We start from the raw sequence: 144,179 nt of genomic DNA on the forward strand, positions 1-144,179 counted from the left end.
CCGGGAGGAAAAAGTAAGTGCATATGAATAGAGAGTTGCTACTTTGAATTTTGTATGCAGAAGTGGTCCACTCAAGTTCTTCTGGCTTCTTATCTATGTCTCAGTTTGATTTTCCTGTTTCCCATCTTCCTGCCTTCAGGGCAAGTGCAGGGAGATGGTGGAGACCATGACACTGCCAAGCGGCAAGAGTCTGAATTTAACAAGGTTGGAAAACTTGAATTTATGACAGGTGACATCAGTTTATGAAATCTGTATTTGTTATTTTCAAATCACACTCATCGAGAAATATATTGGCATCACGAGACATTGAGAGAAGAATGTATTTGATCCATTTTAAATGGGGGAAAATTGCAATCCCAGGCATTTTTTTGTAAACACGCCTTTCAAATCTGGTAAAATGGCTGGTACCCGTGTTTCTGGAGATGAAAAGCTGGAAACCACTTACTTTTTCATCTTAGTTGAGTAATAAAATATGGCAGTTAACTAAGCCACTGATATTTATTTTAATTCTTGTCTAATATTGTTGGAGAAGGGACAAAGATGGTAAAAATTGACAGGATAATTACGTCTATGGCCACCCACCTCCCGTGATTTTCCAGGTGAGTCTGATTTCTCAAAGCAGACTGTCCTCACCTCCTATGAAAAGCTGCAATTACCCAGGAGGTCACCAGTCAGTAGCCCCACAAGATTTCTGCTTAATGTACTTGGGTTTATTTCATGGGGTGTGGGGTAGTGAGGAAAAAACATACCAAAAATGAAATATTAACCTTTCTGAAATCCCCTTTCCCTTCTGTTTCTTCTCTTGTATTTTATCCCAGTTTGGATTAAGGAGAGAAAACATTAAGGAGATGGCATGGCCCAGCCAAAAAAAGAGATGATGGCGACGGTGTTCTCATATTACCAGGGGTTAGCAGAGAGTTGCTTTAATACGACAGCTAATATAACTCGTTGATGTGATTACTCAAAAAGAAGAATGCCACAGGTGTCCAGTTCCCTCCCAGTGGTCGTCAGAGAGGCCAGATGGATGGGATCCAGTGAAGTGGGCTGACAAACCTGCAGACAGGCCATCGGGGACATGGAGGGGGCAAGGTGGACTTCATGAATCAGGAAAATAAGAAAGGGGGCCCTGATTAATTATAGGCTTTTAAATCCCAAGGTTCCTAAATAAGGCCTGGATAAAAGGAACTGACTTCAGGGTCCATTTGCCAAATCCAAGCCAAATATTTTGAATAAGCAGTTTCTTATAATGGATGATGACGACTGAGCATTAAAGTCATTTTAGGTTGACTTTACAATAATAAAATGGAAAAAGTCAAGGCTTCCTTAGGAAAGCAGGTTACTGATCTTTGAGCAAGTGTGTGACTGTAAACATATGGCCAGAGGTACAGGGCACAGTAGGGTTGACGGGACCTGAACTTCAACTTGTCACACATACTTTTGTACATATTAGAAAACTCCACCAGACAGGATCCCCACAGGAACAGAAAGTACATTGGAAAGGCTTAATTAAATGGAGTGTTTTGGAAGGACTACTTCCAGACATCTAAGCGGGAGGCACGGATGTTGAAGCAACCCTGGGACGCTCTTACCACCCTCAGACCAAGGGCAAAACCAGAGGCTGAAACTAGGAAGAGGCAAAGCTGTCATCTAGTGAGACACAGGCCATGCAGGAACACAGCCATAGCCACACCAAGCCCCAGGGGGAGTGTGTGTGCTCATGTGTGTGCATACAGGTGTGGGGGCACACACCCCAGGCTCTCTCTCCACAGCCTCTGATCCAACAGACTTGACAAGAAGACAGAGGATAGGAAGGGCTCCTCAGACATCCCTGCCTGACCCTGAGCAGGCAGACCCCAGGAGAGTGCAGCTGGGGGAGCCAACAGAGAAGCATCAGAGACAGCAATGAGAGGAGAAACCATTTCTCAAAGGCTATTTGGTGTAGGCCAACACTCAAGGTGATCTTTTGAACTCCACACATTGAGGGCTTTACACAAAGTTCTACAGATGAGCAGGCCCCACAAGACCAAAGTGAATGACAAAGAATAAGCAAATCTTACTAGATGGAGCAAGTCTGAGAAGAGCCTGGTTGCTCTAGGGCAGATGCATGACCCTGGGACTGAGAGGATTGGGGTGTCTCCCCAGAACCCAGGGACTCCAGAGCAGCTCTTCTTGCTAGCACGGGGCAGCCAGCAGCCACACGTGGTCTGGGACATTGAACTGTGAATTAGTGAAACTGCTTCTACAAATCATAAGATTTCTTCACGACACTGAACCCTTGTGCCTGGTCAGGAGGAGACCACCCTGCTACACTGACTCTGCCATTTCTTAAATCACGGTAGAACCTCCCTTTATAAATGATCTTTGGAGCTAATCTATGTGTCACTAAAGAAATTCAGTGTCTCGAGAGGTTATCCACCAGCTACATTGCCTTTTGCTTTTGCTTGATTTTCCAGCCAACTTCAATATTATTTATCAAACTTGGTACAGATGGGATGGAATCCAAAAATCAAACCCACTCTCAGTATGGAAGGATTTATTACACTTGAGAGGGATGAAAATCTTCACAGTAAGCTCAAAAGTAATGCATCAGTCAGGGATCTCCAGAGAAAAAGAACCAATGGTGTGCATGTGCGTGCGTGCGTGTGTGCGCATGTGTGTGTGTGTGTGTGTGTACATAACTCAAGGAATTGATTCTTGTGACCATGGAGGTGGAGAAGTCCCTGTCTGCTGTCTGCAGAGCTGGTGTTGCAGCTCAGTCTGAGCCTGGAGGCTAAGGGTGCAAACCAGTCTGAGGGCAGAGGCAGAGGAGATGGGACTTCTAGCTTAAGAGGTTCCCTCCCCCAGGCCCTCAGCAGATCAAGTGGTGCCATATGCTCAAGGAAGGCCCTCTGCCTCACCCAGTCCAAATGCTAAACTCATCCAGAGACACATTTATCGACACACTGAGAAACAAGGATTAAGGTGATCATCATGGCCCAAACAAGCTGATACACAAAAGTAACCACTGTGAGTAGTACACAAAGTGGCAGCCCTAAAAGTGTCCAGCAATGGTGGCTCTTGGGAATAATTAGATCATCCTCTCGAGGCATCAGGGTTGAGACAGGTAAGGTGGATTTGTTTGTGGACAGTCTACAGTGTGTGTGAAAATGTCACTTCATGATAGGTAACATAAGAATCGGCAAAATGTGTCTTAGAGAATTGTTAAATCTATGTAAAATACTATGCATGCATATAGACATCAGAGAGAAAAAGGAAAAAAAAAACATTCGTTAAGTGGAATTGTTACAATTGGGATGTCCAGTTGAAGTCCAGTCCTTGGTGTCCTGGACTAAAAATTGAGCAAGACACACAGAAGCAATAGGCAAAGCACAGATTTATTGAAGGTGAAGTCAACACTCCTTTAGGTAAATAGAGGGGTCAGGGAGAGGCCCAAGGCCCCAATGTCTGGAAATTAGGGTCTTAGATCCTAAACTGTGGGGTATTCTCTTCCCTATGCAGGCCTGATCCATTTTCTGTCATTAACCAATCTTATGATATCTGATTCAAAAATTTTCCAATTCATCGCCCCCCATAGGTTACTTTAGAAAACCTAATTAGAATACTGCCCATGTTACCCCCATTGGTCATTTTAAAATTTGAGTTGTCATGGTGATAAGTCCTCAGCAGCAGAGTTGTCATGGTGATGGGATTTATTGTAAATAGGGACAGGACTCATCTTCTTGTCTTGTCCTCCAGCGGCTTCTAATACCATCTTCGCCATCTTGGTGTACCTAAACTCCTGCCTCACAGAATTATGAGTGAGTCTTCTTTTTTCATTTGAAAATGTCTGCTATTGTTCTAGATATCATCTTATGTAATATTTTCAATTATAAAACCACAAAGTGAAGATATGTTGTTTTACAGAGATATTTTATAAATACTATAAAAGTTGAAACACAGAAATGAGCCACAGAGACATGAGCACAGGTGTGTCTACTGCATGCATATATAAGGTTTATAAGGGATATGGCTCAAATACAGCCATATCCCTTATTCTCATTGATCTGGACTAAAGAAATGCTGTGTTTATTTGCTCTTAGTGTTTTTTGTATGTATGTTTGTTTGTTTAATTTTTCCATACAAACCTTAGGAAACAATGGAAGGGAAAAGATGCTTGAGGTCTTTGGAAGGGTTCCTACACTGAGAACAGATCATGGGGAGGATGATTTGGGAGAGAGAATAAATGCAAGAAATGGAATGAAGATTGATTAGTTAATTAGGCACAAGACTCATTATGTAAGCATAGCTCCTGGAAACTCAATAAATTCAATAGACTTATGAGCTAGTATGTTTTCATTATTATTACATGTTGATTTCATCGACATTGGGTTCATCTTTTTTCTAGAATAACTACTACAGCTGTATGCCTGGAAGTCTAGAATTTTAGAAAATTAGAGGTAGGGAACCCAACACGAAGGAAGGAAATGGATTTAAAAGTTAAAAGATACTTCTTGATTCCTTAAATGCGACCACATCACTTGTTCAGAGAGGAGGCAAGAGATCCATGTTGCGATTTTATCACTGGCTCCAGGAGGTTCTGCACTGTACTAGATGATTGCTTAGGGTTGTTCTAGCAATCCCTCCTACATATAACCCAGAGACATGGGTGTTGGTTTTTTTGTTTTCTCACTTCTCAAGTGGGCGATGGGATAGGGGAGTGTTCAGAAGGTTTAATTCATTTGTTTTCCTTTTATAAACAGATGTTGCTGTTTTTTGAAGAACGCTGCTGGTTTCTTTAAAATCACATGCTGCCCCGACTCCCAACTCAGAGACTTGATCTGTTGGCCTAATTGAAATAGTGCCTTTCCCCACAGTTATCAGAATCCAGCAACTGGGCTCCTGGTTTGCAATGCAAATGTTCAAATTCCAGTTAAAGCCAGTGATTCAGTGGGACCCTTTACTGAGGACCTCTGACCTGTCTTGTGTCAGTCCTTCAACCCATGCCACCCTCCTAGAGCTCCTGGGACTCCAGCCTCTGGACGGTCGGTCAAGTGTGGTAAGAAGCGATTTGCTTGTAATACAGTTAAGTAACTCATGCTTACATGAGGTCAAGTAGATGGAAATGAATGTGTATAATAATTAATTTTCAGGTGATAAATCCTTGGCAGATGTTGACATTTGAGATACAAATGTAAATGTTCATCTCTTGTTGAACAGAGGAAGTGGACCATGCAGTGGTGGTAATGGGGGAGGAATGCACATGGCTTTCCATGGCCTTACCTGTGCTTACTAGCTGGAGACTCTTAAACACAAAATCTCTCTGAGCCTGATTTACTTACCCTTAAATGCTGGAATAGGAAACATTCCCAGGGCTGTTGTGAAGTTTAAATAAGATAGCCAAGTACACACAGATGCCCATAGTCACCTTACATAAACAGTTTCTGTTCTTTGCGGTCTCAGGATTAATTTATTCCACATATAGAAAGTTAGCCCAAAGAGTTTTCCAACTGGGCTTCTGTGTTTGTCAAGTTTCCATTGCTATGACAAAATACTTGAGATAAAACAACTTAAAAGGAGGAAAGATTTATTTTGGCTCACAACTTTAGAGGCTTCATCCATGACAACTTGGCCCCATCACTTTGGGACTGTGGCAAGGCAGAGCATCATGGTGGGGAGCGTGTGTGGCAGAGGAGAGTGCTCACCTCAAGGTGCCTAGGAAGCCAATCCCTTCAAGGGCATGCTACCAAGGACCTTCCACTGGGCCCCCCCCCCATCCTAAGTCCTCCACCACCTCCCAACAGCTGCCACAGGCTGTCGACCAAGCTGTAACACACAAGCCTTTGGGGAACATTCTAGATTCAGACTGTACCCATTTCCTAAAGACTACCTAGATAATGATTGAATATTTTCTCTCTGTGCTCACTTGGAACCTACTTTACCACCTTCTGCTTTTCAGGGGCAAACTGGGTACCAGGAAAGTGATTTTTCTTTCAGGCACAGGTAAAACCAAAGAATGAGTCTCCCCAAAAGCATCTGGGTGGAGGTGGGGTTGTCCAGGACAGATTCCAGCTCCAGGCGAGGCTATCCAAAGCCTCCTCCCCACAAAACCCTGCCAAGGTGCAGCTGGAGAGACATCTGAAGGAACAGGAGGAGCGGGCAGAGGGGTGGGACATATAGGAAAGAGGCAGAAAGGCCTGGATCTGGCCTCTCAGGGTTAGCATGGGGCTGTGAGGGGGTGCTGCCTTCCCAGAACCTGGATGGGTTCTGGGAGGACAGCAGAGGCCTAAAGCCAACCTGGTGCAGCCACACCTCAGCAGCTTCCCTCCACCTTGTCCAGTCTGGGCACCCTGTCTGCCCCTCACTGCCCAGGCATGGAAACCTGAGTATTGAAGGTGGGAAATGCACTGCAAATACCTAAGTGAGTAGCAGTGCCATCACTCACTTTTGTATCCAAAAAGGAATCTGATGCGATATTCAGCAGCACTGGGGATGGTTTAAAGAGGCCTAGGATTTATGTCCCTCACGGCTACCTGCCTCACGGCTACATTAGATAGCGAGAATGGCATGAATTAACATATTCTGGAGGGCGCTGGGCGCTGAGCTTAGCAGGCTCTCAGTGAATGTTGAAGAGCATTGATAAACCAGTTCTCACACCCTGCTCATTGGCGGAAGGTGCTGAGCACAGCAGACATCTTGGACTTGAACTGCCCTTGTTCTGGTGCTTTTTGTACAAGGAGTAAACCAAGAAGAAGGATGGACAAATTAACCAACCAGCCGACTTGCTATCTGCCTAAAACCTGGATTTTGCTTTTCTTGGGAGGAGGAGGAAATCTCTGCTCTTTCCCTTCTCCCCGAGCCCGTCCTCATGTCCCCACATCCAACATCTTCATCACAGGCTTCTCCTTCAGTTGGCCCCACATCCAAACCATCTTCAGGAGGGCAGATACTTATATCATTATGTCATTTTCCCCAAAGTTCAGTTATAGTCTGAGTATATGTCCATGAGTTCTTTGGACTTATCACTCAATAAATAAATGTGTTCTGAGGGCCAAGTTTGCCTCCTAGTACCAAGGCAACAGAGAAGGCCTGGTCAGGAAGCCTACAGATGCTGAAGACCATTTGAACAAATGTCCAAAATGAGAATGGTCCAGATGATGCACAGGTGGGAGGACATGGTCTCCGTGTGACAGACAGGGGCTTCCACTGACCCCCCTTATGAACAGCCTCTCTCCACAGCCTGCTCTAAAGAAAAGCAAGATCTCAAGGCATGGAGTTGCTTCAAGAGAAGCTGCACCCTTGCATCCTAACTCTCCGGCTTTTGCGTGGACACAAGAAGATGGAGCTGAGCATGGAGAATGGCCTTTTATTTTATTCAACAAAACAGAAACAACAGCGAGGTTTCTTGTTTCCCTGTTTTATGGAGAACATTCATGCAGGATGCACACTTCTTGTTTCCTAGCCTTATCCCTACCTGGATTTCACTACTGACACTTGGTTATTAAATCATCCAGGAGTTCAAGGCATTGGAGGGAGGAGGAAATGGATTACCATGTACAGGACAGCCTTGCAATTTCCAGCCGCAGCTGTCTGAATGAACACATTGTTTCCTATTATTTCTCTGGAAAGATCACACATTATAATCACTATTTACTATTTACTGTGTAAAATGATCTTCGTTTGTTTTCTACAATAGATACTGTGTCATTTAATTAATTTAGACTAAAGGAAAGCAATCAGCATTCAGTAACAACATTCCCTTAGGGGATATAAATGAAAATTTTCCATACCCTTCGCAGCAGTTAGAGCAGAGGAGGTGCTGATATTTATTTATGAACATCCGCGCTCCTAGTTGCAAGCAACAGAGCTCCGGCTGATTTCAGCGGAGAAACGGATATTGAGAGGATACTGGGTGCTGTAAGAACTCCATGAGGGCCAAGCAGCAGCCCCAGCTGTGTCTCAGAGAAGGCCCGATGAGAAAACCCTGGCCACACCCACCCTGCATGAGAGGATCCATTTTAGCCTATGCAAGTGGCCCCTGGAGCACTCTGGCCCTGCAGCCACCAGTCATCATCTTACCAGGAAGTGGTCCACGCCATGTCCTTCTCTGCAGCTTGGCTCCTGATGCTATTGTATGGTGGAGTCTGATTCTTGGCTGTGTTATGAGCTCACACTCCACAAAGAAGCTGGGAAAGCAAAGACCTGCTGGTTTATGCTTTTATCCTTGGGTTGAGATTTACTTGTCTCTGAAACCCAAAAGGCAGGGAGGTCCCCAGGTGTATGATGCATGACACAGAAAGAAAAAAAAGGGGGGTGTCTCCAAGTCAGCACAGCCAGAACAGGACCCCCCTGCCTCAGCCCCTCAGTTACCTGTTACAGAAGTATTAGCAAGGTGGAGACAGAGGAGATCTTATTCCCCTAATCCCATACTTTATCAAACGTAGCTGAATGGAATCCATTGCTCTGGCGTTAGAAGTCTTGATTTTAAGCTGATTTTCATCAGATTGTAAATTGGGTGAAATCTTCTATGTTATGCCTTTGTTTATTAAGAACAGCTTTTTTTTTTTTTTTAAATGGGCCAAGTCGACTGAAGACTTGGATTTGCAACCACAGTTTGGAAAATGTGATTCTTTTTGTATGATTTATTTGACCACTAGAGTACCAACAGCAATTGGTTATGAACAACAGTGGACTGAAAAAAATAAATGCCAGGCAAGGAATGGCCCAGGCAGTGGGCAAAAGGCCAGGCAGCTCACTAGGCATTTACAGAGCTCCAGTTCAAGATCCCAGGGCAGGAGATGCTCAAACACAGCTGCTTCTTCCATGTTGCATTGAAAAATCACATTTTATCCACACAGTTTTTCCCCCTACTGATGGGAACTCAAATCGATTTTTTTATTATTATTAAGATTGATTGGCCAAAGTTTTAATTTTAATCCCTGGGTTTATTTAGAAGAAGGCAGTTTAACAATCCACGTTGTTGGGGATGTTTGTGGAAGATGAGGCCGAGGAGAAGAGATAGCCAGGAGAAAAAGTAGTCTGCAGTTTAGCATTCTTGTCCCTGCAGAATTCTTCCTTATATTATGGAAATTTCTGCAGACCTCGGGCCACGAGTATTGAACAGATCTCACCTTCCACAGCTTCTCATTGACCTACAGCACAATACAGAGTTTTTTGAACATAAAAGAATCATTGACAACCTCTCTATTACTCTAAGAAATTGTTTACCCATGTGATAAAGAACCCTCTCAAACTTCCTTAATTAAAAGTATGTACATCGATGACCCAGCTTCCTGGTGGATACACAAATCCACCAAGCCTACTTCTCCCCTACCAATTAGATCACCCTCTCAGGCTGCATCTTCTATCCCATGAGCTCCAGGGATCATGAGCACGATTCCCCCTCAGTACCTGTGGGCTGGTTCAAGAAAAGACTGCCCAAGGGCTTAAGCATCTCTGGGCAGGTGACGCTCCTGCCTTTGGGGCTGTTAATTTGTAATCACATTTTCTGAAGCATGGGGAGAAGAAAGGGCTGAAGGTCTGTGTTCGTGGTCTGTCTGTCCTGCTCCTTTCAGCCCACCAGGCTGAGTGGACACTGATGTTCTGTAGCACAGACCGACCTCAGTCCCCTCCTGTGTGGGGACACATGGCTCATATGAGGTCAATGTTCAGGAGTCTGATCAGACTGGCATGTTCACCACAGACAGGAGCAAGACAGGAGGTCAATGGCACAGAGAGGAGGAAGCCGGCTGCCTGAGGAGCCGCAGTGACCATTTTGCATGAGAGTGTGGATTTTCTGGAGGATTTGGTCAGGGCAGACCTTCCAGACAAGGATGCTTTCATTTGAAAACAATTTAGAGACAAAGAGAAAGAGAGTAGGAAGGCAAGTAAGGATGTTGCTCTCCTGTGGATTAACACTACTTACCAGCTACTAACATTATTCCAAGATGTTTTCTTTTTAAAAAATAAGGCACTCAGACTCCAACAGACTCTAATTTTATGTATTCCTGTTTTTAAAGGAAGGTTTTTTTACATAGGGGCAGTGTGTAAGAACTGAGATGTGTTTGAATCATTGCATTATTTAACTAGTAGGTAGTCAACAAGGATTTATTTTAATTACAGATAATAATACACCTGTTTGTGTGTGTGCAGTGCTGGGGATGGAACCCAGGGCCTCACACACGCTGGGCAAGTGCCCCATTGCTGAGCTGTACCCTCCGCCATTATTTAAGTTTTGTTTTGAGACAAGGTTTTCCTATGTTACCTGGACTTGGCCTCTACCCTCCTGCCTCAACTTCTGAGTGGCTGCTAATACCATGACCACTTTCTTTCTCTGAACTTAAAAAAAAAAATAAGCTTTATCACTGAAGAGCTCTTTTGTACAAGATGATGTTGTAAAGCAAAAAGCAAACTGTCCAGCCGGCTGGTCATCACTCACTCCTTCACTCTCTATGTAGTGAAGTGACTTGTTTGGCAGGGCCACGCCTGGCAGGGTGATGCAAGGAGAGGCTGTAGGATCTGCACTTGAGGTGCTCAGTCTAAGGAGCTGGTGCAGTTTCCCAGGCTGCTGTAACAAGCACTGCAAACTGGACCCATCGCAAGAGGAATTTGCTCTCACACCCCTGGAGGCTGGAAGTCCTAAGCCATGGGGCTGGTGGGCTGGCTCTTTTGTGGGGCTCAGAGGATGGGTCTGTCCTCCTGGCTCCTGGTGGTGAGCAGCAGTCCTTGGCATTCAGCCTGTGTCACACAGCCTTCTTCACTGTGCCCACCCTAATCCAGGATGACTCCATATTAACTTGTTATCTCTGCAAAGACCTTATTTAAAAATAAAATTCTGTTCTGAGGCACCCAAGGGCTGGACTTGAGCATATCTTCTGTGGAGAGACACAATCCAACCCACCATACTTTGCAGGAAGCCCTAGGCATTTGTGAGGAGCTCTTGGCTGCAAGGGCCTGCAGGGGTATTGCCAGGGCAGCTACAGTCCTGGGATGGGACCCTCATAGACAACACAGGGAAATGGAATATGGGAGTAAGGGTCACTCCCTTCTCCTCCAAAACATGTTGGCTCTAGTCATCTGTACTAGCAGAATGAAGGTACGCCATGCAGAAGCCAGCCGAGCAACAGCTTCCTGCTCCCCTCCCACCGAGTGAGAAGCAGGCCATTGGACCCAACGGCATGAGGGAAGAAGGAAGGAGGCCACAGCCCACTCCTGCAACTAGAGTCCACCTGCAGAAAGCTCCAGCTGCCCAAGATGAAAAGCGCTGCCTGAAATGGAGTTTGGAGACTTAATTCTGCCTGTGTTGAAGTGATTAAGGGGCCACGGGCAGAGATGGTGCTGGAGCCCATGTTCCCACGTGAGCAAACCAAAGGCCATTCGACATCAACACCAAGCAAGGCCAACACCTCAAGGTGTCCTCTCCACCTAACAGCCGGCCAGGCCCACTGCTCATGCCACTGAAATTGACCCTCTGAGCCTTTCCAAGTTTTGAATGCCACCAAATTCATGAATCTTTTAATTATTAAATAACATTGTTAAATTTATATTGTCTGTAAGTGTATCGATGGGCAAAGGTGTGACTTAGGTAGTCGAGAGGGAGAAATAAAGAATGTTCTCACGCTTCTGGCCTTTCCCATGCTTTATTCACTCAATAACTCAATACAACTCCACTCTATAGGATTTTAATCAAGAAAATGACAATCCTTAATGTTGGGCACTGCAATAGACATAATGAATTCACAGCAAACAATTCTAGCTTAATTCTAAGCATTGCAAACACACCTAATCATGAAGGCTCATGATAGACATTCCCTCTGTGTGCTAAGCCCAAGTGCCATCTAAAATCTTGAACCTCAGGCCTTAAGTCCAGCAGATGCCCACTCAGACTGTGGTGATCAGGTCAGGCACCAATGGAGACTTCTCCTGCTGTGGAGCTGATGGCCAGCTGAGGAGAGGGTCGTACGGGGAAGTCGCCCTTCTCACCAGGGTCAAGATGTGGTTGTTGGGGCTGGGGATGTGGCTCAAGCGGTAGCGCGCTTGCCTGGCATGCATGTGGCCCGGGTTCGATCCTCAGCACCACATACCAACAAAGATGTTGTGTCCGCTGAGAACTAAAAAATAAATATTAAAAAAAAATCTCTCTCTCCCTCTCTCTCCCTCTCTCTTTAAAAAAAGAAAAAAAAAAGATGTGGTTGTAGAGTTTGAAAGTGGTGAGGACGATGCAGAGGATCAGGAAAATGATGAGAGGAGTTGGGATGTCAGTCCAGGTCCTCATCAGACTCTCCAGCATGAGGGCATCAGTGTTGGCTGGCTGAAGGTCTGTTCATTTGCTCCATTGTTTATGCTAAATTTGGGGGTTTCTGACCACCATTTCAATCCCAATCAGCTGTTCCCAGGTTTCTCAGTGACGTCTTTTGTTTTGAGGTCAAGCCATCTGGTCTGGTGGTTTCGCCCCGATCTCTCATCTTTTGCCTTTATCAGGGTGAAGGCAAATGACAGAGACTTCACTCTGAGTTTCAACAGGATTGTGGAAAGTGACTTGTTTTATCAGGCCATGCCTGGTGATCATAGTGGAGGGCTCTGTAGGCATGCTAGGTGGGGGCTACAGGTTTGTTTCAAAAGGCCCTGCTTAGGTTAAGGCCATCCTTACAATAAGCTTTTAACACCTGAGAGAGAAGCACATGTACGCTCTATCCTCTCAAGGCTCTAGGGAATATCTAATAAGGTTCCCAGGACCCTGGAAGGCAGGCTGGGAAGTTACTTAGGTTTGAGGGCAAGGTGATCAGCATTGATGCTTTATGTCCTGGGGTCTGGGTGGTCACCCTGAGCTGCAGACCTCATGCTGGACTTGGCTGGATCTCAGGAGACCAGCATCTCCAGAGGGCCACATCCAAGGTGGGGAGATCCCAGGATCCAATCTGTGGATCCAATCCTCTCTCTGTCTATGATTGGGATGTGAGATTCCCTGTGTGAACACTTCATGGACAGCATACCACAGGTTGCCTTGGCTGGGAACATCTGCACCAGAAGTCAGGATGTTAGATGGAAACAGAGCAGGTGGGACAGTCCTTCCTCAGGGGGATGGGGGTGACTGAGTAGGGCATAAGCATAAGATTGCACACTCTGAAGTCACGGCAATGATCTAGTGTAATGTTCTCTGAGGGAAGGAGGAAATTCTGAGTTAGAATTGTAATCTGTGCCAAGGACATGAAGACATGGCTCTAAGGGCCACACTGAACTAATTCATAGAGAAATAAAGAATGTTCTATCAGGCTCATCTGTGTTCTGACTGTGCACTGTCACCCTGCTACTGGAATGATCATCTTGGTTAAGGAGGGGGTGGGGAGGCTGGCAAGTAGACCATAGGCAGGCTCCTTGAGGGAGGGACAGGTCATTTAGCCAGGATGACCTGTTCCAGTGGAGGACAGATTCGTCCTCTAGGAAGATGTTTCCTGTGTCCACCAAAATTCAAGCTGAGGCATTAAAACCAACAACAACAACAAAAACTTGTATAACTCACACTGCAAACAAGTGAGTTATTTGCTCAAAAGGTGCAGGGCCTTGAATTCACTGCCATTGGTGTGAGTGGGGAGAGGTCAACAGAGCTCTATGTTTTCCTCAGTACTAGTGTGCCTTCGGGCATGAAGATCTGTCTGCAGTACCCTAGGAAACATGACTGCCACTGAGTAATTGCTTGTGTCCCCACAGAATACCCTGAAATCCTGACCACCAGTGGGATGGCATTAGGGATGGGCCTCAGGAAAGAATGAGTTCCTGAGGTAGAGCCCTCATGAATGGAATTAGTGCACTTCTAATAGGAACCCAGAGAGCTTTCTTGCTCTTTCCAGCATATGAGGGCACAGTGAGAAGATGGGCATCTCTAAACCAAAGAATGGGCCCTCATTGGACACCTTGACCACCTTGACCACCTTGAACCTTGACCACCTTGACCTTGACCTAGGATTTCCCAGCCCCCAGAGCTGTGTTGTCAGGAGCTGCCCTGGATGAACATGCCTTTAAGTTCTGGTGCAGGGGGTGGGGGGGAAGTGGGGAGGGTGGTACTGAACAATTATTGTGTTCCATAGTCACTTGGGCTTTACCTCCCTTGGGATAATGAAGCATGGCTCCAGGAGTAGGTGTCACCCCATGGGGTTGGGTTACACTCACCTGTCCCTTTGTAGTCCTACTCCTTTGCCCTTTTCGGGATAGAATGTTCCATGGAACCTCCCCTTGTGTGTCCCTTATATAAGAATAAAGAATTCCAGCGGCTCTCTCTTTCCACAGACCCTCAAGCTCGCAGATCTGTCCCCGGATTATTGAAAAGGTACTTATGTGTGGTTGTGTGCTTTTTTTGTCATTTTCTTAAGTTATTGGAATAGTCAGATTTTGTGAACCCAGCATAGGTCACCAGCTAGGATAGATGGCGATACTGTATGAAACAAATGCTTGCTATTTAAGGAGCGCCATGTGTGATGTTCTGTTATAGCAGCCCAAACCTAGTGACAACCACACAGTTGCCAAATTTGCTGCTACTTGGTCCCCAACTGGTGCTAAGGATGTGCAAATGCAAGCATGGATCATAATTGCTTGATGTCGGGGGTTTTAGCCCCCATCTCCTCCTGACCAGCGGGAGAAGCGGGAAAAGCACACCCCGACCAAGACCAGCCAAGAAAGGTAAAGGTCGACTGGCCGCCCACACCCAGCCCTCCCTCCCAGGAGGACAATCAGATGAAACAGGGAGAACAGTCAAAGCAGGATCTCATTTAGGGAAGTACACACAGCTTATATACTGCACAGGAGCCAATCAGAATAAAGGTCAGAGGGGTGGAGCGAGTTCATGTGTACACCCATCACATAGTCCGTGAGGGAAGGCGCGAGCTATCCATGAGGGCGGAAGAGTCCTGGACCTATCCTGGAGGTGGTCCACCTCCTCCGTCACCGCCCAGAGCACTGCCTCCTGGCTGATCGCCAGGAGCCATCCCAGCCACATGTGCGGCCTCAAGACCAGGAAGCGGGCAGCCATGCTCTACAGCTTGACAAGCAGAAGGGATCCCTGGAACCCCTGGACTCTGGCTCCCAGGTTCTCATCTTTCAACTGTTCACTTCACTAATGTGAAAATATTCATATTTTGAATGAATATTTTCATTCAAAATTAGACACTAGAGGTAGTAAGGACACCACATTTAGCAGGTCCCCGGCACCCTTCTAAAGACTCTGTATTGCAACTCACCTAGGCCTCATGCCAGCAGTCGGGCACTATTATTATTTCCATTTCACATATGGAGAAACTGAGGCATAGAAGGTTAGGAAACATGCCCAAGATCAAGTAGCTAATAGAGTCCTGGGAGTCGTATTGAAAGTGTGACAAATAAAACTGGAGAAGAGAGCAGTCTAGGATCAGTGAGTTACTGTGTTTTGTAACACATGGGGGAGGGAGCTGTGACAACTTCCTGCCATTTGCCCTCTGCTCCTCGGGAAAGGGTTCTTCTTGCATGAGCTGAGCTCTTGGCTCATCAGCAGCCTTCGCCAGTGGAGGTCCACTTAGCTCTGACATGCCATTTGCCCCCTGGAGAAACACCGGTAGGACAGAGGACAGGGTATTTGGCACTTACTCTCAGAAAATGGCTCAGTGCTTCTCCCAGGAAGCACAGAAGGAAGAGGATAGCAGGCACTGCTCACTTGCTCCCTGCCTATGGGAGAGTTGGAATCACCAAGATGTTTTCCAGTTATCAAATGACCTGAGCTTATTTGGGGTGAGCGTGGAAGTAATGACCTAATTTCTAATCAGAGAAAAAAGCTTTCTACACACCCCGGGAAGGGCTGGTCTGGGTGAAGTGGCACAAGGAGAATCTGAACAAGAAGAAGCCAGATAGACGTTCTGTGCAGTGTCCTGATTGCAGACAAGAAATCCAAGGCCAGTGAATTCTGGACTCCCAATCAGGAGCTACTGGGTGACACCAACCACTCTACATGGACCCACTCACTCACACGGCCACACACACAGACACAGAGACAACACATGTACACATGCATGTACATACATGTACAGACACATGCCATGTACCTGTGGACAAAATACAAATAATCAGACATGTGCACACACAAACACACAGTGGCCCACTTCCATATAAGGTCCTATTTTCTGCATAAATTCTTTACTAATAGCCTTAATGGATGGCATTACCCTCCCTGAGAAGGTTGCATATTCATAAATTTCTCCAGGAAATAGAACAAAATATGAGGTCCAAAGCAAAGAATTCTAGTGGCACAGTGTCAGACAGAGGTTGCCCAGTGTCCTTCCAGTTGCTTTTTGGGGGGTGAATTCTTGTCCTTGGGACCATTAGCAGACTGACTTTTCTTGAAAAGGTCTTAGCATTCTTTTCAAGCAAATTTAGTCCCAACCCACCTTTCTGGAGTCTCACTTCCCACAAGTATGGCTCACTTAAAACATTTTAAAATAATTGTTAAATACAAAAGAACTGCGTATGTTATTCGGGAAGCCGTCTACTTTGCCTCTTCAAGAAGACAAGGCACTCTGAACAGGGGCCGTGCTCTCCTGCTGGCTGTCCTTGTCTTAACTGCTATGAAGGAGCCTGCAGGCTTTTGCCCACACTGTTCCTGTTCCCCTGGGGTTCTGAACTCAGCTGTGGACTGAACCTGAGTGTGGCCTGCTCATTGTTGACACCAAATACAATGTTCACCAGAACAGAAGCTTCTCGTCTGCACGGTTGGGCTCAATGAGTGGTTTGCCTGGCCCACAACCGCGCCCCTTCATATTGCAATGATCTTGTAATAGCTCACTGTGCGTATTGAGGTCAAACTCCATTATTGATCCATTCAAACATGAATACTACAATTAATTAGAGATGGGCTTGGACTAAAATATCTGACCTTTCTGGGTTCTTTGGAGTATCATCAGGATAACTGCAGGTAAGAGTCAAAGATCCTGAGAAGGACATTTAATACCCAAACATATTCCAAAATAAAAAGACAGCTGAGGGCTGGATGCAGGATCTGCCTCACCAGCGTGCAGCATGCTCCACTGTTGAGTGTGGAATGATCACATCTTCCCCCAGAAAAGCTCCAATGGCTGTGGGACAGACCGGTGTTGGGGGGACCTTGTTTCTTGAAATATGTATATGCTAAAGTGGAGACAGACACAGGGACATTTTTCACTTGGCTCCTAGCCTCCTGGGGTATCTGTCATCTCCCTGTGATGGATGGCTCATGCAATGGGAAGATGGGGCTCCACGTCACCCAAAGAGCTTCATTTATATTCCAGCTATCTTACCAGGTTTCAGTGACAGACCAAGGCAGAAGGAGACCCTGGGCCTTCATGGGGCCCTTAAGTGGGTGAGTGGGGTGTAGCCATGGGGCCCCAGCCCTCCATGCAGAGAGGAGGAGTGTGTGTGTGTGTGTGTGCGCGCGCGCACGCGTACGCGCGTGCACACATGGCTCAGTGGCACCCCAGGCCTTTCCTCTAGTGCAGGTCAACTCTAACATTCCATGTGCCCAGTGAGACCCCTTGCGACCTGGCCCCTGTCTATCATTCCCACTCTCCATTCTACTCTTCCTGCTACCAGCGCACCATGTTCTACTTCACCAGCCTGGTGTTTCCTTTCCTTGACTGTAACTAGGCTTCTCCTTCCTCAGGTTGAGCTGCTGGGCCAGACCCTAGGATGTGCTTTGATGAACAATCTCAGGGCAGGTTCTTCCTTGGAACCCCAGCTGCATCCTCAGTTCACGGTCCCCCAGGCTGCGCTCTCTGAGCAGTCCTTCCACCCTTCCTCATTTTCTCCTACCACTTTATTCTGAGATCCTCTTGTTATTTCATTATTTCTTGTCTCTTTTCCTTGCTCTTGATGAAAGCCTGGTGGAAACGGACAACCTGACCCTCCTTTTCATCAGTATCTGGCACATGGTAGATGCTCAGTACATATTTTGAGTGTGTGTTGGGGGTGGATAACACTAGTTTTAGGTGCTGTGACATCAAGATTTCCTTCTCGAGGTTTCTTCCTCACTAACTTCTTAGCTGGTGGAATTGACCTTTCAGCTTCCCAAGTAGAAGACTTATTGCTCTAGTTGATTTTGCAAACGTGATTCCAGCATGAGATGGTTGGGATCGACTGATGGCTCATGGTTCAGAGTTTCTGGCCACCTTGGTGATGTCTTGGAATCACCCTGGGTTCCTAACCCTGCTCTGGAGGCAGCCAGGGATGGCAGACACCCAGATGACCAGGAGGAGCAAGGTTTCTGCCCTGGTTGCTGCTGTGCAGTCAGTCACCTCTTGAGCCTGGTGTGAGCCCGGAGGAGCCCAGCTGTCCACAGGCTGCTCCTCCTGCAGGTAGTTGCAGAGGCACGAGGAACCCTTAGCGGTCACCCTTGGCGAGCACCTCTCCCTTCGGGACTGTTGGGGTCCAGGAGTCATTCCAGCGAGGCGGTGGTTCAAATGCAGGTCTGTCTCTTATTTTCCTTATAAAATGCCAAGCAAGTCCCCCAACCGCATTAGACCAATTTGCAAAATGGGAATAAAATGTTAAAGTTGTTGTGAGGCGTGTGGCGTTGACCTGGTGAAGGGCGAGATGATTGCTGCCTCTGTACTTTCCCATCGGCTGCTTTCAACTCAGATGTCACCTCCTCACCGAGGCCTCCCCAACCCTGGTTCCTTAGCAGCACTATCCCCAGCAGACAGTCTGGTTGATGGCTGGCTGTACTGAGAGTTGGTCAGCACAAGTGCAGGAACCCTGTCTGGTTGGCTGCTGTGTCTGCCATGCCTGGCCCATAGCGGCTCTGTCTCATCTTCCCTTGCCCATCTTGTCATACCTTATGCTCACAGAGGAGCCCCCCAGCCCGGTCCCAGGGACGGCATTAGATGGGCAAAGCCAGTGGGCTCCTCTTATCTCTGGGGAGGAAAGCACCTATCGGGGGAGAGCAGTGTCTCCCGGGGGAGTGGGAAACTGGCTGGTGGTGGATGGAGTGGGGCAGGTGGCTCCCTCCCTTGAAAAGAAAACCTTTAAGAAGGAAGCCCTTCCGGCTCTGAAGGCAGGTGTGCCACTGCAGCTGAGTTGATGTCTTGGAAGACATGGATTTGGGCCTCCTTGAGATGTTGAGCCAACCTAGTGGCTTCCTACCTCAGGATTTGCTGGAGTATGAGGAAGGCAGACTCCTATTTAAGGTGGGGTATTTTGCTTCCCGTTACTCACAGCCAAACCTGATTCTAACCCACAAACTCTACTTCAGGGCCTGGGGGCTTTTCCCCAGCAAGCTTCACACTCCCTGGCTGTGTACTGGACTTGGGTTTCCAATTCTGTAAAACAGGGCCAATGACCACACAGGCCTCGTTGACAGTGAGAGGACGAAGCAATTTGACTGTGGAGGGTCTGTTCCTCATCCTGGTGCATTCGAAGCTACCAGAGAGCATGGGTCACCAGATAGCCTTGGTTTTTAACACTGGGAGAAACATTAGGACGATTGATGCAAGAGGGAAAGGAGAAGGAAGGTCAGCCAGGGGGCTCCTGGTGGCGGGAACATGAGGGGCTGGACACACACCCCAGGAAGCACCAGGTAATAGGAGTGCTGGAGTCCCTGCCTAGGAAGGCCCTGGGAGGAGAGGAAGCAGCAGGGCCGCAGAGGTGAGGACCAGAGCTGCCTGCTCAGCACTTCAGACAGCACAAGGCGGGGTGACACTGGGCTGGATGGTAGAGGACTGCAGTCCATTAGCACTTGGGATAAGTGTACAAGCATTCCTGCTATATTTTTATTTCAAAGAGCTCTATGTATGGTTAATAGAATATGCACTAACACAAAATCAGAAAGAAAACCAACAAGTAAACACCCAGACACAGAAAGGAGGCCGAGCCTCCCAGGGAAGGGTGGCTCCTGACATGGTCAGGTGGGGACTTCCTGGAGCACGTCAACCTTCCTTGGGGGGGTGGGTTCTGCACTGCCGACGGCTGGGGTTCCTCCACTCTGATCATGGTGGCCACATGAAGATCTGTAGTCACCTCTAGGTTCTCTCTGGAGGGCAGCACAAGGTCACAGACTGATCTCCATTCATGGCTTGCTGTCTCAAACCACAGGGCCACAGTTGTGCTCGTCTTAAAGATGGCCAGATGACATTGTCAGGCTCAGCATAATCCCCAGGGGATCTCGGACACCAATGGTTGTGCTGCCAGCCCAGACAGTGGAAAACACCCCGCCCCATGCTGTCCTGGGCCCGAAGGGGGTTCTGGATGTGCGGGCCACAGCAGCTCAGCACACAGTCCTCGGAGAAAGCCAGGCTCATGGACAAGTCACCTAGGAGTGTCCACAGCTGTCTCAGATCTATCAGGGTCAGAAGCTCCTCCTTTGGTCTCAACGATACCCTAAACTTCCCTGTCTCAGCTCAGCGGCTCAGACCACTACTCCTCCCAGCTACTCACCTGCTTCCCTAGGGATGACACAGCCCTTCCTGTTGCTCGGCAACGAGCAGGGGTTCATGAAGAGGCACCTCACTGGTCCCACTGACGTCATGCTGGGCCACATGATTTGCTGCACCAACCAAAGGGAATGGGAAGCGCATTGATCTGATGGAAGTCCCAGGAGTCCAGGCCTGTCTTCTCCTGCAACAAGGGAACAGCTGGTCCCACCTGAGGGCTGCTTCCTCCAGGATCTCAGATGATCAGATGTGAGCAGAGCTACAACTACATCACACAACACAAGCCCCAAAGGAAGCTGTGATTGAGGCCACAGAGACCTGGAGGTGTTGCTGCAGACAGCCTGGTGATGCTGAGTGCTCTAGGTGAACTTTGTTTCCCAGTCCAGTAAACAGCCTGGGGTCAGGCAGTGGCCTACCCAATCACTCCAGTATCAGCAGCACCGAGAGCTGTTCCTGGTTAAGCTTTGCCCTATTGAGGTGTAGATGGGTAGCTCTGGGCTCCCTTGAATACCACACTGAATATCAGCTTTGCCCATGTCCAGAGCAGCTCTGTTCTGCTCATCTCTAGGAAATATGACCCTCTCACACAGCATTCCCACTTGCTTCCTAATAGGATTCTCCCTCACAACTCTGTAAGATAAAGAGGTGAGACCACTTGGTAAGTTCAAGAACTGAGGTCAGAGAGATTTTCACATTTCTGATAACACGGTTACCTAACAGCAAAGAAAGAACGGGCGCTTCCACTTTCTGGGACCCAGTTCTGAGTTCTTTTCCTTCCTATCCTTGAACTCAACTCCAGAGAAGACAGAACATAGCTCTTCCTCGCCACCCACACCTCCTTGGTGTCTGCCTTCATCTGCTCCCAATGGCCACTCTTATGGGAGATACTTTAACACCCATCATCCCTCTTTTTTTTGGAATTAAGTGGGGTGGGTAGCCAAAATGCCTTCTCTGCTTTAAAAAGGGACCATTTAAAGAAGAGAAAGAAAGAGAAACACCCAAATTTAGTTTCTGTCTGGTCTTTGTAGATTTCAGGTACCAATTCTGAGCTCCCACAGAGTGAGTGAGGCCTTTTGTTCTCCACAAAGGGCATGTTCAAGAGAACAGGCTCCAGTCTGCCTCACCAACCAGATTCTCTTAAAACTGCAATAAAGAGTAGCTCTTATTTTGGTGGCTTATTTAAGTCAAAGCTGATGCTGAGGCGTCACATCTTCCTACAGCAGCAACCACGTATTGATCACCTGTGCGCACAAGGCATTGTGTGAGTGGGAGTTGAGTTAATTTTAAGCACCTCCTAATTGCCCTCTGGGTGGCCAAGGTTAAGGTAATTCTTAATCAAAACCTTTGTATCTATCTTTACCGAGAAAACTGTAAGGGCAGTGCTTCTCCCTGTGGCCACATGCTGACATCACCAGGTGAGCTTTTAAAAAGAGTGGTGTCTGAGTCCCTCTCCTGCGTTCTCATTTAATTGGTCTGGGATGTGGCCTGAACATTGGGGTTTTCAAAAGTTTGCCATGCGGATGTGATTGGCAGCCGAGGTTGTAAACCATTGCTTTCAGGACACATCCATCCCCAAATTATCTCTGGTTGTGGCGAGAATCATGAGATAAATGAAGTTAAGCCCCAGGCCCTCCTGGCCTAACTCATCAACTGTATTTGAGGCTGCGGGTATTGAAAGAAGCCCCTCCAGGAGGGTCAAGCAATCTGGCTCCAGATGCAGCTCTGTTCTGCTCATCCCTTGACTTAAGCTGGTCTAAGAATTAAGGAAACTGAACTACATCAGTGTTTTCCAAACTTTTTGTCATCAATGACTTACTTTTCAAAGAATCTTAATTGACACATAATATTTGTACATATTTAGGGGCACAATATGATAATTGGATACCGGTATACAATGTATAACAATCAAATCAGCATATTTAACATTTGCATCTCCTCAAATCTGTATCAGTTCTTCATGTTGGGCATCTTTAGATTCTCCTGGTTATTTTGAACTATAGAATTAATTTTTATAGACTTCAGCTACCCTACTGTGCCATGGGCACTGGAACTAAGTGCCCTTCTCTAACTGTATTTGGGTACCCATTATCCAACCTCCCCATCTCCCCATCCCCTCCCCTTCGGTCTTTAGTGACTGCTGTTCTACTTTCTACTTTTGTGAGATCAGATCATAACACAAAGTCATAGTAGATGATTCAGCCGGTGCTGCATAAAAACCAATGGAACAGAATAGAGAGCCCAGACATCAGTCCATGTACTCGTAGCCAATTGATTGTTGACAAAAGTGCCAGGAACATACATTGGAGAAAGAAGAGTCTCTTCAATGGACGATGCTGGGCAAACCAACACATATATGCCAAGCAATAAAACTACACCCCCATCTCTCAGCATGCAAAAATCAACCCAGGAGGGACCAAAGACCTAAATGTAAGACTGGAGCCATAAAGCTACAGTGACTGACTTCTAAGCCTCCTCTTCCCACAAGGATTTTTTTTTTTAAAAAAAAGCTCATCAAATTCCAAAGTGTTAATTGTGAATTAACATCCTCCCAATCAAATAAATTGAAGACATTGTCAGAAGTTTAAGGAAGGGGCCAGGGGTTTCGATCTTGCCACATGTCACTTTCCTCTTCCTCTTTTGACTGATGCTGGGTAAACAAAGTACCAAGGTGGCTGGGCTGCAGATAATACTCTTGGCTCATCTTCAAAGTATGGGGGGTGCCTACCCCCACCTGGGTGCCAGGCATGGCCGATCCTTCCTCTCTCACTACTTCCACACCACCTAGATCTCTGCCAGGGACCCTCAGCGACTCCAGCGAGGCCACATTTAATGTCTCAGTGTGGCCCTGCCACAGAGAAACAGTCCCCAGAGGGCCAGGCACTCCCAACCTCCCCAAGAGGCTCCTCCCTCACTTTCCGTGGAGGCAGGAGGTGTGGGCCACCTCCACAGCCACCCCTATGGCAGCTGAAGTCAGAACAGGTTCTTCTCCTGGGGACTGAGGTCAGAATGTGGGCAGAAAGCAAGAGTGGACTCTCGTGGTTACAACTGCCCATCAGCTCTGATTAATGTCAAACCGCCAGTGTCATCATTGAACAAATAACGTTTAAGCCTAAAGCAAAGAAAAGTAGCATGTTAACCCTTGAGTTTTGTTAGGAATAAATGTTGATTTTTGTTAGGCTTCTTAAAACAAGGAAAAATAGCTTCTAGATCCCTATAATCTGCTTTGAAACAGGAGCAGGGGGACTGATGTTTGGGACTGTTGAAACAGACAGTTCTAAGACACTTCTAATACTAAAACCCAAAACTTCTGTCAGTTAAACATGTCAATGGAGTAGAGAATTTTAAGAAATATTTCTTGGTGGAAAAGAGAGATCAATATTAAAAAAAAAAATTGGGGGGACAAGAGCTCTGCCTTGTCTTGGAGAGAGTGCTCAGGGAGTCCTGGGCGTGTGGAGTATTGGGTTAGCTGGGATTCTTTGTACACTTAAGCAAAGGGATTGATATCTTTTTTTCTTTTTTTGGTACCGGGGATTGAGCCCAGGGGTGCTTAACCACTGAGTCACATCCTCAGCTCCCCAGCCCCCTTCTAATTTATTTTTTTATTTAGAGAAAGAGTCTCGCTGAGTTGCTTAAGGCATTGCTAAATTACTGGGGCTGACTTTGAACTCACGATCTTCCTGCCTCAGCCTCCCTAGCCACTGGGATTACAAGCCACCATGCCCGGCTTCAAGTGATATCTTCTTATACTGTGTTAACATTTGCTTACCTCATGATTAATTATCTCATTTGATGAACATCCAGGGCTCAAGCTTCCCTCAGGTTCTATCTGGCTATCACCTCTTAGGTACGATGAGACTTGGTTACTCCCTTCTTCCTGAGAAGTGAGAATATGAAACTTGGAGTCAAGGACTCTGTGCCAACAGCAGATGCACCTGGCAGGTACAGCCCTGAGCAGGGACAGGCAGGGTCCACTGATGAATCTCCAGCCCTGCGTGATAGCTCTTCTTGCTAGGCCATACTGCTGGCACACACAGGGAATCAGCCCTTCCCATGACATCACCAGGCCCCAGTGGGTCAGACCAAAGCAGGCAGGGGAACACAAATGCTGCTCTGGTCAAACCAGCTTCTTCCCCACGGGATGAATGGAGTCAGCCAAGAGACACAGCCAGCAGGACAGACGCACTCTGAATCTTGAAGCCATAGAGAGTCAGGGCACCACCTAGTCAGCGCCAGCTGGGTCATGGAGATGCAGGGACACGGGTGTCTTCAGGAGAATAGAGCTTCTGCAGTGGAAAATGGTAAGACAGAAGAGGCAGGAGTCACAACCCAAGACCGAGCTGTGGCCACACTTGCAGGTGAGGCTCTGTATGCATCTTCTTTGTCTGCACCGTTTCTGCAGCCTGGTTTTGTTTGGTCTGTTTGTTTGCTTACTGGAGCTTTTTTGGATATATTGCTGCTCCGTGAAACCCAAGCACCGAGCCTGTAGTAAGCACTGGGGAAGGGATCTATGTGATCCAAAGCACAGTGTGGGGACTTCCTGGGGTCTCAGAGCTCTCCCTCCCCTATCCCCATTGCTGGCCCTTGATTACATCCTCCGTTGTTTTGGCCAAGAACGGCTTAAGCAGGACATACCAGCCGGTTTCTCTATAACAGTTTTGTAGAGAAATGAGGAAAATACTTTCATTTCCTTATCTGATGAGTTACAGGGTATTTCCACCACATGGGAAGCAATGCCTGGCTCACTTACAGGTCACATGACTGAACAAGTATTTAACAATCCACTACATGCTCAGAATATTGAATTGAGTAGGAAAGTATCTCATGCCTGCAGGAGGAGACGATCTGAGGAGACACATGGATGTGATTAGCCATTAGAGTCATCAAATTCACTTCCCTGACGTAGCTTTATTATGCATCCTCTAAATGGGTTGTGGAGAGAGAGTCCTATGGGAACACAAAGGGCTATGTGGGGCATTCTGGCTGGGAGTCAAGGAAAACTTCACACAGTGAGTAGCTAGCATACTGTTTCTCAAAGTGTGTTCCAGGGAACACTAGTCCCACTTGTAACATTGTAACTTATAACTTGTAACTTATAACTTGTAACATTGTTTGGAAGGATGAATAAATGGAGGCACAGACCAGAGGCAAGACAAATAGATCCATGAATAAGTAAGTTTCAGAATATCAGGTTTAAGAGTTTGTCATTTCTTTACTGTAGGCCTTCTCAGAGCCTTTACTATTTGATTAAAAATTCTGAATCTGCAAAAGAGACTCATATTATGAAGCATTGCCCCACATTAATGGTTTATAAAACTCTTTTCCTTTGGGTATTTTGTAGGGAGCAGTGTATTGCAGGTATGGATGGAAAAAAATGGGTTTTGCCTATTGCTGATTGTTTGTTTTTCCCCTTCATTATCTAGAATAGCTAGAATGTCATCACTACTATGCAAACGTGATGATGTTTTTAATCTCTAAGCCGTACAGGAAAGGCTTGCCTATAGTTTCAACGAGGACCTAGTGATAGTTCTTCCTGAAGTATTTTCTTTTAAACAAAAATTGAACCAAACTCAGTGAAATAAGATGTCTTTCCCATAGTTTTTGGATCCTCTTTCTTTTTCCAAGTTGTTTCAAGTTGCTGAAACTTTATATAATGAAATCACATTTCAAGGGCAGTAGGAAGGAAGCGCCATCCCATACGCCTTGCAGGCTCGGGGGCAGGTGGTGTGCACGGAGCGGATGGCAGCCAGGTCGCACACACCTCCTCACTTGCCTGTGCAGTCGGGCTGCCGTTAGCATTCTGGGGTGACTCCTGGGATCACGTGACTGTCTCCAGCTCCGCGCATCCTGGGTGATGTTTGTCCAGCACAGATGAGAGAAAGTTCTTGCCTCAGAGCCAATAGCAATTCAAAGCCATGCCCATCTTGTGTCCCAGCATGTTTAAATCTAGCTGCTTCATCTGAATCTTTAGTTCTTTCCACCGTTGTATTTGTTTTCCTTTTTGCTAATTTATGAGATATGAAATGACCTTCTCTGAAGCCTTCATTTGAGGGCTCATTAAAATTCTAGAAGCTCTTTCATTCGCTTGTTCCCGCACAGGCTTTAATTTGCATGGACCAACATCACAAGAGGGCCAGGGACAGCGAGGGCCGACTTCACACGGCACTCAGCCTCCCTGAGCCCACTGCAGGTCAGCCAGCTCCAGGGGCTCAGGATGCCACTGGACACCACACTCTTGTTTCTTCTGACATATTTTATGTCACTTATTAAAGAGAGCACGGCACACATAGAAAATCACTTGTTAAAACTGCTTTTCCCTAAACATTTAATGGAAATGGGAGAAAAGGAATAAAAGGAAACCTCCATAGGAACCAACTCAGCTTTTTGGTTCTGCTGAAACTTCATGGCTTACACTTTATGATTTTCAAATCTTTCATAAGGCAGGGTATAACTATGAGAACACTTATTTTTTTCCTATTGGAAATTGGAAGACACTATCCTAAACAGTTTTGCCTCCTGTAAAGTAGGAGTTTTCTGCCCCAGATTATGAATTTATCCTTCTTCACAATGTCCTATTCTTGTTGGGAATCTTCTCTTCTTGTTTCATAGATGCCATTCTTTCCTTTAGCTCTCTGAGGATTTATTTTTTTTTAATTTTTTTTCTGTTGTTTTTCTTCATTTAATCTGAATTAAACACATCCAACATGAATATTAATTAGCTGTTTTAATAGAATAAGAAAACCAGCCCAAATCAAAGTACTGCAGAGCTGTTTTTAATTGCCTTATTACAGTATTAGCCTTTTTTTTTAATTTTATTTTTTATTGGTTGTTCACAACATTACAAAGCTCTTGACATATCATATTTCATACATTAGATTGAAGTGGGTTATGAACCCCCAATTTTACCCCAAATGCAGATTGCAGAATCACGTCGGTTACACATCCACAATTTTACATAATGCCCTATTAGTAATTGTTGTATTCTGCTACCTTTCCTATCCCCTACTATCCCCCCTCCCCTCCCCTCCCATCTTCTCTCTCTACCCCATCTACTGTAATTCATTTCTCTCCTTGTTTATTTTCCCATTCCCCTCACAACCTCTTATATGTAATTTTGTATAGCAATGAGGGTCTCCCTTCATTTCCATGCAATTTCCCTTTTCTCTCCCTTTCCCTCCCATCTCATGTCTCTGTTTAATGTTAATCTTTTCTTCCTGCTCTTCCTCCCTGCTCTGTTCATAGTTGCTCTCATTATATCAAAGAAGACATTTGGTATTTATTTTTTAGGAATTGGCTAGCTTCACTAAGCATAATCTGCTCTAGTGCCATCCATTTCCCTGCAAATTCTATGATTTTGTCATTTTTTATTGCTGCATAGTACTCCATTGTGTATAGATGCCACATTTTTTTTATCCATTCATCTATTGAAGGGCATCTGGGTTGGTTCCACAGTCTAGCTATTGTGAATTGTGCTGCTATGAACATCGATGTGGCAGTATCCCTGTAGCATCCTCTTTTAAGGTCTTCAGGGAATAGTCCGAGAAGGGCAATACCAGGGTCAAATGGTGGTTCCATTTCCATCTTTCCCAGGAATCTCCAAACTGCTTTCCACATTGGCCGCACCAATTTGCAGTCCCACCAGCAATGTACAAGTGTACCCTTTTCTCCACATCCTCGCCAGCACTTGTTGTTGTTTGACTTCATAGTGGCTGCCAATCTTACTGGAGTGAGATGGTATCTTAGGGTGGTTTTGATTTGCATTTCTCTGACTGCTAGAGATGGTGAGCATTTTTTCATGTACTTGTTGATTGATTGTATGTCCTCCTCTGAGAAGTGTCTGTTCAGGTCCTTGGCCCATTTGTTGATTGGGTTATTTGTTATCTTATTGTCTAATTTTTTGAGTTCTTTGTATACTCTGGATATTAGGGTTCTATCTGAAGTGTGAGGAGTAAAAATTTGTTCCCATGATGTAGGCTCCCTATTTACCTCTCTTATCGTTTCTCTTGCTGAGAAAAAACTTTTTAGTTTAAGTAAGTCCCATTTGTTGATTCTTGTTATTAACTCTTGTGCTATGGGTGTCCTATTAAGGAATTTGGAGCCCGACACCACAATATGTAGATCAGAGCCAACTTTTTTTTCTATCAGACGCAGAGTCTCTGATTTGATATCAAGCTCCTTGATCCATTTTGAGTTAACTTTTGTGCATGGCAAGAGAAAGGGATTCAGTTTCATTTTGTTGCATATGGATTTCCAGTTTTCCCAACACCATTTGTTGAAGATGCTATCCTTCCTCCATTGCATGCTTTTAGCCCCTTTATCAAATATAAGATAGTTGTAACTTTGTGGATTAGTCTCTGTGTCCTCTATTCTATACCATTGGTCCACCCGCCTGTTTTGGTACCAGTACCATGCTGTTTTTGTCACTATTGCTCTGTAATATAGTTTGAAATCTGGTATAGCTATACTGCCTGATTCACACTTCCTGTTTAGAATTGCTTTTGCTATTCTGGGTCTTTTATTTTTCCATATGAATTTCATGATTGCTTTATCTATTTCTACAAGAAATGCCATTGGGATTTTGATTGGCATTGCATTAAACCTATAGAGAACTTTTGGTAATATCGCCATTTTGATGATGTTAGTTCTGCCTATCCATGAACAGGGTATATTTTTCCATCTTCTAAGATCTTCTTCTACTTCTCTCTTTAGGGTTCTGTAGTTTTCATTGTATAAATCTTTCACCTCTTTTCTTAGGTTGATTCCCAAGTATTTTATTTTTTTTTGAGGATATTGTGAATGGAGTGTTTTTCCTCATTTCCATTTCAGAAGTTTTGTCCCTGATATACAGAAATGCCTTTGATTTATGCGTGTTGATTTTATATCCTGTCACTTTGCTGAATTCATTTATTAGTTCTAGTAGTTTCTTTGTAGACCCTTTTGGGTCTTCTAGGTATAGAATCATGTCATCTGCAAATAGTGATAATTTAAGTTCTTCTTTTCCAGTTTTTATGCCTTTAATTTCTTTCGTCTGTCTAATTGCTCTGGCCAGTGTTTCGAGAACTATATTGAATAGAAGTGGTGATAGAGGGCATCCCTGTCTTGTTCCGGATTTTAGAGGGAATGCCTTCAACTTTTGTCCATTCAGAATGATGCTAGCCTGAGGCTTAGCATAGATAGCTTTTACAATGTCAAGGTAAGTTCCTGTTATCCCTAGTTTTTCTAATGTTTTGAACATAAAGGGATGCTGAACTTTGTCGAATGCTTTCTCTGCATCTATCGAGATGATCATATGGTTCTTATCTTTAAGTCTATTGATGTGGTGAATAACATTTATTGATTTCCGTATATTGAACCATCCTTGCATCCCAGGGATGAATCCTACTTGATCATGGTGCACAATTTTTTTGATGTGTTTTTGTATTCGATTCACCAGAATTTTATTGAGGATATTTGCATCTAGATTCATTAGAGATATTGGTCTTTAGTTTTCTTTCTTTGAGGTGTCTTTGTCTGGTTTCGGAATCAGGGTGATGTTGGCCTCATAGAATGAATTTGGCAGAGCTCCCTCTTTTTCTATTTCCTGAAATAACTTGAAAAGTATTGGTATTAATTCTTCTTTAAAGGTTTTGTAAAACTCCGCTGTATACCCATCCGGTCCTGGGCTTTTCTTGGTTGGTAGTCTTTTGATGGCTTCTTCAATTTCATCCATTGATATTGGTCTGTTCAAATTGTGTGTATCCTCCTGACTCAGTCTGGGCAAATCATATGACTTAAGAAATTTATCGCTGTCTTCACTATCTTCTATTTTATTGGAATATAGGTTTTCAAAATAATTTCTAATTGTCTTCTGTATTTCTGTAGCATCTGTTGTGATATTGCCTTTTTCATCCCGTATGTTAGTAATTTGAGTTCTCTCTCTTCTTCTCTTCGTTAGCATGGCTAAAGGTCTGTCGATCTTATTTATTTTTTCGAAGAACCAACTTTTAGTTTCAATGAAGTTATCTCCTCTGCCGCAGTCTGGTGACGTCAGTTCTCTGCCATGGTGGTATCTCTTGCAAATGGCGACAGTTCGTTTCCCTTTGCTGGGTGACCAATGCAACGGGTGGGTCCTTACTGTCTCTCCCAAGACCCATTTCAAACCTGTGGCCACTACCTATGAAGACTCGGTAGGCATTTACCTCCGTAGGATGAGAAGGGCTGACCAGTTGTTTTAGCCGGATGGATTAGTGCTGAGTCACAGCTGTTTGTCTGCGGGAAGCAGGCGAACGGGAGGTTGAATTCAGACAATCCGGGCTCAGTGTGTGTTCTGAGAGGCCCAGACTGTTCGCCCCAGATCCACGTCAGCTCAGCATTGCCTAGTGATCCTGAGCAAACAGATTTAGGTTGTTTACGACTCCCTATGCCTGCACAGCTGAAGAGGTCAGAGACTTGATCTCTCTGCACCCGCCACCATGTTGGAATCCCCCCTCTCTGAGGACTTTAAATCGAATTACTTTCAAATAGGACTCTTTTACTGCTGTTTCTTTTTCTTACTTGTTTATTCTGTCCTCTCTGTGACAATAACTTTCCTCAAATGCTGATGAGTTTTTGTGGTGCAATCATTTCTTTTTCTTCAATAGATTTCCCCAGAGGGCACCCAGACAGCAGCATCTTACTGGGCAGCTCAACCTTGACATTTTCCATGGTCACCCTGTTCATTTTGGGTCCATGAGCAATCCTTGTGTTTGGGGGCTGTGAAGACATGTAAAGCAGTGCATGCTCCATCTTATACTAAAACCAGAGATGGCTTTTGTGCCTGCTCTGACTCCCCTGGGGAATGTCATATTTAAAAAATATATACTTTAAGGAATTTACCTAGATATTGCCAGACTCCATAGTCATCTTTCAGGTTTAATTTTTGCCATAGCATTTATTCACATTTTCAGACAACATCCAGCTATTGAATTGGTTATGTACTTTGTACTTACTCTTGGCTACCACCCCTGACTTCTGCACTCAGAAGATGTGTGGGCTTGAGTTCATTCAGTCTCAATTTCTTCTTCAGTGAAACTGGGATTAGTAATTCCCATCTGTGGTGTTACCATAAAGATGAGCTATTATGAAAAATAGCTGGCAGAGTGCCTGGTACATAGTAAATGCTAAGAAAAATAAGAAAGAAAGGAAGGAGAGTGGAAGAAAGGAAGGAGGGAGAGAGGGAAAAAAGGGAGAAAGGAAGGAAGGAAGGAAGGAAGGAAGGAAGGAAGGAAGGAAGGAAGGAAGGAAGGAAACTTTTCTTAACCCACATAGTTACTGATTGTCTTGCTGGCCATGTCTTTTTGAACATGTAACTTTCCATCTCACAATTTTTCTTCTGCCTGAAGGCTTCCTTTCTTATAGAGAAAATTTGCTTAAAATGAACTCTTTCAGGCTTTGTACAGGGAACAGCCTTTATTTCACCTTCATTTGTAAAAGATATTGCTGAGTATAGAATTCTAGACTGACGGTTTTCTTTTAGAACGTACAGACGTTGACCCACTGTCTTCTAGCCTGCATTATCTCCGATAAGAAGTTATCTGTCATTCTTATCTTTGTTCCTTTGTACATAATCTATCTTTTGTTCCCCTCTGGCTGCTTTTAAGATTCTCCTTTATCATTATTTGAAAGCACTTTGGTTATCATGTGCCTTTCTCAAGGCACTTGAGTTTGAAGTTTGGCTGAACTTCTTGGATCTGCAGGTTTATTGTTCATAGTTTGGAAATTTTTTAATCTATTATTTGTTCAAATATTCTTTATCCATATTTCTCCTTCCAGGCTTCCAGTGATATGAATATTAAATTGCTGGAGGCTGTCCCACTTCTCACTGATACCACTTCAATTTGCCTCCTGGGTTCCCCTGCTGGTTCCTGCCACATGCCCTCCCAGTTGCTCATCCTCACTCCAGCAACACCTCTCCTGCTGCTAATTCTTTCCAGTGTATTTGACAACAGGGCAGCTTTCACCTCTGGAAGTTGATTTTGCATCATTTTTAAATATTTTCTTCTACTTAACCTGCTTTTTTTTTCCTCTTTGAACTTATGGACTTTAGTCATAATAATTGTTTCAAAATTCTTGTCTACTAATCAATATTACTTCTAATGCTTTGCAATTGATTGTTTTTGTCCTTATTATGAGTTCATTATCTTCTTTGCATTCCTGATGATCTTGGTTAGACACAAGACATTGTGAATTTTACCTTGTAGTAACTACAAAATCTTTGATGAAGATTTTTAAAGACCTTTTTTAAAAAAAAAACACACATAATAATCCTACGTATTTATGGAGAATAATAGAATATGTCAATATTTATATGCCATTTATAATGATAGATTAGGGTTACTAACCCACCTGTCACTCAAACAGCTATCACTTCTTTGTTTTGAAAATATTCTCTTTCCTAGGTATTTTGAAATAGACATTTAATTGTTGTTATCATAGTTCCCTTACTGTGCAATAGATACTAGAAGCCATTTGTCCTGTCCTGCCTGCACTCTGGTACCTGTTAACCAGTAGCTAGATATTTTTGTATTGCCCTTAACATTCTTGAGCATTATCCCTGAGAGACAGTGAAGCTATTGGAAGCAGGTTGGTCCTTCCAAGACTTGCTTTTAATATTCATTAAGCAGACAGAATAGCCTTTAGTCTATCGCACTGCCCACCTGCCCCCCGCATGGAATCAACACCCTTCTGAGTTCTCTGCACAACACCCCACAAGGCACAATGGGTCAAGAGCATGGGTTAACCCTCTATGTTCCTTCCCATTTCCCCTCCCCCACCTATGGCTGTTCTGCACTTGCAGGCGCTGGGAACACCCAGCAGAAGCTGGAGGGGAACAGCCACAGATCTCCAGAGAACTCTCTTCTGCAGCTTTCTCCTCTTGGAAACTCTGCCCTGGGAATTATAGTTGGTTTGACTTTCCTTAATTTTCACCTTTGTCTCTTCAATTCAGGGAAACACCCAGGCTCTATTGGGGTTCTCTCTCCCTTCATGGTGGCCTGGAAACTCCAGGCAGTAAGCTGGGACAGTCAGAGGGGAACCCCACTTATCTTCCTGCTTAGAGATTATTATACTCTGTAGCCAGTTCCCAGTCTCTGAAAAACATTATTTAATATGCTTTTCTTTGTTTTGTTAGTTGTTCATTGTGGTAGGGTGAATCTACTTCCTGTTACTCCATCTTAGAAATTAGCATAAAAGCTCAATAAGTCTTGACTATGCATCCAACATTATATTCAGTCCTATGGATTTAGAGAATTACAAGATAAAACTGGGGGCTCTGGTGTCTGTGCACGCACTGGTCTTTATTCATCTGTACATCTGTATATTCCATTGTCTTTAAAAACCATGAATCCTGTCCTATCCAAACATTTTCCTAGGTTTCCTCCCTCATCTTTACAACAATTGTTTTTAATATTTTCATATTCTTCCACTGAGTAGAGATAACTAATTTACTTACTCATCCACTAATTTCAAGTAATTAGATTGTCTGCAATTTTCTCTGCTGTAGATAAAACCAAAATGTGATACAATTTTTGTGTGTGTGTGTGTGTGTGTGTGTGTGTGTTTTGAGAAATTACTACATTAGTTTCTTCTGCAATTTTCAACAAGGGAAAATCTTAAGTTATGAAGCCAGAGCTCTGATTTTCTCTAATTTTTTTTCCTTCATTTTCTCCTTCCATTCTCTTTTTCCTTTTCCATCTGTCCTTCTCCTTTCTCTTCTTTTCTTCATTCCAACAAGCATTTATTGAGTACCAGCTGTATTCCAGTACAGATGATCAAGTTACAGCTGTGAGTAAAAGACAGAGTTCCTCCTTGGGAGAGCCTATGCTCAGGGAGGGGACAGAGAAATTCATAAGTAAAGCAATGTGCAGTGACAGGGGAGGTCGACTTGAAGGACGGCAATGGTTCTCTGCTCACACAGGAGAGTGAGAGACAGTGCTGAGCCACTTCTCAGCAATGACATGGCGCCCAGGTTCAACATCTGGCCAGCCCAGGTTCAAGACCAGGCTCTACAGCCCACTAGGTAGGTAAGCACAGGCAGGTTGTTCGACTTTGAACTTCTAAATAAAGAGTCACATCAGAGAGGTGCCATGACAATCAAGGAGAGTATACATAAAGTGCTAGGCAGGTGGAAAGGTCTTTAGGAAATGGTAGCCATTATCATGATGAGCTGCCAGATATCAGAGAGAACAACCTCTCAGTTCAGGTGACTAATCTGTGATAGGGTACTCAGAGTTCCTGTTCTAAAGTTCTACAAGGGTGATGAGTTTGCACAGTCACCTGGCCTCGTCCATCTGCTCCATTCTCAGGGACACACTGTTTCTCAGATCCTTTTCTGAACCAAGTCTGACCCTGGCTTTAGCCCTGAGCCTAGGCTGTTATGAAATTCAGTGAGGCTCTTCCTCCCTGGAAATGAGGTGGTGACCAGGAACAATCCACTGGCCAGCAATCACCTACCACCACCTAGAAAAGTTGACATGAGCCTTGGATGGTTGCTCAGGCTCTGATTTCCAGTGAACAAACCAAGGTTTTAAAACAAGGGAGAGGGCTGGGGATGTGGCTCAAGTGGTAGCGCGCTCGCCTCGCATGCGTGCGGCCCGGGTTTGATCCTCAGCACCACATACCAACAAAGATGTTGTGTCCGCCGAGAACTAAAAAATAAATATTAAAAATTCTCTCTCTCTCCCCTCTCTCTCCTCTCTCACTCTCTCTTTAAAAAAAAAAAACAAGGGAGAAAAAGTAACAAACCAAATAAATAAACAAAAAAAAATCAAACATTTTTCTGAATAGAAGCTATAAAGGATATTTCAATCACCTCCAGTAAGAATTTTTAAAAAACTTACATTTTTTAATTGTCTGTGTTTCCAGAAATAGCTTAAATTGTATCTGATGACAGCTTCTGAGTCCTACTAAGCATGGGTTCCATCTCCTGTGATACTATGTGGGTTAACAAAGCAGAGAGACACAAGGACAGTTCCAAATTGTGTCAAGACGACCCTTGACCTGGGACCTCCCTCCTGCCTGCCAATCACTGAGGCAAAGCTCTTCATCATGTCTTTCTTGCAGCGATAGTTCTCTATTTCCTAAATGTTTTATATTTTGTGAATTCAATGTCCTTTTCCTGGGGCTGGGGATGTGGCTCAAGTGGTAGCGCGTTCGCCTGGCATGCACGGGGCGCTGGGTTCAATCCTCAGAACTACATAATAATAAAGATATTGTGTCCACCAAAAACTGAAAAATAAATATTAAAAATTTGTCTCTCTCTCTCTCTCTTTTAAAAAAAAATGTCCATTTCCTGCCTGATCAGGAGCAGGAGACACTGGGGAGGACTTCACGGGCCTCAATCTCAAACTCCTTGCTAAAAGAGAATAACAAAGCCTGGGTATCTTGGTCTTTTGTTGAGATAAAAAAAAATACCTGAGATTGGGTGCCTCATAAAGGAAAGAGCTATATTCAGCTTAGGGTTTTGGAAACTGAAAGTTCAAAATCAGGCAGCCCCCTCTTTTGGGCCACTGGTGAGGCCTCTGACTATGAAAACGTGGCAGATGATGTCATGCAGTAGGAGTCCCTGTAGGCGTGGTCACATAGCAAGATGAGCAGTGAGGATTCGGCCAGGCTTACTCTCTTAGGACACCCTGCTCCTGCGGGAATGGATCTTCCCCTGCCGACCTAGCTCACTGCAGCCCTATGAGGCAGGTCACGGCCCAGGCATGTCCCCTATGCCCTACCTCTGGAGGTCCCACCACCTTCCAGCACTGTTGCATGGGGTCAAACCCTCTAGCACATGAATCTTTGGGGTGACACACACAAGCTGTGTCTACACCACAGCAATGAGTTTGAAAATAATAATACTTAGTGCAGGTGCATGGAGAGCAAGACGAGGGGAAGGCGAGATGCTCAGGAGCCGTTCGTGAGTTGAGCCAGGAACAAGAGTATCACTTTTAGCATGAGAGGTGAATATCAAGCTCATAGCCAACACCACTCGTGGCTGACGGTCCTCTAGTCCCCAGAGCTGGGCTCCAGGTCTTCGACATCACCTACCATCTGCCACACTTGCAGCTTTGTGAAAAGCAAGTTTACAGACTCTTGGGTCAGGTGACATTGCTGAAATGGGGGACAGCGTCACTGTGTGCCTCCTGCATAGTTCATGAGATGGATGTGATCCTAATGCATGCAGAATGTGAAGCCTGGATCTGATCACCAAGAGTCACCAGGCAGACCCTAATTGAGGGTCAGTTTATAAAACAACTGACCTATGGTCTTAAAAATGCTAGTTTCATAAAAGACAAATATTAAGAAGCAGAGGAGCTGCTCCAGATGAAAGGAGACTCCAGAGGCAGGATGGCCAAGTGCCATGTGTCATTCACCCACCATCCAATATTGGGCTGGAGAGGACACCAGAAAAGACATTATTGGGACATTTCTTAGTCAGCTTTGACTGCCACAGCAGAATGCCTCAGGCCCGGGGCATCTTCTCACAGTTCTGCAGTCTAGAAGTCCAAGGCCAGAGGGCAGCATGGTCAGCTTTGCTGGACGTGTGCCCCTACATGAGATGGCCACCTGCGCCTCACCTGGCTGGAAGCCCCAGAGCAGGCCCTCTGCTGCCTACGTGGCACTAATCCCAGTAGCCCAGAGTTCCACCTTCCTGAGCTCATCTAAACCTAAATTCCTCCCCAGATGCCCTTGTGTTAGGGGCTGGACCTTTAATATATTAAGTTTGTTGGACACAATTCAGTTTCTAGCAGGGCTGCTAATAAAATTTGCATATGGGCTGTTTACACAATCATTTTGCATTGACATTAAAGACTACTAGGGTTATGTAAAAGAACGTTCTCCCAGGTGACGCACATCAAAGTATTTAGAAATAAGGGCACCCGTCTGTGACTTACTTTCAAACAGCTAGAAAAGCAACTGCATGGAGGTCAAGAGAGAGGGGGAAGAATATTAAAATGGGCCAGAACATCAACAGCAGCTGAAAGAGACACACACGGTATCCAGGGGTCTTTATGTTACTCTTGTAACTTCTCTTTAAATTTGAAATTATTGCAAAATAAAAATTATTTTAAAACTTGACTTGCAGCTCATTGATACCTTTCTGGGTGGCAGGGTTCAGAGATGAAAAGACATGTGTAGACACTTGGAGGTCATCGACTTACGTTCAGATACATCACCAAGATCAGGAACCGGGGGAAGGTGATGTGGAGAGGCTGATCTTCATACTCTTGGACAGATGACCGGTGGTGGCTGCTTTACAAAAAGACCCTCTTTAACTTTATTTCAGTAATATTTCAAATTAGCTGCTAGTTTATCTACAAACCACATGGACAAAATGGCCCCTTTGTTAAGCTCTGCGTTTTTTGAAAAGGGTCACGCGTAACTGACGCTCTCTGTACTATGTGTCATGTGCCAGGCACATACCAACTCATAAAAATGTCCTGAGGCATTAATTATCACAGCTAAGGCGAGCAGGGACAGCGGCTCCTGCAGATCGTCAAAATCCCCTCCAAGGGCCCCTTGCCACACACAGTCACAGTTTGAGAGACGGGGATTGGAGATGAAGGTCAGCGTTCTCCTTCCTTGGCAAGCAACAGCAGTGGTTCAGTTAGGGATACATCAAAAAAAAATCCCCCATCTCTTGGATCCCAAGTGAGTAGTGGGTCCCCACAATAGTGACCAGCAATGCTGGCTTGATCCAGGAAGTGCCAGTCAACATGGAGTTCAAGGAGGGACTGCACTGGCTTGAGCACTTGGCATCTGGCACCCAGCTTGGACCCCCTTGCTGCAGGCCCAGAGCCAGGCGGGGAGGAGAAGTCTTGGAGGGGAACGTGAGAAATGAGTCCGTGAAAAGCAAGTGAACCTCTCTCTGGAGTCAAAACCATTTCAACTTTCAAAGACAGCATCTCATTCCGAGTGAACGCCACGACACAAAGGCACAGGCAGTGGAGGTGAGCAGAGGCCCGCTCCTGTGGCCCGCAGGGGAGTGGTCACTGCCGTGGGCGTCTTCACAGCTCAGGACTCCCAGTCTTGCCTGCTTGTCTCACGTGCTGTTTCTCTATCTCGCAGGATCTGTGCCCGTTCCTTGGGGAACAGCAGTTTACAACACGAGATCTGACCGTGATCTTCCTGGAACCCTGCTTGTGCATCCGCTGAGGGCGGCGGGATGGTCAGCCTGCAGCAAATGTGTCCATTTGAATGAAAAATAAAATGCAGGCGAGTTACATGTACCGTAGGCCCCAGCTCCCTTTCAGTGAGTTCAAGGTGAGTCCAGCACTCCTCTGGATGAGATCCCAGGAGACTGGAAGCTGGGGCTGGCAATGGAGGGGAGAAGGCTGGATGCAGACCCATTCTATGGGCTGCAGCAGTGAGCTTTGGAAACCAGGTCCAAGTGCTGTCCATCTAAAGCAGTTAGGCACCAGCAGTGACCAGAACAGAGCGAGACAAACAGGTGGGAGTTGAGAGCAGGAGGTCCCAACAGGAGGGTCTGATCCCAAGCTCAAGTGAAACCTGGTCTGGTTCCCTGGCACCCTGGGTCTCCCAGGGCTGCAGGCTCTCAGGAGACCTTGGCCTTGGCCCAGAGAGGAGACAGGTGAAAGAGAGGGGAGGGATCCTTCAAAGGCCCTGGGTCGGCCAGGATTTGGGTAGAAGAAAATTGCTGGCCTGGCTAGGTTTTCTTGGCTACTTCAACATCCATATTTCTGGGCTAGTCAGTTTCTCTTTGTGTTGCTAAAAAAGGGACCCCTTTATACAGTACTGACTCTTTGAGCAATTTGCTTGGGTCTTGTTCTTATTCTTCTCTTTTCTTTCTTTCTTTTATTTTTTATTTATTTTTTTATTTTTTTTGGTCAAAATCAATGCTTTTCATGGACGAAAGAGGACCCTACAAGAAGGAGAAGCACTCAGTTGTTCCCGGGACCCACGGGACTGTAATGAGCTCTCCTTCCTTGCTTAGAGGGCACACCAGCAGCTCCCGGCACCCTGGTGTATGGAGTTTCATTACCTTATTGAGCAATCTAGGGTCACAGGGTCACAGACATGGTGAGGTTCTATTCTCTCTGAAAGATGCCTGACCACCCTACGAGAAGGGTGCCTGGGAGCTGGGGGGCAGCCACCGGAGCCCTCCCTGGCCTGACGCTCCAGAGTTGGCAGGTGCCCTCCGTGTGTCCAAACCTCGGTCCTGCCAGCTTCAAAGCCTCACCTTTTACCTGGGACAACACTGTCTCCTCCTCTTTCTGCTGAAGCTGTCTGAGGGCATCTGAGCCATGGGGACCAGCGTCACTGTCAGCTGATGCCAGACCCTTGCCTGGTCTCTTCTGCCTCTTGCACTGATGGGGACAGCAGAGGGAAATGACAAGTTCCTCCTGTGAGGCTGGCCCAGGGGCTGCCTTCCCTTGGAAGACTTCTCTCTCTGGTTGAGCTTTTCCGGCCCAGGCTGGTGAGCCATTGGTCCTCCTCTACCTGGCAGGACCCAAATGCAAGTGTGGACTCTTGGAGAGGCTCCATGGGTGGAGCCCTGGGGAATTGTTTGACGTGGGCTTTAAGCTGCCTTCACTTCTTGCACCCTCTCGTGGAAGTGCCACCTAGATCCCTCACCCTGCCACCTTCTGTGGTGTCCCTGCAGGTCACCTGGACCATTGGTGCCCTATCTGCCCTGCTGAACAGCGCAGTGCAGGCTGCCCCTCTCCATCCTTCCGCTGCCCTCCACCCCTGGCAGCAGTGGGCACTGTGCAGCTGCTCACACTTGGGCTCAGCCTCACATGGAGGCCAGAAGGATCTGACAGGTATCCAGGAGACTGTCTTGATGACAGTCTCTGTTCTTCCCTTCTTAGTGTTCGTGATGGGTATTGTGAAAGGGTGACCACAGGGCATTTCCTCTTGGTGAACTGGGACTCCCCAGGAGACCCCTCCACTCTGCCTGTCTCCCACTAGGCTGCTGGGGTGGGAGGATTCTCGGCATCAGTGACTCTCAGGATCCCTGGGGTGGCCGGCCATAGCTGCCATGACGTGGGGCGGTTACCTGGATCGAGGACCTTGCATCTGTTGCTCTCATCTTCAGGCCTTAGCCATAATTCTGATACTACAGGGAAAATACAATAGGACATGTGGGTTCCAGACCACCCCTCAGTTCTACCCCTCGGCATGTATCCTAGGGAAGCTTTCACGTGTGAAAAGAGGTGGCTACGGGGATATTTCTATTATTTATAGAGCAAGAAATTGGAAATCATCTAAATTTCCACAACAATGGAATGGCAAATAGAGTGTGGATGGGCTGGTGTTTGATCCAGGTGTGTGCACGGTGGGCAGAGCTCTTGCTGCTGCTGAGCACCCATGTCTACAGGCTGGTGTCAGAGCTGTGCCAGCTGCTAAACATTTTGGCTGTCACTCCCTGATCATTGATGGAATACGTGATAGTAATGAAAACGAGTGTACTAAGTCATATGAATCCACCTCGACCCAATATGGATAAATCTCCAATGTGGGCTCAAGGAGAAAAGTGCAGTGGTTATGTACATTTTAAAAGCACATAAAAGAATGTTTATTGTTTTGGTGGATAGATATGTACTAGAGGAACAAAAGCATAGGAAATGTCACACCAGATTCATGATGTAAGAGCCTGTGGGGAAGGCTTGGAAGAATCAAAAGGGAATGACCACTTCACCAGTTATATTTTACTTCTTTTCTTTAAGAAAGATTTGTACACTAAATGTAAGAGCAACAAAAGAAAATATAAATAAAGTAGACTTTATCAAAGGCTATCATCAAAAGAGTGAGAGAATGAGTTACAGAATGGAAGGAAATATTTGGAAACCATGTATCTGGTAAAAAATTTAATATCCCAAATATGTAAAGAGCTCTGGAAACTCAATACAAAAAAAATAAACAACCCAGTTAAGAAAAATAAAACAGAGCTTGAACAAACATTTTGACCAAGAAGATGAACAAATGGTGGACAAGTGCACAAGGAGATGCTCAACGTCAATACTCGCTTGGGAAACACAAATCAAGACCACAATGAGATACTTTCCTTCATACCAACTAGAATGGCTATTTCAAAAACAATAGCATATAAACAAAAGCAAAAGCAAAGAGAATCAGAACATAAATGCTGGTGAAGATGCAGAGAAATTGGAGCCCTCCTACATTGCTGATGGGAATGTAGAAAAGCACATCTGTTGACAGCTCAGCAGTTCCTGGAAAAGCCAAGGAGAATCCCATCTGGCCCAGCAGTCCCATATCTAGTTATGTACCCAGGGGACTCAAAGCAGGGACCTGAACAGCGTTCATTTCAACATCATTTATAACAGCGAAGGACAGAAGCTCCCCGTAGTGCTGGCAGGAAAGGCGAAGGCAGGTCAGAAGCTCCTGGGGCCGATCACAAGGTCCTTCGCCTCCCCCAGGACTCTGAGGCAGCTGTGAGTCCTCTCTGGACTCTGCCATCACTACCCCCACCTCATGGACCCTGGCCCAGAGCAGCACTGCAGCTCAGAAGCCAAAGATGGCCACACACTGCTGGGCAATGGCAGGTCAGCCTGCCCACGCTCCAGCCGGAGCTGTGCCTGAGCAGAAGCAGGTCATTAGCAGCACAGTGTGAAGGGACGTGGGTCAGACACATGGCGGGCAGAGATCCTAGGTGCACCCGAGGAGGACCGGGCTGTGGAAGGTGTGCCCCCTCCCTGCAGCTCCCTTTTCGGGAGCTTGAGATTCTCCAAGCCAGCGGCATGAGGTTCCTTTCGGAGGCTGGCTGAGACCTGCCGGCCGCCTACAGGGCTGCTGCTTGTGGAGCTGGAGATGCAGCGACAGAGACAACCCATCACAACACAGCCTTCGAAGCTGGGAGCCAGTGCTGAGGGGGCAAAGTCAGTGGATGGTTGGCTTTTTTCTATGGCCCTTTAAAGAACTGAGGCTTTACTTGGACCAAGCCACCTGGTTCCTGTTGAGCCTCACAGATGGGCGAGGGAAGACTTGGTGGCCATCAGAGGTGCTCCACCCTAATTGCTCTCCTGTCCCCTGACTGAAGACAGCCCGAGACAGAAGTCCTCTGCAACTACCCCACCCCCATCCCCACCAGCGCTGGGGTCCGAGGTGGCCTCACTCACAACCCTGGATCCAGGCTCCTTGGTCTTCGTTCTTGTTCACAGGAAAAACAATCACCTCTAACAACAAGTTCTGGAAGTAGAAAATTAGTCCCTATTTGTCAAATGTCAAATTCAGAAAAGTTAATAACACCAGAAGGATCCACACTGGGTTTATTTGATGGAGAACTGCTATCAAATAAGCTGGTGTCGTGCGTAGGTACAGGAGCCTTAATTGAATATTAGATTGTTATATAGATTCTAGGGGATCAAATATTAAATCTTTTTTGGGGAGATGGCACAAATTGAAAAACAAAGCAACTGACCTCCTTGGATCTGCTGCTTGTCCTAGGAACTCAGTTTTAAGATATGAGGGGTTGTTGACAATAAATAACCAACGTCGTTAGAGGTCTCCTCAAGACGGAACAGTCACTTAGTGTAGGTGGTGTCTTTCAAATACTCAGCCCATTCACGCAGTATTTCCATGAGTCTGCTGTCAAGGGGGCCCTCTGGACATGTCAGGAGCTGGTTGCAGTCTATGGGGACTTCATTTCAAGCAGGATCTCCCCACCTGTGAACGTGAGGCCACAGTGTTTAATCCCATAGCTCTAAGATGCAGGGAGATGAGGTCACATCCAGGAAGTCCTATGAACAGAGACCTGGTAGATGCTGGGGAAAGCAGGTAACTGGCTGCAGCCTGGCTGGGACCAGCACCCATCCCTAACACATCCCTTGGAGTGTCTTAGGTATGCAGTGGAGGCAATACCTCGGTACACACGCTCGTTAGTTTCCCAAGTCTGCTCCAACAGGGGAGCACAAACTGGGCAGCTTCAGCAACAGAGGGTAGCTCTGCAGCCCAGAAGGCGGGAGGCCAACAACAAGGGGTGGTCACGGCAGTTCCTTCCTTCCAGGCCCCAAGGAGGCTGTGCCCCATGCCCCTTTCCTAACTTGGACCTCGACCTTGACCTTGGGTGGCGTCAGGCATCCCCAGCATTCCTGGGCTTGTACTGCATCTGTCCAACTTCCCCCTCCACCCCTACATGGTTTCTTCCCTGGGTGTGCCCTCTGCATCCCTTGTCTGACTTCCTCTCCTTTCTTTTAAAAGGCTGCCACTCATTGCGTTGAGAGCTTGTCCTAACTCACTGTGACCTCACCTTGACTTATTGTCTCTGTAAAGCCCAGTTTCTGAATATGGTCCCATTAAGGGCCCTGGCCCTTCGTGTCTGTCTGCTTCCCGTTGGGCACTGAATGGCAGGCAGTCCTTAGACCAATGGTGCTTTAATCACTAGAGCCTACTTAGGAGAACCATAGAGGAGGCATGCTTTCAAATGTCTGTGAAGGGTTAAGAAAGACAGCGTTAAGTACAAAAAATTTAGTAATCACACTTGATATTGGAAAAATATAGGCACGGCTTCTAAAAATTTCAATTGAATTAATTCAAAATCTCACCCAGAATAAGAACAGAGCAATATGCCAGATCCTTTGGCTAAATCCTTCATTGTCAAAGTCTTGAATTATTGCAAAGACCTGAAGATTTCAGAATAATGATGATATAGAGCAGTAGCTTCCTATCACTGCACAAAATGTACAGAGCTGTAAATCTTATTATAATATAAAGTGGAATTCCAGAGATGCTTAAAGCTCTTTTAAACACCAATGCAGCTGGTTGGGAAAACACAGCATCCACCGTTTCCCGGTTGAAAAGCTGAGGCTGATGACCTGCCTGTAGCCGGGCAGAGAGGAGCTGGGCTTGCTTAGCTAAAGACACTGCGAGGACTGATACCACCCACAACCTCTGTTGTGATGTTCATTTTTAATGAAAGCTACAAAAGTTTGCAAGCTTCTTGTCTGCCTTACAAGTGTTTCCCCCCAGGACTATTTAGAGATCAAAAAAGGAAAATTCAAACAGGCAACTTGGTGATAAGTAATAAATAAATAAACAAGCAACCCCCCAAATGCTCTTGTGGTGGGCAGACCACTCCACTTCCACCAGCTCTTTCCTTCTTCCTTCAGTTCAGTTATTCCTGGAGGCTGGGGAATGGGCCTGGAGCCTGGGAAATGGGCCTGCCTCTTCCCCTTTCGGTATTTTATTTCCAGGATTTTGACCTGCCTGCTTGTATACGACCGTTGATAAAGATTCCAGAACACTCTGTCTCCCTGCTCTCTGATCTTCACATCCTTAACTGCACGGCACCAGGCAGGCCCCGGTGTGGTCTGGATGTGATTTGAGCAGGTCGTCAGAGGTTCAGGTGCTGTAAGCCTGTTCCCCAGGCGGTGGTACAGGAGGAGGTAGAATGTTCATGGAGCACTGCCTTCAGAAGGAGCCCTGCCTGTTCTCATAGGAGGAGCTCTGATGAAGCAAAGCCACCCTGCACTCTTGCTCTCTTCTGCACGCATCTCTCCTCCATGTATGACGCAGCAAGGAGAACCTACATGATCCTGGGCTTCCTATCTCCAAAGCTGTGATCTAAATAAACATCTGTTTTTTACAACTACCCAACTTCAGGTATTTTGTTTAAGCAACAGAAAATAGATTAATACAACACACCATCAATACCACCTAGTGATGCTGACAATTTCTGGCTCTCCCTGTTTGTTCCCTTCTTTTGCTGGGAATATCCCCTAGGGCATAGCTCCTCCAGGGAAATGTGTTCCACTTCTCTCCTTGCCCTGCTCTTGATGCAGAAGGGCTAAAAGCAATTTAAGACAATGGCAAATTTACCAAAAATTCTAAGAGGATTGTTTCCTGAAAGCTTCTGGCCTGTTGAAAAATCTTGGAACCTGGAGAAGCACACCTCCAGCCCAAGCTTCTCTGGGTCACTTTACCCTGAGGTCCCCACTGCTGTCAGTAGAGACAGCCCAATGGCCATAAGCAAGTTCTGCAGAAAAAGGCCTGTCCATGTGGACAACACCTTCAACAACTAAACCAGACTCAGAAAAGACCAAATTCACCATCACGGAACCTGTGAGGCTCCCGGATGCATTGCCTGACCCATCAGCCCAGGAGGAGAGTCTCCCTGAGGACAGAAATCTCAACACCAAGGGGACTCAGGAGAGGGACCTAAAGGGAGAAGGTCAACACAAACTGTTTGGCACCAAGGAGGGAGCGGGGCTTGCCAGGCTGCACGGGTGGGTTTGGGAGCGGCTCTTCTGGGAATGCTTCCAGTTGATCAGGCCTGTTGGTGAGCCAGGGAACGAGGTCAAGACAGACTTGAACCCAAGAAGTCAGAAAACCCTGTGAGGACTGAGAACGTGTCCACAAATGTTGAAGTCTAAGCTGGTACACTGGAGTCAGTTCTTGAGGACAATGTGGAGGTCCTGAGTCTGGGGCCTGGGGACTCTTGTCTCATCATGCTCCCTTGGCTAAGTGGAAAGGGATGGACTTGGAACAAGGCTGGGAGAACACTGGGGACTCTGACCTCTGGCCCACTGAGGAGGCTAGACAGAGCATCTGAAGGTCCTGCTGCCCATTGGGGATGGCATTAGAGACCATGGCATAGGAACAGGTGTTCCTCTTAGCAAAGTCCTTCAGGAACAGCTGAGGGATGGCTCAAGAGTCCAGCAGCCCCATGGGTGCGACTGTGCTGGAGCATCTTATACCTGAATTCTTGGCCCATGAAGCAGAGGCAGCCCACGTATCCTCCTGTGTGCTGAGTTTGAGCTAAAGCCCTGGTAAGGAGCCCTATTAAGCCGTTTACACTGCAATTCCAGTGCTTCTTGACACAAGGACCTTCATTAAAAAAAAAAAATTGTCTGGTTGACATGAATACTTGTGAAACAGTGAAACAGATTGAAGGAAATTGGTTAAAGATATATTGAAACTACTCATTTGTGCCAGCTAACCCATCCCAGCTAACTGAACTTATAGGTCATGTGGGTTTATGGATCTATGTACATTTATAACATTTTTCTCACTCCAACCTGCTAATATCTGTTTTAAATTAATGTAGTATACTAATGCTTAGCTCTCCCTTTACCAAGGTTAATTGTTAATTGTTTTAAGGCAATTATTTATGTACTTGAAAGTGGGTCTGCTGAGTCTTGGTCCTTGTGTTGTGCATCAGGATTCGTAAGAGGCAATTGCACTTGCATAGAGGCAAATTAATTATTTAGGGAGGAATGCCTAATCACAGCAGCAGGCCACTACCAGGAGGCTTGGGGATGGAGAGGAGTGGCTGCCCAGCCCCTGGTTATTTATTGTTCTTCCTCTCAAATGTCAGGATTAGATGTCCGCCCGGAAAATGTGCACAAAAATGCACATCCACTCCAGAGGTATGCGAGAGGGCCTCTACTCCCCTCTGCAGGGCCCCTTTTTATTATGGCAGCCAAAGGATTCTAGAAACAGATCACTTACAGCATTTTAGAGCAAATGATCCGCTGGGTCGTTTCACCAGGCTCCAGAAGACAGACCTCTGAACAACCGCAGTGCCACGTCCTGAGGCATGAGAGGCTGCTAACGGAGGATTCGCCTCCTGTTTTCAGGAGTCTTTGAAAGCCAAAGGCAGGGTCCACAGCAAAACATGTGACAAGACATTTATTTTCATCTATTTGCTGTAAGCTGCTGAAAACTAGAAATATCAAATTGGATCAAATGTTTTAAAACAGGTTAAAATCGATCCTTTCCTTGCATTTTTGGATTCTTCCCAAATAATCCTGAGTGGGGCCTCTGCAGCGTGAATGTATATTTCATTGTAAGAGGGGAAGCAAAGCCCCTAATGGCAATAATTAACTGTCACCAAAATAGAAGGCTAATTGCTGGAGGAGTGTGTTCCCCGGCTCTGCTAGCAAGGCAAGACAGGAGTTGCGGGCACCTTCCAGCTTTCTCCTCTCAGTTCTTGCAGGACATTTAAAATCACCTCCTGTGTAGATACCAACCAGATCAAAACCCAGGGAGAATTTTGTCAAACAAAGGCTTCGCTGGGTGTTTTAGCTCTGTCTCTGCCAGCCCTCTCGGAGGACTGGAAACCCACAGGACAGAGCCCTGCAATCCTGGCCTGCATGACCAGTGTGTACTCAAGCTATGTATTTTTATGACTCATCCAGGGGCAAGCATCACCTTTCTAAAGAAAATGCCAACTATTTGTGTCAAAAGAAAATATGTGAATGTTTCAGTTCCTTTCACACTGGTGTGTGCAAACACGTACACACACACACACACACACACACACACACACCCTTGGCCCCCCAGAAAGGGATGGCTCTTATAACTTGCAGATCAACTCCCTGATTTGCTGCAATGGTTGCATGTCTTCTATTGTTTTAGAATGCATAGCATGAAGGTGTCCTTCCTGCTTCCTGTCTCTGTTCTCAGTACTGGCCTCACCTCTCTCATTATAGCCATATTTAAAGAGTTGGTGCGAGAACAACCACTCCATTGATAGGGACTTGCTACCAAAAAAAAAAAAAAAAAAAAAAAAAAAAAAAAAAAAAAAAAAAAAAAAACTTTAAAGATTTATTGTTGTGGTCACAGGGGAGAATAAAGACGGCCTGTAATTCGTGGGGAAGAATGGATGCCCAGTCAGTCAAGGTGTTCTTGTAGGCTGCCTCAGCTCAGCATCCAGGAATGGGGCTCGGAGATGCAGTGCTCAGTCCTCAAGAGTGCGTGGCGTCCAGGCAGGGGAAGAAAGAAGCCACATCTTAAGGAACACATTTTCCGACTCAGTCAAGGCCCAGGAATACAAAAACGACATGCTAGACATTTCAAAGGGTGAACTCACACAGAAGCACTGCCTATGGGGAGAAGTGACCTGTCCTGAGGAAAGAGGGAGAGACATATCAAAGTCTGTGAGCAAAGAAAGGAATCTCATCCTCAAGGCGAGCAGTGCCCGCCAGCCCATGCATACACAGCTTTGTAGGACAGCCCTCTGTCGCACGCGGGCGCCTCCGGGGCTGGGGTCTGGAAATTTTTGAATTGCAAGTCCGCCATCTAGTGGTCAATCGTCAAAACAACAACTCGTGGTGTTACTGATGTCATCTTTTGGATGCAAATTACTTAGTTCCTAAGTTTTTTTTTTTTTTTTTTTTTAATGACTAATGCCTGCATGAATCATAGCAAGCTATTGAGAATTTAACTTCCAGCAGGCCACAGTTGGCAGTGGCTTCCAAGAACTAAAAGTACCTGTATACTGGCAATTTAAGTCACAGCATTTTCCACTGCCGAGATCAACTCCCCTAATTCATTATTGAAAATTTAGTTAGCTTGATATTATTTCTGGGGTGCAGAAAATAGTCTGCCAGGAAATTTAGCAAATTCATGCTCAAATTCAACATGTCTTCTACAGTGAACGTGAAGGAATGACGGACATTTGTTAAACAGAATGTCCACAAGGCTTTTTTAGTTTAAAATCCTTGGTGGGGCTTGCTGGGTGGGGAGAGAGGAAGAGACTGTTGAGCTTGAGGCAGGTGTGGGGTGGTGGTGTGGCCACGTTGCAAACTGCAGTGTCTTGAAGGGCGAGAACATACTATTGGTGGCGTGGAGAAAAGAGCCCAGTGATGCAGAGATGGCTTAGAGAGCCCTGGAGTTGGACCCATAGCCCAGTGGCTTAGTCCTGGGTCTTTGGTCCCTCTGGAACTTGCCATTCCCCTTTTATAACTGCAAACAGCAAACTTCCAGCTTATTTTCTTTACCCCAGCAAGAATATCTCATGAGAGTCCCATACAATGGTAAGTTGCATTGCCCTGAATTATAATTCCTATTAATGGCTAGTGATACTCCTGCTTTATTAAAGTAATGGTGTAAACTGTGAGTCACCTTAAAGGAAAAGTATGAATAAATAATAACCCAGGAGGCACGTGGCACAGGGACAATCGTGAGGGTGCACCTGGGTGCAGGACAGTGTGTGGGGGGAACTGGGATTGGAGGAAGAACTTTGGCCTGGGGACTCCTGAGCCTGTCCATGGGGTCTGCCACTCACCCTCTATAACTTTCTGGGCACCTCCATTTCCCTTGTCTGTAGGGTGAGGGTCTGGGTGTAGGTGAGCTAAAAACAACGAATGCAAGCTTTTAATACCAGTGCTTAAAGTGGAATTAGTTCTTCTTGTCTGAACTCAGAAGGTGGTTATGGAGATAAGGAAGCAAATAGAACATCCTAAGAAACACCTTCTTGACGGGAGGAAGAGGGACACGTGGAAGAATGCACGGGGTGGTGAATTACGCCCAGTGTCTGACTTATCCTTACCACAAGCCCCAAATTATAGTCGTGTTCTCCAAAATTCTAACTTGTGCATTTAAGGGACACGTCGAGTCAAAGGACTATCCAAGTGCTTTGTTTCTTCTTGTGGGGTGTCAGGGACAGAGCAATATCCTCCTCCTCACAGTCATGCTGAGGACTGTCTGGTGGGAATTCCATGCAGCTTCTGGTCCCTCTTCAGAGAGGCTGGCCTTGAGGGGGCCCTTCCCAGGGAGCTCTGGGCCTGTGGGGAGAAGTGCCAAGTGTGAGCAGGAAGGGTCCAAGTGGGCTCCTGGGGCCCGAGATGGGCTCCCTTTTCTCCCTTCACAAGTCGGGTCTCCTGGTACCAGTGTTGGTGTGGAAACCAGAGCTGGGAACCAGTTCCTTGCCAGAGGCCACTGGGCTTATGCAGGGCACACCAAATTTGAACCTGGAAATGTGCTCGCACCACCAGGTGGTTCAGGAGGCAGAGCGCCTCACAGGGAGGCCCTGGCTCCCTGTTCTCTCCATGACACAAAGAGCAGGGGCCACAGAGAGAGGTCTGCCTCCCCCCTGGTGTATGACGGGTTAGGCCAACAGTCCCAACTCTGTGGGGTGGTCCCTTAATGAGCCCAAGTTGCTAGTATTCCCTCTGTGATTTCTGCAGTTTCCAGCCACTCCTAAGCCACTCCTGTCCCCATCTGTGCCTGGTGGATAGAGTTATGGCCAGCCCTGCCCAGTCCTGAAGAACGGAGTTTCTTGGATCTTAGGCAGACACACGCAGGACTGCCTCATCCCACACAAAGGAAAGGATTCCCTCTTCCTCCCTGTCTCTCAGGCTTCTGCAGGATTCCTTCTCTGCCAGAGTGGACGGACCTCCTCTGTTGGCCATGACCCATGGAAGGTAAAACGGCCTCACCAGGCAAGAGCGGCCTACGGTGAGGGAATGCGAAGGTTGTGGAATTCCTGTACCTCTCTGAAATGATGCCCATATACTGAGTGTGCCCACGTGCCAGGCACTGCACTGTCTGGGACCCTGCTGGTGCCCTGGACCTCAGAGGGGACATGCAGTAGGATGAAGCACCATGTCCCCTCTGGGCCTGATCTTGTCTTTTTCTTTGTGAAATGCAGATGATGACATCACCTGCCTCAGAGGGTGCTTCTGAGGAAGGCTCACTGGGTGCCCATCTGGTCTCTGGCAACAGGCACCGGCATCCCCGTCACCACCATCTATCTATACACCAGCAGGTTAGGCTTTCACGACCTCTGGGGTGAGCTTTGGTGGCTGGGTCTTGGCAGGTAGTGAGTGGCTTGCAGGGAGCAGAGGGTGGGTCCTGCGGAGGGAACTACTCTGGAGGACAGTGGCTGGGAAGGCTGAGGGAGTGAGTTTAGGGACCTCTAAGAGACAGGGCTTGTGGGAAGCAGGCCTGGGAAGGGCTGGGCTGCTCTGAGAGGGGAGACAGGCTGCCCCTGCATCAGGACAGATGGAGCAGGGAAAGGGAGGCCAGGGAGGCCAGACAAGTGGCAGGGACAGCTTCTGAGTGATTCAGGTTACTCCTGACCAAGGCAACTTGGAGTCAGACATGGCTCCTGTCCACCCTCCTCCTCTGACAGTATTGAGAACTGGAACTCGAGCAGCAGGCATTACAGGCCCTGGGCTCTGCCCAACTCCCCACCCAGAGCAGGTCTGTCCCTCCACGACCGTGACTCCTGGCCTTCAAAGGACATGGAGGAGCTCAGGTGATGTGCAGAGCACGTGGCCTTTGTACATGCAATGAGGACTTTGTAAAGCCAGGCTGGCCTGAGGACATCCTGTCCCAGGAGACCCCTTCCCACCTTCCCCAGGGTGTAGCCTGAGATGCGGTCTGCTGAACAGCGACCTCATGAGCAGATGAAACCACCATGGCTTTATGGACAGTTCCAGAGGACAGTTCCCGTCGCAGCCACCCGCCATCCTCCCTCTGCTGAGAGTTCTGGTCTCTTGTGAGCCCCAGAATGAGAGAAGCATATAGGGGGTGGGTGAGTCTTTTGAGAAGATCTGTTACAATACCTGGGGTCGATGGTTTTAATTTGGCTCACAGGTGAAATGGAACAGGAAACACCTGAATCCAAAATATCTGCTAGGATTTGAATGTGTCCCCTCCAAAAGCTACCAGTGTGGCCCTACAAAGGGGTGGGGACTTAGAGATGTGTTAGGCCTTGTGGGCCCTGCCCTTGGGTGTGGCATGAAGGCCTCAGGAAGGAGATTCCTGCCCCCACATGAGGACTCCAGAGACGCAGCCCCTCAGGACACCAAGCCTGCCGTGCCTTGATCTTGGACTTCCTGACCTCCTGAACTGCAGGAAGGACGCTCCTGTTCTTCATAAGCAACCTGGTTTGTGGTGTTCTGTTACCACAGCATGAAAAGACATCCGTAATTACATCTGTGCACAGAGTTATTTCCCTGTTCACATCTGAGGCCACCGCAGGCAGTGACTGAGTCCTCATCTCCTCACCACCACCCTGCCCTGGCTTCTATTCAACACTCTCCAAGGAGACAGCCATGATGCCATGTGACCCAGAGGTGGAAGAGCCACAGGACCAGGTGGAGTCACCTGGGCTTCGGGTGCTGTGGGACCTGTGCGTCCTTCTGAAGCCACTTGCCTTCCTGGTTCTCTCTTTCCCATCTGCCTGGGGGTCTGGGCCCCTCACAGGCCAGAACTCTGCTCCATTCTTAGAAAAGACAAGTACCAGACACAACATAGTTAGAGCCTTTAGTTTTGTTCCCAAGCCTTTTCCCTCACTGATAACTCAGGACAGATTTACCATGCACCTGGCTGAACAGCACAGGCTCCTGATGACCCACGGCCAAGTGGCAGAGGACAGATCTTGAGGGGATGCTATGGGCAGAGGTCTTCTCTCTGCTTGACCCCAGACCACAGGAAAAGGAAAGCCTGTGCCTCTGCTGCCGTGGGACCAGGTCTCCACCGGAGACTCCTGAGACACATGGTCAGCACATCTGCAGATGGCAGATGGCAGGGAACAGAACTTGGAGACACAGTGCTGGGTGGGAGCACCCTCCTGCCCTCCCCCAGGTGATTCCAACACACCCTTCCACAGAAGAGCCCGGAACTTTCCGCAGTGCACACAGGCGGGGTGCAGCTGCAGGCTCAGTGCCTGCAGCTCTTCCCACCTGGCTTGGCAGCAGTCCCTTGGCCTCCTGGTCCGTAGTGGATGAAAACATGGCCACAGGCCTGAGAGACAGACAACAGAGTCTTCTGCCCCCAGGGCTGGTTCTCAGGTTCTTGGGGTGTGTGGCTGCTCCATGCAGCCCCAGAGGGGAAGTAGTATGTCCCCAAACAGGACTGGGCTGCTGTTGGGCAGAGTCCTGCTGGGCTGTCAATCTGCTCATTTAAAGAAGCCTATTCCCTGAGTGTCAGACCTGGGGGAAGGGATGCCAGGAAGATTCGGAGGGTCCCTTCCATTTTCTTTTTTCCTTCCTGGCACCTCTTTGAAGCCTGAGGCTCTCTCTGGGCTTGCCTGGCTTGTGTTCTCAAGGGAAAGGCAGCTGGTGCCGGGCCCGTGTGGGGTGAGTATGTTACTCGACTCATCAAAGCCAATCTTCGTTCCCTTGGTCCCATGACTTTAAGCCATGTTCGTCCTTTGTGCAGATGTGATATTGGATTCAAAGCCCAGCAAAGCTTTTCTCGTGGTGAGCTCTCCCAGGTCTTCAGAGAAAACGAGGGAGGGACGAAGCTCCTCACTCCAGGACCCGGGAGGAGGCCATGTCTCAGCTCACTGAAGAGTGATCACTATTGTTTTACCTTTGGGGTCGAAATCAGATGCTCGGTATCTCTTTTATTGCTGTCCCTTGTCATCCTTTATTGAGGCTGCCATTGCATTAGGTAATTACATTCACCCTCCTGGCTCCCCCTTCATGGACCTTCTTGGAAGGCTGAGCTCATGACTCATGCTTCTCTGATATGAAGTGACTCTCTGAATTCATCAGTCCCTGACACGGCTGCCCCGTCCCCATTAGGCACCACATCATTGACTGGCCGGTTGATTTCAGAGTTTGGTTTAGGGTCATAGGAATGGTCACAAAATTCCTCTGACATCAGGCTCGTTGGTCTCATCGGTTTACCCAGGACTCAGGATCAACCTCCAGAGTCAGGCACAGACAGTCCTCGGGAACTCCTAGGTGAATGACACCAGCAGAGGAAAGAACCGTGAAACTGGCCCCCGCTGCTCAAAGTTCCCACTTCCTCTTCTTGGTCAGTGCTGTGCATGCAGATGGCTTCTCTGGTGACACTGCCTCTCCCCCTTGCTTTCTAGAAATGTCTATTCCTCTACACTTAGCCACAACAACAACTGCTTGAAGGCCCCTCAAGAGTCTCAGACCCTTCTCCTTTTACTCCTCCAAAGAAAGCCATAGAACACTGAGGTTTCCCGGTCGGGACAGCAAGACCAATGGTAATAGCCTCCTTGCTATGGGCAGAGCCTGACCCTCAGGTCTGCAGCGTCCCCAGCTGCTCTCATGATACAGATGCTCTGTCTGAAGCCTCCAACTCTCCTGCCTGTGCACCCCACCCAATCCTCACTCTCGAGGCCTCCACTCCTCTCCAAGGGGAGTCATCCCTCCCCCAGTCCCCTTGCTCGAGGACCCTTTACCAGGAGCATGTCACGGCTCCACCCTTCCCTGCCAGAGTTTGTGGGTGCATTGACCTTGTAGGACGAGAAATTCTTATTTTTACAGACGAACACAGGGAGCGTTTCCCCACAGGGACAGTATTTTCAGAGGAATGTGTGCTGTTTATTAATTTGAGAAATGGAGCTCAACTGGATTCTAATATTTGTGGTATGGCCTGGACAACAATCCACTGGTGGCCTGGAAACTCTCTATGATCCAGTTTTGCACACAGGACCAAAATCCATAGTGACGAGCCAAGCCTCAACCTTCTATTGACATAAACGGCAGCAGCAGCAGGATAGGGCCAGACACGCCCTTGCTACAGGCACAGGCCATTCCTGCACTCTACAGAGGACTCAGTGTCCACCTGAAATCCAAGTTTAATTCCATCTGTTGCTATGGCAGAGTGCATCCTGGCACTTGGGACCAGAAGTCCAGGTTCACTTACCCATGGTCCACCTTGGATAGAACAGTCTCTGGGAGACTCTGTTTTACTCAAGCATCAGCAAAGCTGGTCATGGACATGCCATGGTCATTGGGAAGAGCTTGAACTTGGCAGGTATTCAAGGTATGGTTGAACTGAACCCTGAAGAGTCACAAGCACACCATGGGCCCCAGCGGAGACTCTTGTCTGTGCAACCCTGGGAGCTACTCCTGCTTCCCAAGGCCAATGCTGAGCCTCCTTTGGAGCCCTGTCCTCTTCCTGCCACATTCCCAGCCTCCTCACACAACAGAGCAGCGTGGTCCTGCCACACTGGCTGTCCACCCTCTGCTGATTCAGGGAATTTAGTGGGGGAGGTCAGCAAATAAAAGCAGGCTACCTCATTAGATATGAATTTCAAATGCACAGCAAATGTGCTGGCTGTTTTAATCACAGACAGCTGCTCATTGTTCACCTGAGATGCAGCTTGAGTTGCATCTTGGTTTTTATCTGTCAGTCACAGGCATAGAGTGAGTTTCTACATCTCGCAAGTCACCCTGTCCTAGCCCCTTGAGAGTCCAGTGCTCTCCAGACCTGGTGGTGGCTGCTCTTCCTGAGACTCTCTCCCACCACGCAGAGGATGGTCAGATTCCTCTGGATGGTGTCATTGGACCCTCTGGTTGGTGGCTGAGTCTCCAACTGCTAGCAGATTCAGATCTGCCCAGACCTGCTCTGTTGTTCACTCAGGGGTCAAGACGTGCCGGCCACCTGGGGGCTTCCCCTTAGCCCTGTCACAGGGAGTGGCCCCTTCTCCCCAGGAGCAGGTCAATCATGGGTGGGACCAGAGTGTCAATGCCTCAGCTTTCTCACCCTTGGGTGGGGTGGAAGCAGGTGTGAGGGGTGCAGTGCTCCACACTGTCCCCTCCAGGTCCTCTCTAGGCCATAGCAGCCACTCAGCAGCACAGCCCCGTAGATGTCCTGCACTTCCTACTGTCTTGTCTGACTGTCCTATCAGCACTCCCTAGGCCAAACACGACAGTGGTCAGCTCCCGGGGCAGTGCTGCGTGTCCTATCACTGCCATCTCTCCAGCCATAATGTCCCCAAGTCACCAAAGGTTAACCCCATAGAGCACTTGCCAGAAAATGCAGAATGGGACCCAAGAACGATGGCTGAGGTTTGTGGAGACCTCAGAAGGAGAAGCCCATGTCCTTTCAGGCTGGAGATGTTCCAGGAGGAAGCTCAGCGCTGCCATCTTCTCACCAGTGCACCAAGCCAGGCGCTGAGGAAGACAGAGCTGGAGCTGTCCTGCAGCCCCGCCCGGAACCACTGCTGCTAAGCCCAAGCTGACCACTGGCCTAGCTCCCCTGCTTCTCCAGGAGCTGACCTCTGAGGAGGTGGGTCCCAGGGTCTGAGGTCTTTCAAATGGCCTCACATCTAGGGATGCACATGAGCTTTGGGGCCAGAGAAGTCTTGGCTCAAGTTTCTCTCTGCCTCTATTTACCCTGGTGAGCTGCAGTTTTCCTCATGGTTACTAGGCTGCCCAGCTGATCACAAGTAGCAAGATATGCCGCAGCCTCTGGGAGCCTCTGCCAAGGTACCTCCCAGTGCTCATCCCATCCCGGCTGTGCTGTGCTGGTAAAACCCATCTCAGATGAGGAAACGGGGTGCCCAGCTCTCTCAAACCCGCCTGCTCAGGCAGCCAGCCATGTGGGATTGTGGGGGTATTGGTACAACAGCCCTGGCCCACAGAGCTCCGTCCCCTGACACTGCCTTTCTGTGGTTATCAAGGGAAGATGGCCATCAGGAGGGCCAGCCAGCCTCATTCCTGAGTGGACCACACCAGCAATTTGCCATGATGGATAGAGTGCCTCCAATGGCCAGTGTGACTGTGGCGGGCAGCCGCCCGCATGGCGGAGCGCCGGCAGCTAGGAAATTCAGATGCACAGGGAACACAGTGCTGCCCAAGCCACCGTCTTTCCAGAATTAGACCTTTCCTCCACTCCATCATTACATGGGTGAGCAGTCAGAGCACTTCCTGAACACCAACCGCAGATCAGTAGTGATTTATAGAAACGTCCACATGAGTAGTGGGTGGTGAGGGAGGGAGGGAGCCAGGCTTGGCCCCAGACCAGCCTGGCCCTCTCAGACACAGCTCCGGCAAAACCACTGCTCTCCGTCCACCACAGGGACAGGGAAGGACCGTCTGCTGGGACAAAGACAGGGAGGGCCTTGCTTCACAGACTTTCCAGAGCAAAGGTCACACTGGTGTGTGTGTGAGCAGAGCAGAGCAGAGCAGCCACAGGTTCCTCTGTAGATACCGGGTCAGTGGGTCCTCCTGGCCCTGTGCTTCTCACAGGCTCCCTCCACCCAGGTTCTCAAACTGCGCTGCACATGAGAGTCACCAGGAGCTGCAGAATCCAGAGGCTCCTCTAGGCTGATGGGGTTAGGACCTGATAACCCCATTGTAAGTTAGAAATGTTCCAAGTCAAAAACACTTTTAATAGACCTCCCCTGCTGGACATCCTGCTGAACAACACAGTCCGCTGGAGAGGACCCGCTGCCATCATCCTGTGATCCTGAGACTGACCCGGGCCACCCCTGCCCAGCACCATAAGAGCATCATATCATGTATCTCTGATCTGGGGAAAGATCACCTTTCAAAGTTCCACGTCCACTTTTTGTACTGGATATGTGTGGTGTTTCAAACCATTTTAAGTTGAAAAGTCATTAATGGAACTGTCGTAAGTTGGGGGACTGCATGCATCTTGGTGCCCAGGCCGTACCCAAGACCAGTTATATCAGAGTCAAGGGTGGCACCCAGCATCAGGCTCTCTGAAGTGCTTGAGGGAATGTCAATGTGCAGTCAAGTTTGAGAACCAAGGTCCAGACAATTTGCAAAGCCAGGCAGTTCTGGACTTGGAAGGAGCAAGTGCCTCTTTCTTCTGGCATCGAACCAAAGCTGAGAGGCCCTGATGGATTTTGATTCTCAGGGTGGTGAGGCTTTTCCCACCATTATGTTGAAGTGGACTGATCATTGCCATCACTGCTTAGGCTGGTCTTTTTTTTTTTTTTTTTTTTTTTCCAATTCTCACCTCAGATGTCCTGAGCTCTGCAGGCATGGATGTTAAAACTCACAGGCCATTTGGGGGTCTAGAACTACTGACTCCAGAAAATTTCTAAAAGGCCCAATCTGACAAATACGCAGGAGGCAGACTGTGGGCACTTCACTACCGGGAACCTTTGTGGCCATGGAGCATGTCAAGATACATTTTTATTTTTTAAAGTTTTTATTGGTGAAATATGTTTGGTTAATAAATGGAAATTACAGAATACCTGACGCTCTAAATTTCCAACCTGGTGTTCCCTTAACTCTTGAACCAATGAGGAGAAGGTAGGGTCAGAGAGCTCAACTATTCAAGTTATTTTCCCCGGGTTAGCGCCTCTTATACAAAGTCAGGAACAGGCCCAGACCTCCCTGCTGTCCCATCTCACCAGCACAGCAGCCAGGTGGGCTGGAGCAGGAGCCCTGTGAGGTCCCCATCCTCCCAGGCCCTGCAGGCTGTGGTTTCCTGTGGGGCTCCCCCTGGTGACTGTGCGAGGCATAATTTCTGATTAGAAGGAGACGTGGGACAGAGGGCCTTCGTGAGGTTCCTGCAGTGGTCAGTGAGCAAGGCCTGGGTTTATCTCAGTCAGATACATGAATTTCTCAGCGAGTCTCCTGAATTTTATTTTCAGTCCTGCCAAGGGCAGATTAAATGGCTACATGAATGGGAAAATGCAGAAGGCTTTGAAACAGATGGTTGGCTGTGCAGGCTCGGTGGCCTGCCAAGCGCTGGATTGTGTTGCCATATGAATGAAAATCCCACTGCGGCTGGGTTTTTATTTCTCCCACCTATGGATGACAGCAACTCCCCTGTCCCCTTGGCAGTGGGGCCTGGAGCAGTTACCCGCTATTATTCGCCTCCCATCAGGGCTCAGCTTCTTGCCTCTCTGGATTTTCCTGGTTCCTTTCTCTGAAAGGGAGTGTCATTCTAGACTAATTTCCTGATGGTGTAAATGATTTAGCAGGGCTGATGAATATCAATAGAGCTGCAGATGGGTTTAAGGCTCCTAATGAATGTGACAGTCACCAGTGCCAAATATTTTTCCAACTTACATTTAGGATGAAAACAAGCTTGAATAGTACCCACAAAGGGTACTTCTTTAATTATGCATTAGAAATTTTGAAGTCCGCAGTCAAAGGTGTCAGCAAATTATGGCAGAGATGAGAAGCTGCTTGCATGGCCACGTGTAGGAGCCAGGGAGACCCAGGTTCGAATCCCAGCTCTGCCACTCACAAGCTGTGTGAATTTGAACATGTTATATTACTTTGCAAAGCTGAGCTGTAAAATGCAGATAATAATCCTTTACCTTGGGCATCTCGAAATTGGTGAGCCCGGGAAAATGTAGCATTACTAATTCAACAAATAGTTATTAAATAGCTACTGCATGGAAAGGGTTCACCCGGTGCTGGGGATTCAGAGGCTCCTAGAAGCATCTGGGTGAGTGAGCAGAGCAGAGGGAGAGGACCCCCTAGGCACAGGTAAGAGGGTAAGTGGGGCTTGTCTGCAGAACATTTAAAAACAGTAAAAAAGCTAACTAAATGTCGATCTGCTTTTTATTACCCACATGCATCAACAATTTTAAACTCTGTCAGTGATCAAATATTCTTTCCTCTAAAATATCTCTTCAAGATATAATATTTTTCTTTGCCAAATACAAGTTTTCAGTTCAGACATGAAATATTTTGCTGAGTTTGAATGTCTTTAAAATGAAAAAAATCTTTCTCAATCATTAATTATTTGCTTTAAAAAAAGAAAAAAAACAAATTTGAAAAATGACTAGTATTTAATTATTATATAGTATTTTTGAAACAAAATTTTGTCATGTAGAGGAGGGGATTTTTTAAAATGATCCTCCCAAGTTGAACACACCAGGTATACCACTGCAGTGGGTGGCACACCGTGTTTTCAAACATCATAATTGACATAGAAGGCCCTGCTCACACACAATCCTCTGAGGCAGAAAATAGATGCTCATAGGTGTTGCCACACTGAGGCTCCATCATTGAGCCACATGGCAGAACCAGCTGACCAGGGAAAGGCAGGTAGAGAAAGAATTTTATTGGGAGAAACTAGCTGAGCGGAAGAGGCAGCCTGGAGACCTCTCAGCTAACAAGCAGAAGCATCAGGCTTACACAGGAAACTTAAGGGAGTAGATATTTGGCTACAGATGTGTGCCAGTCACCATCACTAATCCTGCAGTGGTCCATTTCCTTGACAGTCATTCTGATGTTATCTAAAGGTCACCAGATGCCCCGGGGATCTGCAAATCTAAAGAAAGACCACTGATTAGAAAGACCATTCTTCCTTTCTCCTGGAGTATCTTACTCTAGCAGTTGATGCCACCATCATGTCAGTGTGTCTTTTCTTTAGAATGTGGAGTGCGGGGCTAAGGGCAAGAAATCAAAAACAGATTGGGAAAGGGCAAGTGAACCCATCAGACAGCTTCAAATGAAAGACCAAGCATCAGTGATCTTTGAAAAATCCGATTCTGTGCTTTTAAAAAATAATAGTGAGCCGTGGGTGTAACTCAGTGGTAGAGTGTTTGCCTAGCAGGCACCAGGCTCTGGGTTCAATACCCAGCACTGCCAACAATAAAAATCAAATAGTGACTATTGTCATTAAACTCTTCCTAGAAGTCAGACATGAGCTGGCATCTTGCAAACACTAGTTAGTGCTCTCAACAGTGCTGAGAGATTGGTATTGGAACCCAAATTTAAGGAGTGAAGAAGCTGAGGTTGGGGGAAGTGAGCCCCAGTCATAGACATGGGGAGTGTCAGAGTGGGGACTGTGGGCTGCCTGGTTCTAAGCTTGCTCTCTTAACTTCCAGGCAGAAGATGGGGCAAAGACATTTTAACTACTAACCAGATTACAGGAGAGGCTGAGGGCGGTGAGATTCTAGACTTTGCCTGTCCAAACCTCGGTGCAATTAGATAAGACCCTGCTGCTCCCAAATCAAATCAGTCTCAGAATTGACATGAAGCAGAGAGAATCATGGAGAACTTCTTCATCCACAGGACTGAGCCAAAGCCCTGGAGGAATGACTGGAGCAGCCATCGCCCAGCTGCTGCTGGGTCAGGAAAGTGGGATCCAAGCTGGTGGAGCTCCATGGTAGAATGCCTGGCTAGCAGGCACAAGGCCCGGCGTCCACTCGCCAGCCCCACAGACAGACAAACAAGCACCCCCACCCCCAAACAAACAGACACAGAAACAGGGAGGAAATCGGGTTTCTGACATCCACCCACCCCACGCCTCCTCCGGGTCTGAATTACTCAGTTGGCTTCCCAGTTCCCTGACTCTGGTTTCCATGAGTTTGGCTGGGAAAGGGGGTGGTGGTGGTTGTATGAAGCTATAGCCTGGAGGGAACAGGCAGGCGATGTCACTGTTAGGAAAGAGCCTGTGGCTCAAAGTCAGAACAGGAACCCTGGCTGACGTTTGGGAAATCAACTTTCCTCCTTCTACATTTCTTACAGACTCTGCCTAACACGGGACAATGTGATACATGCCCCTCCCTGGACAGACTCTCTAGTTGATGTCCCCTGGGAAGGACTTGGAGATGCTCCTCCTTCTCCTGAGCCATTCCTCACTCCATTAAAGGGCCGCTGCTTTGGCTGGTTTCAGAGAACATCTGTATTTGTCCACGAGTCTGTTTCCCTGTGTAAATGTGAACTCCCACCTTAACCATCCTAAAGCTGTCCAGTGTGTGACTGCTGCCAACTGCTCCCTCCTGGCCTTCACTGCCGTTCTGGTTCCACAGGTCTGGGTGGAGGCCTTGAATCTGCTCTGTCAATAAAGGTTGGTGGCAGGTCCCCATTTATGGCCTCACCTTGAGAGGCCTAGAGGCAATGATGCGCCCTTCAGTTCTTCCAAGTTCCTCCTGAAGGACAGGCCCTTGGTAAGCATCTGCTGGTTGAAAATTTAGGCCACATCTATCCTGGACTGCAAATGGAGACAATTTGGAAAATGCGATGACGTTCACTAGGACTATCTTAATGATATCAATTCTAATGTCATTTTCTCAGACTTGTTTATAGTTTTTGTTTTGTTTAAGGATCCAAAATTTGAGAAGTTCCTTCATCATCAATCTGGATTATAAACACATCAGCAACATTTCCTTAACACTTCACATTAACTGTTAGGAAATAGATGGGAAGGCAGGCCAAGAAATAATAATCCTCACAGCTACTCCCAATAATCAGAGAGACGCAGCTTAGAAGACAATGCTGGGCTTCCCTTTCCTGATGATGGAGGGCTTCAAATATCTGCAGTGTCAAAATAATTGATTAGAAAGATTCATAGAACCCCAATTCAAAGGAAACCCAACAGTCATTTTTGCAATAATGAGACTTCCCAAGCATAATGTCGGGGGTAGAAATTAGAATCTAAAGAATCCAGGAAGTCTAGGATATGCTTTTAAAACAGAAAATAAAATCCCAGGGTTCTTCTGCCAGTTTTTGTGACAGTCATTATTTTTACATTTGTATCAAAGTTTTAAAGATGAGGAAAACAATAGGAAGCGTACATTTTTCTATCATCTGTCAACAGTTCATGTAACAAGAGGAAACTAACAGAGGACTCAGTGATTTGCTTTCTAAGTCATTAGAGGGCATCAGAAGAGAAATTTTCCAATTATGGTAGCACCTCCTGGCATTAGGGGACTGCTGGAGGGCTTGGCCCATTATTTTTAAGAAATTCCATCTGGGAATTCATTTGTCATAAGTGACTTCATAATTAGATTCTTGTGTAGCCCAAAACAAAGGTGCTTGCGAATTCCGTGGGAGGAAGTAAAATTTATTTCCCCTTTACACACATTTCATCTACAAGGCAAGACAAACCAGTTTAAACCACCATCCATGCAGTTATCATTTAAAAATAAGAATAATTAAAGATTCAGAACACTCAAGAGCCTTTCTTAGCATGCTCCTCCAGCCAGGCCCCACCCAAAGCCCCCTGAACTTGACACCTAAGTTCCTTGGAGGCTCCTAAAGGTGCTAAGCAGGGAAGCATTCTGTTGTTTGATGTCTACCAACTGCTCACAAGTTAAGGCTGCCCAAATGACTCATTGCATATCTTTCAGTGGAAAGCTCTAAATATCAAGGTAAGAGAGCAAAGACAGTATTACACTTTAATTCCCTGGACATTAAAGAGTTTTCTGAAGAAATGATGTTCTAAAAATAGAGCAACTAGTAAGTATCCAGAACTTAAACAGATTGACGTTTTTCATTATAAACACAGTGGGAATGAAGTAGAAGAAAAATCAACTTCAGGACATGATCTCTGTGGTCCCCAACTTCTCTGGATAAGATCTCCTACCAACTTGGGGAAATAGCCTCCTTCTTTAGAAGTGCTGGTTAATTTAACTTTTCCCCCCAAGTAATGCTGAATGAATGTCAAGATCTCCATCATCTGTGTTTTCAGGGGGAAAACAGGGGGTGTGGCAAGAACTTGAGTTACATCCCACATGACTCATTACTAAACTGAATTGCATACAGGCAAAAGAGCCTTCTAGAAGTTCATTCATCTGATTTGTTCCTACCCTAGATGCTTAGTGTTGCTCTTCAAATCTCCCCCACCCCAAGGAAAGATGGTGTGATGCCAAAAGATTGCACTTCAACTTAGCTCTAAAACCAAGCCCCAGATGTATGCACAGCTTTCTAGGGATCTTGTGGGAACTTTCACTTCTTCAAGTCATTTCAAGCTAACCTTGCTCTTCCCTGGGGTTTACAGGTGGGCAGAGAGGTGCTGGAGGCCGAGGCTTTGCTGGGAGACACCTGCGATCTTCACCTCTCTGAACAGATCCTGGCCCAGCGCTGGTGAAAATCATGGCGGGCTGAAGGTCAGAGGTTTCGCCCCAGGACTCCTACTGTACCTGTGTGACCATCTGAGCCTTTGAACTTCCTGAGGCCTCAGTGTCCTCATCTAGGTAAAGGGGAGGTGGGTTCATTCCTTATCTTCACCTTCTCAGATTCCATGACATGTCATCTGAAAGGTATGTCATAGGTCAAGAGGAAGATGCAGCCTGAACAGCAGAGCCCTGGGTTTACCACAGCCAACCCCCACCAAGGACCTGTGATGTGCTAAGCAGAGCACCAGCACTGAACACCCACCACCACCACGCGATAGAGAAATAGAAAACAGAAACCTTAATTGCTTTCCTATATGCTGCGTTCACCAGCTTTTCGCTGCTGTGACCAAAATACCCAACAAGAGGACGAAGTTTACTGGGGCTCATGGTTCCAGAGATCTCAGTCCAAGTTCAGCCAGCTCTCTTGCCATGGGCCTAAGGAGATCAGAACATCATGGAGGAAGGCATGGTAGGGGAAAGCCGTTAGCTCACAGCAGCCAGGAAGCAGAGAGAAAGAGAGAGAAAAAGTGCAAGAAGCCAGGGGAAAAATATAATCTCAAGGGCACACGCCCAGGGACCAAATTCTTTTAGCTATTCCGCTCCTGCCTACAATTACTACCCAGTAGTACATTCAAATTATTAACCTGTTACCACGGATGAGGTAAGCCCTCATAATCCAGTCAGCTCACCTCTGCACATTTCTAGGCTGCCATATGAACTTTTCAGAGGACACCTCATACCCAGGCCATAATAATGCTGCTTGACTCAGCCAATGGAAAAATCATAGTTATGTTATGGTAATCACATGCATATGTCAATTTAGTGTCAAGTGTCAAGTCTTCGAGGTAACTTATAAAACAAATGTCCTTTTAGAAATATTCATAGTAATAGGGTAAAAACAAATGTAATACCCAGACCTGCTAACTGTGCTTATCTGAAAGATGTGGCTTCAGGACACTTGGCCCCCAGAAGCCACAATCCAACCATCTCTCTGGTGATGGACTCAGAATAACTAAGGTTAGTACATCCTGGGGAAGGGATATTATGGTTTGTATATGAGATGTCCTCCAAAAGTTCCTGTGTTAAAACAGGAATAGTCAGTGGTGAAATGACTGGATTTTGAGAACTCTAACCTAATCAATCACTCCACCCTTGTTTGAATGGACCAGCTGGGTGGTAACTGCAGGCAGGTGGGGCATGGCTGGAGGAGGTGGGTCACTGAGGTTGTCCCCGGGAAAGGTACATCTGCCCCATGGCCCAATCTCTCTCTCTCTCTCTCTCTCTCTCTCTCTCTCTCTCTCTCTGTCTCTCTCACCCCATCATGAGTTGAGCACCTTTCTTCCACTGGTCTCTTCTCCCAAATAAGCTTCCTCTCCTCTACATTGTTTTTGTCAGATATTTTGGACACAATGACAAAAAGCTGACTGAAACAAGGAGTTTTGCCAATATTCCATGAAAAATTTGATGAACTCGATTTGTTGACATCTAAAAGATCTTGACCTTTTGTGACCTTTTAGGCACCTGCACCTCTACCTGTTCAACAAGTGTGCTTGAGGTCACGGGTTCACAGCTGGTGGAGACACACAGCTGGATGAGACCCCAGGGCTTTGCACATTTCAGGTATTTATGGTCAACATATTGCTAATAGAAACTTCTTTATTCTTAAAAAGTAGATTGGGTTATAATGAACTGTAAAAGCAGATGGTGATAATTATCAGCCAAAATTCTTTCCGGATGAATAGAAAAAATGTGTTGCAGAGTGCTAAAAAGTTTAATCCAGATTGCAATTACCTTTTATAATAAAGAACAAAATAAAACAGAAAGTAAATGTGGAGTTCAACTTGTTAGTTTTGGAAGAATGTGACATTCTATGCTTAGAGATTGCTTTTTAAGTCATGAGTGTGAGTTTAGTGTCCAAGTCATATTAGGCAAAAAGCAGTGCCCACAAGCAGACGTGCACAGGGCCCTGGCACCTTGCTGGGTGCTAAGTTTCGCTGTCCGGCACCAGCTGCAGCACAGTTCAAAGGGAACAGGTTGAAGTTATAGCTATTCTTTCCATAATTTTGAACAATTTGAAAATACAAGAATGAATTTTAAACTTGTCAATTCAGATTTAAGCCATAACAGCTCCAGGATGGTGAGGAGGTGACAACAGGAAAGGCATTAAGGTAGAACTGCAGTCTCTGTAGTGACCCAAACCTCGCCCACTCCTTCTTCTGTCCCTGGCAGACGTGGCCCTGTTGAAGCGGACTGGAGCACGGAGCATGGGTGGGCGCAGCCAGCCTCTCCTCTCCCTCCAGGCCTTGCATACAGATTCCTGGATCACGCACATCCTAAAGTGGGTCAGCTTCTCCTTTGGCAAATGCACAAGTGTGTCTTCCCAGAGGAGAGCCCTGCCCCCACCTCCCCAGGTAAAAGTCCACTCAGGCTTCTGGGAGCACCTATTCATGAGCTCACATTTTAAATTCAGCACGTTAGTTGACTGGCTATCATGCTCCTATTGGATGTCCTGGGGACACAGTCAGTGAACAAATAGACAAAGACTCTGCCCTCGTAAGACTCATGTAAAGCGCAGGAGACCATAGCAGCAATGCATTTATCTAAATGAATTTTATCAATTCCTTCCATAGTAGCACGATCCTGAGTAGCAAGGCAGAATGGGGCACTAAATCCATTCTTGGCTTTTTAAAATCTCATTCTTCAGCATCTCTCTGATCCCTCCATGCCCCTCTCAGTGCCTTCATCCTGAAGCTGTGTATTTGCTAGGAAGACATGTTAGAAAGACATTTAAACTTCAGTGGCAGAGAACAGTGTGAAGTACTAATCATTTTTTCTTTGGTATTTCCTTTTCTCACTAATGGGGAAATAACTTAAATTCATCAAGCTTATTGAAACTACTTCTGTTAAAGTCTCAGGATTTCCAAACAGGCTTATGGGGAAAAGTCTAAGTAACAGGTTGGATGCTTTTTAACTAAATGAAGCCAAGGCCCTAACACAGGGGAGAAGTAACAGAATGAAGTCAGAGGCCTCACGCTGGTGTGCACATGGCAAGCCTGGGTGAGTGAACTTGATTTCCCACAAAAACATTCCATCAAATTCAATTTCCTTTCGCACATTTACAGTGAGTAAATGCAATTCCCGGTTCCAAGAAAACCCGTCTCTGAGATTAGGCTGAGAGTCTGTGGAAGGGAACAAAGTATGAAGTGGGGGTCCTCCAAGGACATTATTGCAAACTAGTCAGGGGGGGATTTCCTCACCAGACACAGGACAAGCAGAAACATGGGGGAAAGAGCTTCACTCCAAACCTGCTGTTTATATTTTTGGTGTGTTTCAAGTAAGCATTTCAAGTCCTCCAGCTATCACAAGACACTCTGGCTGCTCGGGCTTCATGTTCCCTAAGCCCTGTGCCAACTATTCCCCATCCTTCGAGGTTCTCCATCCAACTGACCTGTTGGTTACCATTTCTCCCCACTGAAGTAAACTCAGAGAAGGCCCCACTTCCTCTTGCCTTTATTCCTGCGTGTCACCTGAGTTGTGCAGCTGAGCGCCCATGGCCTCTGGGAACAAATGAGGCTGCCGGAAACAGAAATGCAAGGAACCTTCTCCAGTCTGTTCAAATGCCACCCCTCAAAGGAAAATGCCTGTACACAGCAATATGATGAAGTTGATGCGTGCCGGGTGGTGTGAGTGTGAGGCTGGCCGCTCCAGAGATTCAGAAGGACCCCCACAGCAGAGGGCGGCCTATAAGGAGTCACCGGGAGGTGGTGGGCCTGATCATGGATCCCATTCTTCTTTTAGGACAGCCTGGGTGGAAGATTTCAGGGCAGAAATGGCTGCCTCTTGTGGCCAGAGGCAGCCACATATGGACCCCTGCCCAGTGGAGAGGAGAGCAGACTGGCACTGTGTGGCACTGTCCTGTATGCAGGTGGCCTTGTTTTGTTGTTGTTGTTGTTGTTTTATTTGTCATTCAGAGTTTGAGAGTTGAGGCGGGAAGGTGTCCTTCCCAGAACCCAAAGCAGAAGCACCGTTTGGAAGCTACTAGTCTGAATCCTGGATCTGCAAAGCCTTTTTTTTTCAATGGGCTTGTAAAGGTTGAAAAAATTGGGATTAAAATGGAAAAGTTTTTGGCATCAAATATAATCTTGCTCTTCGAGCTGCAATAAACATTTATATGTTTAATATAATCAGTGATTTTTCCAACGCTAACTGAATGTCCCAATCATCCACAGAAATCTTCCTAAGTACATACACCTGGCCTTATCCCTGACCTACTGAATCAGAACCTCCCCTGGTTGGGCTTTGTCTTCACTGAGTCTTTTCTGGAAGGTCATTTTAAAATATGTCTTGTGCGTGTCCCAGAGAATCTCTGAGAAACCTCTTCTGATATAACATGCTTTATGCATCACCATAAAACTATGGGAGTGCCTGTTGCTGCATGTATAAGTGCAATTATTAAGCACCCAAGGTTTATCAGGCCCTCCAGGTGTCCCCAGCTTGCATGAATGAAGAAAGGCGGCTCAGCTTCAGCAGGTCCATGGGAGAGGCATAACGCTTCCCCAGAGAACTGCAACCTCCGGCCCCACCTGTGGGTTGGGCTGCAACAGCCCCCAGAAGCCTCGAGCCAAGCAAGCCATCTGCATCCTGCCGCCATGTCGTCCTCCCCATTCAATGAGGAGCCAGTATTATCAGGGAGCTGGCAGCCTCTCTGCTCTGGGGAGGGAGAGAAAGCTCAGTACGGCAGCAATGCTTCTGTCTCTGAGGTCCCTGGTCCACTGAGCCTGACCAGGGCTGGCCTCTCTCTGGAGCCTTGGCTTCCAGGACTATTAAGTTGCCAGTTTACCAAGTGAAGGTTGTGTTTGAGGCCAAGTCTGTTTGTCCTGCAAGATTTAACATATTTGCACAATTTAACTAAATACTATGCGAAGCCATGAAATATGAGAGTAAAGGAAGAAAGCCATATGTTTATGCTAATATAAATATGTAATTTATGTATTTTAATATGAAAATGAAGATGGCCGCTTTGAAAAGCACAGCAAAGGAGGATTCATAAAAGTGTTGTTGAATTGTGTGTGAGTGAAAATGTAAGTCAGAAAAAAATACCCATTACAATCTGGAGGCCCCCGTTCTCAGATTTCTCGAGTTCTTTGAGTTCTTGCTTTACGCTAATGAAAGCAGAATTTCAAAAATACCCCAAGCAGCAAATTGTAGATGACGCATGATAAATGTGGTTCAAGAAAGACGACTCCAATATTGGACCTGGATTCAAAGAAAAGACTTTTGCTTTCATTTATCAAATGATTCCTGAATGAAAACACAATCTTTTTTTAAAGGAAAATGTTGGTAACGTATATGCACAAGGGGGTTTAAATGACTCTTAATGTTTCCAACCAAAGATCCTGAGACGCTCCTCCCACTCCCCCCCTCCTGCCTACGGGAAGAGGGACCCTGTTGAGAAGGCTGTGGTGGAGGGAGGGCTCTACCAAGGTGTGACTTTCACAGTCAAAGAAGACACGAGGACCACCCTCCAGGTCTGGTAAGCTCTGGGCAGCAGAGGGGCAGTAAAGTTTTAAGTAGGAAGCTCCGGGCACCTGCCTCTGAGGCAGACAAGATGGAGACACCCGTGTGGACCAAGGCTGCCGTTTCCATGGCAGCCCCATCATGTCACCCTACACATCACTGGCGGGACAGGCCAGGCCCGCCCCACAGGTCCTGAAGCTCTCTGCAGTTACATCCCAACTTTGCAAGGGGCCTGCTCTGTCTGCATCAGGACGTTCCACTTTGAAAATGCGTTGTGATCTTTTTCAGAAATAAGGCGATCCACAATGTACCAATGTGTCCTGCACAGCACCCTGTCTGCTCAGAAAGAGAAACATCCTACAGTCACCCACTAGGGAAGGGATGCCCACCTTGGTTGTGCTCTAGGGAGCCAGATGTCACACTGAACATGGGAAAGAGCCCTGTACATAGCGATATGATGAAGCTGGTGAGTGCTGGGTGGTGTGAGTGCGAGGCTGGGTGCTTCAGAGATGCAGAAGGACCCCCACAGCAGAGGGCAGCCTGTGAGGAGCCACTGGGAGGTGGTGGGCCTGATCATGGAACCCACTCTTCTATGAGCGTTTTTCATTTTGTACTTAAAAAGTGAAAGAAGAGAGAGAGAGAGAGAGAGAGAGAGAGAGAGAGAGAGAGAGAGAGAGAGAGAGAACCCCTGCTGGCTTTGAATAAAGTTAGAAATGAATGGTAATTCCCACAGATTTTCAGCTCAGCTATAACATCGTCAGTCACAGAAGGTCTTGATGGAAAACAGCTTTTTATTTTATTCCCGAGGAGTGTGTTGGGAAGAATGTTCCAGAATGAATGCGCTGCTGGGGAAGGGCCTGACCTTGTGCCTTCACCCCAGGAGCACAGACACAGTGGGGCTCAGGGCTCACCACATGGTGGACAGCCTGTGGCCTGCACTTGAGACTCCCCTAGTCACCCAGAGGCCACTGTCCTTCAGCCCCACTTCACGGGACACCTGGGTCTCTGCCTACAGTGAGGAGTGAGCTGTGTGGGCACCTGGCCTGCCATTCCTAAGGAAACAGCCACAGGATTATTAACAATGACACTGTTTATGGAATTACGTTGCAAATCATCAGGCATCCCCCCCTCATATTGAACCTGAGATGCAGGAAATTAATCCACCTTCCACAATTCTCTCACCCCATTACTTATCTATAAGCTCATTTCCTTTCATTCTTCTCCAAGTTCTCTCTCACTCTGGTTTCCCTTTCCTGACCTTGGCCTTCCCACTTTGCTCCCTGGCTTGCTTTCCTTTAAGTCCAAAGGAGCTAAAACACCACCTCAAAAAATCATCAGAACCCCCTTGAGCTGAACCTAGAGAAGGGATAACTCTAAAGCTACAAAGCCTGCTAAAGGTTTCACTTGGTTCCCTTCATTACTGACAGGCAAATGGAGGTGCCAAGAGGAAAGGCCAGGCTGGCAGCACCCTTCCCATCACCCTGTCCTGGTCAGCAGCTCTCTGGCAGCTGCTGGTATGGGGACTTGCGAATACAAGTCCGCTGTGCTCTCTGAGTTCTCTGAGCACCCTTCCTCCAACATACAGAGCATGTCTCAGAAGGGGCATGTGACCCTGCTTGGTCAACTGGGTGTCGTTTCATGAACACCCATCACAAGTACCCAGGATGACATTTGCCTCCCGACTCTAAAGTCAGATCTAGAGACCTGAGTGACACCTCCACAGGCCGCACACGCTGGAATTCGCATGTGCGGGAAAAGCTGCAGAATATTTAGGAGAGCCGTGACAAAGCCCAGGACACACAGGCCAAGTGGGGACTGCACGCCATTCTCCTCGGCCCCGGGGTCATAAGTAAATCCACTCTCCTGGGAAATGGATGTTTTTCTTAGATTGTAAAAAGAAAATTCATCTTCTGAATGCTCTGAGCACTTCTCCTCCTGCTTAATAAACCTTTAAAACCTTTAAATAAATACATTTTTCTTGCTTTTGTTTCATATTGGGCCAAGTTGCTTCCTGCCTTTGTCCCTGAATTTCTCATCTAGGACAGACTCTGCTTTTAGCTCAGGCATTTCTGGAATTAAGCTTATGGCTACGATGTGTTTTCCAAATATAAAATTCCGTATTATGACATAAGCCATGAAAATTTCTACAGAGAGAGCCTTGGGTGTTTTGTTTTGTTTTGTTTTGAAATCTGGCCATCGCCCAAGGGACATTGCTTCCGTTATTTTTATATATTCAAAATGAAAGGTAGGTTTTGCTATGAAGAAATGGAGTCGAGTACTGACTCTGTCTTCTTGGGCCACACAATGGGGCTATTTGTGCCACCATCACCTAACATCAGCTCTGACGGGCAGGGCTCCTGGAGAGCTGGCTGAGCTCAATCATCACCTACGGGGCCTGAATGGCTCTGCCATTCCATAGCTGAGCCACATACCCTCGACAGCATGGCCACAGAGACCTAGCCATCCAGGCGGAAGTCCGCAGAGCCCAGTCAAGGAGGTGCCAACCATGGAGACCGAGAGGCCAGGGAGGGGGGAACTAAGGTTCTTCTCAGCTGGGTTCAGAACCAAAACACAGAAGTGGGGACAAACGATTCCAGATTCATCTCAGTTGCTCTCAAATGCATTTTTAAGAAGACTTTTCTGAAAGCAGAGCTGCCACTTAGAGCGCCGGACTCTGGCGAGCCAGGGTCTGCAGCTGGCCTGAGGAGGGCCGACTCTTCCCCAGATGTCCAATAAAAACACTTAGCAGGTCTCCCTTCTAGAGGCTTTGTCTCCTCGAAACACAAGCCGATTGTTTGGGTCCAATTTATGAAGCAAGGTCCCGCACGGGTCACGGGGTGAGGGGGCCTGATGACAACTAAATTGCCTTAAATGGAGCTCAAAATACCACCTAAACATTCTCCTCTCCAAAGAAACGCTTCATCATAAATCAAGGGGCTCAGAACGTATTAAAAATGACAAATAGAGCAAGCACTTACATCTCATTTTTTTTTCCTTTTAATTCACCGGTGCATCAAAGATTTCGGAAGTATATTATTCCACACAGGAAAAAAAAAAAAAAGTGAAGTGTCCCAGGAATGCAAGGTTCCAGGATAAAAGAGGAGATTAGAAATCAAATGCTGGACCTGATTTAATGTTAAAAATTACTCTGAAAACAGGCATCCCCATTTTTAGGCAGGGAGATGAAGACCGTCTGGGCTGAGCTTGTAAGCAGCGAGGAATCTTAATGATGGGACACGTGTTTTTCATCCTCAAAGGATGTTTGCATCGATTTTAATGCATTCAAGTTCACGGGTACTGTTTGTCCACAAGCAAGCTCTCTCCCCTTAATCTCCAAACGCATTCTTTAATGCGTTTGGTTTTGATCTCAATGGGGAAAACAACCTTCCGAAACTCACTCATGTTTCCTGAGTTGCCATTCGACTCTGTGCAGAAGGACCTTTAGAGAATGTGCTAAAGGAAACTTTACATTCAGGCATTCTTACTATTCCACTACTTTTTGATAACCAGTTATTTTTTATGTGTTCCTTCCGCTGTGTGTAGAAATTAATTCTCAGCCATAAGAATTATTACGTGCCTCACCCAAGATGCAAATTGGCCTTGACCTGGAGTAGATTGGAAATAGGATGAGGCAACAAGGCCTTTCAGACTGCACCCCCCAAGAGACCCAGTTCCCAGGGTGGTTGCTCAGGGTGGCAGGACGGAGGCGCAGACTCTGACAGGACACATTACTTCCTTCCTGTTGATTACAAATACCTAGAGAATTCAATTCTCAAGGCGGCGAGTCTGATTTTTTTTTTCCCACAGTCCTTTTCAGTCTGCTTGGAAACATCTGTTTTTAATTGAATTTGGATTTGAAAACTAATTTTGGTAAGATTGGGTTCAGGCTCCAATCAAGTTGGAACTGGGAGATTATTGCTTATACACGTATCTCAAGATTCAGGGAGGCTCGAGGCCAAGGATACTCACTTCCTGAAGGCTCGAGAGAGACACTGCCCTTAAAATGCAAAAGCAACGGCCTCATTCTCTCAGGGAAACTGGTGATTTGGGGTTTAGGTTACGGCTTTTAGAATCAGGACTTGATTTGGGGAAGGTCATTGAGAGGACATTGCCCTCCCGTGTGTTGTATTTATGGAGCAGGAGATTAATTAATCACTCATTTGATCAAATCAAAATAAAACAGCATTTTGGGTTGATCATTGAAGAGATCAGCAATCCATCCCACTTTGAAAGAAATGGAAACAAATATGCCATTGCCTAAGCACAACTTTCCTCAGTAGGACAAGCCCTTCTCTGTCACCAGAAAAGAGAGACAGGAGTTCCTCGCCCAGGTACTGAAACACCCCTGACCAGCACAGGAGGACACAGGTTCCATCCTGACTCACCAACTCCTTGTACTCCAAGGCCTCTGCCTGAAAGTATCCCATTCCAAATGAGACTCTAATTTTTCTGCTTCACAAAAATATTTTTGGAGTCCTCACTAGCAATCTATCACAAAATATTAAATTCATGAAGAGGCCAAAGTACAAGAGGCTATTTTTATTTTCTTTAATGGCTCAGTCCAAAAATTAAAATTCATGCCAAGAATTTTTAAGAGATTATTAGATAGTTTGACAATCCAGAAAATGAGCTTTGGATAGCTCACTTTGTGATTCAACTAACATCTAGTGCCAATTTTATCAAGCTGATCAACAATAAATACCCAACATTTTTTGAAACTCAGAGTACTAATGAGCAAAAGAATACAGAGAGTATTTCAATCTGACACATAATTACCAGAAATTTTAGTAGACACAGATACTAAAAACAAAGAGCATCTTCATATCTGAACCCTGCCTTCAAAAGACGAACCAATTATTCCAAATGCTTTATTTCCTATTAACTCCTATGACTCACTGACAAAAGACAGAACCAGTTATCATTTATCCCAGCTCTTGGCTGAGATTTTTAGAGGTAGCATGGCTCTTTTCCTCAATATCTGTTATAATCTAACCAGAAATAAATACCTATGATATGTCAATTTTAATGCTTAACTTTGGCTTAACCCAGGGATGAACCTTAGTTCAAATTTCGGTCCCTACTAAAAGGCTAACAACCTAGGAGACTTTGGAAAAGAGAGGGCTTCCCTTATGTATTGATATTTCTGAAATAGTTATGCATGAGCTCTTCTTTTCCTTAAAAGAGGCAGTCCATTAAGTGTGTGTTTATTCCTGATGGCATTCTGATGGCAAAGGACACAAAAAGCTCTTGAGAAACAAAACTCTGATGCATCCAGTCCACCAGGGAAGTTGATGGCAAGTGTCACTCTCGTCACAGTGCCCAGTGCCCTTGGGAGCACAAGGTCCACATGTGGAGCTCCCAATGGTGGCCAGGCAGTGGGAATGCAGTCCCTGCCCAAGGTCTCCAGAACGCACAAGAGAAGTAAGGATGGTGTTAATTGCACTTTTCTTTTCACTATACAATAGTTAGCTTCATAAGTCACCAAAGTTTTACATTGTTCTTAGTTAGCATAAATTATACCTTCTGATTATAGAAGCCATACACATTGCAAAGCTTTCCTGTCACCTTTACAGATTCCTTGTCGATATTATGTTCCCTTTGCAGGGCTGGAATACAACCCAAGGTCTGCAACGTGCCTGGTAAGCCTCTACCACTGAGCTGCACCCCCACCCTTTGAATCAGCATTTGAAATTGCTTCAGAATGCTCCATTTATGAACATGCAGGTTGTCCCCAACCTTGTGGACAGTGTTGGACAAATTTCTCAATACATATTTCTTTTTCCATTTTTATGGTATTTCCTTAAATTAGGTATCAAGGTGGAAAGTTCACATTTTTCAGCTTCTAGAAACAAACCGTCCAAAGGTCATCCAGGAAGACTGTAGCAATTTACATCTACTCCACAGAATGCACACTCAATCCTGTGCTTGCTGGCTGTGATCCCCAGAGTTTTTTGAATTTGCATTTGATAAACTAAAAAATTGTTACTTTATTTCAGTTGATTCAACTTGTGGAAAAGTTAAATCGTTATTCATGTGTGTGTACTAATCATTTCTATTTCTCTTTTTTAAGTTATCTGTTTCTGAGTCCTATCTGTTTTTTCTCCTTGCTTCTGGAAATTCTTATTAACATACTGTTACTTACCATATGTATTTTCCTAATCTGATATCTTTGTTTTGGTTTTATATTTATACTCCACATATAGATCTAGCAGATCTTTATAGTTGGTTCTAGAAATCTTTCCCCTTCCCATCCATTTCCTTCAATTTTAGAAGGTGCTAGGATTTTAAATTTAAATTTTTCTATGTGTGATACTGGTGACAGTTAATTCCTTTTAAGTGCCACTTAGCACCTACCACTTAGCTCCAAAGTTGGATGGGGCTCGTAACTGCTAACCAGCTGGGAAACTGCCCACTGGGCTCATGTTCTAGGCAATTCTCAAGGAGGGACCACAATAATCTCCTCACAAGAAAGGGTGGTTTCCAGGGAGCTTCTTTGGAGATATACTGGGCTTCCTTCTTACTGATCACTGGTTCATTTCTTTCTCTTGGATTATTGCTATCATTTTTTTTTTACCTTTCGAAATGCTGAATTTAAAATATTGACAAATATGTAGGAGCATTTGGGCCAGATGGACATTTGAGAGCATTCATTAGAGAAGAATATGATTTTACTCTCATTATGCATTTTGAAATTCAGTCAGAGGTTTCAGTTTCCAGGACCTCTGGCAAATGAAAGAATGAATGAATACTAAACTGGAAAAGTTGACTAAACCATGGATAGCTGGAAAATCCAGAGGATAAAGGACACGTGGAGAAGCTGAGCCCTCTGTGGGTTGCCACAGTGGCAACTCTGCACTTTGTATTAACCGCAAAGTGCAAAGGACATGGTGACTGTTTTGCAAGTTGAAGTGACCACAATATCCATGCCCAATGCTTTGTATGATTTACTGTGACTTCATTATGTTGATGTTAGTATGCAAACCCAGCAAAGCAGATTTAGACTCCAGTTCTAGCTGGTCTAAATTCTGCAGCCTTATGCTAAAAAGAACCAAACAACCAAAAAAAAAAAAAAATCTGAGCAAGAATCAATCCAATACTGTGACTTTCAGATTTTTGGTCCCCAAAGCTCTGCTCAGAATCCAAAGGTAGACACAGAGTGATAAGAAGCACTTTTGATTGATCTGAGAATACAGAGCAAATAATGTACTTGCATTTCTATACTGTTGAGGGACTCAAGATCCCACGTAGAATATACAAGATACATGGCCACAAATAAACCCTGACATCTCAATTATGCCAAGAGTTTCCTGAAAGCAGTAACTGAGGGAGAATAGCAATCTAAACATATATTAGGACCTGAACGTTGTGAGGGGAAACTGGGAGTCATTAGAGAGAATTGGGATCAGAGAATTTTTTTTTCCTATGTTATTGTTACTTTGGAAACCAATAAATATTAAGCATCTTTTCCTAAGATGGGTGGTATTCCCTAATCAGGTAGCAAATCTCTCATCTGTACACTCAAATATGCTAAGTCATTTTGAATAACTTCAATTTTTGAAACAACTTTTTTTTAAACCTTTCATCCAGTTCCTAGTTCAACTCCACAAAGCCCCTTCTCTGATGGGGGTATATACTTATCTGCCTGTGACAGGATCAAGTGGGCAGGCTCACCGGCAGCATGGTCTCCTTGGTCTGGGTCAGACCTCCCCGCCCACCTGTCTCTACTCCATGCAGAGAGTCTTATTGCAGCAGAGTTTTACTGAGCCCTGATCAGTTCTGGTACATTAAACTGCACTATCTGTGAAATCCTCAGTATTTCTTAGATGCATTTCCAAAAGTTAATAAAAATCCTCTCTTGAATGTTTTATGAGGAGAACATGGGGTGAGGGAATCACTTCCTAGCACAGTCTCACTTCTCTTCTGAAATAAAATATTTCCTGGATTCACTTTTGCATTTCTACAATATCTCTTGGAGGATATAAGATTAACAACATTGAAAAACTCTTCAAAAATATTTCTAAAGTGACAAAAAAAAAATGGGTCTAAAAGAAAGAGTTTATGGGCCTTTTCAAATGAAGATCGCCCTTCTTTGCTTCTGTTGGAGTCCCATGTTGTTTCTCCATCAATAACAGTCTTGGTGTTACCACTGACAGCACCTCGTGCGGCCCACCGGGATCACACATAAATCCTGCAGGCTCCTGCTCGCTGGTGTTGGAAAGCTGAGAGGCTGGGGCCAATGCAGACTGTGCTCCTGAACTGAGACCCCACCCCACACTGAAAGAAATGACACAGCCAGGACTTATTCTGCTGAATACTTGAGTTTCCAGAATGGCTCTGCAATAAAAGGTATCCAGGGGAAAAAAGATGGATCCTTTTGCTAGAACTCAATACCTCTAGCTGCCCCTGGGAAAAGGGTGGCCACAGGTGGCACAGAGGATACCATGGGGCTCAGACAGATGTTTTGGGGAAGGTGCTGCTTGGGTGCTGCAGCACAGCTTGGCAAGCCAGGTACATCTGGGCAGTGCTGATGGGCCTGGAGAGGGCTTCCCAGACATGAAGCAGGACAATGGGGCAGAACAGGATCAGAGGAGATGGAGAGAGCTACTATGGCAGTAGAGGCCAGCAGAAATTAAAAGCAGCACCTGGGCACGTGACTAAGCCTCCAAGAGGAGATGAGTGGCAGCCAAAGTCCTAAACCTTGAGGCAGAGGAAAAGCAGAGTGACAGTGGGACACGGAGCACCCCCAGAGCGTGCCAGGCAGGCATGCTGTAGTGGGAAGAGGAGGCACTGAACCACAGATAGCACCATTTCTAGGGACCAGAAATGCAAGACCGAGTAGTTCACACCCTGTTCTCAGAGGCCACAAATGAAGCTATTACACTACAGGAAACTCAGCTCCTGTATCTGCAGTTACGTCACTGGGACTGACAGCAGAACCAGCCAAGGTACATTCTGGAAAATCTATAAGGAAAAAAAATAATCAAAGCGCAACTGGCCCATTACTCATTCACACACAGAACAGAACCACTCCATCTCCACCGTCACTGGCCAGTGGTGTCCTTACTCCACCAAGTGTTAATAAAAGCTTGAGAATTTCCAGGAGTGGCAATCAGGTTGAGTATGCTTGCTTAGGGACCCAGGGAATACTGGGATATAGAATCTTAAGGAACATCAAAGGCAAGACAAAACAGCCAACATCAAAAAAGCCACAGGAAAACACTTGGTGTGGAACACTTGGTCCCTTATAAATAAGAGCATCATCTGTCACAGATTGCTGGGGCCAGGGTAAGTCCCTGCAGTTTTGACTTTTGTCTTCTATTTCAAAACTCGTACTCAGTTGTGTCTGTACCAAGGTTAGCAGCAGAAGATGTCAGACAGGCCTCTGATGGCAAGGTCCTAGTTCAATCATTCCCACGGGTTTAACATAAAAAATGTGTGGCGTTACAACTGTGAAGGTGGAACTCGTGGTTTCTTACATATTACAACCACATGTCAAGATGATAGACTCCAATAAGGAATTACCTTCAAATACATATTTGGGGATTTGCTTTATCCCTCCACACTCCAGACTGGAGAGACCATCAAAGACATATTCCTTCATGAAACTTAATATTTTTCAAACTCTGCATTGATCCTAAGTTTAATAACATTCCAAATTTAGTCTACTTTGCCCACACGAGATACTGCAGCTAAGCACAGCTCTAATGCAGAACCCTTGTAAGTTGTAGGAGTTGCTCCATTTAAGTCTGAGAGAATCAACCCACAGGGCTGGACTGTCACAATGTTTTAGACTGTTTGCTGCAGAAACTCGGTATTAGTTCTAGATGGATTAAACTGGTAATGGTGGTGACTGTGTATATTGTTAGTGCCTTTTACCAAGTGGTCCCTTTATTTTGGTCCTTGATGACATGATTTATTTAATATGCTTGGGGTAGGTTTGGCCAGGGGTGGGAAGACACAAGGAGGAATTGACTGGCCACCCTGCAGGTCCCACAGGCTTTACTGAGACTTCTGCAGACCTTATGATTCCTCGTTCTGCTGCTGTCACTGTGCACCCACTGCTAAGTGCCCAGGGCTCAGAACAGAGACTTCCCTGTTCTTAGGAAGCTTGTGATATCCAGAGGGGCCTGGTAGACACCCGTCATCATCTCCCCCATGGGGATTCTGAAATCTAATGCCTCCACCTACCGCTACGTGAGCTTGGTCCAGCTTGTTGGTGCCTCAGTTTCCTTATCCGTTAAGGGAGGCTGCTGAGAGCAAACTGCACAAGTGAAAGGCCTCCCCCAGTGCTAGAGGCTGGCAGCCACCTCCCTGCTTCCTCAGAAAGCACCCGGTGATTCTGTGGCTTGATGTGCAGCCTCCCGCAGTTACGACCACCAGGGGGCAGCAGGGAAACGCAGCGCCTGCAGGGGCGGCCGCCCGATATGGAGCTGGAAACCACCGTGCCATGGCCGTGCAGGAGCAAGACTCTCACACACACACACACACACACACACACACACACACTGCTTTTTTTTTTTTTTTTTAACAAGCCAGTCATGAAAGCAAAAGGAACGGCATCCTGCTATCCCGCAAGCACTCCATGGCACATTCTGTGCCAGCCTTCGATTGCAACAGGGCTTGCCCACTGGGTGGGCCGGGTGGGCATGGAGCGTCCCTGCAGCACTGACAAGCCAGGGAGACTTTGGTGGCTGCTGGCGTGTGAGCAGTGTGTGCTTAGGTGGCCCCAGCAGAGGCGGTGCTGCTCATCCCTGTGGACACCTCTGAGCATTCGACCTCCTGCCCATCTCTTTCCTACCCAGAGAAACCAAACTGTTGCTGGTTTACATTTCCCTTCATTTTCCAGCCACACGGACAGACTGGACACAGGTAAGGAGTGGAATCTAACTGTGCCTCCCTGAGCTTCTCAAAGGCCTCACTGGCCAGTGAAGGGAAGAGTCACATCTTACCCAAGTGCCCCAAGGGCACCAGACCTCGTGGAAGACAGCTCTGCATTCAAGGAGGCGACCTCTGACTGCAGACTGAAGCCTGGGCATGAACCGAGCTGGGCTTGCATCTTCCCTCCCTTCTTCAACTTGCTCCTGGTACACGATGGTGAGAGTGTCCTGACGTCCATGTTTGTGTGGCAGGAGGCTAAGAACACCAGGTAGTGAGGGCAGACACCTGTGAGGATGAAATCCAGAGCCACAGTTCTCCAGATCCATTTGCATGATTTAGTTCACTGACAAGGGATCCCAAGATCTCACAAAACTTCCACTGGAACAGTGCTGTGGAAGTGCCTGCTGTGGTCTGACCGCTTGTCTGCCAACTGTGCTCACCTGTGATTAGGTCCAGCCTCAGCTCCCAGGAGGGAAGGAAGAGATGTCACCCAAGGGCCCCACAGCAGGCTCAGCTACCTCCAGGCAAAACTGATTAAAACTAGAGGAAGATGAGAAATTAAAGGTGGACATGGGTTTATAAAAATGAATGCCTGATAGCAGACAGGCTCTAGTCTACTCTGAGCAAGCTGCTCCATGATGACAGTTGCCAGGAAAAGATAGAAAACCCCGGGCAATATTTACAGCACGCTCATATTGAACAATTTGGGGCATTAACCTGAAATCCACATTTAACTGGGTGTCCTGTGCTTTATTTGCTAAATTTGGCACTGACACATGAAGGCTTCCACCCACAGAGCACCCAACCTTCACTCTTTGGGAGATGAAGACTCAGAAAGGATTAACCACATAGGCAGCCTGTGAAATTCCTCAGGCCACTTACCCAGCACAGCAGGGAGACAGGAGAGGCGGCTCCATCCTCTCCTCCATGTTTGTAGGCCTCCTCGGACAGCTGCCCAGAGAGGGCCAGCTGACAAACGCCTGTGGCACAGCACTTGGAGAGGCAACTCGGGGCCAAACATAAAGCTGATGGTGTCAGTAGTAAGACATCTCGCTGACTTCCTGCCAAGACTCTAGGGCGCTCCAGTCCACCTTCATTCACAGCAAACATAGCCAAGAGCTAAAAGAACCTCAGCGGTAGACCTGAAAATTAGCCTGCCTCTCTCCCTGCCCTTTATCAACATCATGGAGGTTTACATGTGTGTCCTGAGAACATGTTTCCTTGACCTCCTAGTGGAGGATGATATGACACCAGATAATTAGAGAGACTGAATGGATTGCTAAAACATAAATAAGACTAGAGGTTCAAAATTGTTACCAGGTTAATTAGGTCCTAAGCCAGCATTCCTTCCTTTACATTTACTTCTAATCAAATTGCCATCTCCCAGTACAGAGAGAGAAATGAATGTGAAAATCTGTTTGACACCCTGTTAAGGCCATCTCTTACATGGAACAGCAGAAGGGGCTTGGGCTCTGGGGTCCAAAAGACCTGGACATGTGGTTTGTCACTGTGGGATGGCAGAACCTACCCTGAACCTATTACTGAAGCTCCTGGGATCTCACTTTCTACACTCTTATAGTCATGAGACTGTGGTAGAACTGGGTGACAACTAAAGCCCCAAAGTCCAAGTGTGTGACCTTGGGCACCACATACACTTGCCTAAAAGGTCGTTTTCCCAGAGCTCACACCTCAACCGCAAACCCACGCCAGTGCTGAGTTGCTCCCCCATTAAGGCTGGGAAGTGGTAGATCAATGTGACTCTCAAAAGGCTTTTCAACATATTTTGAATTTCCAATGCATCTGAGGACCGAATGTATTCTTTATCTTTCTGTAATATTTTATAACCAGATGATCTATCTAAGCATGCATAATATTTTGCAATTTCCCACTGAATCAGCTTTTTCTTGCTTGAATTATTTTCTTTTTTTTTTAGAGAGAGAGTGAGAGAGAGAGAGGGAGAGAGAGAGAGAATTTTAATATTTATTTTTTTTTAGTTCTCGGTGGACACAACATCTTTGTTTGTATGTGGTGCTGAGGATCGAACCCGGGCCACACGCATGCCAGGCAAGCACGCTACCACTTGAGCCACATCCCCAGCCCTTGAATTATTTTCTTGCTATAACTACTCTACAATAGTTATAGTTAGTACCGGACTAGTAATTACGAATAAACTTAGCAAGCATGGAAAATTTTTTTTTTTGCAAAACTAAACTGCTTAGACTCCTTTGAAAATTAGCCCCAGGCTCAGAGGAAAAGAATGGCCTAATGCAATTATTTCACAAAGATTAAATTTAAATGTTTTCTCTTACCAAAGAGCATATTCAAAAGAAATTCAACATAGGATGGGGAAGAGGTAAGGCACGTATAAACTTTACTGCTATGTTTCAAAATGTTTTAGAATGATGCTTCTTTATCACCTTTATTATAGATATACAGATAGAACATTTGTTCACTAGTAAACCAATAATATATAAAGAGAGAGACCCAATCTCTATACCATCCTGAATAACTGGAGTGACTAGAAATGGCACTGCTAATATGCAATAATGAAGGAGAACAAGGTGAGAACAAAGAGACACTTCAGGTGAAATCAACAGTATTGGAGGCCTGTCCTCTTGGTCTCCTGTACCCTTAATGCCCATCTCAATTGGGTATGAGGTGTGGTGGGCAGGAGTGATGGGTTCTGGCCTTCACACAGCTTGCAGTCTGCTTAGGAGAGTGGACAAGGGAGGTAACAGGGTGCTGCCAGAGCCATCAGCATGAGGAATTCATCACTCCGGACTCAGGGTGAGATGAGGGAAAGAGATGTATGCATGCACATGTGTGTACACACACACACACACACACACACACACATACACACACACACACTCGGGAAAGCTTCCTCAGCTTTTGACTCCAAACCATACCAATGTAATTCCAGAAACATCACCCAAGTGCCAAGTAAGAGCAAAACTTCTTGCTAGGCCCAGTGAGGGACACATGGATGAATTGGATACATAAATGAAACACCCACTAAATTTAAAATAGGATATACTAAGGCTAAGGCTCTTAGAAAACACAAATGAAGGACATCTCAAGATGGTGGAGGCCCAAACCATCTCGCCCCCATGAATACACAGCTTCAACAATATGTAGGGCAAGTCTCTTTGCAAGAAATCTAGAGACAGTGAGCAGCCTTTGTACCCCAGGCAAGTAAAAACCAGTCACACCAAAGCCAGTAGGCAAATCCATGGTGCCCACTGGCCAGAAGCCCTCTCCCCAGCACCATGTCATGTATAAGAGGAAACTCCCACTCCAGCTTCTCCCCCAGAAAGGAAAGAGAAGACTAAAACAAGTGTCTATCATTCAGACTTCCCAGGCTCTATCTGAGGGACCGAATCCCAGTGCTGATCAGAAAGCACATGGGGTGAGGGATGCTGAGAACAAAGGTGACCTTTCAAACTAGCATGCACCCACTGCCATTGTCCCTCCTCCACACTCAGTGTGAGCAGGAGAAAACTTCAGCTCCTGGTTCTTCCCTGGGAAGAGAAAGAGTTGCAACGTGTGTCTAGTGTTCCAGATTTTCAGAGGCTACCAGGGAGACTAGTTTCTGACTTGTCTGACTCAAAGGTTTGATGGATCCCAGTGTACTCCAGATGACTGAGCCACTGAGAGGGACAAAAGAGCTGGGTGGCTTGTTGCCACTCCAGAAAACCCATGGTTCAACAGACAGAGGTCAGAGGTCAAGGCAGCTTGCTGGCTACTCCCTTGGCAGGCGAAGAGAAAAGTGGAGCATGTATTCAATGTCCCATCTTTCCCAAGGTCTCCCCAAGAGAGTGCTTTCTGTCTCTCCTGACATGGAACTCTGATTGGTGATGCTGCATACGGACGAGAGCTGGGCAGCTTATGGCACTTCTAGATAACCTGCAGAACTGCAGACGAGCAGAAGGAGCATGACATTATGAACTCATGATAAAAGAAATTGGAAAGTCCTTCTTAATTGGAAATTTACAAGCCTTGAAATAATCTGATTTTCAAACAGAGTAACTACTTGTCCCAGCAAACACATATGCTTTTTGAAGTCTTAAGGGAACTGTCACATGGCTGCACATCATGCATAGCATCTAAACAATATTAAAGAAACACAAAGAGGAAAAGTGACTCCTAATGAGAAAAATAAATCACTCTCTATAGACACTGAAATGGCAGAGATATTGAAATTAATACTTACCTTCCTGTTACAGATATCTTCCTATGTTCGAGAAGCTACAAGAAAACATGAATATGGTAAAAGATAAAATAGGAGATTTTTAAAGAGATTTAGGTAGAATGTCTATAGATAAAAGAAATTACTGTTTGAACTTAACACCAGATGAGCTATTACAGAGGAGACACTACGGGCTATATTAAAGTACAGAAAGAAAAAAAGACAAAGCCAAAATGAACAGTGGTTCAGTGTCCTATGGAATAATACTGAGTGGTCCAACATAGGTATAACTGTGACTTTAAGTAAAGGGAGGTGGGTGGTGGGGAAGGAGGAGTATTTGAGGAAAAATGGCTAGAGGTATATTATAATTGATTAAAAACATTGTTCCAGGGCTGGGGATGTGGCTCAAGCAGTAGCGCGCTCGCCTCGCATGCGTGCGGCCCGGGTTCGATCCTCAGCACCACATACCAACAAAGATGTTGTGTCTGCCGAGAACTAAAAAATAAATATTAAAAATTCTCTCTCTCTCTCTCTCTCTCTCTCTCTCTCTCTCTCTCTCTCTCTCTCTCTCTCTCCTCTCTCACTCTCTCTTTAAAAAAAAAAATTGTTCCACAGATTCAAGAAGAACATGAAACCTTTACATATGATAAATAAGAAGAAACAATACGTAGCATATTCAGCTCACAGTTTTTTGAAAATGACTGGTAAAAATGACAAAGAGAAAAATATTAAAAGCTGTCAGGCAAAAATGAAAGGAAAAGAATACACACTTCACATAGAGAGAAACTTTTATAAGAATAACAAGTGACATTATCAGAAACTATGTCAAGTAGAGCCAGGGGAACAATTCTTTTAAGACAAAGGATGATAAAAATCATAAAACAAAAAAATCCCTTGTCATCATACAGTTTGATATTAAGTTAAAGCATCAATTAAACATGGTGAAATGAAGGCATTTAGACCAATGAAAACTGAAATAAATCTTGGCTGTCAGAGCTGCTCTACCAGACACGTTAAAGAAGAGATTTAAGTTATTGCTTCATTAAAAACTATTTAAATATTACTGGCTGTTTAAAATAAAAAGACAAACGAGGTAGAGTATAAGCCACATATAGAAATAAAATGTATGACCAATAGTGGCAGAAAGGACAGGGGAGGGGGACAGCTGTGTTCAGTTTACTAAAAAGTGACGCACATATTATCTGCAAGTAGACCACTGTGATTAACTGATAACTCTCAGACCCTTGAGCCGGGTTTCTCCGCCTCTCCTCTACCGACATTTCCCCTGTGTGAGCCCCACAGTGGAGCCACCTGGGCACTGTAGGTGTTCAGTTCTCACCTGGCTTCTGCCCACTAGCTGCCAATGTCACTCTCCCTAAGCTGCGTGTGATAACTAAGTACATCTATGGATACTGCGAATGCCCAGAGCAAATGGCCATGAATCTCCCCACTCAGAACCACTAAGAGCACTGAAAAGATTAAATTCCAGTATGAGCACTGAAAAAAAAAAATTAAAAATAGCTAATCAACTAATCAGAGGTAACGGCAGAACACCTGACCCACTAATGGACTAGCTAAGGAGCAAGTTGAGGACTGAGAAGAAAACCAAAAATAACAAAAAAACAAAACTCAATCTAAAAGAAGTCAAAGAAAAGAGAAAACTAGGTAAGATAAAGAGAAAACAATTTAGCAAGATGGTGGGCTTGACCCTGACCTGTCCCAGACCCGACCCTCCTCACTCAGTAACTGATGGAACAACTCCGTAGATTCACTCCTCGTGGACTAAGGACTGCTTTGTGTTCCAGATGAACAGCAGGGAACAGAAGGCTCAGATCCCCAGGCAGTGGAGGGGAAGGGAGAGAGGGGGACAGCTGGTTCATGGGACCAAGTCACAGTTAGACAGGAAAAGTAAGCTCTGTATGCTTTTGCCCAGCAGGGTGTCTGCAGCTAGTGATAATGCACTTTTTGTTTTAAAAGCTAGGAAGAGCTGAAAGTGGGCGGCGGCGGCGGCGGTGGCTCCAGCTCCTGCTCCTGTCCTCTTGCTCTCCCTCTCGCGTCTCCTCCTGCAGGATCACTAGGCAATGCTGAGCTGACGTGGATCTGGGGCGAACAGTCTGGGCCTCTCAGAACACACACTGAGCCCTGATCGGCTGAATTCAAGCTCCCATTCGCCTGCTTCCCGCAGACAAACAGCTGTGACTCAGCACTAATCCATCCGGCTGAAACAACTGGTCAGCCCTTCTCATCCTACGGAGGTAAATGCCTACCAAGCCTTCATAGGTAGTGGCCACAGGTTTGAAATGGGGCTTGGGAGAGACAGTAAGGACCCACCCGTTGCATTGGTCACCCAGCAAAGGGAAATGAACTGTCGCCATTTGCAAGAGATACCACCATGGCAGAGAACTGACATCATCAGACTGCGGCAGAGGAGATAACTTCATTGAAACCTGCGGCGACAGGTGTGTAATCCCCTAGCCTTCCCTCTCCACACATCGGGGAAACCTTAAGGGCCCCTCCCAGCTCTCCTGTGAGTGCGACAGCCAGCCCGAGGGAATCAGAGGTGGCGTGGGACCCGCGGCACGGAACTACCGCTCCCACCAGGGCTGACTGCTGAGGTCTCCTGCACCAGCTACCAGGGGAGTGGCTACTGGAGGGCAAGTAAAATTCGCTGAGGATTCTCAGCCCCAAGCTCTACAAACTTAGGGTCTGAGGGAATGGCAAACTGGAAGAGTGTGCCCAGTTGTTCATGAAAACAGGGCTCCTGGGAACAGCAGACCTGGCGTGTAGCCAGTATTGTGGTGAGCGGCACCCGGGAGAGGGGCCTGGCTAGAGGAAAAGTGGGAAGTGACTAGACACAAGAGGAGGCCCTAGGCATTCAGGATTGGAGACTCGCCCAGTCTGGGAGGAGCTGCTGCACAGTGATTGGTTCCCGCGTATTGACAGGAGAAACTTGGCCTGGTGGGCACAGCGCCACCTACTGGAAGAGAAGTTAATCAAACTCTAAGACTGCATTTATTAGTTTTTTTTTCTTTTTTTCTTTTCTCTCTCTCTTTTTTTTTTTTGATTTGGATTTTTCTTTCATTTTCATTTTTCTTTCTTGTTGTTTTTTTAATTTTTTTTACGATTTTTTTAAATTTTTTTCTTCTAATTTTAATTTTAATTTTTTTTAATTATTATTATTATTTTTTAAACTTTTTTCTTTTTTTATTTCCTATTTTTTTCTTCTTTTGTCTTTTCATTTTGCTTATCCCCACTTCCTTGAATTCTACCTGCTTACTCTCATTCTCCTTAGTGACTTCTTCCCTTCCCTTATAATACCTTTCCTCCCAAGCATCAAATAAATTTATAGGAGTAAACAGTAACTCATCAGTCAAACAGAACAAGAAGTAACATGAGCAGCTTCAAAAAGCAAGGAAGAAAAGGAGTACAAACAATGCAGGACAGCCTAAATATTCAGGAGGACCTAGAGTCATCAGAAAAATGGTCATATAAAGAACTCAAGGAACACCTTAGACAGATGGAATGGAACCTTAAAGAGGATACAACACAGCAAATTCAAGCAGTGAAAGAACACATTGAGAATGAATTACATAAACAGATAAAAGAAGAAGTTAAGCATCTTTATCAGGAGATAGAGATTATAAAAAATAATCAAACAATAATTCTAGAAATGAAGGAAACGATAAACCAAATTAAAAACTCAATTGAGAGTATCACTAACAGAGTGGAGCAAGTAGAAGCCAGAACGTCAGATAATGAAGACAAAATATATCATCTTGAAAAGAGTCTAGCCAACTCAGAAAGGCTGGTAAAAAAATCACGAGAAAAACATCCAAGAGTTATGGGATAACATAAAAAAACCAAACTTACGAGTCATCGGGATAGAAGAAGGTACAGAGATTCAAACCAAGGGAATGAGTAACCTGCTGAATGAAATAATTACAGAAACCTTTCCAGAAATAAAAAAGGAAACAGATATACAAATTGAAGATGCATACAGGACACCGAGCACACAAAATCACAGTAGACCAACGCCAAGACACATTGTTATGAAGATATCCAATATACAGAACAAAGAGAAAATAATAAAAGCTACAAGAGAAAGGAGACAGATTACATTCAGGGGTAAACCAATACGGTTAACAACGGATTTTTCATCACAGACACTGAAAGCAAGAAGGTCATGGAACAATGTATTTCAAACACTGAAAGACAATGGATGCCAACCAAGAATTCTGTATCCAGCAAAATTAAGCTGCAGGTATGACAACACAATAAAAATCTTTCATGATAAACAAAAGTTAAAAGAATTTGCAGCCAGAAAACCAGCATTGCAAAGCATTTTGTGCAAAACACTACACGAGGAAGAAATGAAAAACAATAACCAAAACCATCAGTGGGAAGTGCCTCGGTAAAGACAGAGGGTGATAGGAAAGATAATCATGGAGAAACAAACTAAATTTTTTTTAAAAAAGGATAAACAATCAAACATGGATGGAAGTACAAACCATATATCAATAGTAACTCTGAATATTAATGGCTTAAACTCTCCAATAAAGCGACATAGGCTGGTATCATGGATTAAAAAAACAAATCCAACAATATGCTGCCTCCAGGAGACACATCTGATTGGAAAAGACATACACAGGCTGAAGGTGAAAGGATGGGAAAAAATATACCACGCACACGGTCCTCGTAAGCAAGCAGGGGTGGCCATACTCATATCGAATAAAATCGACTTCAAGACTAAGTTAATCAAAAGGGATAAAGAAGGTCATTATATACTGTTAAAAGGAACCATTCACCAACAAGACATAACAATTATAAATATTTATGCACCAAATAATGGTGCTGCGACATTCATAAAACAAATTCTCCTCAAGTTCAAGAATCAAATAGACCACAACACAATAATTATGGGTGACTTCAACACACCTCTCTCACCATTGGACAGATCCTCCAAACAAAAGTTGAATAAAGAAACTATAGAACTCAATATCACAATCAATAACCTAGACTTAACTGACATATATAGAATATATCAACCATCATCAAGTGGATATACTTTTTTCTCAGCAGCACATGGATCCTTCTCAAAAATAGACCATATATTATGCCATAGGGCAACCCTCAGTAAATATAAAGGGGTGGAGATAATACCATGCATTTTATCTGATCATAATGGAATGAAACTGGAAATCAATGATAAAAGAAGGAAGGAAAAATCATACATCTCATGGAAAATGAACAATATGTTACTGAATGATCAATGGGTTACAGAAGACATAAAGGAGGAAATCAAAAAATTCTTAGAGATAAATGAAAATACAGACACAACATATCGGAATCTATGGGACACAAATGAAAGCAGTTCTAAGAGGGAAATTCATTGCCTGGAGGTCATTCCTCAAAAAAAGAAAAAACCAACAAATAAATGAGCTCACACTTCATCTCAAAGCCCTAGAAAAGGAAGAGCAAAACAACAGTAAATGTAGCAGAAGGCAAGAAATAATTAAAATCAGAGCCGAAATCAATGAAATTGAAACAAAAGAAACTATTGAAAAAATTAACAAAACTAAAAGTTGGTTCTTCGAAAAAATAAATAAGATCGACAGACCTTTAGCCATGCTAACGAAGAGAAGAAGAGAGAGAACTCAAATTACTAACATACGGGATGAAAAAGGCAATATCACAACAGATGCTACAGAAATACAGAAGACAATTAGAAATTATTTTGAAACCTATATTCCAATAAAATAGAAGATAGTGAATACATCGATAAATTTCTTAAGTCATATGATTTGCCCAGACTGAGTCAGGAGGATATACACAATTTGAACAGACCAATATCAATGGATGAAATTGAAGAAGCCATCAAAAGACTATCAACCAAGAAAAGCCCAGGACCGGATGGGTATATAGCGGAGTTTTACAAAACCTTTAAAGAAGAATTAATACCAATACTTTTCAAGTTATTTCAGGAAATAGAAAAAGAGGGAGCTCTTCCAAATTCATTCTATGAGGCATCACCCTGATTCCGAAACCAGACAAAGACACCTCAAAGAAAGAAAACTACAGACCAATATCTCTAATGAACCTAGATGCAAAAATCCTCAATAAAATTCTGGTGAATCGAATACAAAAACACATCAAAAAAATTGTGCACCATGATCAAGTAGGATTCATCCCTGGGATGCAAGGATGGTTCAACATATGGAAATCAATAAATGTTATTCACCACATCAATAGACTTAAAGATAAGAACCATATGATCATCTCGATAGACGCAGAGAAAGCATTCGACAAAGTACACCATCCCTTTATGTTCAAAACATTAGAAAAACTAGGGATAACAGGAACTTACCTTGACATTGTAAAGCTATCTATGCTAAGCCTCAGGCTAGCATCATTCTGAATGGACAAAAGTTGAAGGCATTCCCTCTAAAATCCGGAACAAGACAGGGATGCCCTCTATCACCACTTCTATTCAATATAGTTCTCAAAACACTGGCCAGAGCAATTAGACAGACGAAAGAAATTAAAGGCATAAAAATTGGAAAAGAAGAACTTAAATTATCACTATTTGCAGATGACATGATTCTATACCTAGAAGACCCAAAAGGGTCTACAAAGAAACTACTAGAACTAATAAATGAATTCAGCAAAGTGGCAGGATATAAAATCAACACGCATAAATCAAAGGCATTTCTGTATATCAGCGACAAAACTTCTGAAACGGAAATGAGGAAAAACACTCCATTCACAATATCCTCAAAAAAAATAAAATACTTGGGAATCAACCTAACAAAAGAGGTGAAAGATTTATACAATGAAAACTACAGAACCCTAAAGAGAGAAGTAGAAGAAGATCTTAGAAGATGGAAAAATATACCCTGTTCATGGATAACTAACATCATCAAAATGGCGATATTACCAAAAGTTCTCTATAGGTTTAATGCAATGCCAATCAAAATCCCAATGGCATTTCTTGTAGAAATAGATAAAGCAATCATGAAATTCATATGGAAAAATAAAAGACCCAGAATAGCAAAAGCAATTCTAAGCAGGAAGTGTGAATCAGGCCGTATAGCAATACCATATTATTATATTATATTACAGAGCAATATTGACAAAAACAGCATGGTACTGGTACCAAAACAGGCGGGTGGACCAATGGTATAGAATAGAGGACACAGAGACTAATCCACAAAGTTACAACTATCTTATATTTGATAAAGGGGCTAAAAGCATGCAATGGAGGAAGGATAGCATCTTCAACAAATGGTGTTTGGAAAACTGGAAATCCATATGCAACAAAATGAAACTGAATCCCTTTCTCTCACCATGCACAAAAGTTAACTCAAAATGGATCAAGGAGCTTGATATCAAATCAGAGACTCTGCGTCTGATAGAAGAAAAAGTTGGCTCCGATCTACATATTGTGGGGTCGGGCTCCAAATTCCTTAATAGGACACCCATAGCACAAGAGTTAATAACAAGAATCAACAAATGGGACTTAATTAAACTTAAAAGTTTTTTCTCAGCAAGAGAAACAATAAGAGAGGTAAATAGGGAGCCTACATCATGAGAACAAATTTTTACTCCTCACACTTCAGATAGAGCCCTAATATCCAGAGTATACAAAGAACTCAAAAAATTAGACAATAAGATAACAAATAACCCAATCAACAAATGGGCCAAGGACCTGAACAGACACTTCTCAGAGGAGGACATACAATCAATCAACAAGTACATGAAAAAATGCTCACCATCTCTAGCCGTCAGAGAAATGCAAATCAAAACCACCCTAAGATACCATCTCACTCCAGTAAGATTGGCAGCCACTATGAAGTCAAACAACAACAAGTGCTGGCGAGGATGTGGAGAAAAGGGTACACTTGTACATTGCTGGTGGGACTGCAAATTGGTGCAGCCAATTTGGAAAGCAGTTTGGAGATTCCTGGGAAAGATGGGAATGGAACCACCATTTGACCCTGCTATTGCCCTTCTCGGACTATTCCCTGAAGACCTTAAAAGAGCATGCTACAGGGATACTGCCACATCAATGTTCATAGCAGCACAATTCACAATTGCTAGACTGTGGAACCAACCCAGATGCCCTTCAATAGATGAATGGATAAAAAAAAATGTGGCATCTATACACAATGGAGTACTCTGCAGCAATAAAAAATGACAAAATCATAGAATTTGCAGGGAAATGGATGGCACTAGAGCAGATTATGCTTAGTGAAGCTAGCCGATCCCTAAAAAACAAATACCAAATGTCTTCTTTGATATAATTAGAGCAACTATGAACAGAGCAGGGAGGAAGAGTAGGAAGAAAAGATTAACATTAAACAGAGACATGAGATGGGAGGGAAAGGGAGAGAAAAGGGAAATTGCATGGAAATGAAGGGAGACCCTCATTGCTAAACAAAATTACATATAAGAGATTGTGAGGGGAATGGGAAAATAAACAAGGAGAGAAATGAATTACAGTAGATGGGGTAGAGAGAAGATGGGAGGGGAGGGGAGGGGGGATAGTAGGGGATAGGAAAGGTAGCAGAATACAACAATTACTAATAGGGCATTATGTAAAATTGTGGATGTGTAACTGACGTGATTCTGCAATCTGCATTTGGGGTAAAATTGGGGGTTCATAACCCACTTCAATCTAATGTATGAAATATGATATATCAAGAGCTTTGTAAAGTTGTGAACAACCAATAAAAAAAAAGCTATGAAGAAAGGATTTTGAATGTTTTTACAACAACAACAAAAGATAAATGTCGATGAAGGTGGACATTCTTGCCCTGATTTGAACCTTATGCAATCTGTATGTGTGTTGAAGCATTGCATGGTACTCCATAAATAATAACAAATTTATGTCTCAGTTTGAAAACAAAAAAAGAAAGAAAGAAGGCATGAAGACTACGATGGAGCAGCTTGACCCTGTTGGCATGTGTAGACCCTACACCCAACCACAGGGGATACACGCTTTCCAAGTAAACAGACCATTCACCAGAAACCCCGCATTTAATAGGGCATAATTTTTTTTTTTTTGCAAATTTGAAAGTACCAAAATAATTCAGGTTATGTTTTCTGGTCACAACAAAAATAAATTAGAAAAAAATTACAAAAGATATCTGGGATGTTTCTGGCAACGATGCAGTTGGGATTACATTTACCATAATGCTGGAAACTACAAAAATGGACACCAGATATGAAACGATGGCTTTAGGGGCATTGGGCATCAGGCAAGGTGGAAGAGAAACTCTGAGACCAAGCCGGTAAAGCCTGTGACCTCCCAGTGTGACCCTTGGAGGGACTTCAGGATCATGTTACAAGGACAGGATAGAGAGAAATCTCCCCAGGAGAAGACGTGAGACTGGGAGATCCAACCTCCAGCCATACCCCGTACTCTGCACAAGAATTAACTCCAAATGGCTCATAGGCCAGTGTATAATATAAAACCACAGAAGACCAGAAAAACATAGGAGAAAATATTTGTGGCATTGAACTAGGCAAAGGTTTCTTAAGTTATCAAAAACATGATACATAATAGAAAAAATAAGATACGGATAAGTTGGATTTTATTAAAACCAAGAAAACAGACCCTTTGAAAGACTTTCAAGAGAATAAGTTATTGACTGGGAGAAAACATTTGAAAATAGCTCTACTTAATAAAGGGGTGTGGCAAGAACACAAGTCAATAATAATAATTCTAAAACCCAGTTGGAAAACAAGCCAAAAATGTGGACATTTCACTAAAGAAAATACATAAATGGCAAATGAATATAAAAAGATGTTCAACATCATTCATTACAGAATTGCACATGAAAACTATGCCTATTAGGTTGTCCCAAATTAAAAAGACTGATTGGAGCCAGACTTGGCATGTTGTGGAGCAGCTGATACTCAGATACTACAAATGGGAGTGGAAAAATAGCTCAAACTCTGCAAATAACATGAAGCTTTAAAATATATATAAAGTTAACCATACACTTACTTTATTGCCTGACAATTCCATTTGTGGCTATTTAGCCATGAAACGAAAATATGAACACATCAGGAGTTTGACACAGATGTTCATAGCAGCTGTATTCATAATTGTCAAAATTCAGGAATAAAAATTCAATGGACAACTGGGTGAAAAAAAAAAAAAGAAAAAGAAAATCGTGGTGGGTCATACCAGGAAATCTGTTCAGCATGTAAAAAGGAGAAAATCACTGAACAAAATGGACAAACCTCAAAAGCATGTTGAGTAAAAGAAGTTAGCCACAAAAGAACTCATTTGACACATAAGGAGTTCTCAAACAGGGAACACCAATTTATGAAGTGAGAAAGCAGTGGTGTGGGTGCTACAGCTGGTGGCGCGTCTGGGAAGGAGCATCGAGGAAATTTGTGAGTGATGGGAGTGCTCTACATCTTAACTGAAGTGGTCATTACGGTGGCTGTGCATAAATATCAAATCCTGGATGAATTTTATTTCATGAAAATAATACCTTGGTAAAGTACACGTTTTTTAAAAAATGAGGTGAAACTCACATAACATAAAAGTAACCGTTTTAAAGTTCAACTCACTGTCTTTCAGTACCTTCATGATGATTGGCAACCACATCCTTTATGGAGTTTCAAAATATTTTCATCTCTCTAAAAAGAAACTCCACGTCCATCAACCAGTTATCTCCTATTCCACACCCCAGCCCCCGACTCTGGCCACCATGGTCTGCTTTCTGTCTCAGTGGATTTGCTTATTCTGGACACTCTATAGAATTGAAGCCATGTTCTGCGTGACCTCTGTGTTATGGCCTTTTCCACCTGGTGGCCTTCCAGGCTCCTGCCCCATGTAGCCTGCTTCAGGGTGCCATCCCTTTCAATGGGGGGGGGAAGATGCCCATTATCTGCATGCACCACACTGTGCCCAGCCTTTCTTCTGCTGATGGACATTCGGATTGTCTCCACATTTGGGGTATCTCGAATAGAGCTGCTGTGAACCCGTGTGCACAGGGAGTGTTGAAAAAAACTCTTCGGAGCAGTTCTTCAGCATCTACACCCCAGAGGAGAATTGCTCAGACCTAACGGCAAGTCTATTCATTTGTTGCAGGAACCACTGAGCTTTTACCAGTGACTAAACCATTTTTTATTCCCTCAGAAATACATGTTTCAATTCTCCTAACATCCGTGTCAACACTTGTTTTCTTTCTTGCTTGCTATCCTGGTTGCTGTGAAATGCTCTCTCACTGTGATTTTGATTTACATTTCCCTAATGATTGAAGCTGAATATGTTTCCATGTGCTTATCGAACATTAGTGTGTTTTCTTTGGAGAAAAGTCTGTGACTGGCAAAAATTTTTCTCCCCGTCTGTGGGTTGTCTTTTTTCTTTTTTGATAAAGTCCTTGGATACACAAAGGTCTTTAGTTTTTATAAAGTCCTATTTATTTATTTTTCTCTTCAGTTGCTCGAGTTTCAGGTGTCATATCTTACACTCCATTGCCAACCCAAGTGTGTCCTGGTATTTCCTCCTGAGAAGGTCAAGTCTCTTAGCACTTTCATGGAGGTTACTGGACCATTCTGAACTGCTTTTTGAAGTAGGCCTCCAATTTCATTTTTGCATGTGGTTATCCCAGCCCCATTGTTGAAAAGACCATTCTTTCCCCATTAAATGGTCTTGGCATCCTTGTCAAAAATCAAGTAGCCATAGGTTTACTGGTTTAATTCCATTTACCTATGTGTCTGTCCTTGTACGTCTACCACGACGTTTTGAGGACCAGAGCTTTGAGGTAGATTTGGAAGTCAGAAAGGTGAGTTCTCCCAGTTTATTCTTCTTTTTCAATACTGTCTTGGCTCTTTGAAGCCCCTTGCAATCCCCTTTGACTTGGAGGATTATCCTTTCCATTTCTGCAAGAAAATCTGTTGGAATTTTCATAGGACTGTATTGAATCTGTAGATCACCATAGGTAGCATTGCCTCTTAACAATATTAAGTTTTCCAATCCACAAACATGGACGTCTTTCCATTTATTTAGGTCTTCAGTTTGTTTCATCAGTGCTTTGTAGTTTCACGGCTGTGGTTACATTTATTCCTAAGTCTTTTATTCTGTAAGAATGCTATTGTAAATGAAATTGCTTTATGACTTCCTATTCAGAGTATTTATTGCTAATGTGTCACAACTGATTTCTGTGGGTTGATCTTTTATCCCCAAACTTTGGAATTCATTGATGAGCTTTGGTTGTTAGATTCTGTAGGATTTTCTGTATCTAGGATGTGTCATCTGAAAATAGAGGTAATTTGACTTCTTCCTTTTCAATCTGGATGCTTTTGATTTTTTTTTTTCTTGCCTAATTGTCTTGGTCAGCGCTCCCAGTCAATTTGAATAATAGTAGGAAACTGGGCATCTTTGCCTTTTTCCTGATCACAGGGGGAGAATTTTCAGTCTTTGCCACTGGGTATGCTAGCTGAGAGTTTACCATAAATTCCCTTCATCAGGTCAGGGAAGTTCCCTCCTGTTTGTAGTTGTCCAAGTCTTTTCATCATGAAACTGTGTTGGATTATGTCAAATCACTTTTATTTTTCATCATTGCAACTGAGATGATTATGTGGCTTTTTTCCTCTGTTCTATTAATATGGTCTAATACATGATTGATTTTCTTATGTGGACTTGCCCTGGCATTCCTATGACAAATCCCCCTCGTTACGGTACATAATCCTGTTAATTTGCCTTGGTTACATTTTGCTAGTGTTTTGTGAATGACTGTTGCATTCATATTAAGGATATTGGACTCTGGTTTTCTTTTCTTATAGTCTTTGCCTGGCCTTGGTATCCGAGTAATATAGTCCTCACAGGATAAGTTAATTCCTTCCCCTCCTCCTCCTCCTTGAAAAAATGGTGTCAATTTTCTTTAAACATTTGGTAGAATTCACCAGTGAGGCCATTTGGTACTTGACTGTACTTTACTGGGAGGTTTTTTATTTCTAACTCAATTTCTGTTCTTTTCTAGATCTATTCAAATTTTCCATTTTTTTCTGAGTCCGTTTTGGTGGACTACGTGTTTCCAGGAGTCTGTACATTTCCTATAGGTCCCTCCACTTTGGTAACTTATGATTGTCTACACCTGCCCATATAACCCTTTGTATTTAATAATGTCTCATTTTCATTTCTGATTTTATTTGCCTTATTTTGCCTTTCACTAAAGTTTTGTCCATTTGTAGGATTTTTCAAAGAGTCAACGTTTGATTTGGTTGATTCTATTTTTTTCTATTCTGTATTTTTAATGTTATGAATGGCATGAGGGACAGAAAAAAATAATTCTAAATCAGGATGTGAGCAGTTATTTTCAAAAGGAATGGTACAGAACTTGGTAAAGAAATCCTTAAAAAAGCTTTAGTTAAAAATTCTCATTTAGACAGATTTGAACTTTCTAGACACTTCAGAATTGTTCTGGAGTAGTATAAAAGCTCACACATCTCACTCAGCACGTGCCAATGTCAGTCCAAAACAACCATAAATGTTGTTAGCCAATGAAGCAAATATCTCCAGCATGTATTGGGTGCTAATGTTTCATTTATGTGGCTCTAACACCATTCTGTTGTTAGAAATTCAAGATGCAAATACGACATCTGTTTGATGTCACTCATATGTGGGTCTGTCCAGTTTTTTAATGACATCATCATCTACAAAATTCCAGGTAGGTGCCCCACAGGTTGTGTTATGCTGTTGATGCTTTAGGTTACCTTCTAAAAACACTGCTGGCAGCTGAAGTGCTAAATAGGTTTATAAATTTATAAATTTTTCGGAGTCCCCTCCAGAGTACGTGAAGCCACAACATCAGAACTTTCTGGGAGATTTGAAATGAAATTCAGTCTCCACAGATGTCAATCATCCTAGATTGATCAAAGAGCAATGCAAACACCAGTAAATTTATTGAAGTCACCAAAATTTACCAGAGTCATCACTGGAAATTCTGTACCAATGCTCTCTCGTGCTTGAAGAACACAATTTCACTTCTCCAGAGAATATGAGGGCAGTGGATTAAACAGGGCCCCTTGAATAAAAGACCCCAATTAAAGCAAAGTTAGACACATCAAAGAATTTCCATGGCAAAACTGTTTCCGCCCCTATGTGCTGTTGAAATAGTGATGGAGCCTTTGCCAGCAGGGGGTTAGACTGAACTCTGTTGTGGCCTGAAAAGCATACGTCACACCTCAGGGCCACCTGCGCCTGCTCCGGCCATTCATAGTCATCTGTTCCTTGGTCACTAGTTTGGTCCTCTGTTCATATTCACAAGCCACAAGTTGAACAGGCCCTGAGTTTTAGGAAATGCTTGTGAGGGGGCTCTCTAAACAGGACAGTTCTGCTAGCTCAGTTCCTCTGGGATGTCACTCTGGCAGGCACTGTGTGGTGCTTTCAGTGTTCAGGGAAGGGACTTTGAGCATTATTGGCCTAGACACTCCACTGAGGCAGCTTATGACGCATACAGCCAGCCCCTCAGCCCTGGAGTGCTGGAAACCTTCCTGCCCAAAGGAGCCAGCTTGAAATCACATCTCCATTCCATCTAGCTCCACAACTCACACCCCACTGATGGTAATCAGGTGGGTGTCCCCAATACCTGTGGCATGCACAGCTGGATACAGTGAACATACATGGGCTCCCACAGTCCCATGCACATATACTTCACGCAGTTGCACACCTACACACTTTTTACTGCATATCATAAAAGCTGGGCTGTCTATGGGAGGCTGAATAACAGCCACTCCGACCCCACTCGAGACGTCCAGATACCTGTGGTGGGAACCTCTGGATGTTACCTCACGTGGTAAAGAAGGCTTCTGCAGATGTGCCTGATCTTCAGTGAAAGATTCTAAGGCAGCAAATTACTCTGGATTACCCACAAGGCCCTAAATGCAATCACATTTAAAAAGGAGGCAGAGAGAGTGTCTCAACTTGGAGGAGAAGAAGGCTGTGTGAGCAGAGGGTGGAGACCGGAGTGATCCAGCCAGGAGCCAAGGTCCCTAGGAACCCAAAGCCAGGAGGGCAGGGAGGCAGCAGGGCCTGAGGCAGGAAGCACCCTCGATTCCTACAGGGTGACTGATTTCAGATCACAGGCTGCAGAATGCAGAACCATGGGAATGAGTCTGTTCTCATTTGCATCTGTCACTGCAGGGGCAAGAAACTAACACTTCTCTGCTGATACTTTCACCCTTGGCTCAGCTTGGGGGATCTATGGGATCAGAATTAGGATGGAGCCCTTAACCGCATCTTGACCCCTGATAGTGAACTGCAGATGGGGCAGGCTGTTGAGAGCACCCCATACCCACTCTCACTACAGCCTGTGTCCACATGGTCAAGCCTCTCCCCACTGCACTCTCTTTTCTCTCTCCTGTTCAATTTCCATCATTCCATCTCTTCCTTGAGAAATTTCATTAACCTGACTTTTTCTGCCTGGCTCGTGAGAGGCAGAGCTGAGCACAGTCAGGAACCTTGGACCCAGAAGACACTCCTCACACCACTCTGCCAGCTTACTCTCAGCATGCTCTGTCACATGGGGACACCTCTAGCTTTTGGATGGAGCATTTCTTTTACAGTAAAACTGTCTTAGCTGTTAAAGGACATTTAGCAACCCTGCCCTTGATCACTAAATTCAAGTAGCACACTGATACTTGTGACAATCAAGATAATCAAGGTACATGAGGACAGATGATTCCTGTTCCCCTTCCATACAGTGAAGAGGCTGCCTGGCCAGGAACTGCATTTCCCAGTCCCTGCTGCCTTGGAGCCTCTGTTGGGTGGGTGGTTATTCACCATGAGCAAATGTGGTGCATTCAACTTTTTGTTAAAGTGGTTTTAAACTTCCATACCTGCTCATGTCTCCTTTGCTAGCTGGATGTCTGTGCCCAGAACATTCCAGGAAGCCACACACTGCAAATGGAGGAGCGAGGAGTGGATCCTGGGTCTCCATCAGGGAGAACTGCCTAATAGAACTTTTCCTACTGGACTTGGATCAACAAAAAGTTCCATTGCACTTGAGCCATTGTATGTTATTGAGTTTGTTAGGACATTGCCTTAGCTAAACAAGTATGACTCTTGTAACTGAATAATGTAAAGCACCAAGGAAATACCTGGTACACAGTGAACAGTCATTAGACGCTGGCTATAATTATAACAATAATTATCATCACATCCCTACATGATTTGGCTTCTGTAGCTCTTGTAGTCAGCATCACATTTGGCAATTACTATACAAGATACTGTCACTCATACTTTACTTGTTTGGTATACATAGCTTTATTCAGTCAATAAATAATATTATCTAGCACTCATTCTATGCCAGGCACTAGAAAAACAGATGAACAGGGCCTGATCCTTTCCTCCAAGTTTTCATTGAGGGGAAAATTCCACACCTGAGTTGTGTCTGGTGTCATCCACGTTGATCTGCTCAGAACCATTCAAAACTCTACCTGCAAGAATGTAAAGGCACAGGCTTTGGGAAAACAGGGTCACCAGCACAGGAGTTCCACTGGCACCGTGCTTGCCCTGGTGTCTCCGTCCTTACTCTTAAATGCAGAAACTTCCCCAAGAGGAAATGTCACTGCTCCAGGTGCATCGAGAATTTCAAAGACTCAGTTTCCAGCAGGTGGAGGCACTCCCTGTCCTCTGGAGATCAGGTGCGATCCTGTGTCCTTCCGCCGAAGAACATGCCACCACTGGTCTCTTCTGCAAAAGGATCCAGGGCATTAAACCACAAAGGAGGGAGCAGACAGGAGGAAGCTCGGGTGCAGAAAGTCACCTAGTAGTTGCCTGAGGACTTAGCGCATGGACTACACAAGACAAAAGGAAGTGGAGACACTGTCACTTCTAATTGTCCCCTGGAAAAGCCTCATCCCCAAATGTCCTTCATCCTTTGTGCAATTTGTTGAAGGTTTGCAAAGCTGACTAAGAGTGTTTTATGCTAATTGGCTTTATCTGACATCCTTTATCATTCGAAATTAATAGACAGCCTTGTAGATCTGAGGTTAATGGAATATCTTCTCCACCTCAGATTTGCAGCTTGGCATTTTCCCCAAAACACCACTTTCATCTTTGCCTAAGTGGCCGTGTGCCTTCTGAGAAAGGCATGCTGTCTAATCCCATCAACCCGTCTGTGAGGCCTTCCAGGAGAAAGCGCTCACTGTCATTGCAGAAGGTCTGCTGGCGAGGCTCCTGAATGCCCAATGGCTCTCACATCCTCTTAGCATGGTAGAGACAGCGGCGATGGGCAAGCACCCACGGCTGGCGAGCAGAGAGCTCCTGTTCCGCAGCCCTCTGCTGCAATGCCACCACGCCCAGCACAGGAAGCTCCCTTGGGCAAAGCCACATTCCACCTGAGGAGCAGAGGCAAGGGAGTCCTGGGTCCTCTCCGCCTGCCTCCATCTTCCTGGGAATACCCCTTGAACTTCATTGGCACTTTGACTATCAGCGTAGGTGAACATCTTGGGTATTTTGCGGCTGTCTATGTTTCCTCTTCTGTAAACTATTTATCTTTTTGCCATGACTTGCTTTCCCATTTGGTCTCTTTTTATATCCTGGATGCAAGTCCTTTGTCACTTGCATGTGTTGAAGACATCCCCTACGCTGGACCATGGTATCCTCTGGTTAACAAGGATTGAAATCACAGCACCATTAAATGGACCAATCGTATTTACAGTCTATGGTTTTTGTTGTAAAGAACACTTTTTACCCCCAATTCAAAAGGATTGTATCTTCTAAAGATGTTGAAGTTTTCTTTTCTTTTCTAATGTTTAACCTACCTGCACATAAATTTTGTTTATTATGTGAGGTGAGGTCACAGTTTCTTTTTCATCTTCCTAATCCCAGCACCATGTGCTGGTTTTGACTTTCCCCCTTGGTCTGCAATTCCAGCTGTAAAATGTACTTTTTCCAAATAGTAACAGGACCTTTTCTGGTTCTTTTTTCTCTCTTTCGCTGATTCCTTTGTCTTGCTTGCCCCAATTATTACAGCTTTAAAATGAATTTTGAAGTGAGTGTATTATTAACAGAAGAATAGCCAAGAAAGAAATGGTGGAGGAACCAAAGTTTTCCTGCTTCTCTGTGTACCTGATGACTTTCCATTATGTACCAGACATTTTGAATTTTACCTTTTTGGGTGCTGGATATTTTGGTTTTCCTATAAATATTCTCCAACTTTGTTTGAGAGGCCGTTCAGTCACATTTAAGTAGTTTGAGCTCTCTAGTTTCTTTTTTTTCCCCCCTGCCGGGGGCAGAGGGTACCCAAGATTGAACTCAGGGACATTCGACCACTGAGCCACATCCCCAGCCCTACTTTATATTTTATTTAGAGACAGGGTCTCACTGAGTTGCATAGTGCCTTGTTTTTGCTGAGGCTGCTTTGAACTCAGGATCCTCCTGCCTTGGCCTCCCAAACTGTTGGGATTACTGTTGTGCACCACCACGCCCTACCCCTCCTGTTTTCCTGTTTTTGCTTTTCCAGTTTGTCCGATGGGAGTGGAGCAGTGCTCAGGCAAGGGCTACTTATTTCCTGCTTCTGAGAGAAGACCTCCCAGGTGCTTCTCCAGTGACCAAGGGATCTGGGGTTTTCTCCCTAGTTGTGTGCGCCACCAGGCTCTCTTACCTACAGTTGTCTCAGGCCTCTCTTTCCTCCATCGGGGCATTTCCTGCAACCTGCATCTGCCGGTGGGTGCTTACCTGTGCACTCCAGGGGCTCTCTGAAGATCTTCCAGGGTACCATCTCTGGGAAGCTCCCTGCTCTCTGGTACCTTATCCTGCATACCCTAGCCTCCCGGTCCCTGGGGACTAGCAGACCCATGTCCTGCATCTACCTGATTCCCCCATGCACCTCTGCACCCTAGTGCAGAAACTCTGGTGGCCACAGTCTGGGTGAGCACAGGGCTCGCCTCATTTGCCGTGTCTCTCAGGGACTACAGTCCTTAGCTGTCTTATGTCCACTACCATAAATACCAGCATTCCATATTCTTTGTGCATAGTTCTGTTACTTCAGGTATAAGATAAATCTGGTCCCTACTATTCAAGCTTGGCTAGAAGGAATAATCTAGTCAATTCCCATTTTGTCACCATCTATGGAAACTCCAGTTACGATTTTAATTAGAATTACATTGGATTCATACAATTGACAATATTGTGACATTTAGTCTTCTATTCATAAACATGATGCATCTTCAACTTTTCAGGATTTATAGTCTTATATAACTTAATCCATTAAATTAGTCCACACTTTGCTAGATTTGCTATTATTTACATTTATCTGTCCCTGCTATTGTAAAAGCTGTTTCTTAAAAATAAATTTAAAAATATATCTCTATTTTTTTATAATTAGTATTTTAAAATGTAATTGAATTGTATATGTTGATTTTAAATTTAGCAACCTTGCTAACTTGTTTACAAGCTCTCTATAGAGTTTTTCAGTTTTTGGATATAGGTAATTACATCGTCTCTGAACAATTATACTTTCCCCCTTCTTTCCAATCTTTATATTTTCTCTTCCTCCCCTCCTTGTCCCTCCCTCCCTCCCCCTGCAATTGACTTTAATCTCCAGTTTAATGATCAATACTGAATACAAGTGGAGATACTAAGTCCTTGTGAGCTGAATTATAATGTTTTTGCCTAACATCTCGCCACTTTGAAGTTTGCTCTAAGTTTTTGTGATATGCTTTATGGGGCTTTCTTTCCCTTAACTTAAATGTTTATTGAATATTCACAACAAGAAAGGCCTTGTGCTAGATGCCTTAAAGCAGACAAAGTACAGACATGGTGCCTTCCTCAGGAAGCCAGCAGGATTATCCAGATTATCAGGGCTTTGGGATGTGAACAAGTACCTGTAACACAAAGCAGATTGAAAGGTGCCAAGTAAAATCTACAAATCAAGAGTTTAGACGTTGCATCGTTTCCCTGAAGGGTGCATCTTAAGTAATATCAAGCATCTAAGGTTAAAAAAAAAAAGCATATATATACACAACCATATGTATACTTTATATATGCTTAGTATTTCATGTATGCATATGCATGTGTGTATACACTCAGATACACACATACTCCTGTATACATATATACCCACACACATATATACACATCTATATCTATGTACACACACACACATAGACAATGAAATCTCTAAAGCAGAACACAAAATGGAAAGTGCAGAAGAACGCAAGCTGTAGTTAAGATCTAGAATCAAGAGGACCGGCTGCCCCATGTAAGTTTGGGAAGGGGCGAGGGTGGATGTCGGGGTATTAGCGTATGGGGTTTTGGTCATTGCGCTTGTGTTAGGGCCATCCCAGACCCTGAGGAAACCACACCGTGGCTGTCCGTTCTGACCATGGGTTTTTGCGAGGGAGCTGGGAGGCAGGTGGGAGGAGGGTATGGAAGAGGTAGGTGTGAGAGCCATCACGCTGCAGGGGTCTTGGGAAGAGTGGGACGCGGAGAGCGGAGGACTCTGGGCGTAGAAGGACCCCACATTAGAAGGGTAAGTCTTGGACTCCCTTCCTCGCGCACCCTGCCCTTCTGTGAGGCCGTCTGGCGCCCAGCAGCCTGCGGGGACCCAGCTGCAGCGCTGGGCCTCAGTCCCCCTCGTGTAGCCTCTGATGGCCTCTCACGTGTTAGTTCTCGACTGCACAAAAAGGCCACTGTGGTGGGCGCCTCTCCCCTTCTTCAGGGTTTGGTGAGAAGTGTCAAGATGGAATTAAACGCAGGCAGGAAGATTTACATCCGGGGGCCAGCCATTCCCCAGTCCTCAGGAATAGTCCAGACTTTGTATTTGGGGTCCTGAGACATAGCAATAACGCAAGCGGAATCCAAATCATCATTCATATTATTAGCAAGCGTTTTTCAGTAATGTTTTGAGTAAGTGCCTAATAAAGTTTAAGAAATAAAAGTAACTCACGTTTATTAAAGAGGAATTACTAGGTTTCCATCCATAAGCTTCAATATCCTGCCTAATGGGTTCCATACCATCTCGCGGAGAAGTCCAGGGAATGAATTACGGCCCAGCGGACCACAGACAATATATGGTTTCCTTTTCGCTGTCGTTTCCCCTCCGAGTAACAATGAGCACCGTCTGCACAAGGTCACTTCTGAGCCCAGCCCTGGGTGGTTTCAGCCGCTGCAAGGACCGCAGAGCGCGCGGTCGGACGGTGCCCCCTCGTGGCGGCGCGGGGAAGCGCGCTCCTCGCCCCACAGACCAGGCCGCGGGCCGGGGCAGCGACCTTCAGGAGGAGCGCTGCAGGAAAGGGCATGCCAGGCTCATGGTGCGAGGTTCCAGACCCCTGGCTCACTCAAGAAGACTCAGACACGCAGAAGTCACCCGGTGAGCTTGCGGAGCGGTGAAGGAGCCTGCCCCAGAGCTGGGCCCGCCGGCTGTTAGTGGCCGCCTGACCCCAGGGGGTGTTGCTACTCTCTAGCTGCTGACCGACAGCAGGTGCCTGATCCAGCGATGGTCGACATGGATCAGAGGGCGCAGAGCAAAGGAAACAACCTGCGGGAAGTGACCCAGTGCGGTGCCTGATAAAACCACACTGGGATGGGGCACCTGGCCTTTCAACTTCAAAACTGGCTTCCAGAGGAGATGAGCACACCCCTGAGGTCACCCGGCGAGGTCTTGAGGCTGGACATGCTGAGCCTGGCCGAGGGGCTGTGCTGGAGGAGGAAGCCAGGTTCCACTCGACCCGTGGAGGTGTGTGTGTGTGTGTGTGTGTGTGTGTGTGTGTGTGTACACACATGTTCAGGCACATTCTGACAGACTTGTGTTTCATATAGCTGGGGTGAGGGCTGTCAGGGCAGCAGCTGGGCTGGGGTGTTGAGCTGCAGGGGCCCACTCTCTTAAGTGACAGGTTACAGCAGAAAGGGCTCAGGGTCCCTGGGACCCAAAAACTGCTCTCCAGGAGGACAGGAGAGAGCACCCTCAGGTGTCACCTCTTGCCCTTGAGCAGGTTCTGCCAGTAGGTAAACAAGAGATGCAGGGTAATTATGACAAGTTCTCTCAAATGATTAAAAAAATAGTGTTTACTTTCTAATTTCCTCAAATGTGCTGCCAAAAATTCAGGTACTTGAACATTTCAGGAAGCACTGGTATGACCAAGGACCTCAAGCTATCAGGGAGGGAGGTGAGGCCCCTTGTGCCTCTGGTCCCGGGCTTCAGACAGGCCTGCAGTGACGGCTCCCCTCAGAAAGAGGCCTCAAGGACACAGGAGTGTCCAGCTCTGCCCACGCCCCATTCAGTGGAGGTTGCCCAAGGTGGATTTTAAATGCCACTTTTGTGAAATAGTTATCAGATGGGGAATTCCATTCCAATTAACTAGCACTTGAAGTTAGTTACCTTCTCTCTCTTTAATCACCATAAGGAATAAGTTTCTTGACTTTTCTCAAATCACAAAATGACAGCCCAGTGAGCTTTGAAAATGGCAATGAAGTCAGTGTGAAGACTCTAGAAGACAATCTTGGGCAGCCCTGGGCTTTCCCACCTACAGGCTGTCCTCTGGCTTCACTGGCTGACTTCTTGCCTGGGCTTTAGGGTCCCTCTCTTCCCAGTCTCCCTGCAAGGCCTACCTCTGGGCCTCCCACACATTCTGTTTTGATCTGTCTGGATCAGGCTGCAAGCATCACTTGGGAGAAAGCATCTCAAAGCCTGGAATCGGGTCCACCATACTCTTGTGCTCTCAAACTCGGATCTGGGACCTGGGCGCCTCCTTCAAACCTTTCTTTCATTCTTCTTTTTGTTCCAGAGTATTATCCATACTGAGCCAGGCAGTGCCTCTACCCAGGTTCCCAGCCCTAGTGCCCCTGCTTCCTGCTCTGGGAAACTCATTCCCTCCCCTACTGCAGGACACCTAGGGCAGTTTTTCTTGGCCCTCTTCCGTCCACATGCACTGATGTTTGCTGCTCTGTAAGACATGGTCCAGCACGTGTCCGACCCTTCCTTTCTGCTCTTCTGGGGTCCTGTCCCTCTGAGCCTGCTCCAGAGCCCTGCCCCAGAGCTCTGCGCCGTCAACTGGGCCCCTTCTCTCCCTCTGTGGGTCACTTCCCTAAGGCTTCTTCTCTCTCCTTGGTTCCAAAGACAGTCGCCTACTATTCAATTTCTGCTTCTCTTTCAAACATCTTATAACAGAGCTCCATGTTTATCCCCGGTGGCCACTGTCTCAGCTAGCCCCTGTTGCTCTATCATAAGCCCTTTTTGGGGGGCCATTGGGTCTTTCTTCAGGTCTTACCTTTCAAAACCCATCTGAAAAGTCTCCTCTGGCCAACCTTCCTGTGTTCCTTGACACTCTGTCCTCCCCATCCGTGTGATTCTACCCTCTCCAGTGTTTTCTTTCTGCTTTTGTTAGCATATCTATTTACATAGGTTTTACATCCTGCCCCCTTCAATCCACTCTCCAGATGCAGCCAGAGGATTCTATCTACAGTGCAAATCTGAAGGTGTTGCTTCTCAGCCAATAGCATTCAAGCTGCCAGGTTAGGACCCCACAAACCTTGAATGTGGCCTGAGGTCCTGCCCTCCCCAGCCCCTCTCCCTTTCACTTCCAACCCAACACTCCAGGCATCCTTGACTTTTCCTGTTTTCTCTGAAACCTGGCTTTTCTCACCTTGCTCTCTGTCCCTCACTATCCCCTTGGGCTGGCTGAGTCCTGTGTCTTTCACATGTCAGTTTATTCTCACTTCCTCCTGGAAGCTCCATCACCTCTCCATGCTGGGGTGGGATGGGTCTTCAGTATGCCCCTGGGCCTCTCCTGCAGAAGCTCCGGGACCCTCTGCAGTATCTCTGCAGCCTGCCTTCCACAGCCATGGGTTCTACTCACAGATCCAACCAACCAGGATTCGAAAATATTTGGAAAAAAAAAATCTCATCTGTACTGAACATGTACAGATTTTTCAGACTTTTTTCTTGTTAATGTTTCCTAAAAGTTCAATACAATATCTATTTACATAGAATTTACATTTTATTAGGCTTTATAAGTTGTCCAGAGATGGCTTAAAGTTTGTGACAGGGTTACATGCAAATACGATGCTATTTTATACAAGGGATTTGAGCATCTGAGGATTTTGGTTTCCCCGGGTGGGGACGGTGGCTGGAGGGGGCAGTTCTTGGAAGCAATGCCCTGAGAACCCAAGGGCGGCTGTATCCCAGAGCATCCTTCTCTCTTTCTCATCTCTGATCCCACCACTCTGTGAGCTCCTGACAAAATTCTCTGCTGTGTTTGTTCACAACTGGAGTCCTGGAACCTAAAGTGGCATAGTGTAGGTTTAATAAATATTCGTTAATTATCAGGGTGATAAACTAATTGTGCTAAGCAATCCAATAATAACTAATAGTGATACAATTAGCTGACACTTCCACAGCCCTTGTCCTGCACAAGTCCTGGTTTTAAAGTATGTGGGTACAACACACCCCACTCACTAGTTTCCTTCTGATGTCCTCCCAAAGTAGTCACTATCCAGTTTTTTGTTCCACAGAAGAGCTAGTTTTAGGATGGTAGAATAATATTCTACACCAAAGTAAACAAATGACTGTCCTTGGTGGAATTCAGCAGATGCCTGATTTTGTGAATATTTTTGGTAAACAGCTGTGTCCACTATTTATGGCATCTTCTATACTGGAACAGTTGAGTAGCTGTGACAGAGGACACATGGCCAAAGTAGAGTAAATGTTTATTGCTGGCCCTTTGCAAATTCATATAGACAACCTGCTCCAAAGTCTTTGAGAAACACTGAAAAGTCATGTTTACTGATGCCTCTTATAAGGCAATCCAACTACTCTCAAATCCCACTTTAGCTGGGGATATAGCTCAGTTGGTAGAGTGCTTGCCTAGCATGCACCAGACCCTGGGTTCAATCCCCAGCACCACAAAAAAAAAAAAAAAAATTCAAATGCCACTTTAATTCCTCCTCCTCCTCCTCCTCCTCCTTATTATTATTATTATTATTTGTTGTTGTTGTTAAAATAATAAAGCAAAATCGGTCTATAATATAAAATCATTTTCCTTGGTAGAGATATTTTAAACCCATAACCTGGCTATTCCCGTTTTGTAGACTCTAGAGGTTGAGGTATCTATGGTCATTCCCACCTTTTAAATTACTTTTTTAACATATTTAGAAAATGAGATCTGGAGTCCCTGGTTTATTTTCCAGGAGTCTCCTGAGCGGGTCAAGCGTGGGGCCTAGACAGGAGCCTGCAACCTGGACTTTCTGTGGACGCCCTGGAGGCCCAGCGTTCTGCCTCCGCAATGGTGAGGCCCAGGGAGCTTCACCATCTGAGGCATCACTTGGGAGTCACCGTCTTGTGGTCAGGTAATTTATTTTCCAAAGGCACAATTCCTAAGCCCTCAATGTCAACAGGATCCAAAAAAGCTGGCCAAGTATTGCCAGTACCTTTCTGTCTGAGTGAGGCTGTACTCCCTCCTTGGCTTCTTTGTTTATCTCATTCATGCCTGGTGTGTGTGTGCGCGCGCTTGTGTGTGCATGCAAGTGTGTATGTATGCACGTGTATGGAGTACTCAGTTTTCATGACTCAACCTTAAGCAAATGAGAAGAATGTCTTAAAGTCTAACTAGGACGAATGCTACTCTAATAAATATTGGTTTTGATAACATCCAAGCCCTGGGGTGAGGAATATGAAATTTCCAAATGGTTATTATTCATATCAATCAGCAAAGAGCACCTCAGCCCCTCGGTGGAGTCGCACAGCTCAATTAGCACACATAACATCTACTCCGCGCTTGGTGAATGCAGCTCACACAGCCCAGGACCCTGCACGAGCAATGCTGTAGTTAAGGATATGTCACCACGGATCAGCAAAATATGCAGTTTGATCAGCTCATCCTGAGAGCAGATCATTAAAATATGCAACCAGATCCCCCAAGTGCATGAAAAATTAACTAACAAGTTTTGTATCTTGATCAGTTTAATGAGCAAGAAGTCGCTGAACAAGAGTGTCAAATTGTACAGTCTGGCAAGGGGGCAGACGACTGTCTGACAGCAGCAGGGAGGGCCAGAGCTAATACTTGTGGTTTTCAAAATACCAATCCTTAAATCAAGGGCAGGAAAAGCTGATTAGTATTAAGATGTCGTCCAGCCTGTGTCCAGCAGGAGTGGCGTGATGCGGAGCCTTCTGATGCAAATGCGACATTGATTCTGCGTTTCAGGCTTCACTGGGTCTTAATGGGCTCAGCCATGCGCTGGAAGGCCCTGCCAATGGCGTCACACACATGCGTGGAACTAAGAGGCAGTGGCAGCCTTCTGGAAATATCCAAACCAGCTGACCTTGAAAAATGGGGGTGGGGGGGAACCTCTTTCATCAAACTGTATCAGAGATGCCCCATGCCGCTGAGAAAGAAGGTGGACTTTAATAAACAGAGAATGTCCAAGCCCGAGAGTTGGTGGAGAATTTGAGTCAAGTAAGTCCAAATGGCAGATGATCGCCAGGGAGATGTGTGAATTGGATTGTCACAGAAGACTATGGGGCCGGCTGTCTCCCTGCGATTGGCAGGAGGCTGATGGGGAGGGGACCACTCTCTCTTAACACAGCCGCACACGCCCCAGTGACTTGGCCCGTGTATAAACAGGGCCTGAGCACCAGAACACAGATTCTGCTCTGCTACTTTATCTTGGCCGACCGGCTGGCCTTGCAGCTGCAGGAATGCTGGTTTCCCAGGGCATAAATTTACCCCTCTTTGATAGGGAGCTGGGCAACGGAAAGATGGCAGTCCCAAATGAAAGAGAGAAAGCAAATTCAAATAGCAAACCTTCTGCAGACAAAGAGGGAGATTGGCAGTCTGGCAAGTGCTGGGCCAGAACTGGCTGCGGGTTGCCCTTTCACTGAGCATGTTCTTCTAGAACAACCGGAGAGGGAAGAGGAACAGACTTTGTCTGTCTTTCCAAAATTGATTAGACTTTTCAGAAGTGTAGCACATGAACCTAACCGGGACAGGTTAGAGCCCAATGTGGTACCTGAACAGCTTATAAAGTTATATGATGAATGAATTGACATTCAAAACTGAAGTGAGAGAACATTTTACACTCACCAAATTAACAAAAATAAAAGAGTCACACAATATTAACTATTGGTGATAATGTAGCCCAACGATGCTTCACCTGCTGTAGAAGAGACTGTGAAACACTTTGGAAAACAAGCAAACATTTCCCAGTCAGGTGGAGATGCAGGAATCCTGCCTCACAACTTCATAGCCAGGCCCCCCAGAGACAGAGCCAGGAAGGACGGGCAAAGCAGGCTCCATCTAGAACAGCCCAAGAGCAGGCCAGACAGGGACAGAGAAAGGGAAGATGAGGTGGGAGGAAGACATAGAGGGACACTCACAACTCTAGCCAGCTAGCCACCCCAGTTCTGCATAGGCCACAAAACAGTGCCACAGAGAAACGCAAAGTCTCAGAACAATCTGTGCCACATGATCACATTAATGTCAATATTTTTAAAACATATGAATGGTTCAGATTAATTACAGGTTATACAACTATAAAAATAAGCAAAGGAATACTGATAGGCAATTAAACTGCATTGTCTGGAAAGGGAGGGAAATTGAACAGGGGTACCTGTAACTGCTGTAACCCTTCAGCTAAGGAGTACATACATGAGTTTTGATTTTATTATTATCCCTTAAATTAAGTGTATACACACACATATTACAAATACACACACATATACATTATAGAACTCACAATTTTAAGAATCAATCCAAGCCAGGCACGGTGATGCACGCCTGTAATTTCAGTGACTCAGGAGGCTGAGGCAGGAAGATCACAAGTTTGAGGTCAGCCTTAGCAACTTAGTGAGGCCCTAAGCAACTTAGTGAGATCCTGTCTCTAAATAAAATATTAAAAGGGCTGGGTATGTGGCTCAGTGGTTAAGCACCCCTGGGTTCAATCCCTGGAGCCAAAAAAAAAAAAGTCATCAAACAAGTAACAAATATGCAAATGTTGTGCAGGTGCCATTTGATTAGCAGACTAAGGGCCATTCTGTGCTAGAGTGGCTGCAGCATATGCACTGCCCAAGGCTCTGTTAATTCTGTGGGTCACCAATGCATGCATGAGCATGTGGCAGCTGGCACATAATAGCTGTTTATCAAAGTTGGTGAATGAATAAAGGGACAGAGGGAGGGGCGAGAAGAAGCTGGAAAGAAGTAGGAAGAAAGACTAGAAAGAGTGGGGAGGGAAGGAGCCAGCTGCCCTGCATTTGTGAATAATCGATTCTACACCCTAAATAGAGGTCTTGTTGTTTGGAAAGATTCCAGTGCTGTCTGGAAGAGGGAAGGCTCCATTCTTGGGTAGATTTTTGTCTACTGCCTCTTCATGTCACTAAAGGCCACACCGACAGCTATGGTACACCGCAGAGACCTGCTTGTCAAACATTCACTAGTACGTATTATAGAATTTTTTTCCTGATAGAGTAATTACCATCATTTATGTGGAATGACAGAAGCTGTCTGATAGTATTTAATCAAGTCCAAAAGTGTAAGAAATGGCCCAGCTCTCTGGGACATAGAAAGGACCCAAAGGGAATGTTTTTGAAAAGTCAGGACTGGAAGAGACGCACAGCTCACAGCCCCTCTCCACCAGCCGGGACCTCGGCTTTGCCTCCTTGGATTTGGGTTGCAGGTAAATGACCCAATATACTGATGCAAACCTGGATCTGCATTTTTTTTTAAGGTTAATTTTTAAAAAGTCAAATAGAAACGAAAGAATCTTCACAAGATAGTTTTACAATAAGAAATGGTGGCTAAAAACAAAAACATGTTTACATATTGCACAGCTTTCAAAAAGTAGAACATAATGCCATCTTAGGAGCCTTTCCTATATCATCCATTGTCCGGAGGAAATAATCTTGTTCTATCAGTGCCTAGTTTTTATCTATAGTGTTCTCTATTTGTGTGTGCTTGTAAACACTAAATTCTTTTTTGGACATTTTTGAAGTTCATATAAATGCCATTGTTCTGCATGTTCCCACAATATCTTGGTTGATTTCACCTGGGGCTGTTTTTGAGATTCGTCCACCTTGAGATATTCGGACAGGTCTCTTGTTCCTTCATTTTGTCGCTCTGCAGAGTCCTGTCATATGAACATCACACCTCACCGCTTTCTCCTGCAGATGAGTATTGAGTGGTTTCTAGGTGCTGTTATTATGACAGTAACATTTTCTGTATGTGTCTCCTTCAGGACTCCACATGGGAGTGAAAGATTGAGCCAGGGAGCATGCATCTCTGCCATTTCACCAGGTGATGAAGGTGTTTGCTAGAGCGGTGTTCTAACATGAGTGCCCATCAGCCCTGGCTGAAGGGCCCCACTGCCCCACACTTTCCCAAGTCACTTCTCCGGTGAGCAGTCCCTCTGTCCTTTGAGGTGTGTCCCTTGCCTGGTATTGGGGCTTAAACCCAGGGGTACTGTGCCACTGAGCTACACCCCAGCCTATTTATTTCATCAGGAGATAGGGTCTTGCTGAGTTGCCCCGGCTGGCCTCCATTCGGCCCCCCCCCAGAAACTAAGATGACTCCAGCTCGGCCACTCAGTACTGTGTCCTCTTGTATCAGACTGTGAAGTCACTGTAGCGATTGAGTCACGATACAAGCCACACACTTGGATTCACGCTCACAGTCAGAGGTTTGTGGCCCATTTGAATTGGGTCATGATTCCCCTGGGTGTCTATCAAAAAGTGGGGCTTATAAAGGCAGATAACTATTTTTTTCCAATGAGGTGCTGACTGATAACTGTAAGGGAAAAACCCTGATGTTAGTAGAGGTGCATACTGTGGTGATCATGATGGGAAATCACTCACATTATGCAGGTCTCTGCTTTTAACTCCAAGGTACTTGGATAAAAGTGTACTTTCTTTAGGTGACATTTGAATTCATCATCCAAGGGGAAAAGCCTCATAAAAATAACTTACCATTAAATACATCTTACAAAAGAACCTTTTAACTTTGCAAAGTATTAATGAAATAAAACACATGGGTTAGATTTCCCCTAAAATACATATTAGAATAAAATGTGCTCCACAAAATGTGCCTTTGCTTTTGCCAAATTAGAACCATCTGAGAATAACCAAAGAGAATTCCTTAAACCATAGCATGTTTCTGGCTTTGTCTACACTTAATTAAGTGCTGCTTTAATAATGAAGCACATTAGGGATGGAGTTCTATCCAGCCCACAAACCATTCTTTAAAACAAAGATAATAATACCAACATGAAAAAAATATTTAATTTCACGGTGTTACCTCCTTACCACATGTTTCTTATCAACCTTATTAGTAGTTTCCCAAATCCCCACTAGTTAGGAAAGTTACTCATTGTTTGTCCTTGAACTTTTTAGGTGGCGATCTCCAGGGGTGGCTCAAGGACAAAGGAGTCAGGTATGATGTTTCCCTAGAAACCGTAAGATGACTCTAAGGAAGGACCATGGTTATGCATGCTGGCAAAACAGAACTGGAAATCAGACATCCTTCAAGGCAAGTTAGGCTTCATTCAGAGTCTTCACAATGTAAACTCTCCAACTTTTAAAACCAAGGTTGTAGAAGTGGTACCAAAATATTCATAAATTCCATTGGACAGCAAGTGTCATAAAATTCAGTACAATCATATCAAAAAAACAATGTGCTTTTGAAATAAAAACTTCCTGACTTTAGAATTCCGCTTCCAGTAAAAGTGGTCCTGGTCAAAATAGAATGAATGGTTTTGCTGAGGTAAATAAAATAAGGGTAAGTTATTTTAAGTGTTTTGGGGAAATTGCTTCAAGGTTTTGAAAATACAAAAAAGATTGTAAGGTATCAGCAAGTCAGATGTGGAGGAAAGAGAGGCCCCGGACGTGAGCCCAGAGAGCTCTGTTTACTCAAAGGGAGCCTGACATTCCAAGAAGCTGAGAAGCTGAGCCTCGCCTTCATTTGAGTTTAGGACCTACCAAGAACCCTGCAGGGCTGTATCCCAGACAGGGAAAACTGGAGATGGAGCACCTGAGCTCAGCCTCAGTGTATATCAACACCTGAAACTGGGTTGAGACAGCACCAACATCAGTGCCTCCAGGTATCTGCATGAGCAAATACAGATTCTCCTTCAAGGACTTAGCATCCCTAGTCTTAGATTATTCCTACAACACACATTGCAAATACAATGTCCAATCACACATACACACACACACACACACACACACACACAAGCAGACAGAAAGACAGCAAAATATGAATAAAAGTCAGAAAAAAATAATCAAACCATCAAACAGAAATGAATTCACTGAGTCTCCAGACATGGGAGTTATTAGGCACAGACCTTAAAATAATTGTGCTTACTGTGTTCAAGGAGATGGAAATAGATGCAATTAAATATGTGGCAGAGAATGGGAGATATATATATATATATATATATATATATATATATATATATATATATATATATAAATTAAAATTCTAGAAAGAAAAAAAATAAGACTGAATTAAAAATTTTAGTGAATGAGATAGTATATTAGTCACAGCTGAAAAGAGAATTAATGAACTAGAAAGCAGATTAGGAAAAAAAATACCCAGATTGAAGCATAGAGAGTTAAGCAATAGAAATTATAAGTGAAATTAACATACACAAATAGTACAATTAAGATTCAATTACAACACATGTAATTAAAGACCCACAAGGAAAATGAGAAGATGGAATGGACAAGAATAATAACTAAAGAGTCTCGATTCCAAAACTGATTTCAAACCACAAATTTAAGAAGCTTTATTTATCCTGAGCAGTATAAATTAAAATAAATCCATATCTAAGCATCTCATAATATCATTGCTAAAATATCCTCTGGAGGAATACTTTCATTCATACACACACACACACACACACACACACACACACATATTCCTACACACACACACATATATAACACATTATATATATTACACATTATATTCCTCTACACATACACACATATAACACATTTTATATATATATATATATTATACATTTTGTATATATATACAAAAACATGATATACAGATATATATGTCACATTCTTTGAAAAGTGCTATAAGAATAGTAAAAGAGTATACAATTACTAAATTTATTGAGAAAAAAATTCTAATCAAAATAAAAGCATAAAAGCTGAGGAAAAGAATCCTAAAATAAATGAAACAATGTTGAAACAAATACAAAGATGGTAAACTAAAGCCCAAATATGTAAGTAATGTCATTAAATGAAAATGGTCTGAATTTTCTAAAAGACAACAATGATCAGATTGAGAAAGGGAAAAAAAAAACAACAAACTTTATGATGTAAAAAAGGATCATCTAAAACAACAATTGAAGTTGAAATTAAAAGGATGGAATGAGATAGAATGTACAAATATTAACCAAAAGAAAGATTGTGTGGATATGGTGACGTCAGGAGGAATAGATGCGGCTGGGAGGATAGGGAGGCGGGCCCTGGGTCACTTCCTGGGCAGTAGAACACAAAGAGCACCTGCAGACATTTGCTAAGAAACTTCCAAAAAGGCCATTGTAAAGTCAGGACACTCATGACTGGGATCCATGCCTCTCCAAAGGAGGAAAAATGCCTGATTGATATTTTGATAGGACTGAAGGTGGCATGATACCTTGTGGACACTGAATGCCATCCCAGGGTTGGGCTGGGGCTGACTTCCTTAAACCTCTAGACTATATAAACCCCCAGACAATAGACACCCTTCGGCATCCCTCTCTTGGCACCCCTCCCTCTTTGGGAGCTCTGCCTTCTTTCTATGACTGTAGTAAATCCTTTTGCTTTGCTCTCACCCTGTGTCCATGGATTTCATTCTTCAAATTCATGAGACAAAGAACGCAATCCTACACTCCATGCTATAGTAGTATCATCAGACAATGTTGATTTTAAAAGAAAAAGCACTGTCATAAGTAAAGGATGCTTCACAGTAATACAACCTTCCAGTTCAATTAACTATCTCCAGTTTACCTCAGTACATGATCTGGGTTGAGACAGTCCCATGCCGCAGGGAACTGCCTGAGCAAATACAGATCCTCCTTCTTGGTATTCCTAGCCTTAGATTATGACTACAATGCACATTGCAAATACAAAATCCATTCACACACAGAGAACCAAGCAGAGACTCAAGAAAAACAGACTCACAATACATATAATTATGAAATAGAATTTCAAAAATTGACAAAGAGAAATGGCCAATTCTTTTTTGTTTGTTTGTTATTTGGCGGTACTGGGGATTGAACTCAGGGGCACTCAACCACTGAGCCACATACCCAGCCCTATATTGTATTTTATTTAGAGACAGAGTCTCCCTGAGTTGCTTAGCGCCTCACTTTTGCTGAGGCTAGCTGATCCTCCTGCGTCAGCCTCCCTGCCGCTGGGATTACAGGCATGAGCAACCACGCCCAGCAGAAATGGCCAATTCTAAAATATCAGGAAATGACCACAATGAAAGATCAGGACTTAACTTTAAAAATCTCAAATATTTGGAAATCAAACAACAGACTTCTAGATCAAAAAGGAAGCCACATGAAAAGAGAAGATATTTTAAACTTAATAATAATGAAAATATATCTGAATTTATGAAGGACAGATAAAGTCATGCCTGTAAGGAAATTTGGAGTTTTAAATTCCTGTTCTTACAGCTCTTTCTACTACGAGGAAAGAAAAATGGCTGATAGTCAATAGCCTCCATTTCACACTCAGGAAAGTGGAAAAAGAACCGCAGAGTACATCTAAAGAAAGGAGAAGGAAGTTTTCAAGATGGCGGGCCAGAGGGAGGCAGCATTCTGTGTTGCTCTGTGATCCAGATCTCACCTAGTTGGAATCCTGCATCTCCGAGAGTGTTGGAGGACCTCTATCCAGCTACTCTCTGCAGAAATCACCAGCGTTGTGGCCCCATGTAGGGCTCTGGGCCTCAGTGTTCGAACAGGACCTAAAACCCGAAGTTCTAGCCCACATAAGACTCCATACGTAAGTGCCTTAGCAGAACCACCTCTCAACACATCTGCAGACCGTCAAGACTTTGCTCTGCTCCCACGCAGTTCATTCAGTTGCTACCTACCCACAGCACAAGCCATCCCCCAGCTCCCCCCACATCACCAGACACCCTGGAGATGGAAGCAGACCGACTCCATCTTGGAAAACCTTCCTTGCCATTTTGTGGTGGGCATGGCTATCAGATGGGACCTCCATTTGAGCAGGTACCTGATTTCCAATTCCTCTCCCCTCCCCAACGGTGTTAACTCAGCACAGTGGCCACCCAACACAAGAACAGCTCTCAGGTGGACAAGAGTGCAGTGTGAACAGGGGGCCACCCACCTGGTGTGAGCCTGGGGGTGAGAGGTCCCACAGTTGGGAACTGATAAATAAGAGAGGGGAGGGGACTAAAATCTGGAGCATAACATAGAGACCAGGATCTGGGAAATCTTCAGGCAAGAGAGGGAGATGATACCAGGGGCTCAAGTCAGAAGAGTGGTCACAAAAAAAAAGACCCGTGAGCACTATTTCCCTGCTGGGACTGGTGGAGCGTCTGGAAGTGGGGAGTGTCACCCACCAGTACAATTTAAACACAGTTGCCTCACAGGTAGCAGACAAAGCCTGCTATAGATGTAGAACCCTCCTTTAAGTCAGTAAGAAGAACTCCATATAAATCCATGAAAAGAATATGAATTTGAGCTGGGATTTAAGAGAAGTAATAAATAGCTGGGTATGGTGGCAATACCTTAATCCCATTGACTCAGGAGGATGAGGCAGAAGGATGGCAAGTTCAAGGCCAGTCTCAGCAACTTAGTGTGGCCCTAAGCAACCTAAGCAACTTAATGAGACCCCGTCTCAAAATAAAAAAATAAAAAGGGGTGGGGATGTGGCTTGGTTGTGAAGCACTGTGGATTCAGTCCCCAGTACCAGAAGAAAAGACAGATAAGATAAATAGATAGATAGATATATAGATAATAAATATATTGAGAATTCAAAATGTTTAATCTCATCACCCATAAGAAAAAGGAAAATTATCACCAAAAAAGATGCCATTTTCATTCATCAATAGGTCAAAATAAGATATCTTTTTTTAAGGTTGCCAGATATTTGGCAAATATACTCACAAAAGTACTTTCGTCAGTACTGTCATTTTGAAGTATAAGTTGTCAGCATTTAATAAAATCAGAAGCTTGCACAGCCCTCCCTTCTAAGAATGGATCTGGGTAAATTTCTGCCTCTGTGCTTATGGAAGCACTCAGGGCTGTGCCTACTGGTGAGTGTTCGACAAACACCCATGTGGCTGTAGCTACATTCCAGCTATGGTTCCAAGCACTTTACAACTATTGCCTCATAGAATACTCTTAGCAACTTCAGTGGGTAGACATCATTAATATCTCCACTTTACAGGTTAAAAAAAAATCTAACTAAAAAAAAAAGGTTGAGAACTTTGCCCAAGGTATGTGACTAGTAAATGGTAGATGTGAATCCAGGCAGTCAGCCCCGTCCCAACGTGCTCTTGCCACCCCATCTCATACTGGCTCAGTAAATTCTTCAAACCACTTATCACTTCATCTATAGAGAAATGGATGAGTAGACTATGCTATGTCCTTAGGATGAAGTGGTATCAGCCATTGAAAGGATATTCATCCATCCTCCACCATTCATCCATCAATCCACACACACACCATCCATTCATATATAGACATATTATTTGTTTATATATAAGTACTCAAAGCAGAGTAACCATGAATAGAAAAATAAGATATAGACAGTTGTTATGTACTACATGATGCAATTTATGTAAGTTAAAAAAACACACACACACACAAAAACATGTTTTTATGCACACATGAGTGTAAAACTGAACATTTAATGTTACATACCAGAGCTGGGGATATAGCTCAGTTGGTAGAGTGCTTGCCTTGCATGCACAAGGCCCTGGGTTCAATCCCCACACCACTATATATATATATATATATATATATGTGTGTGTGTGTGTGTGTGTGTGTGTGTGTGTGTGTGTGTGTCCCCAAACTCATTATAATGTTTGCTTTGGGGTGTGTGAATATTGAGTATATTTGTAATTTATTTATTAGAATTGAAGCTGATGTGAGAAAGTATTCAGTTATTAACTATAGATTGTGAAAATATTTACATTTCTTAAAAGACTTTCAGATATTTAAAAATGTTTCTTCTTCACCTGGCTGGAATATTCTAATGCTCTAATAGCTCTTCAGGGAAATGTGTTCCAAATCTAAATACATTGGTAGAAATCTAATTTCATGGTGTTTTCAAATCAATTTAAGCTTTTTTTTTTTCATGACTATATTGAGAAGACAAAAATTCAAATCATTTCAGAATTGTTTTTCTGTAGCTGAGTGTGTCCTAGTAATTACTATATAATTTAGTTTCAGGCTTATTGAGGTTAACATATTTTTTCTATTTAAAAATAAAATATCAGTATAGAAAAATCTACAGGTTGAAGGGAAATTAAAATAGAAGAAGGCACTCCTGTGACCTCATCAGAGTGGGTATCTACCATTAACACCTGGTGATTAGTTGTCTATTTATCTATCATCTGTCTATCTATTATCTTTCTGGGTATGGTGGCAATACCTATAATCCCATTGACTCAGGAGGATGAGGCAGAAGGCAATCTACCATCTATCTACCATCTATCAATCTATTATCTGTAATCTATCTGCTTATCAATCTCTCTATCATCTGTTATCTTTCATCTCTATCTATCTATCCATCTATCTATGTATCCATCATTGACCTATTTGGATATTTATCCTTTGAAAATTTTCCCTGTTGCTCATGCATATATAAACATAAGCACTATAGAGCTGATCTCCTTTTTTCAGGTAAGAGTCACTTGATTCTGTCTCTTAGTTATGCAGTAAAGAATGGAGAGCTTCCTCAGTCCTTGAGAAATTTATTGTGGAAATTTTTCTGATCTTGCAGAAGCCGCTCTTCACAACATCCCTTGGTATGCACTCCCGCCTGGCAGGAGATGGCTCAGTTTATATAAAGAACCAAAATATTCAAGTGATGGAGCATGGTTAAAATGAGAGAACTATGGTATGTTTACAAAGTAGAATGTTTTTATTTATTAAAATGATGACATAGATGAATATTATTGATCTGAAAAGGTGTTTGCAATGCAGCTGAAAACAGAAAGCTATAAAATAATGTATACAGTAGGATCCAATTTTGCTTTTTTAAAGCAGATGTAACTAGTAACCTATAGGACCCACTTCACTGTTTGGGGAAACAAATGTGATTGTCTCAGTTTCACTTTTCTTATCAGTGTTCACATCCTCACTGTCCTTAGTAGCAGGAAACACAGTACTTCCCTTTGACATAAAGCACATCCCTACCTGTCCCCAAATTCTCAGCTTAGGAAATGCCATTGGGAGCAAAAGCTGACCCTCCCACTGCTGTCAGCAGTCCCTGAGGTCTGGTCAGCAGCATGTTCTTGTCCAGGCTGCCCCGAGGCTTCTGCCCTCAAGATGCTGCCCCTGCTGTGGGTGATTTGCTGGGCCACAAGGTCTCAGCAACTCGGGTCATGGCCACATACTCAGTTGCAGTGGTCATGTCCTGAGGGATGGCATTGTTGGCCAGAGCTGGACCTGAGTCCTCAGGACGTGGCCACTGAGCCATCAGGCTAGACTCCTCCGCTGCTCAGGTGACCCTTATTGAAGCCATTCTTGGGGAGCTGACCCTAGACTTGTTCCCTTCCTCTGGCTTATGGTCTGGGTAGCAGGACTGAGGCTCAGAACCTTTTCAGTCTTCATTATGGTGAGACATTCATGACACCATAATGAACATCCCTATGTTCAAGTGCTGGAAGTAGAGTGACTGGATCAAATGATAACGTATTTTTGAAGATTTTGATGAATACACCAAATCGACCTTCAGAGAGGATATAGTGATTTACACTTAGACCAGTGGTATAAGAACATGCCTTTTCTCCATCTTTGCCTCTGCTGGGCATAATTTCTTAACCACTTTGTTGAGGGTTATTAAAGTGCACCCTTTGCCAGGTTTTGACATGTGAAGTCACCCCAGTCACAGGAATGAGCACGCCCTCACCTTCAAACCCTCAACAGTTTCTTCAGGCCCCTGCACTTTGCTTCGTGCTTCCAAACACCAGCGCCCCAGCACTTACAAGTGACCGCTGCTGCTCTGTCTATAACTATAGATTAGTTGCACTTTTCGTAAGTCTATTTAAACAGGAACATGCAGTGTTGAGGGCCACAGCCAAGTCAGGATGACACATGGCATTTTTGCCAGAAGTAGTGGTTGACAGGTGACGCCAGCGAGTTCTCGTGGAGTTCCCGTTGTGTTCCAGTTGAGCTCTCGCGGGGATTCCCGGAGAGTTCCCATTGGTTGGGGAAGTGCCGGAGGAGGAGGGATGTTTCCGGTTGCTGGTTCCTGGATGAGCAGCGTGCATTCGGGAGAATTCCTGGGGAGCGTGTGTGGAGTGTGCTGGTGGAGTTCAGAAATAAAGTTTGTTCCTGCTTCAGTGGCTCGTGATTTGTGCCCAGCCAGACTGCAGCAATGCAGTAGGACTTTTCTTTTCTTAGCTACTGTTGTATTTCCAGATTCGTCTGTGCTGATAGATCTGAATACTTCAGTCCTTCACATGACTGGATATTGTGCCAACGTAGAGATAAGCACAAGTTATCTGTTCGTCTGCTCATAGGCAACCGGATCTTCTCTTGTTCTGGATATCACAAATGCAGCTTATCACGTGCACGTGTATGGATACATGTGTTCACTTCTCCTGGCTAAAGAGCTGTGTGTAGGAAGCCTGGCTCTGTGTGCATTTTTTTTAAGAAAAACGGTGAGGGGGATTCTGGGAGGATGGCAGAGAAGAGAAGGCAACTTGCTCTGTGGCCTGAGACCAAGGTAGCGGATACACAGCTTCTCTGTGAGGTGTGGAAGAGATTTCACTGGGATTTAATACTGGACACTCAGAGTAGCTTGGGGACTCACTCAGAAGGTTGGATACAAAAAAAAAAATAAAGAAGAAAGCTGCGGGCAGTGGCTGCCAGAGCTCCCCTACCACCAGGAGCAAAGGGCAGTGCCTCCATGCAGAGAAATCTGAGCTCAAAAAGGCCACCTGAATTTCCCTGAACCAAGAGGGGCAAACTGTGCGGGTCCTTGACATCCACACTTGGGTGGTAAATAAGCACGAGCTGTATCCTGACTGGCAGAAGAGAGCTGAGGTGGGAGCCACCATGGGGCAAGTGTGCCCACCAGGACTCGGAGACCAGAAAACACACACACACACACACACACACACACACACACACACACACACACAATGCCCCAGCAGCAGCCTAGCCAGGGACCTGGGCACTGTCTGGCCTAATGTGAGAGAAACAGGCATGCAGTGGACTGTGGAGTGGAATGTAGTGTCACTCAAGTTGCAAGGGAGAAGGGGAGCCTCTGTGCCTGGTGGCCCAAGTGACCAGCCCAGCTGAAGCCAGGATTGGAGCTGGAAGGATGAAAATTCCCAGGAAGGCTGAGCTCCTGGGCTAGAGTGAGTGCAGGATCAGCCCCTGCCCCACCACTGGATTTCCTGGGAGGCACCTGAGAACCAAACCCATGGAAGCAATGGGCCAAAGTGTATGCCTAGGGGCAGGTCAACCAAGTCTCTCTAAAGAACTCACCTTTCAACCTAGCTTGATTAGATCCAAGGCCTGAATGGACCTCAGCACCACCTGCAGCGTCCCTTCTCACAGAAGGCTGCCTAAATGGTACCCCAAGAATGCAAGCATCTGGTATGAAGGGTCAAAAGGCAAACCGACTGGACATCTTAATATGTACCACTTCATTGGTGGCTAGAAGGGAAACTGAGTCTTATATCAAACAGCTTCAATCTTAGCCCATTCCAGCAGGTAACTAGGATGGCACACAAGACCAGGAAGGGGTTAACTTCCTCACCCCTCCCTCTCTCTCTTGGTACTTTGCCCCAGAATAACTGGTCAGAAAGGCTGTTGCACAGGGACATTGACCACCCATTGTGGTCAGGTATTTTGACCACTTCAGTGGAGAAGGGCTGTTCAGTCTCACAAAGAAGTTGGATTTTTTTTCTTTTTCTTTTTAAATTTTTTTAAAAATACACACAGAGAGATTTTTTTAAATTATTCTTTTTCTTATTCATTCCATGTGTGTATTAGAGAGTGTGTGTGTGAGCATGTGGATTCTGGCTGTCCCAACCCTCTCAGGGACATGTATACATACACTTATTTGTCTTGTTTTCTCTTATATTCAGCTTTTTTTCAATGTAATTAATTTCCCTGGCATTGTCTTGTGAGGATGAGGGTACATTGGATTGTATGTCTGAGTTTGATTTTGTGTTACTTTCATGTGTTTATTTTTCTTATTTATCCTTCTCCTTCTTTGGGTCTAGTTCTACTGTTCTTTCCCCCTCTCTCCCAGCACTGTGCTTCTTCTGTTTTCCCCTCCCTCTGTATAAACATCTCCTGCTACTGCTTTTCTGCATTATGTCTGTTCACTTTCTGAAATTGTAAAGTCTTTTCTAACTTCCTAACACATTTCCTTTTCCCCTAATTAATTGTATTTTTACCATCATTTAGAACTAAATGGGCTTCCCCCACCATTAAGGCTAATACAGTCATTACTGCTGTGGAGGACATAGCTGACACCTGTCATTTGCTTTAAAGCCAGAGCTAGTTAATGATTAATATTTCTACTGCTGGCAATTGCTGGACTCACCATTCCTGTTTATTGGTGACAATTAATGTTGAAGATGTCCTAGTGGGATCTGAGTATTTACTTTAACACTGTGTACTGTTGGTTGTTTGCAATAGCTGTCACTATTGTTTATTTTTCTCCATTCTTTGAGGTACTTGGAACCTACAGGGTCACTAAAAGTTCACAGGCAGAGATTCTGCTGCAGACCCCAACATTCCCTCCCATTAGTCCTACCCAAGAAAGGAGGAGTCAAAAAGTCCCAAACCATGAACAAGAATCCAAGGAGGAACAACCAGAGGTCCCACCCATTGGCATCTACTTCTAAATCAAAAACAGAGAAGTCCCAAAACAAACAACATAACTACACACCAAAGGATATGTACAAAAAAAAAAAGAGGCAGAAGAATCCACTTCAATTGATGCACAAGACCAAAACCTCTGGAAACACGAGAAAACAGGCAAACAAATCTCCCCTAAAATATACAATTCCAACAAAGGAACCCCATGATAGTGAGGTGGATGAAAACCAAAAGATTATTAAAAAAACTGATTGTCAAAATGCTCAGTGAACTAAAAGATCTAAGGAAGGAATTAAAAGAGCAATTATAGGAGATAAAATACCATTTTAATAAAGAAATAGAAATAGTGAAAGGAAACCAAGCAGAACTCCTAGAAATGAATGATAAGATCAATCAAAATACAAACTCAATTGAAGGTATCAATAATAGACTAGATAGTGTAGAAAACAGTACCTGAGCCCTTGAAGACAGAACTTCAGGCACTGAAGACAGGCAATACAATCTTGAATACACAGAAGGCAGAAAAGGGAAAAAATTATAGAATATGACCAGAATATACAAGAACTCTGGGACAACTTTAAAAGACCAGAGAGTCATTGGGATAGAAGAGAACTTGCAGATACAAACTAAAGTCATGAAGAACATTTTCAATGAGATGGTTACAGAAAATTTCTCCCATGGCAAAAATGAGATAGCATCCACATACAGGATGCTTACAGGACCCCAAATAGACCCAGCCAAATGAGAAGCTTACTGAGACATATCATAATCGAAATGCCTAACATGGAAAACATGGAAAGAATATTAAAATCTGCAAGAGGCAAACATCAGACATTTAGAGGCAAAGCAATTAGGCTCACTTTGGACCCCAAAATCAAGAAGGGCCTGGAATGAGGTATTTCAAACACTAAAAGAAAACAACTGTCAGACAAGGTTACTTTAGCCAGCAAAGCTCAGTTTCAAATCCAATGGGGGAAATAAAAATATTCCACAACAAGAATAAACTAAAAGAATTCATGAGCACCAAATCACCACTATAAAGAATACTCTACGATAAACTTCCCACAAAGGAACTAAAAAAAAAAAATCCAAAGCCCACAAAAAGAAGAAGTTCAATAGAAGAACAATCCACTAAATGAGAATCAATACAGGATAAAAATATAACAAAAAAAGAAGAGGAGGAGGAGGAGGAGAAGGAGGGCTGGGTGTGGTAGCACACACCTCTAATCCCAGCAGCTGGAAAATGAGGAAGGAGAATTGTGAGTTCAAGGTCAGCCTCGTCAACTTAGCAAGGACCTAGGCAACTCAGCAAGACCTTGTTCTAAATAAAATATTAAAAAGGGTTAGGGTTGGGAATCAGAAGTTAAGTGCCCCTGGGTTCAATCCCCAGTATTAAAAAAAAAAAGAAACTAAAACACACACACACACACACACACACACACACACACACACACATATATATATATATATATATATATATATATATATATATATATACACTAATGCTAAATGTTAAATGTCTCAACTCCCCAATTAAAGACACAGATTAGCAGAATGGATCAAAAAACAAAATCCAGCTATATGGTGTTTATAAGAGACCCATCTTACTGGCAAAGACATCCACAGGCTGAAGGTAAAAGGTTGACAAAATATATTTCAGGAATATAGTCGAAGAAAGCATGCAGGAGCAGCTGTTCTCATTGCTGACAAAGCAGGTTTCAAGCAAAAATTAGTGAAAAAAAAAGTCATTACATTCTATTAAGGGAACAATCCAACAAGAAGATGTATCAGTAGTAAACATTTATGCCCCAAATGGTCAATGCACCCAATTACGTGGAAAAAATACTCCATGACATTAAATCCCATATAGAGCCCAACACAAGAACAGTGGGGGATTTCAATACACTCTTATCACCAAGAGACAGGTCATTCAAACAAACAAAAACCAACAAAGATATCTCCAACTTAAATGACACCATAAATCCAATGAAACCACAGAATATTCCACTCCCAAACAGCTGATTTTATCTTATTATCAGCTGTATATGTAATTTTTTCCAAAATAGATCATATTCTAGGCTACAAAGCAAATCTTAGCAAATATTTAAAAAACTGACGTAATCTCATCTATCCTATCAGATCATAATGGAATAAAAGTAAAAATCAACAAGAAAAATAATAAACACATAAATGTTTGGATATTGAAAAATACTCTCTTAGATGAAGAGTGGATCAAATAATAAATGAGAACAGACATTGAGAAATTCATAGGAACAAATGAGGGCAAAGACACAGCATATTAAAATCTCTGGGACATGGAAAGCAGTTCTAAGAGGGAAATCTATAGCACTTAGTGTCTACATTAAAAAATCAGAGGGCTAGGGCTGTAGCTCAGTGGTAGAGCACTTGCCTAGCATATGTGAGGCACTGGGCTTGATTCTCAGCACCACATATAAATAAATAAATGAAATAAATATATTAAAAAATATATTAAAAAACTTAAACGATCCTAAATAAATAAGCTTATGCTATACCTCAAGGCCTTAGAAAAAGATGAACAAATTAACTCCAAAATCATCAGAGGCAGGAAATAATTAAGATCAGAGGTAAAATCAATTAAACTGACAGTAAGAAAATAATACACAAGATCAATGTAACAAAGTTGGTTCTTTGAAAAGATAAATAAAATTGGGAAATCTTTATCTAAACTAACCAAAAAAAAAGAGTGAAAAGAAGAAAATCAATAAGATCAGAGATGAAAAAGAAGATATTACCAAAGACCCCTCTGAAACCAGAGGATTATGAGATCCTATTAGATCTTACAAATTTTGAAAATTTGTACTCCACTAAACTGGAAAATCTAAAACACGTGGACAAATTTCTAGACACATATGAGCTGCCCAAGTTGAACCAGGAAGATATAAAAATTCTAAATAGACTAATATCAAGTAGTGAAGTTGAAAGAGCAATTAAAAGCCTTTCCCCAAAAAAGAAAAAGAAAAGCCCTGGTCCTGATGGATCCTCAACATAGTCCTTCTCAAACTATTCCACAAAATTGAAGAAGAGGGAACACTCCCAAATACTTTTTAATGAAGCTAGTATAACCCTGATACTAAAACTAGACAAAGACCTATCAAGAAAAGAAAAGTACAGACCAAAATCTCTGATGAACATAGATGCAAAAATCCTAAATACAATATCAGCCAAAACATTCAAAAGCACATCAAGAAGATAAAACACCATGATCAAGTGGATTTTATTCCAGGGATGCCAGGTTGGTTCGACATATACAAATCAATAAATGTGATTCATCACTTAAACAAAATTAAGAACAAAAATCACATGATCGGGGGCGAACAGTCTGGGCCTCTCAGAACACACACTGAGCACGGATAGGCTGAATTCAAGCTGCCATTCGCCTGCTTCCTGCAGACAAACAGCTGTGACTCAGCACTAATCCATCTGGCTGAATCAACTGGTCAGCCCTTCTCATTCTACGGAGGTAAATGCCTACCAAGCCTTCATAGGTAGTGGCCACAGGTTTGAAACGGGGCTTGGGAGAGACAGTAAGGACCCACCCGTTGCATTGGTCGCCTGGCAAAGGGAAACGAACTGTCGCCATGGCAGAGAACTGATGTCATCAGACTGCGGCGGAGGAGATAACTTCATTGAAACCTGCGGCTACAGGTGTGTAATTCCCTAGCCTTCCCTCTCCACACATCGGGGAAACCTTAAGGGCCCCTCCCAGCTCTCCCATGAGCACGATAGCCAGACCAAGGGAATCAGAGGTGGCGCGGGACCCACGGCCCGGAACTACTGCTCCCACCACTGCTGACAGCTGAGGTCTCTTGCACCAGCTACCGGGGGCGTGGCTACTGGAGGGCAAGTAAAATTCGCTGAGGATTCTCAGCCCCAAGCTCTACAAACTTAGGGTCTGAGGGAATGGCAAACTGGAAGAGTGTGCCCAGTCGTTCATGAAAACAGGGCTCCCGGGAGCAGCAGACCTGGCATGTAGCCAGTATTGCGGTGAGCGGCACCCGTGAGAGGGGCCTGGCTAGAGGAAAAGTAGGGAAGTGACTAGACACAAGAGGAGGCCCTAGGCACTCAGGATTGGAGACTCGCACAGTCTGGGAGGAGGAGCTGCTGCACAGTGATTGGTTCCCATGTATTGACAGGAGAAACTTGGCCTGGTGGGCACAGCGCCACCTACTGGAAGAGAAGTTAATCAAACTCTAAGACTGCATTTATTAGTTTTTTTTCTTTTCTCTCTCTTTTTTTTTTTAATTTGGGTTTTTCTTTCATTTTCATTTTTCTTTCTTATTGTTTTTTTAAAATTTTTTTACAATTTTTTTAATTTTTTTTCTTCTAATTTTAATTTTAATTTTTTTATTATTTTTTTAAATTTTTTTTCTTTTTTTATTTCCTATTTTTTTTTCTTATTTTGTCTTTTCATTTCTTTTCAATTATCTTATCCCCCCTTCCTTGAATTCTACCTGCTTACTCTCATTCTCTTTAGTGACTTCTTCCCTTCCCTTCTAATACCTTTCTTCCCAAGCATCTAATAAATTTATAGGAGTAAACAGTAACTCATCAGTCAAACAGAACAAGAAGTAACATGAGCAGCTTCAAAAAGCAAGGAAGAAAAGGAGTACAAACAATGCAGGACAGCCTAAATATTCAGGAGGACCTAGAGTCATCAGAAAAATGGTCATATAAAGAACTCAAGGAACACCTTAGACAGATGGAATGGAACCTTAAAGAGGATACAAGACAGCAAATTCAAGCAGCGAAAGAACACATTGAGAATGAATTACATAAACAGATAAAAGAAGAAGTTAAGCATCTTTATCAGGAGATAGAGATTATAAAAAATAATCAAACAATAATTCTAGAAATGAAGGAAACGATAAACCAAATTAAAAACTCAATTGAGAGTATCACTAACAGAGTGGAGCAAGTAGAAGCCAGAACGTCAGATAATGAAGACAAAATATATCATCTGGAAAAGAGTCTAGCCAGCTCAGAAAGGGTGGTAAAAAATCACGAGAAAAACATCCAAGAGTTATGGGATAACATAAAAAAAACAAACTTACAAGTCATCGGGATAGAAGAAGGTACAGAGATTCAAACCAAGGGAATGAGTAACCTGCTGAATGAAATAATTACAGAAACCTTTCCAGAAATAAAAAAGGAAACAGATATACAAATTGAAGATGCATACAGGACACCGAGCACACAAAATCACAATAGACCAACGCCAAGACACATTGTTATGAAGATATCCAATATACAGAACAAAGAGAAAATATTAAAAGCTACAAGAGAAAGGAGACAGATTACATTCAGGGGTAAACCAATAAGGTTAACAATGGATTTTTCATCACAGACACTGAAAGCAAGCAGGTCATGGAACAATGTATTTCAAACACTGAAAGACAATGGATACCAACCAAGAATTCTGTATCCAGCAAAATTAAGCTTCAGGTATGACAACGCAATAAAAATCTTTCATGATAAACAAAAGTTAAAAGAATTTGCAGCCAGAAAACCAGCATTGCAAAGCATTTTGAGCAAAACACTACACGAGGAAGAAATGAAAAACAATAATCAAAACCATCAGTAGGAAGTGCCTCGGTAAAGACAGAGGGTGAAGGGAAAGATAATCATGGATAAACAAACTAATTTTTTTTAAAAAAAGGATAAATAATCAAACATGGATGGAAGTACAAACCATATATCAATAGTAACTCTGAATGTTAATGGCTTAAACTCTCCAATAAAGTGACATAGGCTGGTATCATGGATTAAAAAAACAAATCCAACAATATGCTGCCTCCAGGAGACACATCTGATTGGAAAAGACATACACAGACTGAAGGTGAAAGGATGGGAAAAAATATACCATGCACATGGTCCTCGTAAGCAAGCAGGGGTGGCCATACTCATATCGAATAAAATCGACTTCAAGACTAAGTTAATCAAAAGGGATAAAGAAGGACATTATATACTGTTAAAAGGAACCATTCACCAACAAGACATAACAATTATCAATATTTATGCACCAAATAATGGTGCTGCAACATTCATAAAACAAATTCTCCTCAAGTTCAAGAATCAAATAGACCACAACACAATAATTATGGGTGACTTCAACACACCTCTCTCACCATTGGACAGATCCTCCAAACAAAAGTTGAATAAAGAAACTATAGAACTCAATATCACAATCAATGACCTAGACTTAACTGACATATATAGAATATATCAACCATCATCAAATGGATATACTTTTTTCTCAGCATCACATGGATCCTTCTCAAAAATAGACCATATATTATGCCATAGGGCAACCCTCAGTAAATATAAAGGGGTGGAGATAATACCTTGCATTTTATCTGATCATAATGGAATGAAACTGGAAATCAATGATAAAAGAAGGAAGGAAAAATCCTACATCACATGGAAAATGAACAATATGTTACTGAATGATCAATGGGTTACAGAAGACATAAAGGAGGAAATCAAAAAATTCTTAGAGATAAATGAAAATACAGACACAACATATCGGAATCTATGGGACACAATGAAAGCAGTTTTAAGAGGAAAATTCATCGCCTGGTGGTCATTCCTCAAAAAAAGAAAAAACCAACAAATAACTGAGCTCATACTTCATCTCAAAGCCCTAGAAAAGGAAGAGCAAAACAACAGCAAATGTAGCAGAAGGCAAGAAATAATTAAAATCAGAGTGGAAATCAATGAAATTGAAACAAAAGAAACTATTGAAAAAATTAACAAAACTAAAAGTTGGTTCTTCGAAAAAAATAAATAAGATCGACAGACCTTTAGCCATGCTAACGAAGAGAAGAAGAGAGAGAACTCAAATTACTAACATACGGGATGAAAAAGGCAATATCACAACAGATGCTACAGAAATACAGAAGACAATTAGAAATTATTTTAAAAACCTATATTCCAATAAAATAGAAGATAGTGAAGACATCGATAAATTTCTTAAGTCATATGATTTGCCCAGACTGAGTCAGGAGGATACACACAATTTGAACAGACCAATATCAATGGATGAAATTGAAGAAGCCATCAAAAGACTACCAACCAAGAAAAGCCCAGGACCGGATGGGTATACAGCAGAGTTTTACAAAACCTTTAAAGAAGAATTAATACCAATACTTTTCAAGTTATTTCAGGAAATAGAAAAAGAGGGAGCTCTTCCAAAATCATTCTATGAGGCCAACATCACCCTGATTCTGAAACCAGACAAAGACACCTCAAAGAAAGAAAACTACAGACCAATATCTCTAATGAACCTAGATGCAAAAATCCTCAATAAAATTCTGGTGAATCAAATACAAAAACACATCAAAAAAATTGTGCACCATGATCAAGTAGGATTCATCCCTGGGATGCAAGGATGGTTCAATATACGGAAATCAATAAATGTTATTCACCACATCAATAGACTTAAAGATAAGAACCATATGATCATCTCGATAGACACAGAGAAAGCATTCGACAAAGTACAGCATCCCTTTATGTTCAAAACATTAGAAAAACTAGGGATAACAGGAACTTACCTTGACATTGTAAAAGCTATCTATGCTAAGCCTCAGGCTAGCATCATTCTGAATGGACAAAAGTTGAAGGCATTCCCTCTAAATCTGGAACAAGACAGGGATGCCCTCTCTCACCACTTCTATTTAATTTAGTCCTTGAAATACTAGCCAGAGCAATTATACAGACAAAAGAAATTAAAGGCATAAAAATAGGAAAAAAAGAACTTAAATTATCACTATTTGCAGATGACATGATTCTATACCTAGAAGACCCAAAAGGGTCTATAAAGAAACTACTAGAACTAATAAATGAATTCAGCAAAGTGGCAGGATATAAAATCAACACGCATAAATCAAAGGCATTTCTGTATATCAGCGACAAAACTTCTGAAACAGAAATGAGGAAAAACACTCCATTCACAATATCCTCAAAAAAAAATAAAATACTTGGGAATCAACCTAACAAAAGAGGTGAAAGATTTATACAATGAGAACTACAGAACCCTAAAGAGAGAAGTAGAAGAAGATCTTAGAAGATGGAAAAATATACCCTGTTCATGGATAACTAATATCATCAAAATGGCGATATTACCAAAAGTTCTCTATAGGTTTAATGCAATGCCAATCAAAATCCCAACGGCATTTCTTGTAGAAATAGAGAAAGCAATCATGACATTCATATGGAAAAATAAAAGACCCAGAATAGCAAAAGCAATTCTAAACAGGAAGTGTGAATCAGGCGGTATAGCGATACCAGATTTCAAACTATATTACAGAGCAATAGTGACAAAAACAGCATGGTACTGGTACCAAAACAGGCGGGTGGACCAATGGTATAGACTAGAGGACACAGAGACTAATCCACGAAGTTACAACTATCTTATATTTGATAAAGGGGCTAAAAGCATGCAATGGAGGAAGGATAGCATCTTCAACAAGTGGTGTTGGGAAAACTGGAAATCCATATGCAACAAAATGAAACTGAATCCCTTTCTCTCGCCATGCACAAAAGTTAACTCAAAATGGATCAAGGAGCTTGATATCAAATCAGAGACTCTGCATCTGATAGAAGAAAAAGTTGGCTCTGATCTACATATTGTGGGGTCGGGCTCCAAATTCCTTTTTATATATATATTAAGAGAGAGAGAGAGAGAGAGAGAGAGAGAGAATTTTTATTATTTATTTTTCAGTTTTCAGCAGAAACAACATCTTTGTTTGTATGTGGTGCTGAGGATCGAACCTGGGCCGCACGCATGCCAGGCGAGCGCGCCACCGCTTGAGCCACATCCCCAGCCCCAAATTCCTTAATAGGACACCCATAGCACAAGAGTTCATAACAAGAATCAACAAATGGGACTTACTTAAACTAAAAAGTTTTTTTCTCAGCAAGAGAAACAATAAGAGAGGTAAATAGGGAGCCTACATCCTGGGAACAAATTTTTACTCCTCACACTTCAGATAGAGCCCTAATATCCAGAGTATACAAAGAACTCAAAAAATTAGACAATAAGATAACAAATAACCCAATCAACAAATGGGCCAAGGACCTGAACAGACACTTCTCAGAGGAGGATATACAATCAATCAACAAGTACATGAAAAAATGCTCACCAACTCTAGCAGTCAGAGAAATGCAAATCAAAACCACCCTAAGATACCATCTCACTCCAGTAAGATTGGCAGCCACTATGAAGTCAAACAACAACAAGTGCTGGCGAGGATGTGGAGAAAAGGGTACACTTGTACGTTGCTGGTAGGATTGCAAATTGGCGTGGCCAATTTGGAAAGCAGTTTGGAGATTCCTGGGAAAGATGGGAATGGAACCACCATTTGACCCTGGTATTGCCCTTCTCGGACTATTCCCTGAAGACCTTAAAAGAGCATGCTACAGGGATACTGCCACATCGATGTTCATAGCAGCACAATTCACAATAGCTAGACTGTGGAACCAACCCAGATGCCCTTCAATAGAGGAATGGATAAAAAAAAAATGTGGCATCTATACACAATGGAGTACTATGCAGCAATAAAAATGACAAAATCATAGAATTTGCAGGGAAATGGATGGCACTAGAGCAGATTATGCTTAGTGAAGATAGCCAATCCCTAAAAAACAAATACCAAATGTCTTCTTTGATATAATGAGAACAACTATGAACAGAGCAGGGAGGAAGAGCAGGAAGAAAAGATTAACATTAAACAGAGACATGAGATGGGAGGGAAAGGGAGAGAAAAGGGAAATTGCATGGAAATGAAGGGAGACCCTCATTGCTAAACAAAATTACATATAAGAGGTTGTGAGGGGAATTGGAAAATAAACAAGGAGAGAAATGAATTATAGTAAATGGGGTAGAGAGAGAAGATGGGAGGGGAGGCGAGGGGGGATAGTAGGGGATAGGAAAGGTAGCAGAATACAACAATTACTAATAGGGCATTATGTAAAATTGTGGATGTGTAACTGACGTGATTCTGCAATCTGCATTTGGGGTAAAATTGGGGGTTCATAACCCACTTCAATCTAATGTATGAAATATGATATGTCAAGAGCTTTGTAATGTTGTGAACAACCAATTAAAAAAATCACATGATCATCTCTGTGGATGATCCAACACCTATTCACGTGAAAATCTTTGGAGAAGCTAGGGATTGAAAGAACTTACCTCAACATCATGAAAGCCATTTATGACAAATCCAAAGCCAATATCATATTAGACATAGAAAAACTAAAAGCATTTCCCCTAAGTTCAGGAAGAAAACCTTTGAGAGACATCTGTGGGGTGTGTGTGGACTACATTGGCATTGTAGCCAGCAAGCAGGTAGATCTGGCATTGGGAACTTCCCAAGACAGTCCCACTGGAATAAATTGCCCAAATGCAAGTGAACTCCCCCTCAGGTCTGCTAAGAAGTCCCACATGCACTGAAAATGCTGCAGCCACACAGCCTCTCAGAAATGGGTGTGACCTGCCAAGATGCCAATCAACCTGCTGACTGCAAGACACCATGAAGCAAAACTCCACCCCTGAAACCTTCTCTCTGCCTTTGATGTATCCCCTTAAATAAGCCACCAGGAGCCATTTTCTAATTGTCCAGCTCCAGCTCCTGTGTAGGCTGGGCCCATCAGGAGCTCCAAGCTTCCTTTAAAACTATACTTTCTGATTCTGTGTCTTTTGTTCAACACTAATTATTTCTGATTAAGAAGGACTTCTTAGCAAGGCTCCGGCTGCCTCCCCATACAAGACAAGGCTGTCCACTCTCACTTTTCCTATTTAATATCCTACTTGAAACATTAGCCAGAGCAATCAGGGAAGAAAAGAAAATCAAAGAGATACAAATAGGAAAAGAAGTCAAACTATTTCTGCTGACAACATGATCCTGTATCTAGAAGATTAAAACAAGCTAATAAACAAACAGAACCTTCTAGAGCTTATAAATGAATTTAGTGAACTAGCATGATACAAGAGCAACACCCATAAACCAATATCTTTCTTATACTCCAACAGTGATTCAATGGAGGAAGAAATCAGGAAAACCAACCCATTCACAATAACCTTAAAAAAATACTTGGGAATTAATCAAACCAAGGAGGCAAAAGAGCTCTACTATGAAAATATAGAACACTGAAGAAATAAATTGAAGAATTGAAGACCTTAGAAAATGGAAAGACGTCTTACGTTCTTGGATAGGCAAAATCAAATATTGTCAAAATGGCCATGCTACCAGAAGCGATATACCGTTTTGATGCAATCCCCATCAAAATACCAGTGATATTCTTCACAGAACTAGAAACAACAATTCTTAAATTCATTTTTGGGAGAATAAGAGACCCAGAATAGCAAAAGCTATGCTAAGAAAAAAAGAGTGAAACAGAAGGCATCCCAATACCTGATCTGAAATTATACTACAGAGCTGTAGTAACAAAAACAGCATGGTATTTGCACCAAAATAGACATGAAGAACAATGGAATAGAATAAAAGACACAAAGAAAAATCCACAAACCTATATCTATGTGATATTTGACAAGGGTGCCAAAAATATATCTTGGCGAAATGACAGTCTTTTAAACAATCCATATGTAGAAAAATGAAATTAGACCCCTATTTTCACCCTACACAAATCTCAAATTGAAGTGGATCAAAGACTTTGGAATTAGACCAGAAACCTTACAACTTCTAGAAGAAATCATAGGGTCAATAATCCATCATGTATATGCTGGCCCAGACCCCCAAAACACAAGAAATAAAACCATCAATCAATAAGAGGGAGGCTGTTAAACTAAAAGCTTCTGCACAGCTAAGGAAATGATTAAGAGATAAAGAGAGCGCCTACAGAAGGGGGGGGGAATCTTGGCCACAAGGGGATCCATATCCAAAAAACTTAACACCCAACACCAAATAACTCAATCAACAAATAGGGAAAAAACTAAACAGAATCTTCTTACTATAAGAAACACAAAAGGCCAACAAATGGATGAAAAAATGTGTAACATCTCTAGCAATCTGGGAAATGCAAATAAAAACTACACTAAGATTTTATCTCACCCAGTCAGAATGGCAATGATCAAGAATACAAACAACAATAAATTCTGATGAGGTCGTGGGGAGAAAGAAACACTTGTACATTGTTGGTGGGGCAGCAGGCTAGTACAACCTACCTGGAAAGCAGTTTGGAGGTTCCCAAAAAACCTAGGGATAAAACCACCATACGACCCAACTATCCCACTCCTGGGTGTTTTTCCAAAAGATCTAAAATCAGCATACTACAGAGACGCAGCCACATCAATGTTTATAGCAGTACATTTCACAATAGCTAACTTATGGAATCAACCCAGATGCCTGTCAATAAATAAATGGATTAAGAAAATGTGATATATATATATGTATATATATATATATATATATACACACACACACACACACACATACACACACACACACACACACACACACATACATACAATGGAATTCTACTCAGCCATTAAAAAGAAAGAAATTATGGCATTTGCCAGTAAATGGATGGAACTGGAGAACACCAGGCTACATGAAATTAGCCAAATTCAGAAACTCCCAGTTCAAATGTTTTCTCGTGTGAGAAAGCTAGAGTAAAATATATACAATACATAAAGAACCAATCAAATACAAATTAATAGACAAGTGGAAGGAAATCTAGTAGACCAGAGGAAGAAGAAGGGGAGAGGAGTGGGTGGGAAGGAGAAGGAGGTAATGAACTGATATTGATTTCCATGCATATATGAGTTTGTTGGGATGAACCCAACTACTAGGTATAACCACAAAGCTCTAATTAAAAAAAAAAAAAGGAAACTGCTGAGTAGCTTCTCCAAAGTGCTTGTCCCACTGTGCACCCCAAGGTCTGTGAACAGGGTCCCAGCTGCTCCACAATCTTATCAAGATGCAGTGTGGGCAGCTCGCTTGTTTGTTTAACTTCAAATGTGTTACTAGGTTTTTGGAGTAGTAGCTCATTCTGGTTGTAATTTTTTCCCCAAATGGCTAATGATGTGGAGTACATTTTCCTGTGCTTTCTTTCCATTCATATATCTTCCATGGTGAAGTGAGTTCAGGCGTGTTGCCCACTTTCTGTTAGGTGCTTGTTTTCCTTTAGGTGAGTCGCTGCATTCTTCCTAACCTCTAGCCCAAGTCCCTCTTCCGCTACATGTTCTGCGACTACATTTATGGCGTCTGCACCTTCCTTGCCTTTTCGTGCTCTTCACAGTGTCAAAAGATACTGTTCACAAACTGTCGGACAAAAGTCATTTTTGATGAAGCCCAATTTATCAACTTTTTAATTTTATGGATCATATTTTTGGCACCACACATGAAAAACCTTCATTTTACCTAAGGGTAAGAAAATTTTGTGCTTTTTTTTTTTAAAAGAAAATTTAGTTTTAGCTTTTATTGTTAGGTCTATGTGGTCTATTTTGAATGAATGGTTATATCCAGTATGAAATATGAATCCAAGTTCTTTTTTTAGCATCTGGGCATCCAGTTGTCCCAACACTGTGCCCAAGGGACCATCTTTCTCCACCGAAACATTTTGACACAGACCTGCTGTATGCGCAGTGTGGGTCTCTTTCTGGGTCCCATCCTCCTGACACTGGCACTATCAGGTCTCATTCTGGTGTCAGGTTAGTGGTATCCTCCAGTGAGTTGTGAACAGTAGACTTCCCAAGGGACTCTGTGCACAGTTCATATCCCTCTTTCTGGAGTATTTGTAGAATTCACCAGTGAAGCCATCTGGGCCTGAAGTTTTCCTCATGAAAATGTTTTAAACTATAATTTAAATTTTCAAATAATTAAATGTGGAGATATCCTATATCCTATATGGTTTCTCTAGACAAATTTTGTCCTTCAAGGAACTTGCCCATTTCAGTTAAGATGTCAAGTTTCATTAACATGACATTTCCATAATATTCCCTATTAACATTCTAATCATACATATTAATGAGGTGCATGCAGTGTGTGTGTGAGTGTGTGCATGCACCTCATTAATATGTGTGTGCCGCATGCATTGGTCATATCCAGCAACCCATGCCCCTCCCACCAGCACCCTCCCTGGTCCTCAGGAATCACTACTTTATTTTCAAGTTGAGTCCTTCCCCTTCCCCTTTTTACTCCTTCTTTTCTATACCTGTAATACTTCTGGGAGCCACAGAACCACAGAGTTTCCCCCCATCTTATTAGTTTACTTCCCCATCCTCCAGTCCTTTGTTGTGGTGGTGGTGGTGCTGCTGCTGAGGATTGAACCCAGGGCCTTGTGCATGTGAGGCAAGCACTCTAGCAACTGAGCTATATCCCCAGCGCCCCTTTCCTCCAATTCTGAAGGTTGCCTTCCGTTCCTCTGTGTTGCAACCTGGGCCCTCTACAGGGAGCACTCTCAATGGATTGGAGCAGCCCCTCCACTGAGCCAAGTTGGGTTCATGAGGCAGCCATGTGCAGAGCCAGTACAGGGCCATGTCTGTGGGGTCCCAGGGAATGGAATATGCAGGGGGTTCTGATCCCCAGAGCAGTCCAGGTTCAGACTGGATTTGTGAAATCCTTTTCCAAAGCCAGGCTACTGTTCAGATTTCAGCTACTTATCTAGCAGGCTGTAAGAGCTGTGAAACTTTCCAGTCACTAGCATTGCCAGTTCTACACTGATAGAGTTTGCCTGGGCTCTCTCCTTCACACTTCCCTGCAGAGGGGAAGACGATGCCTTCCCCAGCTATGGAGCCAGGGTGGCAGGTGCTGGGATATTTTGTTTCTCTTACTGTGCTGTTGTTCCAGGTCTCTGGGTCTTACAAGGTGTCTGTTTTCTCCTGTCGTTGTCCTGTGTTCTCCTATGACCGTCACCTCAAGATGCAGCTGTGCACCTGTTGCTTTGGTCTCTTATTCATTAGAGAGGAAGGTGAGTGTGGGGTGCCTCTGTTTCGCCTTCTTGGAGAACCCCCTTTTTTCTTTTTCCTCTCTATTGAATTTTTAGAATCTTTTATTCCTAATATTGGTAATTTGTGTCTCATCTGTGTTTTTCTTATTGGTTTGCTTAGCATTTTTTTCAGTAAAGGGATATGCCGCCTTTCTTCCTCTTTGCTAGTAATGAGAAGACTAGAAATTTTATGTTTTCACCAATTGTACAAGAAAAAATTGTCTTTCAGCCCAAGGACTTCTTTGCTATCCACTCTTTCTACGTGAGAATTAATTTAATCATAGAATTATTTCCATTGATGTTTTTATAAAGGAATTTCTTCATTAGTGTGTGATTTAAAAAAAGAAACTGAATTGTTCCCTTGTGTCAATAGCGCTAGAGTTCCTCAGATGAATCAAATCCTGGCTCCTCTGCTTGAGGGTTTGTAAGTGAGTGGGAGTGAATGAGAGTCATATAGTAGATGTCCACACAATTACCCTGTGGAGACAAAAGGAGAAATGGCAGCCTGACCTTTCCCTAGAGGAAGGAGAAGGACTTTGGTTGGGGTATGTGCTAGCATGTACAGATAGACCAGGGTGCTTCAGAGTGAGGTGCCAGCAGAAGTAAGGTGCTTGCAGAAGTGGAGGGAGAATGGGCAGACCTCAGTGTCTGCAGCAGAGGGGTCCAAAGCAAGCGTGTAAGGAGAGGAAGCTGAGGAGTGAGAAGGGAAGCTGTTCCCTAGAGGGCTCTGCTGATCCCCGAGTGGACTTTGGCTCTGCACCAGGGTGAGACCAAGGGCCATTCCACTTCAGTGGACAGTCAGTTCTGACTTGTATTTTAACGGGATCATTGGGATACTCTGATCAGTCTGGGAGTTATTGTAGTAAGCCAAGCTCCACTGGAGATCATGTTCTGATCGCAGTAAGGGCAGTAAAGAAGGTAAAGGCGTAGGCCCTTGAAGGTATCTGAAGGTGGTGACCTCACTGCATGAGGTTGTAAGTGGTGAGACAAAGATGGAGAGCCATGAAGACCAATTACAAAGATCTTTATGTGCTGAGCAAAGGACTTTAGATTTCATCTTGAGGCCCTGGGGTGTTAGGTATGAATTTTAAGTAAAAGAGGCACACATTAAGTTTTATTTTGAAAAGCTGATTTAGTGGAAGGGTTGAGAATAATGTTGAAGGGGCATGTTGGAGGCAGAGGGAACTGTTGGGAGACTGTTGTCAATATCCAGACAAGAAGAAATGACAAATTAACAGAAAACAGCTATGGCAGTGTGTGGCTTAAAAGAGCACACAGCATTCAATGGATTTCTGAGAGTTACTTTAGGATCTATTGATCCCCAGTCATAAGGAATGTTAAGGACACAGGATGAATAGTTGAAGCCAAGAGACTCCCTGCTGTGGATGGGAAAGGGGCAGAGAGGAAGATAGTATGCCCTGGGCTTTCTTGTTGATGGATGGTGCAGGCCCTTTGCACAGAAGAAGAAGCTAATTCAAGAAAATATAATGAGTTCTAACTTAGGAGTAAAAGATATTACTTCTATTATAAGTCTTTTAATCAAAATATCTCTATTAAAACAAAAAAACTTGATAAACCTTAGCTATCCATGCCTATCCACTTGTTCTTAAAAAGCTTGACTCTCACAGTTCAAGCCACATGCTGTTTTGCAGAGCTAAAAGGGATGTGTCTGGGTTTCTATGCTGTTATAGGACCGTCCCAGAGCTGGGAGTCTGACCACAGCCACCGTGCACCTGAAAGAGCACTATTCATAGATATTATTCATAGAAAATGAGATCACTCAGAAGTCCTCAATGCCTGTTTGTAATTCGCCCATTTACAGTTACTTAGTATGCACATATTTTTGGTAAAGGAAATACCTTATGCTGAGAGATGATGTTTTTTATTTCAAATCCCCCTGAGGGTGTAAAGAGTGGGAATTGTCCTGGAGCAAAGGAGGAAAAAAACCCAGAGCAATGCTCTCTAAAACTGATTCCCCAAAAAAATGGGCTTGTACATGGAGGGCTGGATTCCAGGACCAGGTTTCTGGAGGCCAAGCAGCACGCCCTCAGGTGTCGGAGATGAAAAGCAGGTATAGGACAGCCACCCCGGCTGGTGGGAAGAACCTGGAGTCCATGTCCCTGGGTGACAACCTTGCTTGCCAAGCCTGTCCTGCTTCTGCTGGTTGTCTGAGGAAGACTGTGGTGGTCAATGAAGGGGCCGACTGTCCCTGATGGTCCAGTGAGTGTCTTGGTCCCCTTGTTCTTGAAGGCATGCTCCCAGAAAGGTCTTCCCCAAACACGGGTTGGACTGATTCTGTCAGGCAAAACCTTTTCAATGGTAAACAGCAGAAAACCCAAAACAAAATCACTTAAATCACTAGGAAATCTATCAGGGTACATGGAAGGGTGGATCTTGCCAGCTCAAGAGGCAGCTGGTTTTAGAGACTTAAATGAAGTCACCAGGTTTCTTGGAGGTGAAATAGCAGGAGCAGCCTAACTGTGTTCCCCTGTCATCAGGCCAGCAGCAAAGGCTTCCCCAACCTCCATCCAAGGCCAAATATTCATTTTTATCCTGGGCCTGGAAGGGGACCACACAGCTCCCCTAAATGAGTCACTATTATCAGGGGAATGCAAATCACTTTGATTGTATAAGAGCAATTGAGACCCCCTTCTGTATATATAGATGTCAACTCTTCCCCAAAGAACATGATCACCTCAGGGGGACTTGGGTACAGTTTCGATTAGCAGCATAAGTGAATGTTGGGTGGTAAGCAGAGGAGAGGGCAGCCTTTGCCGCGTCAGCCTGGCCTGTAATTCAGCCAGCAGGTCGTTCCCACAGCAGCAGGCTGCCAGCCACAAGGGCTTACGGATCTTTCTAGTTTTACACCTCACGTCTTCCTCTTCCCCACTGCGCAGCCCTGATGCACTCGCACTGTCTGACTGGAAGCTCTGGGAGGTGGAGGCTCAGAAATATTTTATTACTTTACGTGCAGGCAAAACCTCAGATCAATAAAGGGAAAAAGTCCGCGCATCATACCCTTAAGGGGGAGAAGAACCTCCAGACGTAACAGCCCTCTGGGCACTACGATTAATTTACACATCCTGAGGTTTCCAATGGCATCCATTTTTCCCCTTAGAGAGAGCTGGAAGAACTGATGGGGGTGAGGGTGGGGGTGGGGGGCTGCTTGAAGGAATCCTTGGCAGAGGAGGCCAGCCCCAGGAGCCAGTTCAACGATTGCAAGGTAAAAGCAAGTGAGTTAGCAATTTGGGTGGATGCAGGAAGGAGCTATGCTGGCTTGGAAAAGTCCCTCTGCTGCTAGAAATGCTTGGCCAGTGTGTTCAGGGTCTCACTAGCTGTAGCTGCAACCCCGGCCGCTTGGCTTGTCTTATAGTATTTTTCTTCTATCATATTTGACCTAAACATCTTCTCATTCCACTTTTTCTGTTCCTCCAAGCCTTTTCCCTGATGCCCATGAAAAGGCCTCACATCTGATATTAACCTAAAACTTCCTCCATTCCTAAAGTGAGTTATTCATTAACAGAACCTAAATTACTGGTTGGTAGGCAAATCTTCTAATTCTTTCAAACTACAAATCTGCTCAGAGAAGCTGCTGCAAATCTACTATAGAAGTGAGGGAAGCTTTGGGCCAGTCGTAGGATCTAAACAGAAGTTTGGGAGAGGGAGGAGAAGTTGCTCATTCACCGGATTCTGCATGGTGAGCCTGTGGGGAATCAAGGCCTCTACAGGTTTGACCAGTGCTCAGGGAGGAGCTGGAGGCCAATAGGAGGGCAGGAGGACAGGACAGGTCAGCACCCCTCTCAGCTTGGTTCTGGGTCCCAGCTGAAGCGCTTAGCAAGCATTTTTGGCTTCTATTTCCAATGATGGCCAGCATCCTGTGCTGAGAGGTATGGCTATCTTCTTTCTTGTTCTTTTGTTAGGCAAAAACAAATACTAATTAAAATAAGTGACAGAAGC

This window comes from Spermophilus citellus, assembly GCF_964194105.1.
Source record: "Spermophilus citellus genome assembly, chromosome: 7".
In the NCBI taxonomy this organism is placed as follows: domain Eukaryota; kingdom Metazoa; phylum Chordata; class Mammalia; order Rodentia; family Sciuridae; genus Spermophilus; species Spermophilus citellus.